This window comes from Mesoplodon densirostris, chromosome 2, assembly GCF_025265405.1.
Source record: "Mesoplodon densirostris isolate mMesDen1 chromosome 2, mMesDen1 primary haplotype, whole genome shotgun sequence".
Classification (NCBI taxonomy): Eukaryota; Metazoa; Chordata; class Mammalia; order Artiodactyla; family Ziphiidae; genus Mesoplodon; species Mesoplodon densirostris.
The window spans coordinates 15256790-15399965 of NC_082662.1; the positions used below are offsets into that span (position 1 = coordinate 15256790).

The 143176-nt window shown below is 51.9% G+C and overlaps 3 protein-coding genes across 4 annotated transcripts in view; all 3 read right to left on the reverse strand.

Annotated features, from left to right (window-relative positions):
* The window catches only part of TAS1R2 (taste 1 receptor member 2), a 22691-nt gene extending 4264 nt beyond the window's left edge, over positions 1-18427 (reverse strand). The window contains 6 exon segments of the mRNA XM_060080282.1: positions 9335-9541; positions 11736-11791; positions 11794-11980; positions 11983-12498; positions 14999-15299; positions 18246-18427. Coding sequence (XP_059936265.1) covers positions 9335-9541; positions 11736-11791; positions 11794-11980; positions 11983-12498; positions 14999-15299; positions 18246-18427 — 1449 coding nt within the window.
* Positions 18428-27240: 8813 nt separating this feature from the next.
* Positions 27241-59966, reverse strand: ALDH4A1 (aldehyde dehydrogenase 4 family member A1). The gene is made up of 15 exons (XM_060089049.1): positions 59707-59966; positions 49447-49540; positions 48634-48726; positions 42564-42611; positions 41576-41731; positions 39864-40013; positions 39711-39785; positions 38400-38587; positions 35914-35987; positions 33249-33445; positions 33070-33117; positions 32157-32309; positions 31269-31390; positions 29971-30089; positions 27241-29250 (listed from the first exon to the last, which is right to left on the reverse strand). The coding sequence occupies exons 1-15, from the start codon at positions 59766-59768 to the stop codon at positions 29138-29140; spliced, it is 1692 nt and encodes a 563-aa protein (XP_059945032.1). The 5' UTR covers positions 59769-59966; the 3' UTR covers positions 27241-29137.
* A 2579-nt stretch (positions 59967-62545) lies between these two features.
* IFFO2 (intermediate filament family orphan 2) lies at positions 62546-112020 on the reverse strand. Of its 2 annotated transcripts, XM_060089050.1 has the most exons (9): positions 111071-112020; positions 77252-77312; positions 75934-76029; positions 74626-74766; positions 73113-73252; positions 68663-68783; positions 68434-68526; positions 67371-67501; positions 62546-66156 (listed from the first exon to the last, which is right to left on the reverse strand). In XM_060089050.1, the coding sequence occupies exons 1-9, from the start codon at positions 111724-111726 to the stop codon at positions 66051-66053; spliced, it is 1545 nt and encodes a 514-aa protein (XP_059945033.1). In that variant the 5' UTR covers positions 111727-112020; the 3' UTR covers positions 62546-66050. The 2 variants fall into 2 exon arrangements, with proteins under 2 accessions (XP_059945033.1, XP_059945034.1); XM_060089051.1 differs by lacking the exon at positions 74626-74766.
* Between the last annotated feature and the right edge of the window lie 31156 nt (positions 112021-143176).

Sequence of the window (143176 nt, forward strand, 5' to 3'; positions counted from 1 at the left end):
GGATGACTCAGTGCTTTTGGTCAAACAACAGAAAGATGGTGTTGCCTTTTACTGGAATGGGAAGACCGTGGGGGAGCAACTTTGCATAAGCAGGTGAATATTTGACTTAAAGTTGAGGGGAGAAGTCCAGTCTGAAGATATAAAATTGGAAGTTATAAATCTATGGATCATATTTCCAGCCATGTAGACAGAGAAGAGAATAAGTCCATTGGCTGAACTCTTGTACCCTCCAGGGTTTAAAGGTCAAGGGGATAAGGAGGGACCAGGAAAGGAGACCTAGAAGGAGTAGTCATAGCTGTAGGGGAACCAAGAGAGAGACTGGCCCAGAATTCGAGTAAAGATATTGTTTCCAAAGAGAGGAAGTAATCAGCTGTGTCACACCTGTTCACAGGTTGACTACAATGACGATGGTTGGATTGGCAATATCTAGACATCAGTAACCTTCACAAAAGCAGTTTCAGAAGAGTGATGTGGTGGAAAGCCTTGTTGGTGTAGATTCAGGAGAGAATGGGGAACTTCTGGTTTCTGGTCTGGCATGTAAGGAGCTTGGAAGTCATCACCTCCATCCTCACAACAAGGAAAAGGCTGAACAAGCTAAAAATCAACAACCCTTCTTAGGTCCATCAGAGAATTGGGGTCATGGGGCAAACTACAGATCCCAAAACTGGGGAGACAGGTGCACACAAAAAGTCACAGCTTAGCAGGAGCAGGAAATGCTGCTGGAGGCAGCAACGGGTAGGAGCTGCTAGAGAGCAAACGACCAGTTGCTTGGACTGAGCTCAGACTAGCTTGAGAGAGACCTCTAGGAGTGCATCCTTAACCTCAGGAGCCCCACCAGCTTTTCAGGGTAAAGACTGCTCTCCAGCAAGGGGAGAGGAAAAAGCAACCATTCTGAAATACACCCAGAGCATTCTGTTCTCCTTAACAAAGGTCTGCCCTCAAGGGAAACTATTTTACCACAGCTGAATTGACATAGGGGAAAGGAAGTACCCAACTGCAGCCCCCCTCTAGCCTTCCTGTCTCACCGAAGGTGGGGAGAGCTGAGAGGCACGTGTGAAGGGCACAGCCCAGGGCACAGGCTTACCAAAAGAATAAAACCTGGTCACAGATGATTCCAGAATTCTTCCCCTCCTCCCACATCTTACCACCACATCATTCAGGCTCCTGTGTAATAACAGGAGAATTACAACAAAAAGAACTACAAGGCTCAAATTCTGTTTAAGAAGGAGTCTCTAGGGAAACCCAAAGCCAGCAGGGAAGACCACAAAAGGGAGACATTAGAGGAAATTTTAGCCTCTGACACCACAGCTATGGCAAAGAGTAAACATAGCCTCACTCCTACCCAAATAAACATAAAACCTCATGCTAAAATTTATTTACCTCAGTTCCTTTAACAAATACATCATGTCTGGCTTTCAACAAAAAATTACAAGGCATGTTAAAAGACAAAAAACAAAAGTCTGAAGAGACAAAACAAGCATCAGAATGAGACTCATATATGGTAGAGATTTTCCAATTATCAGACAGGAAATTTAAAATAACTATGATTAATATGCTAAGAGCTGTAACTGAAAAAGTGAACAACATTCAAGAAAAGATGGGTAATGTAAGCAGAGAAATGGAAATTGAAAGAAAGAACCAAAAGGAAATGCAACACATTTTTTAAAAACCTATGGTAGGGGCTTCCCTGGTGGTGCAGTGGTTGAGAGTCAGCCTGCCAATGCAGGGGACACGGGTTTGTGCCCCGGTCTGGGAGGATCCCACATGCCGCGGAGCGGCTGGGCCCGTGAGCCATGGCCGCTGAGCCTGTGTGTCCAGAGCCTGTGCTCCACAACGGGAGAGGCCACAACAGTGAGAGGCCTGCGTACCACAAAAAAAAAAAAAAAAAAAAAAAACCTATGGTAACAGAAATAAAGAATGCCTTTGATGGGCTCATCAGTAGACTGGACACAGTTGAGGAAAAAGCCAGTGAGCTTGAAGATATATCTATAGAAACATCCCCAAGTGAAAGCAAAGAGAAAAAAAAAAGTGAAAAAAGAGAACAGAATATCTAAGAGCTATAGAACAATTGCAAAATATGTAACATACATATAATGAGAATACCCAAAGGAGAAGAAAGAAAGGAACAGAAGAAATATTTGAAGGAATATAGGCTGAGAATTTTATAAGTATTAATGACAGATACCAAATCACAGATCCAGGAAGTTCAGAGAACACCAAGTGGGATAAATACTTTTAAAAAACTACTCGTAGGTATACAATATTCAAAATGTAAAAAAAACAAAGATAAAGTCTCAAAGGAAGCCGGGGGGTGGGGAATACCAACAAAAACGTTTACTAGGGAAAAAGAAGGACCTTTATAACAATAAAAGGGTCAATAGAACAAGAAGATATAATAATTATAAACAGATATGCACCTAACAAGAGAGCCACAAAATACATGTAGCAACGACCATCAGAATTAAAGGGAGAAAAGACAATTCAACACATAATATTCCTCAGTAATAATTGAAGACTTCCATACCTCACTCTCAATAATGGATAGAACAACCAGACAGAAAATAAGTAAGGAAATAGAGGACTTGAACAACACAATAAACCAACTGGATTTAACAGATATACATAGGACACTCTACCCAACAACAACAGAATATACATCTTCTCAAGTGCACATGGCACATTTTCCAGATAAGGACAGACCTTATGTTAAACCATGAATTAAGTGTGAATAAATTTTAAAAGATAGATATCACACAATATCTGACCACAATAGGATGAAGTTAAAAATCAATAACAGAATGAAAACTGGAAAATTTACAAATTTGTGAAAATTAAACAATGCTCTTACACAACCAACGAATCAAAGAACTCACAAGTATGATTAGAAAATACTTAAAGATGAATGAAAATGAAAACACAATGAACCAAAACATGGGATACAGCAAAGCAGTGCTAAGGGGGGAATTTAAAGCTATAAACACTTACATTGGAAAACAAGAAAGATCTCAAATCAACAACCTAACTTTACAACTTAAGGAACTAGAAAAAGAAGATCAAACTAAACCCGAAACTAGCAGAAGGAAGGAAATAATAAAGATTAAAGCAGAATGAAACAAATTAGAAAATAGAAAAATATTAGAGAAAATCAATTAAGCCAAAAGTTGGTTCTTTGAAAAGATCAGCAAAACTGACAAACCTCTAGCTAAAATGGCTAAGAAAAAAAGAGAGGATTCAAATTACGAAAATCAGAAATGAAAGTGAGGACATTCCCACTGATTTTACAGAAATAAAAACAATTGTAAGAGAGTACTATGAGCAATTATACACCAACAAATTGGATAAACTAGATGAAACAAATTCCTAGAAACACAAAATCTACTAATACTAAATCATGAAGAAATAGAAAATCTGAATAGACCTATAACTAATAAGGAGATTGAATCAGTAATCAAAAAATCTCCCCACAAAGAAAAGTCCTGGATCTGATGGCTTCACTGGTGAATTCTACCAAAAACTAAAGAGGAAGGAACTCTCCTTAACTCATTCTATGAGGCCAGCATCAATTTGATAACAAAATCAGTCAAAAAGACTTCAAGAAAACTACAAACCAATATCCCTTATGAATATTGATGCAAAAATTCTCAACAAAATACTAGCAAACTGAATTCAGCAGCATACTAAAAGGATTATACACCATGATCACATGGGATTTATTCCTGTAATACAAAGATAGTTCAACATATGAAAATCAATCAATGTAATACACCACATTAACAAAATGAAGGGTGAAAAAACACATGTTCCTCAGTCATAAGAAAGAATGAAATTTTGCCGTTTGCACCAACATTGATGGACTTGGATGGTATTATGCTAGTGAAATAAGTCAGACAAAGACAAATACTGTATAGTATCACTTATAGGTGAAATCTAAAAAATACAACAAGCTAGTGAATATAACAAAAAAGAAACAGACTCACAGATATAGAGAACAAACTAGTGGTTACCAATGGGGAAATGGGAAGAGAAGAGGGTCAATATAGGGGTAGGGGATTAAGAGGTACAAACTACTATGTATAAAATAAGCTACAAGGAAACATTGTACAACATAGGGAATATAGCCAATATTTTATAATAACTATAAAGGAGTATAACCTTTAAAATTGTGAATTACTATGTTGAGCCCCTGTAACTTATATAATATTGTACATCAAGTATACTTCAATCAAAAATAAATAAGTAAAATAAATTTAATAAAACACATGATCATCTCAATTGATGAAGGAAAAGTATTTGACTCTTTCATGATAGAAAAACACTCAACAAACAAGAAGTAGAGGAAAACTACCTCAACATAATAAAAGCTCTACGTGAAAAGCCAACAGTGAATATCATATTCAATTGAGAAGGACTGAAAGCTTTTCCTCTAAAATCAGGAACAAGGCAAAGATGTGCAGTTTCACCCCTTCTATTAACACAGTACTGGAGGTCCTAGCCAGAGCAATTAGGCAAGAAAAAAAAGTCATCTAAATTGGAAAGTAATCAATAAAATTACCTGCTCACAGATGGTATCTTATATGTTAAAATATCCTAAAGATTCTGCAAAAAAATTGTTAGGACCAATAAGTGAAGTCTGCAAAGTATCAAGACACAAAGTCAACACACAAAAATCAATTGTTTTCTACACACTAACAATGAATAATTCAAAAAGGAAATTAAGAAGATAATTCTACTTACCATAGCATCAAAAAGAATAAAATACTTAGGAATTAACCAAGGAGGGAAAGACTTGTACAATGAACACTACAAAACATCTCTAAAAGAAATTAAAGAAGACATAAATAAATGGAAAGACATCCCATGTTTACGGATTGGCAGACTTAATATTGTTATGATGTCAAAACTACCCAAAGCAATCTACAGATTTAATGTAGTTCTTATCAAAACTACAATGAGGTTTTTTTTGCAGAAATACAAAAACTGAAATTCATATGGAATCTCAAGGGACACTGAATAGCCAAAACAATCTTGAAAAAGAACAAAGCTGGAGGAATCACATTTCCTGATTTCAAAACTTTCTACAAAGTGGCAGTAATCAAACAGTGTGGTACCGGACTAAAGAGACACACAGACAAATGGAATAAAATAAAGTCCAAAAATAAAACCTCACATATATGGTCAAATGATTTTGACAAAGGTTTCTAGGCCATTCAAAGGGGAAAAGATAGTTTTTTAAGCCAATGATGCTGGGAAAACTGGATACCCACAGGCAAGAGAATGAAGTGGCCTGTACTTAACACCATATATAAAAATTAACTGAAAACAGATCCATGACCTAAATGGAAGATCTAAAACTATAAAAACTCTTAGAAGAAAACACAGGGCAAAAGTTTCATGACACTGACTTTGGCAATGGTTTCTCGGAGATGACACCCAAGGCACAGGCAACAGAAGAAAAAAATGGTCAAATTGGACTTAATGAAAAATTTAAAATTTATGCGTCAAAAGATACTATCAACCAAGTAAAAAGACAACCTATAGAGTGGGAGAAAAATATTTGCAAATAAGATATACAAGGGATTAATACGCAGAATACAGAGAACTCCTAAAACTCAACAACCACCAAAAACCCAACCTGATTCAAAAATGAAAAAAATAGACTTGAACAAACATTTCTTCAAAGAAGATGTACAAATGGATAATAAGCACATGAGAAGATACCCAATATCAGTAATCATTAGGAAAGTGAGAATCTAAACCACAAGAGAGACCACTTCACACCCATTAAGATGGCTGCTATCAAAAAGACAGAAAATAGGGCCTCCCTGGTGGCGCAAGTGGTTGAGAGTCCGCCTGCCGATGCAGGGGATACGGGTTCGTGCCCCGGTCTGGGAGGATCCCATATGCCGCGGAGCGGCTGGGCCCGTGAGCCATGGCCGCTGAGCCTGCGCGTCCGGAGCCTGCGCGTCTGGAGCCTGTGCTCCGCAAAAGGGGGAGGCCACAACAGTGAGAGGCCCGCATACTGCAAAAAAAAAAAAAAAAAAAAAAAGACAGAAAATAACAAGTGTTGGTGAGGATATAGAGGAATTCAAACAGTGAGCTTTTGTGAACTGCTGGAAATGTAAAATGGTACAGCCACTGTGGAAAACATGGTAGTTCCTCAAAAAATTAACAATAGAATTAACCTCTGATCCAGCAATTACATTTCTGGGTATATACTCAAAAGAAATGGAAGCAGTCTTGAAGAGATATTTGTATACTCCTATTCATAACAGTATTAATTTCACAATAGCTAAAATATGGAAGCAACCCAAGTGTCCATTATGGATGAATGGATGAGCAGAATATTATATATCCATAAAATGGAATATTATTCAGCCTTAAAAAGGAAGGAAATTATGATGCATGTTACAACATGGATGAACTTTGAGGACCTTATGCTAAGTGAAATAAACCAGTAATAAAAAAGACAAATACTGTATGATTCCACTTATATGAGGTATCTAGTGTGGTCAAATTCAGAGATAGAAAGTAGATTGGTGGTTTCTAGGGGCTGGAGGAGAGGGATGAAGGAGGAGTTACTGTTTAATGGGCATAGAGTTTCAATTTTGCCAGATGAAAGTATTCTAGAGATGGATGGCGGTGATGGTTGTTCAACAGTATAAATGTACTTAATGCTACTCAATGGTCAATTTAAAAATGGTTACGACTGTGGGGCTTCCCTGGTGGCACAGTGGTTGAGAGTCCGCCTGCCCATGCAGGGGACACGGGTTCGTGCCCCTGTCCGGAAAGATCCCACATGCCGTGGAGCGGCTGGGCCCGTGATCCATGGCCGCTGAACCTGTGCGTCCGGAGCATGTGCTCTGCAATGGGAGAGGCCACAACAGTGAGAGGCCCGAGTACCGCAAAAAAAAAAAAAAAAAAAAAAAATGGTTACGACTGTAAAGTTTATGTTACGTGTATTTTACCACAATTAAAACATTGGGAAAAATCTTTTAAGATGGTAACATTTATGGGTTTTTTTAACCATAATTAAAGATACGTTTTTTAAGTAACAAAACTTATGAAATACAATGAAAGCAGTACTTAGAGGGAAGTGTCTAGCTGTCAATGCCCACATTAAAAAAGAAAGATCTCAAATCACATTCACTACCTTGTTGCAGAGTTGTGTACTCTGCTACTGTCTGTCATGACAGGATCCACATGGAACTTGATCACTCTAGAAGACGTGGGTCCAGCAACCACAGGGTGGAAAAAGGATTGGCCACACTCACCATTCCTTGCAGGGGCCCATTGTAGAATCAGGGCTTCTCATCTCCAGAACCTTAGATTCTGCTAGAATAAAGCATGGTCTCCAAAGGGGGAATACTCCCACCAGCAGACACAATAGGGCTCTATCATTACCACCTGGTCATTTAGGGGGTCTCATGCCAGCAAACGAGAAAGCCAAGAAAGGAGAGGTAAATGACCTGGATTAGCGGGAGGGGCTAGGAGTGCTGCTAGGGGTAGGAAGGCGTAGGACTGGGATTCAGGCGATTCCCCAAGGTGGCACTTGGTGCTTCTAGCCCAGTGATGACTGCTACTAGACAGCCACCGGACCACAAGCCAGCGAGGACAAGGTAACAACAGCCTCTGACACCTTGGGGATGAATGTCTGGATCACCCCACATGCCAGTAACCTAGAGCAGCCAATAGCTGAGGGTGAAGGAATCCAGAATGGATGGCGGCAGAAAGAGAGGGATGAATCAGGTCCACCCGGGACCCAGGGCAGCAGCAGGGCCCATGGCTGGGTTCGTTCGACTCCCCTCGTGCAGAGACCAAACTGGCCACTCTCTGCCCAGGGGCTGCAGGGTGAGACGCCCGCAGGGAGCTGCTGGGCATCACACGAGCGCGACCTGGAAATGCCAGGGAATTCATACCCCCTGGCACAACCCTTGACCACTGGGAGATATGGAACCAATGGATCAGTGCCATCCTCTTCCCACCATTGGGGGCCATTCTAAAGTGACTTCTGAGAAGGTTCAGGTAAGACTGACATCCCATGGCTCACAGCAGCATCCAGCTTGAGAACATTCCCTCATACTGACTTTCCCTCTTTCCCTGTTAAATACTCCCCAGCCTCCTACTCCTCTTCCCCCAGATCATATCCTGGGATAAACCATCTGCACATCAGCCCTTGTCTCAGGCTCTGCTTTCTGGGGGAAAGCCAGGCTAAGACACTTATTTGTTGACTTGTGTCCCTTCAAAATTCCTGTTAGAGTCCTAACCCCAGGACCTAAAAATGTGATCTTATTGGTAAGATCACTGCAGATGTAACTGGTTAAGACAAAGTCATACTGGAGGAGGGCATGTCCCGACTCCAATGTGACCGATGTCTTTATAAAAGGGGGAGGTTTGGAGACAGACACACCCACGGGGAGAACACCATGTGAAGATGAAGGCAGAGATCCGGTGATGCAGCAGGAGCTAAGGAAAGCCAGCAAATCACCAGGAGCCGAAAGAAGGGCCTGGGACAGAGTCTCATTCACAGCTCTCAGGAGGAATCAACCCTCCAACACCTCGATCTTGGACTTCTGGCCCCCAGAACTCTGAAACAATATGTTTCTGTTGGTTAAGCCCCCCAGTTTGTGGTCCTTTGTGATGGCAGCCTTAGCACGCTAAAAAGACACCAACCCAATGTATTCCATAAAAATCCCCAAGAAGCTCAGAAACTAGCAGCACCCAATGCCTCTGGAACAGGGGTCAAGTGGGGGTGGGGAGAGTGATGAAGACTCTGAAAAGTTTTTGGATTCCCTCCCTCACCCCCCCCAGGGCTGGGTCTCTATCCTCCCCTCCCCAGCAGCATTCTGACAGCTTATTATAGAAAGAGGGTAAAACAAAGGAGCTTTAGACTGACAGATGTCGGACACGGTAGAGAGCAGAGCTATCATCCCCCAAATGTGAGTATTCCTTGATAGGGTGTAGCCTGAATGCTGTATAGAGAGACACAGAGAAGCTGTGTGCCCTTAGGCAGGTCATGCAACCACTCTGTGCCTTCAGTTTTCTAACGCATAAAATAGGGAGAAGAGTAGCCTCTATTTCCCAGGGTTGGCATGAGAGTTGAAGTCTTTAACACATGTGTGTCCTGAGCCCCTCGGTCCTGAGAAGCCAGAAAGCCCTGAACTTGTACAGTTCTCCCTCAGAGGAGAAAGGCTGGTACCCCAGACAGTACACCCACAAACAGAGATGCCACCAGCTGTCCAGAACGAATCCCAGGTAAAAGGGTCCTTGCCACCCCAGCATGAGCTCTGGGGCCCAGCCTCCAGCCCCCTTCCCCACCCCCCTCCTGAGAGCTGACCATGCTGTTAGGAGTGTGCCAGGAGATGTCACAAATGTCCTTCAGCTGCCGCTTCGACGGCTGGTAGGAGGCGATGCTCTGGAAAGGGTTCTGTCTCAGGTCCCTTTGCCACTGGATGACCTCCAGGTGCAGGGACAGGTCCCCTTGCTCATTGAAGATCTGGTGGCCCAGGAGGGTGAAGTTGACCTTCCAGATCTCCGGAAGTAGCTAAAGGAGCCGGAGGGAAAGGAAGTGGAGCTGGCATCAGAGGTTGGGCCAGACCTGGGAGAAATGCTACCAGCCCACGGGCCTTGATTTCCAAAACTCTGAAAAATGTGGCAGTTTGGAGGCAGTGGCTGAGAGCTCTGGCTTTAGAGTCAGATGCACCTGGGTTTAGGCATCAGGTCTACCACCTGCCATGAGGCCTTGGACCTGGCACTTAACCTCTATAAACCCCAGATTCCTCTTCTGCAAAGTGGGGGCCAAAATGGCCTGACCTTCTGGGCTCTGAAGCAATAAATGAGTGAATCTCCATTAGGGGCTCAGAACAGTGCTTGGAAAATAGTCACCTCTCACCTCCTACTGAGATGTCAATATTATTCCTTTTCCCTGGAAGTCACTTCGGCCATCCCTCTGGGATCCAATACAGGGGGTCTAGAGTCCACTGTCTCTCCCACATACTGGGGTCTCCCCTGCCCCCTGGGTCCTGCCTGCTGCCCCACACTTTGGAGCCAACTCTCTTTTCAGTCCCTCTCCACCCCATCCCCCATCATTCTCACTATGCAGAAGCTGGTATGAACTAGAACATGCTAGGACATCCTTTGGCCTGAATTCCAGTCCTAGCTCTGTCCTAAATTTGCTGTGTGACTTTGGGCAAGTCACTGAACCTCTCTGGGCTGATCCCAAAAGGGCTTCCCGCTTTGTTATCAAATCAGTCTGACTCCTAGGCCTTTCCCCCATAAATGAGAGAGTCTATTGGACTACATCTTGGGGGCCCAGAGCTCACCTCACCTCAGGAACTGACAGATAGATAGCCCAGGGATTTGATCTCTAGCCTTCTCCCTGCCCTGCCGGGAGACTGAGGACCTGGCTGAAGTCTCTTTCGCGTGTGCACAGGTGGCTGGGTCTGGGAGCAATGGTCCTGGGAGATGAGAGTGGGGAGGCTCCATGCCGGTGGTCAGCCTGAGGATGAGGATGAGGATGGCAACGGCCCCTGTGTCCATGTCACACCCCTGCAGAGACCTGGCCAAGCTGGGCTGAGGAACCTGGATTCCAGGGGTCCAATACATGGGGCCAGAAAGCATTTCCCTGTAATTCTCCTGAGTAGGCGGGGCCTATTATTGGCAGGGGCCTGGGTCTCTCCGGGCTCCCCTTTTGGGTCTGAGCCTTGATTCCCCTTCCTCACCTAGCCCCACCCCCAACCCCAGCAGTGGCTCTACCCCCAAGCCCCAGCCTCTCTCCTAAGGCCAGACACTGGTGTCAGAAACAGAGGAGGAGACACTCAGCTTCTACTCTGCACCAGGTAATGTACGTACATTATTATTAATCCTCATAATCACTCAGCAGCATACATATTATTCCTTCTGTTTAATAAATGAGAAAGCTGAGGCTCAGAGATATTAAATAACTTGCCCAAAGTTGCACAGCTAGTGGTGGCAGAACTGGGACTTGAACCCAGGCTGCCTGATTCCAAAGCTCTGCTCAGATCATCACCACCTGCCTCCTAACAGGTGGGCTGTGTCAGAGATGCCTGAGGGGAATCAGGGGAGAATAAAGACGGGGATGGGGGGGGTGGCTGAGCGATAGAGTCGGCAGCTGGTTCCAAAGTCTGAGAAAGTCAGTGAACCATTTAAGCAGAGATGTGTAATGCTGAGTGGAAAGCGTACATCTCGGGTGTGTATCTCCTCTTCTCTTCTGGATCCTCAGTAAAACCTTCTACACCTTCCACGGGCTCAAGGTAGGGTGTGTGTGTGCCTGTGCATAAACCAGGAAAACACAGCTTTAAATTCCAGGCCTGAATCTAGGTGATGCATGCAGAACTGGGACCATGAACCTGAGAGCTGATGGGAATACACAAGCTCATCCCCAGGGCCTCCACCCTGGAGAGGCTGTGGGGAGAACTGGGGCTCCGGCCTGCGGGGCTTCATTCTAGGGAATTTCACCCAAATCTCCAAGGACAGACTATCATGGATGGTGATGATTAAGTTAGTTTTTTTAAAGGAATTTTGTTTTGTCACCACGAAGGACTCCTATGTGTCTGGAGGCAGGGCGTGATCCACGGCATCTCCCACCCATTTGCCCAGAACTCACCAAGGGAAGGGGAGGATAGAGCAGAGCAGTGGGCAGCTCTGCGGTCTCCATGGCAACCACGGACTCTGCACCTGCTCCATGGGGCCCTGGCTTTCCACAGGCCAGACGTCACCTGCCAAGGGTAGACCACCTCCTTGTGGCAGCCGGTCTGGTTGCAGCCCAGGAGGCAGAGTACATGCTGTAGACCACGCTTTCGCCAGAGAGCGTGAAGATGGTGTTGAAGGACTCAGTGGTGTCCATACAGGTGTCACACTCCTGGTTGCAGGTGGCCCCCAGGCTGCTCCTGTTGTGCGCCGGCCAGCTGACCTGGAAGCGGCGCACGCGGAACTAGCTGAAGCCCGGGATGGGCACACTCTGCTCTGGGTGGTGATGCCCAGGGTGGGGATGCCCAGGAAGGTGCCTGTGCGCTGAAGCTGAGTGAGGTGGTGCAGGACCGGCTTGATGGCCCAGGGTTCGGAGGCGACCCACAGTGCGCCTGTGGAGTTCTGGCGCAGAACCTCGCGGAAGAAGTTGAACAGGGCCAGGTCTGGCTAGGACACGGCCACAACACGCGCCACGCTCTGCTGCAGCTTGCCCGTGATGGCCTCCAGGCGCTCCTCCTCCTGCTGCGTCATCGTCAGGTTGGGCTGCGGCATGGGCAGCGTCTCCTGGAAGGCGATGCAGATGTCACGGTGGGCCAGGCACTCGCTGAGCAGCTGGCTATTGCCGCGGCCATAGTCTTCGCTGCTTGTCAACACAAGGATCCAATTCCAGCGGAAGTGCAGGATCAGCGGCACCATGGCCTCCATTTGGTGATGCACACCTGGCACCGTGCGCGGCACCGTGCGCAGCACCGCTGGGAAATGCAGCTGGTCATTGATGGCACCGTAGGTGTTCTGCCGGAGGGGAGGGTCCAGCAGGTATTAGCGAGGGCCTCACAGGGTGCCCCCCCCAGGGGGGTTCCACCCACCACCATCATCCTTATGGCATTTGAGGAGCACATAGCGCCAGCCACGCCCAGGGCTAAGTGGTTTAGTCCACCATCATCAATGGACATCACAGTAATGACCATGAATGAGGACCTACTATATGTTGGACTCTGAACTAGGTGGTTTACTCCATCATCACCATGGTCATTACTGAAATCACATTTCACAAGAATCTATCATGTGCCTGGCCCTAGGCTAGGTGCTTTATGTTAACATCATCATGATTACCATTGTAGCAACACTTACCAAGCACGTACTGTGTGCCATGCCCTGGGCTAAGTGATGTACACCATCTCATGATGGTTATCAGCCTGGTAGCCTTTAGTGAGCACCCACCACATGCCAGGCCCTGGGCAAGATGCTTCTCATCGACGTCAGCCCCACCTCATCCTTTAGCAGCACTGTTGACCACCTACTGTGTGCCAAGCCCTAGGCTAGGTGATTTCCATCATTATCATTCTCATGATCTAGTAACATTTATTGAGTGCCTACTGTGTGCCCATGAGCATAAAGCTTTCCTCCTCACCATCACCATCCTCAGATTAGTCACATTTCCTTCCGCAGCCTCTGGGATGGCACAGTCTCAGTTTTCTTCCCCTTTCACTGGTTGCTTCTTCTCCTCTTCTCTATGACCTCTTGACCTTGGAAGACCCCAGGGCTCAGCCTTCAGTCCTTGTGTCTTCTCCATCTGCTCCCTTTCCCTTGGTGATCTCATCAAGGCTTTAAATACCATATCCATGCTGACAATTCCCAATAGCCCTGCCCTGGACCTCTCTGCTAAATTTCAGACTCATACCTGCAACTACTTCCTTGACATTTCAAACTTAACGTAGCCAGAACTGAACTCCTGTCTCCCCTGAACCTGCTTCACCCACAATCTCCCCATCTCCCCTGATGGTGAATCCATCCTGCCAGTTACTCAGGCCAAAACTGTAGAGTCCTCATTGGCTTGTCTCTCTCAAACATGCCATCTTCAAGCCATCAACACATCCCATTGGATCTACCTTCAAAGTGTGTCCATTCAGTGCCTACACCTCCCCACACCATCCTAGTCCAGCCACCATCATTCCTGCTATGAGTTACCCCAATATCCTCTCCCCTCTCCCCTCTCCAATCTACACTTAGCATGGCTCCAGGGCGATCCTGCTCTCACACACACCAGTCACATCTTCAAGACCCTCCAACAGTTCCTAATGCCACTCAGGAAAAGCCAGAGTCCATCAGTGGTCCCTAAGAGACTCCATCACTGACCCCAGCCCTTACCGCTCTGATTTCATCTCCTTCTCTCCCACTAGTCCCAGTTCTGCTCACCCAGCTCCATGGACACACCAGGCACCTCCCAGCCTCTGCATTTGCTGACCCCTTGTCGTGGATGCTGTTCTTCCTCCTTTACCTCCTTCAAGCCTTCGTCCAATCTCCCTGCCCGCCAACGTGCCCCACCTCCCTTAACCTTGACTTGACTTTTCCTTTTATCCATTTCACTTCTCACTTCCTATCATCCTATATCACATACTTATTTACATTGATCGTCTGTCTCTCCCCACTGGAAGATAAACTCTATGAGGGCAAATTTCTGTGCATTTCCCCAGCTGCATCTCCAACACCTACAGCAATACCTGGCACAGTTGGTGCTCAATAAATATTTGTTAAATGAATGAAAGAATTACTTCAGTCCTGGACTAGATTCTTCACATAAGAATATTAACACTGATTGAGCACCTACTCTGAGTCAGATCCTTGGTGCTTGATATAATAAAATCAACAGCAAAAATTACAGTATTTGTAACTACCCACTGTGGGCCAAGTCTTGGGCTAGCTGCTCTTTACTGAGCATATATTTTATGCCAGTTCTGGACTATGCCTTTTTGATCATGATGGTGAAAATAGTTAGAATAGCAGTAGTAATTCTATAGCACTTTTCTGAGGACCTGCTGTGACGCAGATTCTGTGCTAGGCAATTATATAGGATAATATTGAGCACTTTCTGAGTTTTTATTCTCATGCAAGATGCTTTACGTAACAACAGTAACATTATTGACTACCTATTGTGCACTAGAAATTCTTACCTAAATTGAACGCTTTAATCTTCAGACAGTCCAAGGATGGGACTCTCATCATCCCACTTTAGAGATGGGGAAACTGAGGCTTGGGAAAGTTAAGAGGTTGGCTCAAGGTCTCACAATGGCCAAGACTCAGAGGCAAGATGCACACCGAGGTCTTTCTGCCTCCAAAGCCTGAGCTCTTAACCAATAGGCTGGCTACCTTGCCAGGGCTGGGGTGGATGTCCTGACCTTGCTTCTGCTCCCCGATCCAACACCCCCGGGACAGGTGGGGGTGGTGAGTCCTCAGGAAAAGCACTTGGCTGCCCTCCTTCCCAGCCCCTTCCCCCAGGGCCCAGGGGCCTCACCTGTGGAAGGAGAAAGAAGGAGAGGAAGTGGGCCACGGTCATAGGGGACTCGGAGTTGTCAGGGCCAGTGATGGCCACCACGCAGGGTATGTAGTGGTTGTAGTCTTCCTGGATGGGCAGAAAATAGTTGTCCTGTGACAGGAAGTAGAGCACAGGATGGATGGTGTTGGACATGTAGCAGGTGTCCACCATCTCGTAGCCCAGCAGCACACTGGGCAGCAGGCTGCTGCCATTGTTGATTTCCTGCACTTCAAAGCGCATGGCCTGCATGAGGTTGTAGCCCAGCACCTTCATCTCGTACCTGGAGAGGCTGCAGTAGGATGGAGTGGGCAATGGGTCCAGAGTGAGGAGGGGAGGGGAGGTGCGGGGAGGGGAGACCCAGCCTGTCCCTCCTGCCTGCAGTAGGAAAGCCAAGGCATCGCCCAAGAAGGAACCACTCCAGAGGGTTCTGGCATTTTTACCACATCATTTTCACCATCCCACAGCTCTGCGATCACCATCGTCCCTATGACCACCTCTGACGCTATGATCTCTGTGGCCACCATCAGTCACTACCACTGCCACCAGTACTACCATCTCTATGACCTCCGTCATCACTCTATCAATGTCCACCAATGTGACCACGATTACCCACCATAGCCTCCATCATCACTATCATCACTGTGACCATCAACACCTACTATTCCTATTATGGAATCACCACTGCCATCATCACCACTGCCATCACAGTCACCCCATGTCTGTGACCATCATTATCAATATCACTACCATCATCACCACCACCACTACCATCACTATCATCACCATCACTATCACCATCACCACCACCATCACAACTATCAACTTCACTACCACCACCATCACTATCACCATCACAATCACCACCATCACCACCACCACCACCACCATCACCAACACAATCACCACCATCACCATCACCACCACCACCATCACTGTCACCATCACCACCACCACCATCACTATCACCATCACCACCACCACCATCACTATCACCATCACCACCACCACCATCACCATCACTATCACCATCACCATCACCACCACCATCACCATCACCATCACCACCACCACCATCACTGTCACCATCACCACCACCACCATCACTATCACCATCACCACTACCACCATCACTATCACCATCACCACCACCACCATCACCATCACTATCACCATCACCATCACCACCACCATCACCATCACCACCACCATCACCACCACCACCATCACCGTCACCATCACCACCACCACCATCACTATCACCATCACCACCACCACCATCACCGTCACCATCACCACCACCACCATCACTATCACCATCACCATCACCATCACCACCACCATCACTATCACCATCACCACCACCACCATCACTATCACCACCACCACCATCACCATCACCATCACCACCACCACCATCACTATCACCACCACCACCACTATCACTATCACCATCACCACCACCACCATTACCGTCACCATCACCACCACCACCATCACTATCACCATCACCATCACCATCACCACCATCACTATCACCATCACCATCACCATCACCACCATCACTATCACCACCACCACCACCATCACTATCACCATCACCACCACCACCATCACTATCACCATCACCATCACCACCACCATCACCATCACCGTCACCATCACCACCACCACCATCACCGTCACCATCACCACCACCACCATCACTATCACCATCACCATCACCATCACCACCACCATCACTATCACCATCACCACCATCACTATCACCATCACCACCACCACCATCACTATCACCACCACCACCACCACCACCACCATCACCATCACAATCACCACCTCCACCATCACTATCACCATCACCACCACCACCATCACTATCACCACCACCACCACTATCACTATCACCATCACCACCACCACCATCACTATCACCATCACAATCACCACCACCACCATCACTGTCACCACCACCACCATCACCGTCACCATCACCACCTCCACCATCACTATCACCACCACCACCACCATCACTGTCACCATCACCACCACCACCGCCACCATCACTACTATCACCACCGCCACCATCACCAGTATCACTACCACCACCACCTTCACTATCACCACCACCACCATCACCGTCACCATCACCACCTCCACCATCACTATCACCATCACCACCACCACCACCACCATCACTATCACCACCACCACCACCATCACTGTCACCATCACCACCACCACCGCCACCATCACTACTATCACCACCGCCACCATCACCAGTATCACTACCACCACCACCTTCACTATCACCACAACCACCACCATCACCATCACCACTGCCACCACCATCATCACCGTACTCCATTTTCCTTATCACTAGTATTACTACTACCAACATTATCAACATCACCATCACTTCTATCACCACCATCATTTCACTAGACTCTCCACCATCATCACAAGCATCAAAATATCCAACATCATGCTTAGTACAGTCACCCTCACCATTCTCAAGCCAGCATACAATCTTCCCCAACATCTTATAAATGGTTCATTTCTTATAGTCAGGCTCTAATCATCTTTGCGCTCTCCTTCCTTTCTCTCTCTTTCTCAGAATGCCTCGCCCTCTCTGCACAAGATCACTATTTTATAATCCCAGACTGGCTCCAGTATCCCAGCCTTCATGCCTGCCCGAAGGTGGCCCACTCAGTCTCTGAAAGATGCTGCCACCCCAGTGGGTTCACAGGGGATGGAGTGCAGAGGAAAGCTCCCCCGATCCTGGAAACACCCCTGCCCACCCAACGACAGCCCTGGGAAAATACAAACCTTCCTTCCAGTCTGAGAACCTGCCTCCCAAAGGTATAACAGCCGGGCCTTGGCATGGACTCATGGGGAGTCCCGCTGCTGCCAGAGAGACGGGGGTTGGTTTTGATGGTCTCTAAGACCCCTCTAGGCTCAAACATCCCATAACTCTTTAGTAAGAGACGTGACATTGAGACACCAGGTTTCAAAATTTCAGGACATAGTCTCCATAGATTTTAATAACACAGACTGTACCGGGCCTCCCTGAGAGCCAGTGGGGTGCATCCAGGATGGGGGTTTGGCAATGAATGAGGAGATACATTCTGACCTGTTGGTCTTGGCTTGGCCTCCCCAGGGCCACAGGACCAGCCTCGGCTCCCGCCCGGACCCCACCATCACTTCCAGCCTCACACTGGAGACTCACTCCTTGCACTTGGGCACCTGCAGGTAGTTGAGGTGGACAATGCCCTTCACGTTGGCATGGAGAGTGAAGAGGCCACCCAGGAGGTAATCCCCAAGCAAGTGGAACTCCGAGTTCTCAGTCAGCTCAGCCAGGGCCCGCAGCAGGAAGATCAGAGAGCAGACCACCCTGCCCTGGGCTCCCATGGCTGGGAAGTGGAGGTCCCAGAGGTGACTTTGCCTCCCTGGAGAGCTGGCAACCTAACACCAGGGGGTTTGCACAGACATTTACATATGGGTCCTGTCGCTGTCCAAGGAGCAGGAAAGCACCCGGGACAGGTAGAGAGGTTTGAGGGCTCTGAAGGAAGGGGAGGAGGCTGGAATTAGGATGATCCCTTCTTAGGGCACAGCAGAGCCTGGGTGGTCCAGGAGAACCCCATTTGGCAGTGTACAGAGCATGTCCTGCTAACCCGGCCACACCTACGCCTTCTGCCATTTAGATGAGGTCAGGTCACATCTCCCTGATGTTTCAAGCATTTGGGAGTAAAGGACATAGATGCTCCCATCAGGAGACAGAGTAGGGGGGCAAATGGAGCCCACACGCCAGAGCCTGACCAAGCTGGGGCTGGCACATGGTCACGTGTCCCGCCCCTGACCCATAGTAGTTGTTCCAAAACAGCAGCCACTGATACTAAGAACCAGGCATCACACTAAGTGCTTGTCACTCACCATCTCATTTAACACTCACAATAACTGGGACTATTACTAACCCCATTTTACAGGTGAGAAAACTGAGGCACAGAGAAGTTAAGAAACTCAGTGTTGGGCTTCCCTGGTGGTGCAGTGGTTGAGAGTCCACCTGCCGATACAGGGGATGCAGGTTCGTGCCCCGGTCCGGGAGGATCCCACGTGCCGCGGAGCGGCTGGGCCTGTGAGCCGTGGCCGCTGAGCCTGCGCGTCCGGAGCCTGTGCTCTGCAAAGGGAGAGACCACAACAGTGAGAGGCCTTCCTACCACACACACACAAAAAAGAAACTCTGTGTCGTTTGCACAACCAGCAGAGCTGCGATTCAAATCACACAGCCAGACCTCAGGGCCTGGCTCTTAACCTCCCTGCCATATTACATCGCGAGCACCTTGCTTTTGGTAAAAGCAGCAGAACAGCAGCAAAGAGATTGGGAAGTGGGAGTGGGAGAGGGGGGCCATCTGTCAGCCCAATAATCCATCATCACCTCTGCAGAGGGAGCCCCCTCTAGGTATCCCCCCTTGGATCCAGGACCCAGGGGCAGGGGTGTTGGCAGAAAGGAAAGTTGAAAATTCCTAACGTTGAAGGTGACTGCCCCCAAGGAGTGGAATGGAGGGAGACGGCTCCAGCAAATCAGGGACCTGTTTTAATCAAAGTCCCTTGTCCGCAGAATGCTGTTTTGGTCCTTTCCTGCCCCAACAATATGGCCTAGCAGGAGCCTTGGGGGCCTGCTATAAAATGCCCAGCCTAGGTGGATATGTCACAGGTCTGAATGCTGCTCCTGGGGCTCAGGCTCATGGGGGGAGGAGGCTCCAAGGGACAAAAAGGGGATTGGAAACCCAGTACTGTCCCCCTGCCCACCCCTGCCAAGCCCCGATCCTCCTTCAAGGGCCAGTTGGAGCCTCACCTCCTCCTAGAACCCTTTCCTGGTACCAGTTCATGGGAACCACTTCTGCTCTGAGCTGCAGTGACTCTTCCATCTGTATCAGCACTGAGCCCCTGGTAACAGACCTACATCATTGACCAGCTCCTGCTGACGTGTGTGTCTACACTCGAGGAACATTGAGGCAACATGACTCCAGCCGGCCTGGACTGGACATCAGCTCTGTGTGCTGTGTGAGAATGGGCAGGTTACTTAACCTCTCTGAGCCTCTGTTTGCTACTGAAGTAGGAATAATAATCCTAGCCTCATGAGATCGGTGTGGGGATTAAATAAAAAGGCATGTGTGAACTGTGGGGTGCAGGGCAGACCCTGGAGAAAGGTGAATTTGCCAGAGTGCAAGATTGTCCTTTCTTGTAATGAAATGAACTGCCCCGGGGGGCACCCCGGGCTCTGAGCCCAGCTGAAAGAGCCCAAATCTCAAAGTTACCCTGAAAGATACTGGCTGTGTCTTTAGCAACTCCAGAGGGAGCACCCCCTCCCTCGCCCCTGACCTCCCCTGGAGTGGAGTCAACCCACAGACATTGAAAACAACAGGGAGAGGCCTCTGGGTGCTGTGGAAAGATGCAGGATTTGCTGCATGATTTGGGGCCTGGCCCTGGCCCTCTCTGGGTGTATGTAAACCAGTGGGGGGTGGGGGAGACCCAACCCATAGAATGAAAGGAAGAGCCCTGCGCAGGGTGTCTGGAGGTGTGGGTTCTTGTCCTAGCTCTCCCCTCTCCTGACCTCAGTTTCCTCATCTGTACAATGGGGAGGTCCTCTTTGGACTGCCCTTATTCACCCTCCGTGTCAGCAGGTCAAAAGCCCCAGCACTAATTCACAGTGTCTATCAGTTCTCTCCAGACTCCTCCCCCTTTTGCCACACCCCAAGCTCAGACCCTTATAACTTCCTGTCTGGACCTCCCTGTCTGCCTCAGGTTGACAGTTTAAATCCCTGAAGGACAGCTCTGAGTCTATCACACCTTGGCTCTAACAGCCCCTGGGAATCCACGTTGCTGCAGGATCACAGCTGAGCTCCTGGCCTTGGCTTTCAAGGCCTCCCCAGCTTGGCCCCAGCTCACCCATCCTTCCCTGCCTGTGCTCTCGTGCACTGTGTGCCCCAAACTACAGCCACACTGGCCTCCTTGGAACATGGTCCCTGGTGGCTTTCTAGGAGCCCCCGAGACCACTGTCCTCTGCCCTGCCAGATACTTAGGGAGTCGTGAGGACCATAGCTAAATAGCACTTTTCTGGGGTGTATTATATGCCAGGCACAACGCCAATCACTTTTTATGCATCATATCGTTTAGCTACCCTGCAAAGCAGCCATTATTACTCCCATTTTTGTGTGTGTGTGTGTGGTACCCGGGCCTCTCACTGCTGTGGCCTCTCCCGTTGCGGAGCATAGGCTCAGGACGCGCAGGCTCAGCGGCCATGGCTCACGGGCCTAGCTGCTTCGCGGCATGTGGGATCCTCCCAGACCGGGGCACGAACCCGTGTCCCCTGCATCGGCAGGCGGACTCTCAACCACTGTGCCACCAGGGAAGCCCCTACCTCCATTTTTAAAGTGAAGAAACTGAAGCTGAACAGTTAAGCAACTTGCCAAAAAGCACACATTTAATAGGTAGTGACGCTAGAATTTATTTATTTATTTTAACTTTTTTGGCCGCACCGCATAGCTTGCGGGATCTTAGTTACCGGACGAGGGACTGAACCCGGGCCCACAGCAGTGAAATCACTGGGTCCTAACCACTGAACCGCCAGGGAATTCCCAATGACACTAGAATTTGGACCCAGGCTGCCAAGCTCTCAACCCTGTACTGTCTGATTTGGGTGTGTTCTGCCCTCAGGAGCTGTCACCCTGCACCCACCACAGGGGTGGGGACGGGTGCCGCCCTCTCCCAATGCAGGTCCCACCTCAAGGCCAAGGTGCTGGTGAAGGACCAGTTCCAGGCACAATGAGTGTGTGCGTCCATTTGAAGAGGGAGAATAAAGATGCCAGTTGCTGGGTGGCCCTGGAATGTTCTGGAGACTCCCAGTCAAGTCAGATTATTTAGCAAAGCTTGGGGGTAAGGGGATGGTAGAGGAAAAGAGCATCTAAGTTAACTGGAGCCCCCTGGGTGTGGCGTTGTGGAGGACAAGAGTGGCTGAGAAAGCCATGCATCCAGAGGGCACTAGCAGAGCCCACTATGTGCCAGGGCTGGGTGGGGCACAAGGGACACAGCCAGGACACACAAGGGATATAGCTTGTGGTCTGGAGATAGAAATCAGGGCCATGTGCTCGTGAAGACAGCACGTGCTGGAAGATTCCAGGGGCACCAGGGCCATTCATAGTGTGGCGTATTGTATCAGAGCTGAGAGGGTCTGCAGAGCTCCACAAACCTACCCATTATACAGATGGGGAAACTGAGGCCAGAGAGGGCCAGTCGCCAAAGGGCCAGAAAAGCAGGTGGATTTCCCCTGGACTCCAATCAAGTCAAAAGCATGTCGGGACAGCTCTATGATGACCCACACTGTGCTGGCTGCCAAGAAGGGGTAAGGAGGAGGGAAGGCGTGGGCCAGCCAAGAGCTCCATGGGGGAGACAGCGTCTGTGCCACGAGAATGGGAGGAGGATGGTGATAATGAGCACAAGTTATTTCTATCATTAACACTTTTGGAGGGCTCATTCTACACCAGGCTGCCATCCCATTTTATTCTCACTACCTTTTGAGGTGCTATTATTATCTCTCCATTTTTCAGGTGAAGAGACTGAGGTTCAGAGAGGGACAGTAACTTATTCAAAGCCACTTGGCAAGTGTGTGGATTGGAGGAATCCAAGACCCTAATGGGGGCTCATGAGAATGGTGTTGACCAAGGCACTCCAATGAGGAAGGAATGATGGGGTCCCCCTGCTTAGTGGGGGCTATTAGTCCAGATGGATGATCTTCTCTGAACACTAAAATCTGAAGAAGGAGCTCTGGATGGAAAGGCAGAAGTCTTGGCTTCTGGTTCAGCTCTGCCCCAACCTGAAGGCTGCCCTCAGACAAGTGGCTTCCATTCTCTGGGCCTCAGTCTCCCCACCTGTAAAATGGACTCGGTGCTTCTTAACATTTCAGGGGCAAGGATCCTTTTGAGATTCTGATGAAAGCCCTGGACACTAATGCACACACCGATAAATGCAGCCATGCGCCCAGATCCAGGATGACACAAGGCTCAGTCCGTGACCCTTGAGATGCCCTGGGCTGGATGATCTCCGTGGTCCCCTCTAGCCTTGACATCACCTAAGAAGGGCAAGTGGGTGAGGCTAGGGCACTGGCTGCCCTGAGAACAAATGTCCAGGAACACCAAGGCCCTGCAGTTCTCCTTCAGGGCTGCACCCAGAGCACATGCCCCAAGGTGGCCCAGGCTGAATGCACTGCCATCCTCATGGCCCAGTCCAGGGCCCGAGGTCCCCATGATCACACCTCTGTGGCTACTGGTTGCCAAGGTGGTGGAGAACCATGACAGACTTATGCAAAGTTCATGGGGCAGGGGTGAGCCATGGAAATAGGGGCCCGGTAGATGCTGCCCATTTGCCTTACATCTGCTTCCCTGGGTGCTTACAGAAAGGAACTGGCCAAGTTTGCTTTGGGCTGGAGGGGGCTTCCCTAAACTTCCTTCGTCCCCCCTGCCATGGTGGTTGGAGCGGCCTGGAGCACAGGGGGGAGTCCCCAAGAGGGGCATGACCCCAGGGACTGGGGCCTGCATCGGCTTCTCTCCCCTACCCCACCTTTGTACATCCTCTGTTTGCTTCTCTGCCCCGCACCCCCCGCCCCACCGTTTCCCTTGTCTCTTTCCTACCAATACTGCCTCCTCCAGGACAAAATCGGGCAGCTGGAAACCTAGCTCCAATCCAGCTGAGGGTAGAGCAGGGGTAGGCAGGCAGGGCTTCCCCAAGAGGGTCTGGGAGCTGCACAGCCCCTGAGCCAGCTGGCTTGGTTCAGAGACACCTTGGAAGAGGGCACAGGGGAGGCCTCAGAGCTGGTTATCAGAGGACCCAGCCTCATTGGTCACCCCTCTGAGATGTCAAAAGTGTAGTGGGTAGGGTGACCCCTAGAAGCTGGGGACCTAGGGGTCAGCTAAGGCCTGAAGGAGGGACTCTGCTGTGGTTGGGACACCTTCTTGAGTCCAGAGATACACACAAGCCGTGTCTCATTCAGAAAAAGATCTGAAGATTCCAAGTAACCACAAGCCCGATAAGAGCCAAAAAGGTGATCGTCGCTAAAGGGAGCATAAAGGGCTGGGATGGGGAAGGGGGCTGGTCCTGTTCTGTGGGGCTCTGGAGGGCCCCGCCTGCACCACTGGACAGGGGCCAACCAGCAGGCCCTGACTCTGCTCAGCTTCCTCACCTGTAAAACGCGCACAGCCGCCTCAAACAAGGGTGATTAAATGGGATGAATACATCAAGCACCTACTTAATAAATGATAGTGAATATTATATTACAGTGTTGATGGCTTTTGTCCTAGTATGGAACTGGCATGGGACCCTCGATTCTAGGCCCAGTAAAGGGCTAGGGTCTATGATTCTGTATGACTCTCCTTCCTAAGACTCAGATCTCTCCACAAGCCTCACTCTCCTTCTGACAACACCTGCCTGGATGCACCTCACCAAGCAGGTGCCCAGCAGGACATCAGCTCCCTCGTTTTGCCCCGGCCTCTGTGCGCCAAATGCTCACGAGGCTGAGGAGTACCTGCCAGGCACCTGGGGCCTGGAGGGAGGGCACGGCAAAGCCCCAGAACAGAATGCTCACGTACCCCGGCACCTAGGGTCATATGGTACCTGCTCCACCATCCAGGGTGGCTGTCAACAACCCGGGGGAGGGGGACAAGGCTGGCTATGTCTGGAGCCAGTGTCAGCCACACCTACTCCCATCCACCTGCTGGATGCCTCCCACCCAGAAGCTGCTGCATTCCTTCGAGGGACCAGGACAAGGGGGTGCTGGTATAGCCAGTTCTTGCCCCTGTACCTGTCCCTTACTGAACAAGTCTCCCTGAGGCTCCCTAAGCCTCAGTTTCCTTATCTGTGAAATGGGGCCAAAATAATACTCCCTCCCTCCCAGGCTGGTGTGGTCCAAGCTAATTAGCAGGAGCACCTGCCCACGGATAGGTGCTCAGGGAAGCCCAGCTTCATCTCCTTCCTGGGCACAGGCATCCAGGATGAGGGTATTGAGAGGGTGGGTGAAGGTTCTCATTCACTGAGCATCCCACTCTATGCAGGGCACGGGACCTGGCACTTTGTTCTAAAACATGTCATTCGATCCTCAGCTCCCACAGAAACGTCAACTCTTGAGATTGGGGAGGCCAAGGCACAGGTAAGAGGGGTTAAGGCAGGACATCAGGGCTGTGCTCAGTGCCCAGGCAGGCAGACATGAGGAACAGAAACCCAGGCAGTCGTCTCCTACTGGTGCACTTGTTACTTCACCCATGCGTGCCTCAGTCTCCTCACCTGTAAAATGGGACTAATGGAATGTACCTTCAGGAGTTGCAGTGAGGATCCGAGGGTGTGACGTCTAAAGCATTTAGCACAACACCTGGCACACAGCCTGCGTTCAAGTAATGGTGACTCTTACTATTTCCTACGCTGCCTCTAGACAGAGGACCTACAGGAACTGATAACGAATGTGTCGGTAGGGGAGTTAATGAAAATGAAGGCGTGACTCTGTGAAGAGTGTGGGTCTGCACCCTGCTGCTTCCTCTTGCCCCCCAGGAGCTCCAGGTCTGCCTGGTGACCGGGGCACAGGTGGCCCCTCATTTCCTTAGCGTGCACGCCCCACGGGCGGCACCGCGGTGGCAGAGACATCCAGCCTCAGTCAAATGGTTCACGCTCCAGCCCAGGCCTGTGGCTGGGCCCCCAGCCACAGCAGGGAAATGAAGAGGCTCCTTAGGCCACCGTGGACATGGGGACTTACTGCAGTGACCATGCAAAGAGGCCTCGGGCACCCGGGTGGGCACTGGGCCTTCGGGAGCCACCAGCCCCAAGTCTGGGGGACAAGGGAGGGCAGACAGAGCGGAGTGAACGTTAGCTTTGAGCCACCCCCTGACCTCGTTCAGTGGAGTCAGAGGCACCAGGATGAAATGACACTGGTAGAGGCATAGCTGGGAGTCGGGGACCTGACGCAGCAGGTGGAGAGGAGTATGGGCTGTGGCACCCATAGCCCTAGGTGCTAACCCGGCCCTTTACTAAGCAGCTATGTGACCTTGGGCTCGTCATTCTACCTCTGACCTCCACTAGCCCCTCCATAGAATGCTGTAATAGTTACCTGGTAGGGTCAACGTCAAGGCTCTGAGACTAGGTAGGTAAAACACTACCAGTCATCAGCCAACTCTGCGGCTGTCTCAGTGTGACCTTGAATAAGTCACTCCATTCGGCAACGTTAACGAGGCCTATGTATCCCCCGACGACAAAAGGCATTTGCCTCCCTTCCCTTCCGTGAGCTCCAGCCAGAGCACTCTGGGTGCTGCCCTTTGTCCCTGACTCAAGCCCCCTTTGCCACAAATCAGTAGCAGCCCCTGGGTGAGCCAGGGCAGGGGCTCTGCCCGGGGTTGAGTCCCCTCCCCTTCCCACAGCTCTGGGAGCCTCCAGCCAACAGCCCTAACCAATGGACCCTCGGACAGGGTGGCATCTGTGTGGTTCAGGACCAGCTCTGTTTACGTTATCTGTGGGTGGAGACAGGTCAGGACACACGTGTCTTCTCCTCCAAGTCAGCTGGCCCAGGTGGGTTTAGACCCACAGATTCCAGGCTCAAGCTAACTGGCCACGGTTGCTCCCTGCCATGTCACCTGGCCAACTGAGCAGATCTTTGCAAGCCATGTGTGGACATCCGGGTGGAAGAGAGAGAATGGGTTTTGGAATCAGACAGACCTGCGTTTCCACCCCACTGATAGCATACCCTTGGCAAGTCCCTTCACCTTTCTACACCCCAGTACCCTCATCTGCAAAATGGGAGCACAGCAGCACTTCCTTCCTAAGACTTGTGAGTGAAAAAAACACATGCATAGTCTTTGGCACGTGTATGACTCAGGGTTCTGAAGAGAAATGGAACCTCTATGAGGCGTAGAGAGAGACAGACACAGGGAGAGAGATTTATTGTAAGGAAGTAGCTCACGTGATCATGGAGACTGGTAAGTTCAGAATTTGTAGTGCCGGCCAGCAGGCCAGAGACGCAGGAAGTTGCAGTTGAGTCCAAAGGCAGCCACTGGCAGAATTCCTTCTTGCTTGGGGGAGACCGGTCTCCGTTCTGTTAAGGCCTTCAACTGATTGGATATGGCCCACTCACATTATGGAGGGTAATCTGCTTTCCTCAAAGTCCACTGATTTAAATTGTTCATCTCATCCAAAAAAACACCTCCATGGAAACATCCAGAATAATGCTTAAGTAGATATCTGGGCACCATAGCCCAGCCCAGTTGACCCCTAAACTTAACTATCACAGCACATAACAGTGGTTGTTATAACAATGGATAAATGGGTTACATTGTTGAATCATTAATTACCTATCTGGCATTGCTCTGAGCACTTATATGAATTAACTCATTGAATTCTCAAGACAACCTGTGTGCATGTGAGTGCACACACGTGCGTGTGTGCGTGTGTGTGTGGTTATTTCCATCTAAGACATGAAGAGACGGAGGGTCAGAGATTGCACAACTTTCTGGAGCTGGCATTTGAACCCAGGCCCTCCGGCGCCAGAGTTCCCGCCACCACAGCAGGGATTCCCGCCATCAGTGCTCACCCTTCCTCCCGTCACACCAAGGGCACGGCCCTCGTGACACCTAATGACACACTGGCAACTCCGTCAGATGTAGGAGGTGACCAGTCCCCACCAACCCCACCAGAAAGACCACCGACCTGGTTAAGAGGCATTTTATTAGGTGGAATCGGGCAGATCCCATTGTCACCTCACAGTGTAGAACCAGTAGAACCAGGAAAACCTCCGCACACCCCCCCACCCCACCGCCTGACCTGGCCCCTTGTGGGAAACAACCCGGGCAGCATCAGGACCCACCCCTGACCGGGGGCCAAGGTGTGTGACCGTGCACTTGGGGAATGGCCACTCCAGCCCCGCGGGGGCCCCATGCCAGCTATGCTTGAGGAGGGCCCAGCCCTTTCGGGGCCCCCTAAAAACTGTCCTCCAAAGTCACCACTTCTCGTTCCCTGGCCACCCAGCACCTACCCAGGATGCATTTGCAAGTGTCCACCGATCGGCTGCGTCAAGGAACAGGCTTCCTAGGGGCCAGTCCACACAGAGCCACTAACATGCAAAGTAGGGATGATTCTAGAGGCAAAGCCTCAGCCCGGGCTGGATGGGGACCCAAGGGGAGGTCTCAGGGTGCTGGGGAAGGCGGGAGCAACGTGTACCCGGGCCTATTCAACCACAGCCAGTGGATGCTGAGCTCCTGCAGGAAACCCCAGGCTCTAGAGGCAGGACCCGAGAGCTAAGGGAAGTAGCAGTAAGGGCCCCCCAAAGTCTGCCAATCTCACAGCCCAAACAGGAAGGACCAGCACATCCCGCATCTTGGCCACCAGTCCCCCCAGACCCCCAAACGGAGATAGCCAGGAATCCGTGGGTCTCAGGTGAGCTCAGGCACTCTGGAGCAAGGCACACGGGGTCTAAGGCATTTGGTTGGGCCCAGGTACCTGCTGGTACAGGCGCATCTGGGCAAAGAGCTAGGGAGCCGCCCGGACGAAAGAGGGCAAGGCTAGCTGGTGCCCCATGCCCTGCAGCCACGACTTGCCAGCCCTATAGGCCATTGTGGCCACATGAAATCCTGGAGACCCGGAGAAGCCGGGGCCAAGGCCAGGGGCCTCTGTGGGTGGTGAGGTTTGCCAGGGGCCCCAGAGTTGCCTCCTTTTCCTCCACGGATCCGTGAGCTACTCTACCACCGTTCCTCAGGTCCCTGAGCCACTGGGCCACAGTGTAGAGGAAAGAGAAGGGGACAGATGGAGAACCAGCTGGGCACCAAGGTCCCACCTACCAGATGGAATTTCTAGGACAGCCGATGGGGTCAAGGGTGGCGGCCCTGTTCTCCCCACAGCGTGATCTCAAACTAGAGCCCGGCATCTGACTCCAAGGGTGGAACAGGCCAGGCCAGTGGGGGGCAGGGGCCAGGCCTCGGCCCTAGAAAGAGGGTCGTCCCGTGGGGAGCGGGGTGGAGGGCCTGGGGTGGGGTCAGTGCACTGAGGTCAGTCGTTTGGACAGACAGACGAGCGGACGGTGGAGGCGCCGAGCGGGGCTCACTGCATGTATGGGTAGCGCCAATCCCCCAGGGGCTTGTGGGTCTCCTTGATGACCTGGGGTGACGTCCACCGCAGGATGTAGTGGGGCCCTCCTGGCTTGTCATTAGTCCCTGTGGAAAAGACAGCTCTGTTTATCTCCAAAAAGATACAACGGCTCTGGGCAGAGGGAAAAGGAGTGGGGAGGAGCTGATGGAATAAATGGGCGCCAGCACGGGCAGCAAACTGCCAAACTAACCCTAACCCAGTCACAGCGGCCAGGGTTTCCCGAGCGCATCTGTGCGGAGGGCACTCAGCCGGATGTCGGGGAAGGCAGAGCTGGCGAGCAGGCAGGACGCCCACGCTCCCCAGGTCCCTGCACCCCACCTGCAAGAGGTGTCTGGGAGGCAGGGGAGCACCGTGGAGGGCACTGGACTGGGAGTCGGGAGACCTGGTTTCCGGCCCATGTGGCTGGGCTTGGGAACTCTGGCAAGTCACAACCCCTCGCCAACCCTCAGTTTCCCTATTTGTAAACAGGAGGGGGATGGACTACAGTGGCCTGGAGTATGACAGTAAAAGGTGTGGGCGCTGGGACCCAAATCCCGGCTCCACCACTCTCTAGCCATGTGCCCTTAGGCAAGTCACTTCACTTCCCTGGGCCTCAGTTTCCCCCTCTATAAAATGGGAAGAAGAACGGCAGCACCTGAGCTTAGGAGGCTGTTGGCAGGACAGGGCCTGGCCCACAGTGCTCAGTAAATGGTGCTACTGCTGTTCCTCTTAACACCCTTGAGATGAAGGACCGAGGGTCTCCCGCCAGGAACTCGGCCCCCCTCTGGAAAGGCGGCCCCACTCACCAGAGGATCGGGCCCCCCCAAAGGGCTGCTGGCCCACCACCGAGCCAGTGGACTTGTCGTTGATGTAGAAGTTGCCGGCAGCGTTCCTCAGCATCTCTGTGGCCTCCCGGACAACATCCCTACAAGACAGGGCAGCGGTAAGAGGGCAGCCAGCTCACCCTCGTTCCAGACCCAGGGCCAACCTCCAACACTCCCGTCCCAGCCCACATGGGCCACCCTGGTGAGCATGAGGCCAGCCGCCAGCTATGGGCCCTTGACAGGCTCCCAGGAGTCTCTGAGCCTCAGCCTCCTCCTCTGAAAAGGGGGTTAGCACGCCTTCCTCGCAGGGCATCTGTGAGGGCTGGATGAGGGTCAGGCTATACATACGCGAGAGAGTGGCTCATCTCGGTCCAATTTTCCTGCCTTTGGGAGCTGGGGAACCTCCAGACCCCCAGCCTGCCCCTCAGGTGCCAATCCCGCCTCCACTCTTTTTTTTTTTTAAACAATTCAATGTTTTTTTTCTTTTTTTTTTTAAATTTATTTCACTTATTTATTTTTGGCTGCACTGGGTCTTCATTGCTGTGCATGGGCTTTCTCTAGGTGCGTCGAGCGGGGGCTACTCTTCCTTGTGGTGCGCGGGCTTCTCATTGCGGTGGCTTCTCTCGTGGCAGAGCACGGGCTCTAGGCATGTGGGCGTTGGTAGTTGTGGCACGCGGGCTCAGTAGTTGTGGCTTGTGGGCTCTAGAGCGCAGGCTCAGTAGTTGTGGCGCACGAGCTTAGTTGCTCCGCGGCATGTGGGATCTTCCCGGACCAGGGCTTGAACCTGTGTCCCTCACATTGGTGGGCGGATTCTTAACCACTGAGCCACCAGGGAAGCCCCCACCTCCACTCTTAAAGGCAGACACGGGGAGACAAGCAGTACCACAGAGAAAGGAAAGGGCAAAGCCTCAGGTTTACTGTCCCGGTGCTCAAGTTGGAATCCTGCCTCTGCCAGACAAGCAGTGCACCTGGGCCCAAACCTCTGTCTTCCACTCTGCAGCCCCATCAGACCCGGGGAACAGGTCAAAGGCACTGATTCCCCGGCCCCAGCCCTAGACACCTACATTCAGCAGCCAATAGTGGGGCCCCGGAATCTGCATTTTAACAAAGAGCCCATTGCCTGTGTCTACCTGCCGGTCAGGGTGGAGGTGAGGAGAATGGAGATAAGCAAGGGCAGCATTATTACTAGGATCAGCGCCCAGGAGGGCAGTCTCCAGGGAGAGCAGGGTCCTGTGGGGACAGGACACCGGGACTAGAGTGGAGGGGCTGCGGCCACTCACTTATCCTGGGCAAATACTGCCCCCGTGAGGGCATAGCTCGTGGTGCTGTCGACCAGCCTCAGCGTCTCTTTGTACTTGTCATCCGGGTAGACGTAAACAGTCAGCACAGGCCCGAAGATCTCCTGGGAGAGAAGCCCCAGGGTCAGGCCCCACCTGGACCAACACCCCGAGGCCTCCCGTCTCCCTGCTCTGGCCTCCGCCTCTCCCCATCCCCCTCCTCAGCCCCTGCAGGAAGGGCCAGGCGCTGCCTCCCGCTGGGTTCCCTTGGGGATGGCTTCCACCCGGCCCACCCCACCCCAACCTGGCAGAAGATCCAAGGAGTCTCTGGCCTCCCTGCCAGCCAGACCCACACCCAGAGCCAAGGGCCCAGGCCCTTGGAAAGGAGAGACTTCTGGCAACAGTCAGCCCAGGAATTGCCCGATGGTATCACCGTCCCCTCTGCCATCAAGGGGCTGGGGGAAGACCCCCACCCCTGCACTGTCCTCCTGGGTAAGTGCCCTGACCTCTTGGAGCCTCAGTTTCTCATCTGTAAAATGGGAACGATATGCCCACCTCATCTCTATCAAATGCCCGGCCCACAGTTAAGAGTCTACAAGTGTCAGCCACTGAGATGGCCACAGGGGCCCTTGGTGGCTGTGGACAGCGCAAGTGCCAGGACACCAGCCCGGGTCAGCAGTGTCGAAGACAGAGCACTGGATTTGGGGTCAGGAGTTCCGAGCTCAGGGCCTGGCTCCGCTCTCACCGGGTGTGAGACGGTCCCCTCGTAGGGCCTCACTTTCCACATCTGTGAGATGGGATGATGCCCCGTGAAGCACCATGGCCCTGTGTGTGTGCCATGCTCGGGGGAGAGGTTGCCTCCTCCCGGCCCCGGGCCGCCCGCCCCATCACCTCCTTCATGATGGGATCCTGGGGGTCCTTGCTCTCGATGATGCAGGGCTCCACGAAGTAGCCCACGGAGTCGTCACACTGGCCCCCAGCCAGGACGGTGAGGCTGGGCGAGGAGTGGGCGTGCTCCAGCCACTTCCTGATGCGGCTGAAGGACTGGGTCGGGCGGGGGGTTAGGTGGCGTCAAGGGCTGGCTGGAGACCATTCCCAGCAGCAGCCCCCTGACACACTCACCCCAAACACCTGTCCCTGGGCCCAAATTCTGAAGTGGGGGGGGGCTGGCTGAGCCAGGGCAGAGACAAGGGCAGCTGTGCACGCTTGGCTTGTGTGTGTATGTGTGTTAGAACTACAAACATCACAAACACACATATACACATATAGCCATGAATTTTTAGGTTTACGTACGTAGGCACACATATGCCTGCATTATATGGATGTGTTTGTTATGTGTGTTTGTGCGTGCAGACCCAGAAGTGTGCCTATATACACATATGAACCTGTACACGAATGTTTCTGTGTAGGATATGTGTGCATGTGGGTGTGCGTGTGTTTACGTGGGTGAATCTACAGGCATGCTCCCACTCAGAAATCTACATGAACGTGTTCACGGCTGTGCATGTACGTGCGTGTTCGGGTTGATGCATGCAGTGTGCAGGCCTATTTGTATGTGTGCGTATGAACACAGGCACTTAAAGGGGGCTCGTCGAGCCTGGGCAGGGTGTGCGGGAGGCGAGTTGCCCTCTGGGTACGGATGCCTCCGCCCTTTGCAGAGCTGGCAGGGGTGGTGTGGGTGTATGCGTGGCCATCAGGCTGCCCTGCTCGAAGCAGCAGGTCTGGGTCACCCCTATAGCTGTTCCTACCCCTCCCACCCAGTCCAGGCATGGGACCCCGGGAACAGCCTGCTTCCTGCTCATACCTTGGCATCAATCACGGCAGAGAAGAAGCTCCCAAAATCCTCTGCAGGCTGGAAGCAAGGGAGACATGGGAGGAGACAGAGTCGGAGACAAAGGGAGCGCCCTCCCTGCACACACACCCCCAGCCTCCAATCCCATCAGCTCCCCGCTGGGCTGTGGCGGGGAGGCCGGCGCCACTCACGTTGCCCACTTTGATCCTGCTGCGCTCCTCCAGCAGCCGCCCTTTGATCTGCGACCACAGCGAGCGGGGCACGTAGAGGCGGGAGCAGGCCGAGCATTTCTGGCCGCCGTACTCGAAGGCTGAGCGCAGGGTCCCGCTCACCACGCTGTCCACGTCGGCCGAGCGGTGCACAAAGTGGAAGTTCTTCCCGCCACACTCTTCAGGGGTGGGGCGGGGAGGTGGAGGAGCATGAGAGTAGGGGGTGCGCTCCCCCAGGCCAGCGCAGGGGCCCGACACACCGCCCACACTCATCCGCAGGGCCCTGCGACCAGCCCCAGTACTGGCAGGACAAGGGCACGAGAAGGCAGAGTCGGAGCCCAACAACCTCCCAGAAACTGATCAGCCAGGCCTGTCCTCCCACCCTACAGATGAGAAAACGGAGGCCCAGGCAAGGGCGAAGGGCACCAGGGGGCATCAAGACCAGCTCCCCCATCTCACAGATGAGAAAACTGAGCCCTGGGGGTGCTACTCAACATAAAGGCAAAGGAAGGACCAGAACCCAAGGCTCCCCAAAGCTGGTCCACTCCCTGCAGTGGGCGCGGCTTCCTTTGAGCCTTCCCCCGACCCCCCCAGCGAGAGGAGAGGGGGCCACCCCAGGTCCACGGCCAGGGCTGGCCCCTCTTCCTGATCTACGGTGGGGACACCCCTCCTCAATCTCCTTGGCGTGAGGGAGCCTCGGCAGATCACTCCACCCTCCGGGCCTCGGTTTCCTCACTCAGTTAAACATCAGCTAATAGCAGCTCACGTTACAAAGCACTAACTGCCAGACTCAGGTCAAAGCACTTTGAGCTCCGTCTCACTGAAGCCTCACAGCAACCTCCCATTATTATCCCATTTTAAAGACAAGAAAACTGAGGCACAGAGAGATTAAAGTCTCATATTCAAGGGGGGAAGTGGTAGAGTAAGTAGCGGTCTCTCTCACTCAGGGAGATGGTGGGAAGGAGACAGAACAGAAAACCATGGACAGCTCACACAAGGGACTCACTGTCCCCCATCTCGTGAATGCTGGACTGGGGCACACTGGGGAACTGGAAATTGGAGGTGCAACAGCTGGCCCTGAGGAGGGTCACCTGCCCTGACACCCCCATCACAGCTCCCACCGGATTAAGAGGCAAACTATTATATACAGGATGGATAAACAATAAGGTCCTACTGTATAGCACAAGGAACTAGATTCAATATCCTGTGATAAATCATAATGCAAAAGAATATGAAAAAGAATATATATATGTATAACTGAAATCACTTTGCTGTACAGTGGAAATTAACCCAGTATTATAAAATCAACTATACTTCAATAAAATTTTACAAAGTTCCCACCCGCTCAGGCGTGGGGTCCAGTCTCCCTGTGACCCCCCACTTCACCCCCAGGAGCAAGAACGCTGAACCACCAGCTCCAGCTCTGCCATTACTGCACTGTGTGAGCCTGGACAGCCCTCCCTCTCGAGAGGTCTCAGCATCTTCCCGGAGTGTGTTCCATGAAAAACATGGCCCAGGGGGTCCTCTGTCAAAACAGGGTTGTGTAGTCCATAGAGTTTGGGAAACACTGCACATCAGCCTTTGCTCTTGAAGATAGGCAATGCATATATTAGTGCATTAAAGGCTCTGAGAAGTCCTGCAGGTGAGGAATCTGTTTTACTTTAAACACAGTGCACGCCAAATGTCCTTGACCATGAAACTGTTTCTTTGTGGGAAAATTATTATTTTGACAAGACCTGGCCCTGCTGACCTCTCAGCCCCATCTCCTGCCACCCCCCTCCCTCCCTTCCCCAGCTACACTGGCCTTGTTTCTTCAAACACAAGCTCATTCCCACCTCATGGCCTCTGCATTTGCCATTTCCTTGGCCTAGATCTGGGCTGTGCAACAGGGTAGCCACCAGCCACACGAGGCTATTTAAGTTCAAATTCATTAAAATTAAATGAAACAAAACTTTCACTTCCTCTGCCATGCCAGCCACGTCTCAAGTGCCCTGCGGCCACACGTGGCGAGGCTGTACTATGGGACAGCACAGATATAGCCCATGTCCATTACTGCAGAAAGTTCTACCGGACAGTGCGGGTACCCATGATGGCTCATCCTCCGGACCTTTGCGAAGCTGGTTTCTTTTCATTGCTCAGGTTTCAGCTCAAATGTTCCCTCCCTGAAGAGGCCTCCCACCCCACCCCTAAGTCACAGTCCCACCACGCCCAGCCCTTGAGGGTCCCTGCCTGTCACCTCTTTGCCCTCCTTTAATTATCCACAGCCCTTCTCACTCCCTGCCATCATGTATCTAGTTGTTTACTGTCTGCCTCCCGCTGTTGGAATAGAGGTTCGTAATGGCTGGGTCTCTGGGTCTCATCGTCTTTTGCATCCCCAGTGTCCAAAAAGTGCCTGTGAACATACTTAACAATTTACTTGCTGAATGATGGACGGATGAATGAATGAATCAAAGAAAAAATGCACACTCTGAGGCATAAATGCTCTGTAAGTGCCAGAGCAGGGGCTCCACCCTGAAGGAGTCCTCTGCGTCTGCAGGGCCGCCCCACCTCTGGGGGCATCACCTCCGCCTCCTCCTCTTTCATGGCGGCCAGGGCGGGGAGGGGTCCCTAGGGCTGTAGGGCAGGGCACGGGGAGAGGGGCCCTTACCTCCGGCCAGGCGTGGGAAGGTATGGAACCGGTCCAGGTTCTGGGCCACCTGCTTCCACAGGTGTTTGAAGGTGCTAAAAGCAGAGGACAGGGCAGTGACTAGGGAGCCAGGCTCAGGCACCTGAGAGGGTGAGGGGCCTGGGGGGTAGGGAGCAGGCCCTACCAGAGGAAGAGGCTGCAAAGCCCAGGGAGGAGCGCTAGGGGCAGCAGCCCCGCAGGAGGCGGGCGGGGGTCACAGCGGTGGTGGTGATGGGGATGGGGAACCGAGTAGGTGGTAGCAGCTGGAAATGGGTTGCATTCCGGGCCTACAAGGAGGGAGCAAGGGGAGGCCTGGCGGCAAGAGAGTGCAGAGGAGGGCCAGGCTTTGAGGCCAGGGGATGCCTGGTTCGAGTCCTGACTCAGGCTACACGGTGGTGTGATCTTGTGACCACCGCTTAACCTCTCTGAGCCTCAAATTCTGTGCCACATCTGGGAACTGGAGAGAACCATTCCACCTGGCAGGGCTGTTTTGTGATGGCTCTAATGTGAGCCAAGTGCTTGGGACAGTGCTGGGTATGCTGTGGGTGCCTGATGGGGGACAGGCACCACCGTGGTCTGCGAGGGGCACCACGACCTCACGCCCAGGCTCCACAGAACCAAGGAGGGTCCTGGGAGACGCAGCTCAGGCCCCTACCTCCTCCCTGGGCTCCAAGTGTGACCAACCTCAGCACCACAAAACAATAAAAATGCTAATCACCAGGGAGCTGGCGACACAGTAGCTAATACTAATTTATGACTTTCCTACCTTTAAGCCCGCTGCTCATCAGAGCATGGCAAATGGGGGCCAGGCCCGCTCCGCCCGCTAATAGGCAGAGACCCATGGGGCCCGTGGCCGGCAGAGCGGGCCTTTTGGAAAACAGCCCTCCTCAGCAATTCTAACGCTGCCATCGCCACCCGGCAAACCGTAGCAGGGGTTGTTGTTGCAGGGGAGCCTGAGGCCAGGCAGAGAGGGCGAGAAGCCACCGCAGGTGTCCCTAGGACACCTGGAAGGCCCGGAGTGCAGACCCCAACATCTCCACCCAGATGACCCATGGGGACCTCAAACTCAAAGTGACCAGCACGTGATTCATCTTCTTCCCAAGGCTCCCAGGTGCCCAGCCATCTGGGTTGCCCACCTTGGTGAACGATGCCCACCTCCTGCCCCGAGCCTGGATGTTCCCACTGAACCCCCCCGACCTTGACCCCACGGACAGGTGATCGAGTCTCCCTGCTACTTCCTCACTTGAATCAGCCCACCTCACCCCGTTCCCACGACTCCACCCAAGTTTAGGCGCCCGCCATCCCTCCCCGGACGTGGACACCTCCTAACCTGTCTCCTGCTTCCACCCACTGGAGACTTGTGCTCAGAGTAGCCACAGTGATCATCTAGATCAGAGGCTGAGCACGCAGGGGCCCGGAGGGGCCAGACAGAGAATGAGTGAGGCCGTCCAGGTAGGCAGAGGCCCAGGGCCTGTCAGGACGGGGGGAACCAGAGACCTCCTGCCCGCCTCCAGCCAATGGTGCCACATGGAAATGCAGGACCAGTGGGACCAGGTTCTTAAGAGAGGCCCAATATTTGGATTTTTACATGAAACTGTCCCAATGGTACAAGGCTGATCCATCCCTATTAGGAGTCAAAGAACACTTGCCAGGGCCAACTGGAGAGCTACCATCTGCAATCCCTGCTTGAAACAAAAGAAGTCTGATTAAGCCATGCCCCCTGCATGTAACTTTCCCTGGCTGCCATCATCTTCAGGATAAAGTCCAGACACCTAAGCAGGCTCATGGGGCCTTATAGTCACAAAACTAAATCCCCCAAGAGGTAGGACCTTGTCCACTCCGTGTGTTCAATGCCCAGTCTTAGCACCGGCAGAGCCTGGTACACATGGGGGCTCGATCAACACCAGCTGAGTGAGTGAATGAGCAGTTGTGATTGAACCATGCCCTGCCCCCACCCTCTGACCCTCGGCCCCCAGCTCCACCCTCCAGCCCCACGGGACCACGTCCACCGCCCCAGAGCCCAAAAGCTTCAGCCTTATGCCTCTGCATATGCTGCTCCCCCTCCTAGAACGCTCTCCTCCACCTCTGCCTGGCCTACTCGTCTGCTTAGATGCCGCCTCCTCCAGGAAGCCTTCCTGACTCTCCTCCTCCAATTTATTCCAAGCTCCCCTGTGCCCTTTCCAGGGACAGTGGTGGCATCGAAATCCATATCACCAAACACCTGTAGGCCACTTCCAGCCTGTCACACTCCTTCCTGTCCATTAACTAGTCTGGCCTTCACGATTACTCTGCAAGGTAAGAATCATGACCACCGTCATACAGGGGAAGAAACAGGCTCAGGGAGGTGAAGTGGCTCACCCAGGGCCACAGCACCTGACCTCTGGGCTCACAGCCCCAGCTCCCGGGCAGAGGTCACGAGGTCTGGTGAGCGTCCCCAGGCCCCCTGCCCACCCCCCTCGGGGACTTACGGCACGCTGCCTGTGAAGTTGATGCCACACAGGTGCTCCGAGCTGGTGACAGTGTCCCCAAATGTGGGCCCGTCAGCTGGCACAAACTGGATGACGTTGGGGGGCAGACCGGCCTCCCGGAGGATGCGGTAGACGGCATAGCTGGCCAGCATGGCAGTGTCACTGGGCTTCCACAGGACCACGTTGCCCTGCCCGGGAAGCACAGTGATGACTCACGAGGTCAGGGGCCGCCAGCCCCGACTCCCACCCTACCCTGAAGCGTGGCCATCCCTCACCTAGAGCCACCAGGACCCCATGCAGGCCAGGATGTCCCCTACCCAACCCCATTCCTACAGGTGCCCAGGTGCTGCACACCAGGCCCTAGAAGCCCTCGTCAGTGAGCTCACACCCTGCCCTATCTGCTCCCACACTCTGGCTACGAAAGCCTCCCTTCCTCCGGAAGCCTGTGCCCACTGGTCCTGCCAGCACCCCTCAGGCAGGTCTGTTCTGGGTGTTTGCAACTCGCTGGGTGCTCACGGGGCGAGCCTGGGCAAGTGCACACAGGGCTCTGTCTGCACGTGTCCTGGACGAGGGCACGTGGGTGCCGGGTGTGTGTGTGCGTCTGTCTGAGTGCAGATGCACGAGGATGGCCCTGTGCACAAGCACCCTTCCAGATCACCCAGCTGCCCGACAGCTGTCAGCCCTCCTCCTGCTGTGCCCCGAGCCACCCAGGACCTCCGAGGGTAGGGCTGCATCTCCCCCATCGATTGGGAGCTGATGGCCACCTTCACCCTGATAACGACAGTGGAGCCCACCAACTTCAAGACCACCTGCCCAGAGACAGACCAAGCCCAAATCCGTACCCGTTCCGTCATTTGCTAGCCTCGCAACCCTGACAAATAAGTCACCAGGCACAGAGCAAGCACTCAAAGGTGAGCTGTAAGTATCATCATTGGTAGCAGCCCCTATATAACGCTAAGCCTGCACTGGGCCAGACCTGCCTGGCGTTAGATGTGTCACAAGCGTGGTCTCATCTTCTCCTCATGACCCTGTAATGTAAGCCTTTCTTTTACTTCCGCTTTGTAGATGAGGAAACTGCCTCAGAGGAGGGCGGGGACTTGCCTGGGGTCACCCAGACAGAGTGGGGCAAAGCTGGGACCCAGACCAGCCTCTGACCCCCAAGCCTTTTCCACAGCCCCCAGCTGCCTCCACTTTCTGTGCTTCTCCCTGCGACGAGGGCTGGGACCCCAGGGGCTCTGACGTGGCCTCCTGTCTGTCGACAGGGGAGTGATGACCCGCTCCCGCCACACCCGCCTGCTGCCCACAGCTCACCATCAAGGCCGGCGCCCCCGCCAGGTTGCCGCCGATCGCAGTGAAGTTAAAGGGGGAGATGGCTGCCACGAAGCCCTGGGGAGGGAGGAGGTGGTGAGGCCAAGCCCAGGGCTTCCAGCAGCCCCCAACCCCCGCTCCACCACCTGGGGGTACCTCCAGCCCCCGGTACACCACGCTGTTGGTGCTGGGCGGCACGCTGATGGGCTGCTCGCCCTCCAGCTCCACGGCAAACTTGGCGTTGAATCGGAAGAAGTCAATGAGTTCGGCCGCTGCATCGATCTCTGCTTGGATCACCGTCTTCCCCTGGGAGGCAGGAGGGCCGGGGGGTCAGTGGTGGAGCACGTGCCTCCCTATAGCCCTCTCCTGACACTGGACCCTGAGCGCATGGTGACATTGTGTTGCAGGTGCATTGGGGTCAAGAACTAGGAGACCTGAGGACTGTCAACATTTCCTTAGACTGCCTGTTCCTCCTGACGGCGAACGTGAGAGGTGGGGAAAGGACTCTGGGCAGCAAGAATCGGGCTTTCTCGGGTCGGGCGGCGCCTCCTTGGGTCACTGGCAGCTGCTCACCCTGCTCAGGACACACGGCAGGGGAAGCTGAGCTGAGATGCACTGCCTCCTGCTCTGCGTGGCCACCATGCTTCCTACAAGCTCCTGAGTCTTAAGTCAAATAAAGAGGCACCTTCACCTGGCCTTGGAGTGTGTGCGCCTCTTCCTGCCCAGGTGTGGCTCACCTGGGACACTCTGGAGCCCGACACCCACCCCAAGGGCTCTGCTGAATCAGGAGACACTGAGCCGGGAGTGGAGATGTCATACCAGCTCCGTGCAGCAGAGGGCGCTCTCACTACGTGATGGCGAACCGGAAGTGCGCTGGGGTCACCCAAACCCCCTAAGGCGAAATTAACCCTCCCTCAACTGCTAATGCCACTCCCTGGCTCAACATGCATTCAAGTCAAAAAACATCTATCAGGCACTTCTGTGACTCCAGGAAGACACGGTGCAAGATGCAGAAAGAGAACACTAGCATGTGATTACCATGCCCAAAAACCTTGTAAAGGGGAAACAAACACAAAGGAAGTCATTACAGCCCGATAGAATCTGAGCTATAATTGACAGAGGAACAGCATGTTGGGGAGGGGGGCGGGCACAGAGGTAGGACAGATCGTCGTTATAGACTAAGAAGGTTCTAGAAGCCTCACAGAGGAGGTGCTATCTGGGCTAGACCTTGACAGTTCAGAGTTCATGAGGCAGAGAAGACAGGGAGCATTCCAGGCAGGGGACCTGGGGCAGAGGCAGGAGATGGGATGCTTGAGGTGTCCGGGAGCCTTGCTAGGTCCAGGCTGGTGACATCATGGGTGGGATGGCCTGACAGGAAAGGGCAGAGCGGCTAGTGAGCTGGACAGAGGTGGGAATGGATGGGCCCTGCGGGCTGGCTCAGGACTTGGGACGTGACCCTCGGCCAGAGACAGAGAGATCTCGGTGGTTCATAAGGCTAGAGTGACCTGCTGGAGATGTCACAGAAACCGCTCTGAGGGCTGCAGAGGTCTGACGGAGCCTGGAGGACCGCGTAGGGAACTGTCAGTCTAGGCAAAGCAGGACAAGGGCCTGGCCCAGGGCGGGGACAGAAGTGGATGGGAGGGGCCATTTTCTGAGTAGGACACGCAAGCGTAGTTCAATCCACCTTGTCTACAAAGTATACAGGTCTGTCCCCTCTCGGAGGCCTGGTCCCTCAAGGACACCACCGCCTGGGCTCCTGCACGCAGAGCAGGTCTGGGCACCCAGAAGCCGCTCAGCTGACGCCTGCTGAACTGGATGGGGTATGACTGGCTCCCCTACAGCCCCGGTTGTGCCGGTGGGCATCTCACCTGTCCCACCATGGTCTTGGCCAGGACCTCTGCCCTGCGCGGCCCACTCAGCATATCTGCCGCCTTTAGGAAGACCTGGGCCCGGTCTGCAACAGGCTTCAGGTCCCACTCTTTCCTGGCGGCCAAGGCGGCCTCGATGGCTCTGTGAAGCAGGGCCTGATGAAGAGGGAAAGGTTGGGGGCTTCCTCCTGCAGCAGGAAGGGTCCCAGAGGAGCGAGGGAGGGAGGAGAGATCTGGAGGTCACTCTTCACCCGGGGAAGACCCCTGGCTCCCTCAGCCCTCAGTCCCCTCCGCCTACAGCGGCAGACGCCACGTCCCATGGCCAGCTGGGCTGCCCCAGGCTCCGAGCCTGCCCTGCTACAGTCTGGAAGAGTCCGAGGGGCCTGCCAGGTAGGGCAACATGCCAAGGGCTCGCTCCATTCTCTCTCGTGGTCTCATCAGAGCCTCCTCTTACTCCTGGGGCCTGGTGCTCCTGAAGCCGCTGTCCAGAGCCTCCAGCCCTTGAGGTCCGGGCCTGACCTTGCCCTTGCCAGGCCAGGACTGCAGCCAGAGACAGATACCTGCCGCTGGCATCCCAGTGGCCAACTGCCCTCATCACCACGTGACACCAGCGCCTTGACCCCGTGGCCTCTCGCTGGCCCTCCCTGATGCCAACTCTCTGCCTGGCTTTCCATCCACGATGCCTCCAATTTCCCTGACTCAGCCTTCCGGAACCCCCTCCCCCTCCCTAAATCAGGGTAGCCTCACAAGGGGCATGTGCGGGGATGTCCCAGCCCTGGCCACAGCAGCTCCCATTAGGCGCAAGTTAACCCCGGCACGCCTGGCCCAGTCAAAGACGTCCCGGGGACGCCCTCAGTGCCAGCCGCCCCCGGACGCCCCCATCCTCCATGGCCCGAGAGGGGAGCAGTGACTGACCTCTACCCCCATGGCAGCAACTAACCGGGCAAGACGGGGTAGCAGCCCAACCCCAAAGTCGCCAGGGACTCACCTTGTCTGCATAGCAGAACTTGGCCACCTTGTGTCCATGGTTAAAGGGCTGAAAGAAGAGAGAAGAGTGAGGTCGCTGTCCAGGAGGGAGGTGCCAGGGCAGGTGGGGATGGAGCCGGGCTCAGAGCTGGCATTCCAGGCCACTCGCTCTCTGCCCTCCAATCCCCACGATGCCTTCTCCAATCGTCTGGGCCCACGCTGACCTCTCCACCTTGAGAGTTACAGGGGCACCTGCTGTTGGATGAGCTCTGGAAGGTTCACGGTGCAGGAGAAAGGTATGAACAGAACAGTCTTTGAGGGAAAGCATGGACGTTTTGGTCAGACACAGGTTCGAATCCAGGCTCTGCCAGCTACTAGCTGTGCAGCTTTCTGTAAACTGACTTTCCTTCTCCAAGTCTCCCCATCAGGGAAAGCATGAGGAGGAGGACCAAATGGGGTCACAGGTGAAAAGTCCTCCAACATAGCTCCTGCCCTTACACCTGGGTCTGGCGTGAGGCTCGGTGGTGGGCTGTCACCACGGGAGGCCCTAGGCGATGCACTGCGTTGTGAAACACTCAGGATTTCTGCCACCCCAAGGCCCTAAAGGAACAGAGCAACTGCTTCTCGAGCCCCGTGCTTGGGACCCAGGTGAACTTGTCGAAAAGGGATGAAACCCCAACAGACGTTTACAAACAACCCGGCGGTGCTGAATGCCAGCCTGGGCAACAAGGCGGGGGAAACACCACTTCTTTCCCGACCTTTTTTTTTTTTTTTTTTTTTTTTTTTGCGGTACGCGGGCCTCTCACTGTTGTGGCCTCTCCCGTTGCGGAGCACAGGCTCCGGACGCGCAGGCTCAGCGGCCATGGCTCACGGGCCCAGCCGCTCCGCGGCATGTGGGATCTTCCCTGACCGGGGCATGAACCCATGTCCCCTGCATCGGCAGGCGGACTCTCAACCACTGCGCCACCAGGGAAGCCCCCGACCTATTTTTTACACCATAATTATCAGCACTTTCGCCACCTATAAGTCTTCCAATGGACTGTTTAGGGCCTTTCTGTCTAATAAGGTAGCCGCTAGTCACACGTGCCTACTGGAACTTCACCTCACATGGCACAAGCCAGGTTTCATGTGCTCAATAACCATGTGGGGCTGGTGGCTGCCGAAGAGGACAGGGCAGATTCAGAACATTTCCACTATCATCTCAGAAAGTTCTACTGGGCAGCACTGGTCTGGTCTGAGTGCAAAGTGGCCCCCCCCCCCGGCATGGTCACCTGTATCCTGTCTATACCTGAGATTGGCCTGTGACCCTCAGTGGCCAAGAAGCTGGGGACCCAGGCCCTTCTATTCAGCACATCCAATCCCAGTGGACTGCGGACACCCCAAGTCAGCAATACATCCCGGCAACAGAGCTCCTGCCCGCACGCCACCACGGCCCCAAATGCCAGGGCTCCAAGGATGGCACGTGGCCAGGTCAGTGAGGTGGTATGGGAAATGAAAACCAGAAGTGCCCACCAGGGGGTTATCAAAATCCCAGTGTCTGGAAAAATACTCAGGTGCTGCAGTGGCCATGGAGGCCGGCGGAGCTGCAGGTGAGGTCGGGCTCTGGGCGGTTACAGAGACCAGGTGAGCGAGGCCGTGGGAGCCGCTCTGGGCTGACACCTGGCACACACCTGTGCAGACCTGCAAAGCCTGCAGACCCCAGGCTGTGCTGACACTCCAGGTGTGGGCCCTCTGGTTGCTGATCCAGCCGCAGGGGCCCTAGGATGCCTCTGTGGGTGACCCCTGCCCCAGGCCATCTTCAGAACCCTCAGAGTAGGGGCCCTGGGCCCACCCCCTTAACCCTGCACATGCTGCTCAGGGCTCCATCTGGACAGATGTGTGCTCAGCCCATTTGCAAAAGGGCCAGCCCTTCACTCCCCTAAATCAGAGACCTGTGAGTTTCCTGATCCGTCCAAAGCACATGCTAGTTCCTGGCTTCATAAACTCCAAGCAGGTGGGTTTCTTAGGCCAATGTCATCATAGGGCTTGGAGCCCAACTTCCCACCCTAGCCCACCGTTAGCCCCTAAACCGCCTTGTGGAAAAATCCATCAGGAATAACGGAAGATGCTGTGTGGACCCCTCAGGATCTTTCTTGCCTGTGGACAGGACTCAGTGATATCACAAAATCCCACATGGCACCTATGTGAGAACTGGGGTGGGTTCGCAGAAAGTCTCTTGACAAGGTAGTGAACAACTTCCAGTGGTTAAAAACAGTTCTGCCTTGGGGCTTCTCTGGTGGCGCAGTGGTTGAGAGTCCATCTGCCGATGCAAGGGACACGGGTTTGTGCCCTGGTCTGGGAAGATCCCACATGCCGCGGGGCGGCTGGGCCCGTGAGCCACGGCTGCTGAGCCTGCGCTTCCGGAGCCTGTGCTCCGCAACGGGAGAGGCCACAACAGTGAGAGGCCCACGTACCACAAATAAAAAAACAGTTCTGCCTCTCACTTCTTTTCTTTTTTTTTTTTTTGTCCCTGGTTAAGGAACAGTGATAGTTACTGTCAAAGCTCACATTAGTCAGTTTCCCGCGTGCAGAGGCACCAAGTGTTTGACACGGATTAATCCGTTGAACCCTGACGACATCCCTCCATGGTGTGATTGTTACCCCATTTTACATATGAGAAAGCTGAGAGACAGAGAAGTCAAGCAGCTCAAAGATACATAACCAGCAAGTGGGCAGAAAGGGGCCTCCTCATGGTGACTAGGGTGGGATGCAGCTGGGTCTTAGGAAGATTCGAGAGGCCCAGCCTGAAAACCCTGAGGCTCCTTCTCCTTTGCCTCTGCTCCTCTGAGAGTTGGTGTCCTGCATCTTTCAACAGACCCGCTTCCTTAGTTTCTCTCATCCTCTGTGGGGAGGTGTTCAATGCCCTCCCCACAGCTCCCCGCCCCACAAAGAAAGATGCTTGTTGTTGGATCCAAGTTTCCAGGGCAGGTAATTCCGACTGGCCCAGCTGGGGTCAGGTGCCCATCCCTGGACCCAGCATCCCTCAGGGAGCAGCACCACATGATTTCAAAGGCTGCCCTTGCTCACCGCATGGGGGCAGGTGAGGAGCTCATCAATTTGAGCAGACACCGCCCCCCCCAAGACGCCCACTGCGCCTCTCAACCTCGCATGGAATCCTCAGTGCTTTGTTCCAAGCTGTTCCCACGGCTTCGTACACGACGCCTTCCTCGGCCTCCCAGGCCACCCACCTGCTGTGGACTCCTCATCGTGGCCCTCCACCCACCTTCCCATCCCAGCTCCCTGGCTGCCCGCGGGCACCTGGCCCTCCAAACATCTATGTCCGGACTCACTTCTTCTGCCAAGCCCACACTCCTAATCCCTCCTCTATCCTGAAATCAGAAAGCATTCCAGCGAGCAATGGGCTTTTTTGGAAAGTCTCACCCTCCTTAACCCCCTCCAATGGTTCCCTGGGCTCTTGGAAGGGGCTCTTAACCACAGCCAACAAGAACCACACGTGGGACTTCCCTGGTGGCACAGTGGTTAAGAATCCGCCTGCCAATGCCAGGGACATGGGTTCGGGCCCTGGTCCGGGAAGATACCACATGCCGCAGAGCAACTAAGCCCATGTGCCGCAACTACTGAAGCCCACGCGCCTAGAGCCCACGCTCCGCAACAAGAGAAGCCACCGCAGTGAGAAGCCTGCACTGCAAAGAAGAGTAGCCCCCGCTCGCTGCAACTAGAGGAAGCCCACGTGCAGCAACAAAGACCCAACACAGCCAAAAATAAATTAAGAAAAAAAACATATATATGTGTACACACACAAAGACACACATACACTTCCCTTTTGTTCATAGCCAAGGTGCATATTTGCTTTAAGCCTTTCTGGGCTAAAATTGTCATGGCCATAACAAGGGATAAAAAGGGATGGGGTGGTGCCTCTGCCTGGGGTTGGAGCAGACCCAGGGGTTCACCCTTAGGCCGCCTTGTGGGGAAGCACCGCAGACTTCCATTCGGCCGTGAGTCCTGGTCAAGATCCCCAACTGTCACCAAAGAATGTCACTCTCACTCTTGAACAGACTGACAATTGAGGCACCGGTATGGGTGCCATTTCTTAACTGTCAAGCCAGACTAGATGCCTCCCAGGGACTTGCTAGGAAAGGCAGTTTGTCTTATCACTGTCCCACTATCCAGCTGAGAGAAAGACTTAAGGAGAATGCAGGAGGGACACGCAGACCAGCTACTGCTCTGGCCGGGGCTCTGAGAGGCCTGCCAGGGCCAGAGAGGCAAGAGGGATGAGTGGAGAGGGCTGGGCTGGGGACCGGAGCCGCTAGAGGGTCACCCCACATGCGGGCTCACAGGAAGGCCTCTTGTGTGGCCACATCTTCCTTCTCTCAAGAGAAGCCAGACATTTGAATTTGTACATGAAATCGCCCCATGTTTAGGTTTTGGAAACAAAGCTACCAGCTATCGATTTGCAGCCTGAGCTCTGGATGGAAAACCCACCCCAGCAGTGGACATGGGGCCTGCAGGGCGACCTCTGGGCATCCTCAGGCACTGGGCTTTGATGACATCCTCAGTCCACACGACAGTGTGTGAGAAGCAGCCCCACGAAACATCCATGCATGAGATGTGTGACTCTTGCGGGGATTTGTCACATCATTGTGTCCTTCTGACACTTTCAGGAGAAATTTGTCTCTGGGCCCAGTATCAGAAATGGCTGTGCTTCTCCTACCACACAGGGGGGGGGATTTATTTCAGGAACACTCTGACTAGAGCAAGTGATGTGTTCTCCTCTCCACTGTACACCAGGAGGCCTAAAGGCAAGTCTGTGGTCATCTCCAGCAAGTGCCTAGGGCCTCAGGATTTCATGACCAGCAGGTCACAGCAAGAATATTATCTTGCTGCCATATGCTAATTAACACTCTGCTTTGAAATCCCCTTTAGAAATAGTCAGGGTGTGAATGAATTCATTGGAATCAAAATCAAGGGGATATGGTTCTGGGGAAACTGCATCCATCATCCCTGGTCCGTATCTAACTGTGCCACCCCAGGAGGGTCACTGATTGTCTCTGAGCTTCTCCTCTGATCTGCAAAATGGGCAGCTAACCTCCTGCTCTTCCAGCCTCCAAGGGGGGTGGCAGGGACTGAGGGAGGAGCTTGTGCAGAGGGGACAGGGTCTCAGCAGATGTGTCTGTGGATGGAGTCTGGGCTCCAACAGGAGGGCTTCTAGGAGGAGGTGACACCTGGCCACACCCTGGGTGCTTACCTCTGCTGAGCTCATTGTCAGCTAGACCACTGGTTCCAAAATACAGACCAGGACTTTGGTGACTGTCTTTCTTTGGAAGGATTATCTTTTTTTTTTTTTTTTTTAAGTATAGTTGATTTACAATATTGTGTTAGTTTCAGGTGTACAGCAAAGTGATTCAGTTATACATATATTTTTTCAGGTTATTTTCCATTACAGGCTATTACAAGATATCGAATATTGTTCCCTGTGTTAGACAGTGAACCCTTGCTGCTTATCTACTGTATATATAGAGTGTGTATCTGTTAACGGAAGGATTCTCTTTGATTCTGACATTCTATCCTTGCTTCTTACTCCCTAGGCTGGTGAGTGGGTTAACTTTTCCAAAGCGATGGCAAAGCTGAGGGCAGCTGCTGGTTTGTTTGCTGTTGCTTTTTTTTTTTTTGGCAGTACGCAGCCCTCTCACTGCTGTGGCCTCTCCCGTTGCGGAGCACAGGCTCCGGACGTGCAGGCTCAGCAGCCATGGCTCACGGGCCCAGCCGCTCCGCGGCATGTGGGATCTTCCCAGACCAGGGCACGAACCCGTGTCCCCTGCATCAGCAGGCGAACTCTCAACCACTGCGCCACCAGGGAAGCCCCAGCTGCTGTTTTTAACTTCTTCTTGGCAGGCGCGATGTTGGCATCTTTTACGAGAGTCCCCTAAGACTGCCTTTGGAAGTTTTATACCGGTGCACGGAATTCAAAATCTTGCAGGGACTCTTAAGTCCTTTTGGAGGCAGAGACCCCATGTTGCATGCTTATGTGCTGCCCAAGAGACAGACCCCAGATTCAGGGGAGAGGCTGAGCCCTGCCCGCCAACTGGACTTACAGACACCTGGTACCGCACGTCCGAAGTCCACACCTCCTCGTCCCCCACCACGCAGGGGATGGCTTCCGTCCGGCCCTTCAGCTCCTTCAAGGCCTGGGGAGAGGAGGAGAGGTCAGATGAGCACTTCCTTCTCCTCTATTTCCCGCCTAAAGCACCGATGCAGAGTCTGCCAACACGGATGCCCAGGAAGGAACAGAAATGAGGAGGGGGCTGGGCGGGGTCTGTGGTCAGAGACGCTGTGCTTGCTCCGCAGGGGCGGGGGCAGACTCAGCTCCCACACTGTCACTTCCTGTCCTGCAGGAAGGTAAGGCCAGTATTGCCAGGTCTTCCCATTAGAGAAAAGATTTTAAAACCTGTGTCTGAAATTTATGTGAAATCTCACAATTTTAGAACACTGGCAATTAATGGGAGAATTCCTTTTTTTTTGGCCACACCTTGCGGCTTTGAGACTTGTGGCATCTTAGTTCCCCGACCAGGGACTGAACCCGCGCCCTCGGCAGTGAGGGCGCAGAGTCCTAACCACTGGACTGCCAGGGAATTCCCGGGAAAATGTGTTTAAGCATAAAATATCTGTGGACTTATGACCCCTGACCTGGCACCCCAGAGAGACCCAGGTTGCCACCCTGCTGCTCCCAGGTCCCCCACCCCCCTCCAGATGCACAGCTCTCCCCAGATTCCCAGTTTCCTCCCGGGGCTGGGAGCAGAGGCAGGAGGGCGTGGGTGGCTGTCGGCACGGAGAGGTATCATGGGGGCTGCTGAAGGCCATCTCTGCCCCAGGCCCTACACCGCTGGGTGCCCCCACCCTCCCATTACCTTCTGCAGTGCATCTCGCTCAGGGCTGCCCCGCGTGAATGCCAAGACGGGCTCATTGGCCACCTTCAGGGAGGAGACATGCTTCCAACGCAGCCTGGGGAGCGAGGGTGGGGAACAGAGGTGGACAGGTCAGCAGCGGCCACCACCAGCCCCAGCCCTTCTGTCTCCGACAGGGGGTCCTAGGTTGGCCCAGCATCTTGAAATCCAGGGCAACTATAGAACTGGGGGACAAGAACCAGCCTTGGGATCCAAAACCCAAGTTCAAGTCCAGATCCTGCCACTTTGTGTCCTCGGGCATGTGACCTGCCTCCTCTGAGCCTATTTCTCCACCTATCAAGTGAGAATAATCATAGAAACTCACATGGTTGCCTGCAGTTTTTTTGTTTTCTTTTGTTTTGTTTTGTTTTGTTTCCTGGCCGCACTGCACATCACATGGGATCTTAGTTCTGCGACCAGGGGTCAAACCTGTGCCCCCTGCAATGGAAGCACAGAGTCCTAACCACTGGACCACCAGAGAAGTCCCTGGTTGCCTGAAGTTTAAATTCATAGGTGCAAAACCATGGCCTAGTGTTTTGCACATAGAGAAGGTTTACTCTCCCTTTATTTCCCCACAATGCAGACTTTCTTCCAAACAGACCCAAGTTACTTCTTTCTCTAAGCAGGAAAGTCAGAGCATTCCAGAGCTCAGTCTCATCAGAATGTGAAACAGCTGAGACTCCCTTGGCACAAAGAGCTGAGCTCCGGGTGGGCAAGAAGGGCCAAGAGGTGGGCCGTGAACTTGGAGGAGTGCTCTGAGCTCGGTGTACAGACACAGGGAGAGCTGCTGTTGGGTATGGGCTCTGATTCCTGGGTCCTGAGCTCCAAGAACTCCCTGTTCTGCAGACCCCATTCAATCTTTTTTTTTTTTTTTTTTTTTTTTTGTGGTACGCGGGCCTCTCACTGCTGCAGTCTATCCTGTTGCGGAGCACAGGCTCCGGACGCGCAGGCTCACGGGCCCAGCCGCCCCGCGGCATGTGGGATCTTCCCGGACCGGGGCACAAACCCGTGTCCCCTGCATCGGCAGGCGGACTCTCAACCACTGCGCCACCAGGGAAGGCCCCCCATTCAATCTTAACCTGTATGACCTCACTGATTAGTGTCCACCAGTGGCCTCCACCCCTAACGTGTCTGGGGGTCCCAAGGTGGGAGGACAGGTGGGTAAGTGTCAGTCATTCCACTCACGGGCGTAGAGAACAGACTTGCAGTTGCCAAGGGGGAGGGGGTTGAGGGAGGGATGTAGTGGGAGGTTGGGATTAGCAGATGTGAGCTACCGTATGGATATACGGATAAACAATAGCAAGGTCCTCCTGTAGAGCACAGGGAACTATATTCAATATCCTGTGATAAACCATAATGGAAAAGAATATTTTTAAAAAGAAAGTGTATATATGTATAACTGAATCACTTTGCTGTACAGCAGAAATTAACACAACACTGTAAATCAACAATACTTCAATTAAAAAATGTTTTTGTTAATGAAGAATTATTGTTCACAAGTGATCCCCAATAAGCCATACAGTATTCTATTGTCTTAATACTGGTGAAAATGGTATATAAACAAAATAACATATACTTAAATGAAAAGAGTTGTAAATACAGCCTTAAAATTTTTCAAAAACAAAACAAAAAACAAGAGTCAGTCATTCCAAAGCTGGAGGAACCCCAGTGGTGGGACTTCCCCTCCAGGCCTCAGTTTCCCATCTGTAAATGAGGACAATAATGAGGACAGGGGCTTCCCTGGTGGCACAGGGGTTGAGAGTCTGCCTACTGATGCAGGGGACACGGGTTCGTGCCCCGGCCCAGGAAGATCCCACATGCCGCGGAGCGGCTGGGCCCGTGAGCCATGGCCGCTGAGCCTGCACGTCCGGAGCCTGTGCTCCGCAACGGGAGAGGCCACAACAGTGAGAGGCCTGCGTACCGCAAAAAAAAAAAAAAAAAAATGAGGACAAAGCCCACCTAGGGCACAGGGGGCACATCAGATTTGATAACACCATCGTGGCATCCGAAGGGCCTCGCCAGTGGCACGGTGATAGAAATAAGGTAATTTGGATCCTAAAAGTAAAAAGACTAGGTCAAGATCAAGAAAAACCTGGATTTGAATCCAGAAGAACCCAGATCTATCTCCCCCCAGTGTCAAGACCCCACGGGTAGCACCCGTGGGTGGACGAGTCGGATAACTGGTCGCCGAGGGAGGGAGGACACACACCTGGGGAACCATCGGACCTCCGGGGATGAGGGTGTTGGAAAGTACCTGTCATAGGATCTGGGTTATAGAGGCGTAATCTGGGGAGAGTTAAGGAAGCTGGGGCTGGCTCTGGATCAGGAAGCTCGGCAATTCTACGGTGGGGTGAAAGAGGAGCAGTTCCTCACTTGGCAAGGGGGGAGGAATGCCTGGTACTTTGGGGGTGGCATGGTGACCTCTGTGCTTAGACAAAACTATAAAGAGGGCCTGTTCTGTCCATTTCATCATGGCCTCCGGTGACCTTGTCTGAGGCTGGGTTTCTGCGAGGTGGTTTATGCACAAGAGATCCCAACAGAACGGCTACGAGTACTGGGCACTTTTTTTTCTTTCTCACTGAGACCGGGTCTGGGGGCTCAAAGACCCAGCCTGGGAGGCCAGGAGGAAGGACACAAAAGCAGGGGCCATGAAGGCGGGTCCTTCCTTGATTCTACAAGGTTACTGGGCACCTGCTCCGTCTCTGGAGACACAGCGGTAACCAAGACAGCAAGGCCTGTGGTTGCACGCAGCTGACCTCCAGTGGGGGACGCAGCTAAGAAAGGAACACAGCGGTGACAAAGTGGACAGGAAAATGAGGAATGGGGAGGGCAGGGCTGCTTCAGCGGGGGTGGTCAGGGAGGGCCTCTCGGAGGAGATGACCTCTGCCAGAGGCCTGAAGAAGGTCTGAGAAGAGCTGGAAAGAGCGTTCCAGACAGAGGGCCAAGCAAGGGGAAAGGCCCAGAGCAGGAAGCAAGAGTCAGGAAGAGCAGAAAGGGGCCTGTGCAATGGAAGGGGAGGAAACAGACGGGGGAGGGAGCAGGGCCGGTTGCCCAGGAGGGCAAAGTGAGCCCTGGGGCTTTCTCCTGCCCCTCCCTCCAGGTCCACCCCAGCCCTACCCACCACACCCAAGGAAGCCAGCAAGCCTCAGGCCCACCCTTCCCCAAACAGAGGAAGAAATGTGAGGCTCCTTCACCCTCTGTGGAGCGGTGTGACCTTCAGCTGGATTCCTCGGTATAACACGGAGACACCCATCTCCTGGGGTTATTCTGGAGATCTGAAGAAATAATAATGCAAAGCTACACGTGTGCCCAAACACTGAAAATCCACACAGCCCCCTTCAACCTATTGCTGCGGGGAAGAATGGAGAGGCCAGGAAATATCAGCGGCCACAGGTCTCAACAGCCCGGCAGGAAAGGGGAGGGTAGTGTCTACTCCTCCACCCCCTACTATCTGGAAGGTTCCAGATGCCTCTCTCTGGGCCTCAGTAGCAGCGCACCACCACAAAGCAGTGAATCAGATATCACCTGGTCCTCTTCAGGCCAGGAGAGAGCCGCTGCGTGCTGGGCTGGGAGCCAGAAGCGGGGCCACCCAAGCCCTCTCTTGACCCCAAGTCCTGGCGGGTGTGAAAAGCAAAGGCTCTGGAAGCAGACAGAGCCCGGACGGACCCCCACACCTGCTCGAGACCGCAGCACATTATTACAAACTCCGCAGGCCTCCGTTTCCTCACCTGAAGAATGGGTGACACCATGTTCCTCACAGGGTCATTGTAAGGATGACAAGCCTTGCCTCTCCTCACCTTTCCTGCTCCTAGGTTTTCCTAAGAAACTGTAAAGGTCTTCCAGAATGTTTACTCCACCAGGCCAGGCTTTCAAAGACAAACTGGCTCCCAGACACCCCCAAGGATCAGGGGCTTGCCTGGGGGCTCAGCAAACACTGCTGGAATAAACGTAGCCCCGTGTCCCACCAGGGCAGAAGTTCAAAAGGTAGCAGCTACCAGCCCTCCTCTCCCTGTTCCCTCCCAAGCAACGTCAGAAACAGAAATCCTACAGGTCTCCCCCCACCTTCCCCGGGGCAGAGGTCCACTGTGACCTCAGGATCACATGGCCCCATGGCTTTCTCTCTGCCTGGAAAGTCCCCAGGCCCTGGCCCCACTGTCCATCAGTCCGAACGTAGCTTAGGGAACAGAGACTAGTTCAAAGATCAGCCTGAGTCGACTAGAGCCAAAAATAATCCAAGGATGCCTGACAAACTTTTTTTTTTTTGGCTCATGTGCCCTTTGGGATAACATGAGCACCCTTCCACTGGCTCAGGGAAAGGCGTGAACCACTCGCAGGACTTGGGGCCTCTACAAGGATCTGCGAGGCCCTTCTAGGCAGGACTGTATTCCCCATTCATTCATTCAGTCAGCCAGTCAACATATATCTATCCCTCATGGCAAGGATGTAGAGATAGCCCAGATGAGGTCAAAGGACTCACCCAAACCGTGTGTTTGTCACACCTGGCAGGTGCCTGGCTCTGGGACACAGAGGTGAATCCAACCCAACCTTCTTAGGGCAGCTCTCAGCCCTCCTGCTTCAGGAAAGAAGCATAAGGCAGAGTCTGAATTTGACTCAGTTTCCCCTAACAACCTGGGGTGCCCCTTCTGCTCACCTGGGGACTTCATGGCCTGGGCCTGAGGCCCCAGCTGCCCCTCCCCACCCTCAGCAGGTACCAGGATCTGAGCTAAAAAGGCTGCAACACCAAAACAGAGCCTGCAATGGGTGAAATTTAGAGCCTGCAAGCTCTGAAATTTACAAAGAGGAAAACTGAGGGGGCTGCCGCCAGGGGCTGAGCTGCCAGGGGCTGAGCTCCCAGGCCACCCCTCGGCCTCCACCCTGGTCCAAGGCACCATCAGCTTTTGCCTGGACAACTACAACAGTCATTCCGGCTCCCCTGACTCCAAGCTCCTCTCAAAACTGCTGGAATAAACTTAGTCCTGAGTCCCACCCAGGGCAGAAGCTCAAAAGGTAGCAGCTACTGGTTTTCATAGTCTTAACATGAAAACATGATCAACACAGAGAGACGGAGGGTAAGTGCTCGGCTCGTAACTTAGTGGCTTCCCATTTTCTTCCACAGTAAAGAATCAGAATCCTGGGACTTCCCTGGTGGTCCTGTGGTTAGGAACCCGCACTTCCACTGCAGGGGGCACAGGTTCAATCCCTGGTCGGGGAACTAAGATCCCGCATGCCACGTGGGGCGGCCAAAAAAAGAAAAGAATCAGAATCCTTACTGAGGCCTCCAGACTCATTTCCCATTACCTCCCACCCCCTCCCACCTCATCTGCTGCAATCCTGCCACCCTGGTCTCCCCACTCCACCCCACCCCTATCTCCCTCTGCAGGGGATACCAGCCACGCCCTGCCTGGATGGGACCCCTATCAGATCATCTCACAGGTGACAGCTCTCATTACAGAGCTCTGATTGTCTGTGCTCCCACACTGCCCAGACCACAGTAAGCATATGAGAAATACCTTTAAAACAATTAACACCCAAGAGGACACCAGACCCCCGGGACAGACGGGACTCCCAGGCCAATGTTCTTTTGCTGGATGCAGGTCCCCAGTGGCTGGGGTCAGGGCAGCCAAGGCCAAGGAGAAGACTAGAAAGGAAATTACCTTTGCTTCGTTCAGCTTCCAGGCTTTTCGGCTGTTATCTGGGACCTGATAAGACCAATGGTCCTTATCACTGAGATAAGGGACCAGTGATGCAGGTGAGCTGAGAGAAAGTACAGAGCCCAGGGCAGGGCCAGAAGGGAGGGGCCTGAAGCCCAGGATGAGCTGCCCTGGAAAACTTCAAAGAACTTTTCTGAAGCATTTACGGCATGGCTGGCACAGTGCTAAGTGATGACCTCACTGAATCCACCCTACAAATATATTACCCTGCAAACTCTAATTACCTCTATTGTACAGGGAGGAAGCTGAGGTTCAGAGATTAAGGGCTCATGGTCACAGCTGCTGGAGTGACGGTGCAGAATCTGAACCCAGGTTCCCTCACTTAGGAGACACGCTTTGGCAGAAGCAATGGGGAGCATCTCAGACACCTTTGGCCAACTGATGGGACAGGTTCATCCTCCTCACCGCCCAGCTGGCACCTCCCCTCTTCCCACCGGAGCAAAGAGGCCACGCTGAGGTGGGGAGTGAAGCTCAGGGCTTTCACTGCATAACAATGCCCGCTAGTGGGGGAGGGGATCAAAATAATGCTTGAAGCAACACTTATTACGTTTTCTAGGTGCTGGCTACTCTTCAGAGGTTTTCGAGTATGAATTCGTTTATTCTCCAAGACAATTCCACAAGGTAGCGACTATTATCTTTCTTTTCCACGTGGGAACAAGAGGCAGCACAGAGAGGTCGAGCAACCTGCCCAGGGCCACACAGCTGCTAAGAGGTAGAGTCAGGATCCACCCTGGGCTGTCCTGTGGGCCATTCCAACAGCAACTGTTCAGCACCTACCGTGTGCTGAGCCAGGTGCTGGGCACCAGAAGCCAAGTTCCCCAGGGTCTGTGTGCTGGTGCCGACTGCTGCCTGAGTGGGGATTTTGACACCTTTAGAAGCAAGTATTATGATCATTGTAGGTTCTACTTATTCTTTTACTCAATTTATTCACAGAGCGCACACTGAGTCCCAGGCCCCCACCAAGCCACTTGTCACGTCATCTCGAATCCTTGTGCTACATGCCTGTTAATAGGATTATTCCCATTTTACAGACAGGGCACTGAAGGGCCAAAGGAGAGCTGCCTTGGCAAGGCCACAAAGTGCTGGGTGAGCATGTGTTCACCAGGGGAGGACATTCCAGGCAAGAGGCACTGCCCTGGACACCGCTTGGAGGAGTGAAAGGGCAGAGTATGTCCAGGGAATGGTGGGAGGTACCAGGCCCCCGCCCAGCACAGCCTCTGCCCATCCCAGGGGCGGGCAGGCTGGGACAAGCACTGGGGGGTTTTGAAATTTGGAAAATTAGTCAGGCTGGTGGGCTGAGAGGGGTCCAAAGTTACCAGGATTTCTACAGGGGAATTCCAGCCCGCAAGCCCCCTGACACTGAGGGGGTGCTGAACTGGAGTCACCTCTGGACCCCAGCACCCAGCGAGGTCTGATACAAGAGCATGTAAGGAACAAAAATTAACATTTATTGTAAGCTTCCTATGAGCCCGGGTTAGTTCTTTTATTTATTAAATTTATATATAAATGTGCATCTTGGCTCTTTCCAAAGAGAATTTGCAGAGGACACCCATGACAAAGATAATGAAAGAGAGAAAAGGGCAGGCAGGTCAGGGCCAAAGGATTCAAAAGGCAATCCATTGGGAGGTCTGGTATTTACCAGCTTAAGGCTTTGGACAAGTTTTCCTTAACTTCCACAGGCCTCAGCTGTTTAATCCGTGAAGTGGGGATAGTAACACCCACATCATAGGTTGCTGAGGAGCTAAGTAACATCATCCACGTAAAAGGTAAATGGTAGCCCGTAGTGACCATCCCTGGGCCATCCATAAAGGCCAGGTGTTTGTCCTGACTGTCTCCCAGACTGGTTGTGATAAATCTCTGTTGGCAAGTAAGGAATCACATGATCGTTCTTTCATTCACCAAATGTTTGCTGAGGCCTTACCAGGTGGCAGTCACAGTTCTAGGCCCTGGGGACATATAATAAGGTAGATAAGTCTCAAGTGAAAAAGCAAGCTACAACATGGATTTGCAGGGGAGCCCATTTTTATGTTGTTTTCCTAAAGCATATATATTCCTGGAATATTAAAAGGCTAGTCATCAAAGTGATAGCAGTGGTTACCTCTGTGTGGTGAGCTGCCAGGCGATTGTTTGTAACCCTTTTTTGCTTTATCTGTACTTTGTACAATGGACACCTACTAATTAAATAAAAAGAAAATGTACAATCAAGAGTATGTTTAAAAATTGGTTGAGATTCCTGGCACTCCAGGCAGAAAGGGAAACACTACAGAACATCACCCATCCCAGTTCCCCAAGAGATGGTTTTTCTCAGCTTCATGTACAGGACACTGAGAGATTATCACTAAAAATGTCCTAAAGCTGTTTCTCCATAAATGCAGACATGGCATGCCACAGGAGTGTTCTAAATATCTATCGACTAAATGAACAAGTGACCAAACACCAAAACCGTTCTTCTAGGACTATGGCTCTCAACTAGGGGTGATTTTGCCCCCCAGGTGACATTTGGCAAAGTCTGGAGACATTATTTTGTTGTCACGACTGGGGGATGCTATGGCATCTGGTGGGTGGAGGCCAGGGATGCTGCTAAACACCCTGCAATGCATAGGACAGCTCCTACAGCAAAGGATTATCAGACTCAAACGTTAATACTGCCGAGGTTGGAAACCCAGTCTGGGGCAGTGGGCCAGCTGCTGTATCCGAAGAAGTAACCCGAACTGGCAGATCTGGTTGCAAAATGCTTTCTCTGATTGCAAAATGCTTTTTCTCCACTCAGGAGGCTTTGTAATTAAGAGCATGAGTCTGGAGTCAGACTGACTGCGATTTTAGTCTCACATTTGTCGTAACAGGCAGGTAAGTTTCACATCTGTAAAACGGTAATAATACAGGGCTTATCTGCACAATCAGGCCTATGGTACTTGATTGCTTGATAACTATTGCTGTTATGAGCTTTTTTTTTTTTCAGAATAGGGATTTCTTTCTACCAGATATTAGAGGGCGGTTTTGGGTTTTGTTTTTTTTTTAATGTTTAAGGCTTTCTTCCCCATTACACTGAAAACTCTTGGAAGGCTCCCATCCACGTGTAAATCCCCTGGGTAACCCCCTCCCCGCCCCCGCAGTGCTTAGCAAAGCATGTGCACACGGTAGGTACTCAGTAAACAGGTGAATCTATGTGGCTTCCATCTAGGGTCTGAGAGGGATGGTCTCAGACTGCAGGAGAGGCCTGCAAATGGGACCACGCTGAGGGTGTAGTGAGCATGGCCCCCGTCCTCAGTTTGGAAAAAGAGCCCTTCCTGTCCATGTCCTCTTCCCTGTCCCACTCCCCCACAGAGAATACACACAGCGGCGCTGGGACTCATCCATGCCCAGGGCACCCCTGCACCATCCCTTAGGACACTGATTAACTCAGAAAGGGCATAGCTCAGCAGGCGAGACGTAACTGGTGAGTCCTAGAGGTCAGGCAAACACTGGGGGCAGGGGCTGCCCAGCTCTGAAAGGGAGGTGGACAGAAACACGGGTCCATAGGGGTGCAGCCTCTCCAGACTGTGAGCCCCTCTGGGGCAGGATCTGTGTGCTACCTACCTTCTCCACCAAGCCCAGAGGCAGAAAGGGGCTCTGAGAACATTTGTCGCTGAGTGGGCAAGGGTCCAGGAACCCAACGCCACAGTGCGGGGGTTTGCAAATCTGGGTTTGCAGGGCAATTCCACTCTGAAACTGCACCTTGGTTTCTTCATCCGTAATTTGGAATAACAGCTACCCACAGGAGAAGTTTAAATAAGAGTGATAATGATGGTCATGATTAATAGTAGCTGGGCACTGCCTATGTGCCAGGCACTGTTCAATGCACTTTGCATGTAGCAACTTATTTATTAATCATCCCAATAAGGCACATACCCCAAGTGCGTAGCACAGGTTTGGCACGTCCTACGCACTCCGTAAGTATTATTATTCCACCTATCAGAAGAAAGGAGTCCTTTTCTCTGCCCAAGACAACTTTTAAAAGGGGGAAGGAGAAAAGAGAGAAACAGAAATGCCGGTAGACAGAAGAGAGGGAAGACCCAGGGAGGGTCCTGAATGTGAGACCGAGGGTGGGGAGGTGAGAAGCGGGGTGTGCTAAAAATAGAGGTGCCCTGGGAGGAAGGCACTGCACTCCGGCAGTGGGCAAATTTCGAAAATCCAGCATCAGGAGAAGGACGAGTGATCAAGCAGCTACTTTCTAAGCGTGGGAGCCAACAGGGCACCGAGGCACCCCCACCCCGCGGCAGGATTCGGGAAGGGGGTCCCCCTAGCTGAAGGAAGAACTTTGGGAGACGGGGGTATAGCAATGGGAGGAAGGCCTGCGTGGGGGTCGGGCGGCATTAGAGGAAGTGACCCCCGGCGGAGAGGAGCCCCTGGGAAACCCGGCGAGGGTCTGGCAGGGAGGGAGTCCGGCTCGGGGGCGAGGGAGCGCCCAGCGACTCCCGGGACCCCGGGCCAGCAGGCGCCGCAAGGGGCTTCCCCAGGTCCGGTACTCACTCACCGGGCAGCCCTCCACGGGCGAGCCAGCAGGGCGCGGCGGAGCGCGGGCGGCGGCAGCAGCATCTTGAGCTTTCGGCACCGCTGGTAGCTGGACCGTTCGCCCCCGGAGCGGCTCTACTGCGCTGCCCCGCCCTGAGCGCACCACCTCGGCTGGCGGGGGTAAAATGTCACCCCAGCCGTCCTCCAAGCCAGCCTCAACCGAAACGCCTCTGGATTTACCTTCTGCTAATAAAATAATTCCCTTTTTAGGGCATGATAAAGGACGTTATGTGACATAGGGCAAAATTGCCCAAAAGAGAAGCCTTGAAATGTACATACTTCCCCCTCCTCTCTTTATGGTATGACCCAGTCGCCCTCCAAAGGGGGCCGAGGGCAAAAGGGAGTGAGCTCCATCGACCAATCAGAATGATACATGGAAGCTCCTGGACCAATCAGAGGGGCGGTCATGTAGCAGCCTTCTTAGGCCGGGATAGAGGGGCTGAAGCAGCCAATAAGAGAGCTGGAATGGGGCACGTGTGAGGCGGCGCGGAAGGACAGCGGGTCTGCCAGTCAGGTGCAGCTGGAGTCCCAGGCCTATCACTCTCGCTCTCCTTGGCCAGTGGCTGCCAGACTATTCGACCGTGCAGGGCAGCTCCCTACCTCAACTTGGGGGCTGCAGCCCCTGGCTCTAGCCTCCTGGTTAGGACTCAGCCGCCCTCCACCTCCCGGCCTGGCGCGGGGCCACCGAGCTCCCTGAGGCCTAGAGCTTAGATAAATCAGCCTATTTCTTTGCAGATTACGATCAATAAAAGATAAAACCGGAGCCAGTCTATGCTCAGGCTTTCCTTCAAAGGCTATGGACGCGGAACCAGTTGCTCCTGTGCTTTATTTTTGCGCCCCGCACCCAAATTTGAATTTTCGGGGAAGTCTTCTGCATGATGAACACGTGAACGTTATTTAAAACTCGGATTCTGAAGTCTTCCAGAGGATGGAATCTTAGGGGCCCATTCGATTCCTAAAGTACTGTTATAGCTTTTCTAACGCTCTCTTCTAATATATCTGTTTATATTTCCTCCAGCAGCGTGTACCGAGAACTTGCTTAGGAGTCAGAGTTCAGTTGCTGATCATGGTTTCTCCCTATGACAAGGGCGAAATACGTAATTTTTCCTGGGCTTCAGTTTCCAAGTCTGTAAAGTGGGGGTAATAATACCCACCTTAGAAAGCCCTCATTATTTCATGCTACTCCTTTCTCCAGGAGGGCACACTCTTTAAGGCACTTTGGAGAATTTAAACAGAGTGGGGAGTGGGAAAGGAAACTACAGTCGTCCCTCGGTCTTGGTGGGGCATTGGTTCCAGGAGCCCCCGCAGATACCAAATCCACGATGCTCAAGTCTCTTACATAAGATGGCTGGCACAGTACAGTCAGCCTTCCCTATCCAACGATGAGAAACCTGCTGATTCGGAGAGCCATTTGTACATTAAGCACAAGTCTTAGAGATGGTAAAAAGTTAATTGGAATTGGTAGTGGCTGTGTTTCTTCATCCTTGAAGAAAACCCTAGTCATGGGCCCAGTTCACACAGGTCAATGTCTCCCTGAATTCAGCCATTAACAGAAAGAAACTAGAATATTGGACAGTGTCAAATCCAGAGCCTAAGAGGTAGCCTTTCAAGGGCACTGTGAGGAGGTTTAAGAAATGGGGTCGATGTGATTAACAGGACCTCAACTCCAAACCAGGCTATGCCAGTTATTCAGTCTGTGATCTCTCTGGCTCTCTTCCCCTTCTGTAAAATATGTATAATAATTCCTGCTTTAGCTACTTCCGAAGACTTTATTGTGAGATGCAAATATAACAGGTGATGTGAAATTTCCCTATTTGATCACTAATCAGCTAATTATTTTAGTGGTTATGTGGCCCACCATCCTCTTGACCCTCCCCATCACCTCTTTATCCTTAATTTTTTAATCCTTAATTTTAAAAAAAGGCACCATCAATTCTAAGACATTTCACTTTATTTAAAAGAAGCCAATATACAGGATATAAAGGGCATGATATTTACAACAGTACAGTAAACAGGTTGGTTTCCGGTAGGATCAGTAGTCTTTCAATGAATATAAATCCCCCCTTCCCCTTGACGCTAGACCCAGCTGGCAGACAAACAGCAACAGTGGGGTGGGATGGGACTTCGGGATAGAAAGTCTCCCTGGATGGGGCTAAAAATCAGGTAGATGCTAAAATGTCCACGAAGGGGTCTGTGGGCGGGGTTGCCTTTGCCTCATCTCTCTGAGGGCTTGGCAGAGGGAATGGTGAGGGATTTAGCCTGAGACTAACACGCAGCCCACCCCGAGCCTGGAAATCTTCCACTCCTGGAAAATTCCCTTCCAGAGAGAATCTGCCTTTACCGACACCCACCTGGCTGCTTCCAGACTCCCCACTCTAGGAGAGTGCCCTTCTAGAACCAGAGCTTAGTGTCTCAAGGTGGAGGACCCAGGAAGCTCCCAGCACCCTAGTTCCTCATCCAGGTCCCTGGAAGAGCACAGCAAGGACTGCATCCCAGGCCTTGGCCTGGGGTTGGCACAGCCAGGGCTGGGCTGTAGGCGTCTCATGGCATTTGCACTCCTGCTCCAGCTGCCTGACAACCTTGGACCCACTGAGGCCCAGGCCCCAAGGAAGCTATGGGCTCCGTGAACCAACAGCCCATTGCCACCCGCGCCCTACTGCTTCTCAGGTCTCTCCAAATACAGCTGACTTGGCAATGGATCTTGGCAGACCAGAGTTTGAGCAACTAATCGGAGCCCACCCTCTGAAGCAGAGCTTGTCCCCTACCTAGTGCCCCCTTTCCCTCCCACCACCCACCTCCATTCTGAGTTCCCCACTGCCCACCCACTCCCACAAGTGCCCAGCCCCCTGGACTTCCAAGGACCAAGGAGCTGGGGGATCAAGGGACAAGGAAATGAGGTGAGGGGTGACCTACACTCTGCTGAAGCCGCTTGTGGGCGTGGATGAGTAGGTGGTGAGGATTCGGAGACAGGTGAGGGGTACTGATTTTATTAAATCCAGCAGCAACATGCATCTTGTCCACAGAAAAACGCTGGGCTACCATAACTGCCTACCCTAGATTTAAAAAAAAACGTTCCTTTCATAAAAATAGATGAGAGTCTCTTGCTTTATAAATAGATTACATTTAGCTTAAGTTACACCTTATATGATCCCCTGCCCCACACCCTCTCCCCCATCCCAAGCCAAAGTGGTTTGATTCTCCACAGGTCATATGAGCTACATCCACAGAGCTAAATCCATGATGGACAGGCCCGTCAGAGACCTCTAGACATACTGCCACAAGAAAACAAAATGTGTTGACTTGCCAATCATTTTTTTCCCTGTTCAGAGTCTCAGAAAAGTGTGTGTGTGTGTGTGTGTTCCACAACCAGGGAGCCCAAAGGAAGCTACTCTCCCTGTCCCTCCCCAATCCTCTCTTTTTATAAAACCCCCCAAAATAGGAGAGTGAGAGAGGGCAGCACAGGAGAGCCCATCTGAGACCAATTCTAAAATACCAATGTCAATATGACACTGGGCTAAGAAATACAAAACCAAAATTATGTATTTACATCTTTACAAAGGATGGACCAGTTCATCCCAACTGGACCTGGTGCTGCCCCAGCGAGCGTTGGGGTCTTTCTCGGCAAGCTGTGGGCCCATGGCAAGGGTACAAGTGGGGCCCACTGGCAACTAACTCAAAAAAGAACTTGGTGGGGAGGGAGGCAGCCAGGCCAAAACCAGGACCGCACCCTGAAGGCAGGTCACTAACACTCTTGCTGTCCCCCCATCCACCAGCCCCAAGTCCTTGCTCCCCAGTGAGAACAGCTATTGAAAACCAGCAAGATGGATCTTTCTGGCCAGCATCTGACTCTGGCTCCTGCCATTTCCATACTCCCCAGATAAATTCAGAGTACGCTAGTCCCCAAAGACAAATATCCTATGTATCCAAGGGGGAAAGCAAAAATAATACCATTGGACAGCAATCACCATGGTAACCTTAGTTACCCCCAAATACTTACATTGTTGCCTAACTGTCTTAACTCTAAAGCTAGCTCTGTCACCCTCCCACCACCTTGAGGAAAAACCCGGGGCAGGCCTCCACTCTGCCTACCTGTCCATGGAATTCAATGCCTCCCTCACCCTGGGCAGAGGAGGCCAGAGAGGCAGCCAGTTTCCTGACCTCCCAGAAACGGAAAATCTTTTCAGCAGCTGAGGTCCAAGCCCAACTGGCTCTGATAACCTTTGGTTAAAATAAAACTAAAACTAAAATAACAATAACAATAATGACAATAATAATCTGATATGTTTGAACCCTGTAACCTTGAGAACAAGTGTCAGTGAGGAGGAGGAGAAGGGGTGATCTCTCCTCCGAAACCTCGTCCCTCCACGTACCCAACAAGGGACTATTTGGCTAATAAGAGATTCTGGGAATGGAAGACTTTCAGCCAGACTTTCACAGGGAAACAGCAGGAGGTTCCTCCACAACAACAACAACAAAAAAGGAAAAAACACAATAAAGGCCACCAAGTTCTGATAAATAAAATTACACACAATCACTAACAATCTCCTCTCTCTCCATATATATATATATATATATATATATATATATATATATATATATATATATATATATATTTATATAACATGAATATTATGTACAATGATTTTAAGACTGCAAAACAGGTGGGGGAAAACGGAAGAGAGAGGAGGTCTTTACAGATCACTGGTACCCTGGGAGGAAAGACAGGGGGCCTGATCTACACAAGGCCAGATTTCTCCCTCTGCCGGCAGACACAAGCAGTGGGTAGCAAGGAGCTCTGGTCCTTGGGCACATTTTGCTCCTCTGACCTCCAGGGGGAGCTCCTGGGCCAACAAAAACAAAAATCAGCAATCACACCCACAGAAGCGGGTCCAAAATGAAACTTAAAAAAAGAGCAAAGCTGGCTCTGCTGGCTCCAAGCTGAGATCTGGGGGTGGCCGCCACACAGTGCCCTTTGACTTAGGCCCTCTCAAGTCTGGGGAGATATGGCTCAGCTGAACTCCCCAACTGGTCAATCAGTGAATTATGGAAAAAGGTGAGCTCATGTCCATGAGCAGAGCAAGGACGGCTCTCACTCGAGCTCCTACTCTCACCACCTCCTCTCTGCCAGCAGCCCCCACTGGCTCCCTCCCCTTCCCTTCCCAACGCCTGCCAGTGGCCAAAGAGTGGGCCACTGCGGCACAGTGGAGAACCAAGATGGCGGCGGACGGTACCGACCCAGCTCCGAGGTGGAGGGGGTAGATACCCGGCCTGGCCCCCTCCAGACTTTCTCACAGAGAAATTACAGATCTATAACTCCTTACTGTTGGCTGGGAAAAACATCAGGTCATCAGGGCAATAAAAGACCCGCTCCCCAACCCCAACCCACAGAGGTCCCAAGAAAGCAAGCAGTCAGGTGGCTGAGGGCCTTACGGGGCCCAGGCCTCGCTAACGACCTTGACCAAACTCCCTCCCAAGTCAGTGCTCACCCTCAGAGGTTGCGAGAGAGATCGCCCTAGCTTCTGCCTCCCTCCCAGCTCCAGGGGAAAACCAGGGATCGAGGAGAGGGCCTACCTTCCACAATGGTATAAGGCAAGCTGCTTTTTTTGTTTTGTTTTGTTTTTTGCATAGTAGTTTAAACACAGTGAGGTTCCGCCTTCCCCCACAGTGCCTTGTCCCTCTGCTTTGCCACTCGGTCCAGAAAGAAAAGAAAAATTTGTCTTCCCTCCCTCCTTCCATCTTTTCTCTCTTTCAGTAAGTGAAAAACCCTCAGGAATTCCCCCACCCAGGCCTGGAAAGCTCGCAAAGGCCAACAGCTCCTTCCTGGGGGGAGGTGGGCCATCCCAAGTCCAACTCCAGCAGAGGAGGGAGGGCAGAGCTTATGGCCAATCAGAGGAGCAGGTGGGAGGGTAGAAAACGGCATTGTACCACGCCAGGGGCCCCCCCGCCCTCACCTTAGAGTTTTGTATAAAAACACCTGCTAGGAATAATTCTTTGGAGCTCAAAGTGGCTCAGCTTAAGGGAAAAGGCACAGTTAACACTGCATCGTCCGGACAGAAGTCTGCATTTGTAATGTGGAGAACAATAGAAATAGACAGCACCATTCCTTGGGTGGGTGGATGGAGAAGGGGCACTGGTTGGTGGTGGGCGGAAGGAAGGAAGCAGCGGTCCCTTGGGGCCTCCAGAGAAGGGAGGGCATAGGAAGTCTGCGTGGCGAGGGCTGGAGCCCCACTTCCTGGCCCCGTGGGGAGAGGCGGGCAGAGGCCCCATCACCAAGACCACCAGGCACGGGCTGGGGGACCTCAGTCATCAGCTGATCATGGGCTCCACATCCGCCTCCCGCTCAAACTCATCCTGGATCTCGTCTGTACTTCCTGAGTCGCTGCTGGCCATGGAGCTAGGGGATGGTGAATTCCTGGAAGGCACAAGAGAATGGGGGACATCAGAGGGCAGCCTGAGGACCTCTGAAGGGATTCAAAGAGCTGGGAAGATGGAGCAGCCATTCCTGGAAAACCTAGCCTCAGAGGGGGATCCCGCCCCGAGGCCCACCCTTGCACCACTTGCCTTAGAATCTTCAAAGCCCAGGAGTTGAACATGGCTATAGAGACCTATTGGGACGCCCTGTACCCGCCTCTGTAATTGCTTGGGGCTGAGAGCTCCTTGGGAGCAGAAACCACGCGTCAAGCTCAGTTTTTACACTCCCATCACCTAACACTCGTCTGGACAATTAACTCAGAGCCCAAAGGGAGGCCACACAGGACAGTGGTTAATAGCACTGGTTCTGAATCCTCACTCTATCACTGCTGAGCTGGGGGGCCTGGCGCAAGCTATCTTCCCTGCCTACGGTCGCTCCTCCATTCCAACAATGGAAATAACAACAGTGGCTTCTGGGAATCAATGAGCTAAAGTTGACATGCTAATAAGCCCAGGGCCACACACACGCAACTTCCCCCTGCCTCTCCCTCTCTTACAGCCCAAACAACGGCCTGCAAGAATATCGTCATGATAAGAGAAACAATTATAATTACTATATCTGTGCTTCATGCCAAGTATTTTACGTGTATTATCTCATTTTATTATTAGCATGTCTGTCTTCCCCGAAAGGCTGCGTGTTCCTTGAGGGCAGGGGCTCTGTCTTGGTTCTGGTGTCCCCCAGCAAATAAAAGAGGCCTGATGCATGTCAGTCTCCCGGGGACAGACCCATATGGCCTTGGGTTGGAAGACGGGAAAGGAAGGAAAATGGCTTCCTAAGGACACATGTGAGCCCCGGACACCACCTCCACCCACCAGCTCAGCAGGAAGTGGGGCGTGGGCTCCAGGAGGGCCAGGGTTGCGAATGTTCTGGTCATCACTGTATCCCCATGGCTTTGCACAGAGCAAGCCTTCAACGGCAGCTGTTGAATCAATGGGGGCAGGGTTGTTGTGAGCGGTCATGTGAGATTAGATGTGTAAGGCATTAGCACATAGTAGGAGGCTAATAGTCATCGGATGCATGGACAGGTGGATGGACGGATGGACCAATGGCCTGGGCAGGTGAAACCACCAGGCTATAAGTTGCAGCCCCACAAATCCCGCCACCCACCCCAAGGATGCCACCCCTGCATTGCCAGGGAGGACAAGGCCGGGTACCTGTCTGCGGAGCCTTTGATGAGCCGGCGGCAGGTCTCCATCTGCACGTCCAGGCCCCGCTTCATGCTGCACATCTCCATGTACTCATGCAAGTGTCGGTTCATGTCGCTCTTGGCCGTGGCCAGCTCCAGCTGAGAGGAACCAACGTGGTATAAAGGGGAGGCCAAGTCAGCCTCCCTCATAGCCGACGACTCAGCAACCTCCCGTCCTCAGTGGCGGTGGCACCATCGGGGCCACCCCAGGACACCACGCCCTCAGGGCCTGCCCTCTGCTCTCTGCTCTCTACCTACTGGTGCAGGTCCCCTAGAACCACTTCTGGTGGAAGGTGAATGGTTGCTTAGCAACCACTGGGGCAGCCCTAGCAACTCCACCCTGTCCAGCGTCCCTGCGGTCCTTCATGTGGGCTGGATTAGAAAAGTCCTGAAGTCTCTCGTGTTTCTGACCCTTCTCCTCTACCAAGTGATACATCCCCCAGGAAAGGAGCTGGCCTTCTCTTTCTCCAGCGTGACGACAGCAGTGACTCTCACTGATAGGTGTGGCCCAGCACACAGGCTCCAGAGCTGGGAGAACTGGGCTTACAGGCTGCTTCCTGGCTGGGGGGCCTTGGGCAAGTCACTTGGTCTCTTTTAACCTCATCTCCCCCTCTGTAAAATGGGGCACAGAGTACCTACTGCATAGCGTGGAGGCACCCAGGTCCCTCTAGGTACATACATAGGGTATGCGGATACCAGGGAGGGTGTATTTTTAAAGGGCTGAGTGCCCAGTGTCACTTGATGTCACTCAAATGTCAGTTCTCATTATTTTGAGATCATCATCTCAGTCAATAACAAAAAAAAAAAAACCTCTCTGGGGCAAACATGGATCACCACCCCCATTTCACAGATTAGGAAACTGAGGCCCTAAGAGGGGTGTGACTTGCCCAGCACCAGGCAGGGAATCAGCAGATGTCCTGACTTCCGATCCTGTGTCTGCCTCGCTCTCCCAGCCCCTGTCCACACGGGCACCTCATCACCGTGAGTCTCGGGGGTCATAACCGGGTGATGTGAACAAGCTAACGCCTCACCTCGATCTGGCCTATGGTCTCCTGGTACTCCTTGTCTCTCGTCTTGAAGAAGGATTCAGTCTCATGGATCAAGTTGCCCAGGTTTTCCTCTTGCTGGGGAAACAGAACAGAGGAGACAACTTAGCTGGGTGGTGAGGGCTGCAGGGAAAGGGTGGGGGATGCGGGATCGTGGAAAAGAAGTGCTCCCAGTGCCTACCTCCCAGCCTCTAAGAAGCCATGCCCGGCTCACCTCGCCCTGAAGGTCAATGCTCGGATTGCAGTTAGTGAAGTCCTCCCAGAGCAAAAGTGTGTCTTCGTTCTCCTCCCACGTCAGGCTGTCACAGTCATCGTCGAAATCAAAGGTCTCCCGCCTGTTGAGGGGGGACACAGGAGGGCATGAGTGAACAGAGCCAGGCTCCAGGGGCCTGGACAGAGGAGAGCAAGGGACACTGCCCCCTGATGATTGGGCTCCTGCCAGGTGGCCATCCAAAAAGGCAGGGGCGGTGACCAAAGGGGACACATGCCTTCTCCTTGGAGTTTAACTCTTTTCAAATGCAGAGTGTATTTACATATTATTTATACAATTTAAAATGTATATTCCTAAAGATGCCAGGCTTGCATTAATGGAGACTAAAGATATTTTCCTCCCGAGTCCAAACTTGTGAGTGTTTTCCTTTCATTTAATAACTCATTCCTGGAGTCCCTGCTATGCCTGAGGTGATTCATATAACCATTTCTGCAACTTGGAAAGGTGGGTATTATTAGTATTCCCATTTTACAGATGAGGAAACTGCAGCTCAGAAAGAATAATTCACTTGTCCAAAGCCACACTAAGCTAGGCTGTACCAGAAACTAGGGCTGATAAAAAAGAACAAAAAAATGCCATTTGTAGCAACATGGATGGACCTAGAGATTGTCATACTGAGTGAAGTAAGTCAGAGAAAGACAAATATCCTATGATATCGCTTATATGTGGAATAAAAAAATGGGTACAAATGGACTTATCTACAAAACAGAAATAGAGTCACAGATGTAGAAAACAAACTATGGTTGCCAGGGGGTAAGGGAGGGAGAGATAAATTGGAAGATTGGGATTGACATATACACACTACTATATATAAAATAGATAATTAATAAGAACCTACTGTATAGCACAGGGAACTCTACTCAATACTTCGTAATGGCCTATATGGAAAAAGAATCTAAAAGAGTGGATATTTGTATATGTATAACAGATTCACTTCGCTGTGTACCTGAAACTAACACAACATTGTAAATCAACTATACTCCGATAAAAATTTAAAAAAAAAAAAAAGAACCTAGGGTTGAAAGCCAGATCTTTCTGTTTCCTACGGCTTTTTCCTGCCCATCAAAACATCACCAAGCACCTATTATGTGCTGGGCACGGGACAGGCCACCATGCATGTATTAAAATGCAATTCATTCCATCCTCACAACAATCCTGTGAGGTGAGCATGATTGTTAGTCCCACTTTACAGGTAAGGAAATTGAGGCTCAGAGGGATTAGGTGGACTTCTAGAATAATACATGCTGGAAATCAGACTTGAATGCAAAGCCTGAGCGATTTCTGGGCTTCCCTATTCACTAGAACTGGAAGTAGGGTGATGGACCATACAGGTGTGCCTGGGACTGAAGGGGTTCTGGAGGTGTACTGGTTACCCCAACTGGAGGGGACCGTAAAAATCATTCAGCCTAATATGCCCATTATTCAGATGGGAAGTCTGAGGCCTGCAGGAGTTAAATTGCTTGACCCGGTGAATCAGCTGCAGAGGAAGATGTGGGTCCCAAGTCCTGACTCCCATCCCAGGGCTCTCCCCACTGCCCACTCTCACTCCTTCAACTACTTTCTGGATCCTACAGGGCACTGCTCCCAACCTGCTGACAATGGACCAGGCTGGAGCCACCCGGCAGAGCCCAAGAGCACCACCCCCCCTCCCCGGCGCTGGGAGCCAGGTTCCCCACCAAGAAGCGGTTCCTGCGGGAGCCTGCAGGTGGCTCCCTGCATCCAGGGACCAGAGCTGGGGCAGGGCTGCAGGGTGAGGCGCTGCCCCACCCCCCTCCCCCACCCCCAGCAAGACAGCTCCGGGGCGAGCCCCTGGGTTAAGCGTCGTCGACCCATCACCATCTCACATACTAGACTGCTGACCTCACTTCCTTCCCAGCGGCTGGGACAAGAAGGAAACCCCAGCTGAGTAATGGGGAACTAGAAAGGATAGGGAGCTGCCTGCACAAGAGAAAGGGCTTGGAAGAGGCGCCCCCCTCCCCCCAGATCTGGAGGGCAGGGCTGAGCAGGAGGGCTGGCCACCGTGCAGAGAGAGCAGCAAATTTCTCCCCTTCTCCTTGGCCTGAAGCCCAAGCAACTGATTTTGATCAAAACAAAACAGCCCTGACACGGGTGCGTTATTCAAGGAGTTCAGAGGAGCTGGCCCGGGCAGTGGGGGCTCTGGCTTGGGTCTCAGCCCGTAGCCCGAGGAGATGTCAGCAGGAGGGGGCCAAGGCCCTGCCCTGGTGCCGTCTGCGTGGCCTTGGCTAGAACTACAAGGATGGAGGTGTGATCAGAGGTTGGCCGTTTTTTTTTTGAACTAGGCAACTTTACAACCAGATCAACCTAATTGGATACTGAACCCAGTTCAGACCTGTCAACGTTCAGGTGCCCATTTTAGCAGCATTGGAAAGAAAGCTCTTTCATACACCTGGGAGCACAGCTTTTTAGCTCACCCCACTCCCTGGGCAGCCTATGGATTCCTGGTGACTTTATGAAAACCAGGGACAACAATTTCTTCAAAGAAGCCCTTTAAATCAACCACATGAACCCAGCCTGTGTCTCTGGGGGCATACAACCCTGCCCTACACTCAGAAATGCCCACAGCAACGTTCAGAAAACCTAGACCCGACCAAGGGTTCTCTTCCAAAGCCCCTCTCATCAGCGAAAGGTGAGACTATGAGAACTGGGTGTGGGGGGAGATGGTGAAAGATGAATTGAGAGTCTAGGAATCCCCTTGTCACCCTCAAAACAGCAAAGCCCCAAACACAGCCCCATCTCAATGTTGTTTCAAGGGAACAGCAAGTATAGGTAAGTGCTGGGCAAACCCATCCCACCCAGGTCCAATTCCCGTCTTCCTGACAAGTCACCAGGGTGGGGATGGTGTGGCAAGGAAACAGAAGAGGGAAATCTCTTCTGAGCACAAAGACAGTGCTGGACCGGGAGTCAGGGGCCCGGCTCTGTCCGGACTTGCCCAGCCCTCTCTGAGCCTCATCTGTGTAATGAAAGGGCTGGGCAGAGTGATCTTGGGACGCTACCATGCTAGGCCAGCCCCGAGCATTGTAGGAAGCATTAGGAGAGGCCTGTGCCCCTGGCTTTTTTTTTTTTTTTTTTTTTTTTTTTTGCAGTATGTGGGCCTCTCACTGTTGTGGCCTCTCCCGTTGCGGAGCACAGGCTCCGGACGTGCAGGCTCAGCAGCCATGGCTCACGGGCCCAGCCGCTCCGCGGCATGTGGGATCTTCCCGAACCGAGGCACGAACCTGTGTCCCCTGCATCGGCAGGCGGACTCTCAACCACTGTGCCACCAGGGAAGCCCTGCCCTTGGCTTTTGAAATGAGTATGATGGCAGGAGCACCTGCTGATAGGAGGTGCCCTCATGGAGGGGCCTGCAAGGTCGGTGATGGCTCATCAGAGACAAGCACTCGAATCCAGCCAGCCCTGTTGCTGGAAACTCAGGACTCCAGAGAACGGACATCAGGCCAGAAAGTGTGCTGGGCCCTGAGACTCAGACGCAAGGGGTGGGGGAGGTAGGGGTGGAGAGGGAGGACTCCAGTCTGGGGCAAAAGCTGAGTTCTCAGGGCTCAGGGGAGAGAGCAGGCCAGAGCAGGCCAGTGGGGCAGGGGGAAAGGTGGACTCCAGAGACCCAGTCCCAGCCTGCTCTCTGACTCAAGGCCCTTAGGTGAGTCAGCCGATGCCCACAGCTGCACCCCTACCCTCCCCAAGCCCACACCGGGATACTCTACAGATTAGAGCCAAAGATGGATCAGGATTGCAAGTATAGCACTGGGTACACCAAGGCTACAATGCATCCCTGCCCCAGATGACTGTACACAGCCAGGTTCTAGTAAATCAGCTGTCCACAGGGGTGGGAGAGGGCTGCCCAGACTGGTAGCACCTGACAATTTCCCATCGTGGCAAATATTAAGCTACTCATGTGCCATCGCTAAACCTGGAGTGTGCAGACATACATACAATCAGCTTTCACGAGCTGGTACAAGCTAGCTCCAGCCCACCACTGACCACCTCTGCCACTAACCCGGGCAGCAGCTCATCCCAAGGGAAAAAAAAAATTGTAACTCTGTACGGTGATGGATGTTAACTAGACTCATTGTGGTAAGCGTTTTACAACTTATACAAATACCAAAACGTGATGTTGCATATCTGAAACTAACAGAATGTTACACATCAGTCATATTATCTCAATAAAAAAAAAAAAAGAAGTGCCCACAAACATGACCGCCATTACCAATTTGATTCTTTCTGAAAATGTGGAACTCCAAATCCAAATTCTTTCAGAGCACCGTGCTGGCCAAACAACATCTGCAGGCTACCTCCGGCCCAGGTCACAGGTTTGCCACCCCTGCCCTGCCCAACCTGGGGAAACGGAGAGGAGCCCCCCGGCAGCAGGGATACTCACAGCTGGTTAAACATGCGTTTCATCTCATCTGTGATGTTCATGGAGCCGACCTCGTCATCTGAGAACCGGTTCACCTCCCCGTCCTGCTCAGAGATGTCATCATCCGAAGCCACCTTACGCTCTTTCTTTTTGGGGACCACCTGACCCGGAAAGGAAAAGATCAAGGTCACTGGGAGGCTCTGCTGGGATGGAGGGCGGGGTGGACTGGGAAGGGAGCCGGCGTCCCATAGGATGGATGGAGCATGGCTGGGGCAGCCACTGCTTGGAAAGATGCCGGGTCCTCTAAGAAGCAGGCGGCGTTCGCAGGAAGCGTGAGGTGGGGAGACATGCAGGATGGAGGGACAGATGGCCTGGACCCTTCCCTGCCCTGGGAGGCCTGGTGGTTGGGCTAGCTCAGCTCACCCCTTCACCGGAGAGGCAGCCCCATCATCTGGGGAGAAGAGAAGGCCAGACTGGGGCACTGAGTCGCCTGGTATGTCTCAGAGGCAGCCAGAGAGACGGAGAACCCCTTACAGAGGCGCAGACGGCTCCTCGCTTCCCAGAGCCCTCCTGCTCACATGCAAAGTTGACAGGCAGGCAGCCCCGGGTTCAACAAGCTCCCTCCACTCCAAGCAGACAAGACACGACAAACCAGACGAAGGCTGAAATGGTCCCTTGCTTCCCCGCAAAGGGGCAGCAAGAAGGCACGAGGTGGACAATGGGCCCCAGGGAAGCCCAGACCTCACCCCACTACATCCAAAGTCACATACTTAAAGCGACAACACACCATACTGCCCTGGGCTCAAGCAAAAGCCAAACCACAACCCAAGACTCAAGCAGCAGCCTTCAGAGAATGACGCACGCCCTTTGGGCAGCTGGACCAGCCCCCAAGCCCTCCCTGGAGGACATTTGCCAGTGCTAACCCTTCGCCTTTGCTTGGGACACACCCAGTCCCTTGCTGGTTGGAGGCGGGGGTGGGGGTGGGGGGTATGGAGTGAGTCTCAATGTGGGACTGAGAAAGAGTCAACAGTCAACAGCTCCTCTTCTGAATTCTGAGGCTCGTGGACCAGGGCTCAGGCCAGCTCACCCAGTGCTCCCATAGCCTGGCCAGGGCTCCCCGACCATGGCATTTGTACCCAGCTCCGGCTCCCAGAGGAAGAGGCAGGAAGCAGGGCAGTGGACACAGGGTGGACGGATGGACTGAGCCCTGGAGGGTCCAGAGACCTGAGTCCTACTCCCAGCTCTGCCATGTCCGTCCTGGAGCCTGTCACGCCCACCACCCCGCCCGGGTGAGCGGTGTCCTCAGCCATAGGATGAAGCGGTCAGCCTTGATGATGGAGTCAGACGTGCCTATGAGTCTATGCGTCCCTGATTCTACGTTTTCCTGGGGAGGCCAGAGGGTTGGGCAAACGCTACCTCGGGGGGAAGGGGCGTGGGCAGGGTGCGAGGAAAACGGGGGTTGGGTGGCCAGGCAGGGGCGGAGGGCGGTGGGCGGCTGGGAGTGGCAGCTGGTGAGCAGGGCAGCCCTAGTCACCTGGAAGATCTTGGACACGTCTTCCGAGTTCCGCTGCTGTGCGACATCGCACAGCTTGGCCGTGATATCGATTCGGCGGCAGATGTCCATGTCCACCTTCATGGCCTTTTCTTGGATCTTTGTGTCCAGGTCTGTCATGGGCTGCAGGGAGGACAGCAGGGGGTTACGTGAGCGAGGGATGGAGCAAGCATGGGGGTGGGGAGGCGCTCCCAGGCTCCGACTGGACAGAGGGGTGGGGAGACCCCCAGGTGTCGGGCGGGAGGCCCCTCAGTCCGAGGGGGTCCTTGAGCCTTTTCTGGACTTGAAGGGTCGGTCCAGCTGCTCGGGTTCAGGGCAGGGGGCGGAGGGACTGTGGGAGCCTAGGGCTTCAGCGCTGAGTGGACAGTGTGTTTGCTGGTCACCCTAAGGGCTGGAAGGCATCCTCTCAGCAGATACAGCGTCAGTGTTTACTTTGTCAGAGCAGAGAAAAAAGAAAGACAAGTCCCACTGCTGAAAGACCCCCCTGCTTTCCCACCGGGCCTGTTCCACCTGTCCCCCACACAGAGATTCCTCCCACGGCTGATGGTTAGGGCTGCCTAGGATGGGGGGTCCACTGGACCCCGGTGAGGGGAAGCCACATGGCCTCTTCCAGCCACCCCAGCTCCACGCCTCTCGGGACCAGAACTGCTCCAGGCTGAGTCACCTGTACTGGGCTCCTTCTCCTTTGTGGAGACTCTACATACTACCTGCTGCTTGAAGGTGGCAGGAAACCAGGTCCCAGTAGGAAGAAGGCCCTTGCTGCCATCAGCTAGCTGCCCCTGCCCACGGTTACTCAGAGGGGCTCTGATTGTCCCAAGGATGCGCACACTGGCCTGTCCCGACTTTACAAAGCAAACCCTGCTGAAGGCCGCTGGCCCGGGGAGCCTCTCAGACCGGCGCAAATCAGACCCGGGGTCTCCTTCAACCTGCCATTGGCCGCCACTGCGCCCAGACACAGAGGCCCATGGCCACCACCCGCCCTCACCGTGGTGAGCTGGCAGGAGATGAAGCAAACACACGCAGACCATCAGAAGAGCCCCAGGGAGGGCGGGATGGGTTAAAGCAGCGTATTAATGCATCTCTACTCAGACCAAGGGAAGCGGAAGTGGGGAGGGGGGCAGGGAGGGGGGCCTGGTCTCCAATGCATCCGTCATCCTCACGGGTCAAACGCAGCCAGCCAGGATTCTAACTAGAAGCCGAGCTCTGGAGCCTCGGAGTGAATGAAGCGTTTTGCATGATGGCTGTGGGGAGAAGTCATGATGCCTGGGGGTGGCGGTCGGTGGCACTTACGTCACTCATGAGCCCCTTAAACACCACCAGCTCGGCCTTGAGACGCTCAATCTTCTCGTTCATCTCCTCCTGGATAGCTTCTGCCTCCTGTGCTGCCTATGGGGGATGGAAATGGGGGAGGTTTTAGGGGGGCTGGTCTCCCTGTTGGAGGGGAGGGGATGGACACCTGGGTCCAGAGCCCCGGACACCTGACATCCAACCAAGCCGGGTGTCTTTGTGCCAGGGAAGGAAGGGGTGCCAAGGACCTCGTCCCAGCCTGGGTCCCCACTCAGCCCTCGCTCAGCACAGGGCATCGCTCAGCGTAAAACACTTCTCCAAGGATCATTTATTGTATGGAAAAATCCATGGCAGACATTAAGAGAAAAAGTGGATGTAAAAGGGATCCCAGTGGTAGGTCAATTCACGTGAAACTGCCAAAATATCTGACTATCTCCGATCTCCAGAATGGCAATGTCACACGTGCCAACCTAACCGAGCATGTACACCTCGGGCTTGTGTGTGTCTGCACAGAAAAGACCAGAAGGTCACATACCAATTTATCAACAGTGGAGGGGGGAGAACTGGAGGTGAGTTTTATTTTCTTCTCTGTGTTTTTCTGAATTTTCCAGGTATTTGACCATGAGTATGTTATGTGTGTAAAGCAAAAAGTACTTTTCTTATAAAAGAAAGCGGGGTGGGGGGACGTTTAACCTTTTCCTTCTGCATATTGACATTATTTTAATCTGTCTCTAACTTCCTTAGAAGATCAGTGTTTATTTTCTTTCTTTCTTTCTTTCTTTTTTGGTTATTATTTATTTATTTAGAGGATCAATACTTTAAATATCAGAAGGCAATTAAAGAGCTTTCCATGCCTTCTCATGGGGTTGCCATTCTTGCGCCCATTTGGCTGAGAGGAAAACAGAGGCCGAGAAGGTAAAGTTTGTTCCCCAGCGTACAGAGCAGGCGAGTGAGAAGCAGGGCCCAGAACACAGAGCCACCGAGCCAGAAGAGCAAAAGAATGTCCTCATGCCCGCTGCTGAGCACCTGTCAGGGCTGGGAGCCCACCTGATGATATGGCCACCTGCCCTCTGCAAGGCACTCAGCCCCGAGTCTGTTCCTGCACGCCAGGGGCAGCACCAGGATTCCTGTGCCCAAGCTTTTCTGCAACTCTTGTGCTGGTGCCTTCCCAGCCCCAAGGAGGGGAGGCGGGAGAGGCCTCCGGCTCCATCGAGGAGAGACGGAGGTAGCAGAGCACAGAGGCTGTGCTGGGAACTGCCCCCGGCTTTGCCCCTTGGCCACGTGGTTCTCCCACGAGCCTCTCCTGGTCGGGACCTCTCACCTCCTGCAGCGTGTCCACCATCGTCTGTAGGTTCATGCGCTTGGCGAGCTCCTCCTCCCATCTGCAAGAGCCAAGAGAGACAGGTGGTCAGAGGGTGGCCTCCCCAGGCCAGTCCAGCCTCAGACACAGTGCCAGCATCCACCCCGGGCCCGTCCCTGGGCTGGGCAAGGAAGGTGCAGCAGCGACTCTATCCTTGCCTGCCCCTCGGGAACTCCCAGTCTAGGGAGCTAGATGTGTGGGACAGCCAGGTGACCCATGATACCAGGTGCTGGTGACGGGTGCCAGGCTCCAGACATGAGCACAGCACCACTGGGAGACGACGGCAGGAGGGACCGCCAGCCCCCCACACAAACTGTAAAGCACTGTACACATGCTACTGCTCCTTCCGTTCCTGTAAGACATGGTACTGAAACTGCTCTCAGGGGCAAGGCTGCAGCCAGCACCACTTCCAGGCTCTCCTCTGCAACCACAAGAAACAAATCTGATTGTGCCAACCATCGCAATCTCGGAGTCAATTTGTCCTACAACCTACCCTAACCAACAGACATCTCCTACCTAGCTGTTATCATCCCTATCTTACAGATGAGGAAACTGAAGCTCAGAGAGGTTAAATACCTTGCCCAAAGACACACAGCTAGTTAGGGGGTGGGGCTGGACTTCACACCCTGGTCTGTTTCATTACATTAAAACAAAAAATAAATATAACTCTCCCTTATTTAATGCTTATTAAGTGCCAGGCTCTATTCCAGGGGCGTTACATATGTCATCTCGTTTGTGTATATGTGGGCTGAAGTTGAACAGGAAAGGACAAAGGGGAGAAGGCACATGGGGGCTCTGAGTGTACCCCCAGCATTAACCGGAGGCAGGATGGGATGATAATAATTAGAGTTACCACAACAATACCAGCCCACCTTAACTGAGTGCTTACTTTGTACCAGGTACCATTCTACGTGATGTAACTCAATCCTCAAAACAACCCTCTAGCCGAGGTGCCACCATGATCCCCACGTTACAGATGAAGCAAGCAAGGAAGAGTCAGGTACCCAAGGTCAGGGTGAGGACAGGTGGGGCCAGGACTCAAACCCAGGCTGGAGACTCCAGATTGAGTGCTTGTAACCCTGCCAGGCTTCCTGTAGACCCAGAACTCATCAGAGCCCTAACCCACCCCCCACCCAGACACCCCTCCTTCCCCAGAGGGACAGGTCCTTCTCCCCTCGCCCCCATCCTGGGACAGACCGACCAGGAGTTTCTCTCTTTCTTCCCCCTACGGCTGCCTCCCTACATGGCCTCAGAGCAGGCAGGTCTGGAAGCCTTTTAGGATGCTGTCGGGGCCAGCTAAAAATAGGCCAGAGGGGAGGGATGGCTGAAGAGTGGGTTACGTCACCAGCTTTTGGAAACAAGAGAAAACGGATACTGTTTGCACACACAGAGGAAAATTCCTCCTCTTTCCCACATGAGACACGACGGCCCTGGCCAGGGCTCCCAGAGGACACACTCGCCACTCACCCCCCATCCCCCGTTCCCTTCGGTCTTTACCAGCCCCCAGTGGTGGCGGCCAGGCCTAGATCTCCTGTGGGCTGCAGAGTTCAGAACCCAGTGGGCAGTGGGGCTGGGACAGGGGTCCTGGCAGGGATGAGGAACACAGAGGAGGCTAAAGAGGGGCAGCAAGAGAATCTAAGGGTCTAACCCAGGTGGGATCATCTCACTGAACACCCTCGTTGTGCAAATAGGAAAACTGAGTCCAGCCCCAGGCCCAGTGTGGGGAACAGGAATCCCAGGTGGGGAGAAGTTCAAGGCTGCCCTCACCTCGCCCAGCAGCATGGGGCATCTGGGGCTCCCCTCAAGGGAGGCCAAGGCCCAGAACACAGGCCCCGAGCTGAATCATCTCTACTGGCCACGCTGCCCTGAGGGGGGCAGGGGGCTCAATTCCAAAGCCGCTGAGCAGAGCAGGGACAAGGGAGAGCCCAGTGTGGCGCTGGCTGCAGCCTGGCTCCTGAGGCCAGCCTCACTACTGCATCTTGCAGCAACACCAGGGGCAGCAGAGGAGAGGGCAGTGAGGGTGGAAGATACGGGCACCCAGGGACATCTCTCCTCCACACACACACCCATTTCCAAGACGGGCTTTTGGGGATAAGTCCCAGCCCCTCCTCACTTTTCCTTTAAGCAAACTTCTTGTGAGGAAGGTGGGGCAGGGGGCAACAGACCCATTGAACAGACGGGAAAAATGAGGCCCAGCAAAGGAAAGCAACTTGTCTCAAGTCAACTCAGAGCGAGAACTTAAGCCACGTCTTTGGATCTCCAGACACATTAGCTGTAGTAGCAGCAGCCACTGATTGGCGAGCACAGTCTGAGTCCCACGCACTGGGCTCAGTGCCTCGTACACATCTCATCAACTTTCATGTGAATTATTAACACTCTCGGGTAAAGAAATTCTCCCCACACTGCTTTTGTAGATGAGAGAGCTGAGGTTCAGAGAGGTGAGGTAACTTGTCCAGGGTCACACAGCTAGTAAGCAAAGATGGGACTCAAGCCAAGCTCATGCTCTAAAGCATCCAGTTTCCAACTGTGATATGCATGGGAATCACCCGGGGAGCTTGTTCACGTGCAGACCCGGGTTCAGCAGGTCTAGGGTGGGGCTCATGTCTAATGAGCTCTCCTGCAGAAGGCACTTCGGTGGCCCCCTCGCCTCTCTAAGCTGCACCCCAGATGAGCTTGCACAAATGACTTCATGGGCCTTTGATTACCAGAGCTGGATAGGTGGGCAGCTGGTGCACCTGCCCCCTGGAGACCCAAGAAGGACCCCTGTGTGTTGACAGCAGCTGGCTTGACAGACCAAACCTGCTGCCTACGCTGACCTCCCCTCCCAGCCGCAGCAGGAAAGCTTGGCTTTGCTGGCTTCAATGTTGACAGTGCAGAAAAGCTTTGCCCTTCAGCTGACCAGGGTGAAAGGATGGATGAGTGATGTTTCTTAAGGCACCCCAAATGCCCTGCATTTACTGCAACTCAGCCCACAGAGAGGGAGCATGCAGCTTAACCAAAAACTGGTCAACCGAGTTGTGGGCTCTGACATTCCAAAACCTGCTTCCCAGGCACAGCACCCTCTCCTGACCTGGATCTGCCCACAGGAGCAAGGTTTCAGCAGGATGGAAGTTTCAGGCAGCAGGACCAACATAAGCAAAGATGGGCCAGCAGGAAGGCCAGGGAGTAGCCAGCTGCCACCAAGAGGGGACACACCTACTGTGGGTCAGGGGCTGGTGGATGTCATGTCATTTAAGCCTCTGCCCTCCTGACTTTCATGTGCAGCCCACTGCTGAGCACAGGAGCTCACACAGTGGGCTGTGAAGCTGCAGAGAAACCTCCTCCCCATTTACAGGTGGGAAAATGAAGGCCCAGTGCACACAGAAAACTCTAGCCAAGGCCAAGACAGTGTGAATCACTTAGATCCACCCCTGCCTGCCCTGACCCACCAGTTCATAAAACTTCCAAATTCTTTTCTCTTTTTTTAAATTTATTTTTATTATTTTTTAATTTTTGGCTGCATTAGGTCTTTGCTGCTGCGCGTGGGCTTTCTCTAGTTGTGGCGACTGGGGGCTACTCCTCATCGTGGTGTGCAGGCTTCCCTGGTGGTGGGCGCCACCAGGGAAGACCCCAGATTCTTTTCCCTCGAAGGGAGTAGAGAGAGGGACATTTATTGGTCACCTTCTGGGTGGTGTACACCATGTTGGGCCTTCATATACATATAAAAGATAAGGGACTTCCCTGGTGGTGCAGTGGTTAAGAATCTGCCTGCCAATGCAGGGGACATGGGTTCGTTCCCCGGTCCAGGAAGATCCCACATGTCGCGGAGCAACTAAGCCCGTGCGCCACAACTACTGAGCCCGTGTGCCACAACTACTGAGCCCGTGTGCCACAACTACTGAAGCCCGCGCACCTAGAGCCGGTGCTCCGCAACAAACGGAAGCCACTGCAATGAGAAGCCCGCGCACCGCAACGAAGAGTAGCTCCTGCTCGCCGCAACTAGAGAAAGCCCGTGCGCAGCAACGAAGACCCAACGCAGCCATAAATTAATTAATTAATTAACTAATTAATAATAAAAAAAGATAAAATATCACTTAATCCTCCCCTAAGGATGGTCCCCATTTTGCAGATGAGAAAACAGAGAATCAGAGGTAACTCGGTTCCCCTTTCCCTCCCTCCTCTTCAGCCTCCTGAAATCTACCCATTCTCCCAGGCTTGTCTCAAATGTCATCTCTTCTCTGAGCCTCCGCAGCCACCTCCACTGTTCTCCCTCCTTGAGCTCAGGCTTAAGGCAGCAGACCTCAGGATGCCACCTTTCCCAGGCGGCTTGGCTGTGGCATCTCATCAAGCATGGTTCTCACCCAAAGAGCCGGCCCACGATGCCAGGGACAGCGATGGACCACCCTCCATCTTCTCCATCTTCTCCACCTCCAAAGAGTGCTCAGGCCCCAGATCTAGCTTGTGCCCCAACCGCATCACAGGGACCTTCTCTCGCCCCCAGCATCCTCTCACTCTCCCCTCCCCGCATCTGCAGACACCCTTCAACCACAGCCTTGTACGCATGCCAGCTCCTCAAAACGCTCTCGGTCTATGGATGCTCACGCCAGCCTCTGAAGCAGGTGGGATGGAGGATGGTCATGGTGATACTGATGCTGCTGCTGCTGCTCATACTGATGCTCATGATGATGATGATGTGATAGGGCAGCTAACACACACTGAGTGCTTACGACGTGCCAGGCACCGTCCTCAGGGGGTTCACAGGCAGAGCCTCATTTTAGTTTCACAGTAACCTCTAAGTCGGGTTATTATCATCTCCATGTCGTTGATGAAGAAGCTAAAGTCCAAAAGCATGAAGCACCTCCTCCAAAATCACACAGCCAGCAAGGCGGGGAGGGGGTGTTTCTATTTTACAGAAACAAGATACTCAGAGAAGCTCCAGAAGCGAAGGCTGAAAAGGGGACCAGAGTTCCCCTAGACCACGCCTCTGAGTGTACAGATAAGGAAACTGAGGGGCAGGTCACCCAGGGAGTGGACAGCAGAGTGCCCTCCCCTCCCCCAGCCGCGCTCATGAGCAGCGAGGTGGAAGGACACGTGTCTGAACCCCGGCTCCGCCTCCCCCACTCAGAGCCTCCATCTCTCCATCTGTAAATGTGACACAGTGTGGGCCCAGCATACCCCCAGGCTCGCTCCAGAAAAGCCATTCTGTTCCCACACTCTCTGACGGTCATGGGACTGGTCCCCAGTCACGGGCTGGTTCTGGCTGGACTGGACCCCAGGGCCCATCTCCCGGCCCCAGCCCAGCCTCCTGCCCCTGGACTCAGTCACTCCAATCCCCCTGCTTACCAGTGTCCAAACCCACTGGGTGTGACCCACAACACGGCAGTGCTAGACAAGGGTTAGTCCTGGGGGGCCCCTGTGCCAGTGCAAAGGACAAGCAGGGGCTCAGACTGGGGAGCCCACAAATCGGGAATGTGAATGTGGGTACAGGTAGCACCCTGGTGCCCAGGCCAGGTGCCCTGGCCTGTTGGAGCACAGAGGAAACATGGGGGAGATACCTGTTCTAGGTGGGAAAAGGGGCACAGGAGGGCTGCTGCTACCATACAAGTCATCGGAGGAGTCGGGTCTCAAGCTGGGGGTCTGCCTGCTCCCCCAGCCGGAGAACTGGTTACAATGACCATTTCTGTGCTCACGGCTGTTCTCCCTGCACCTAAACCCACCCACGCTTGGAAAGGAGTCAAACGGTTACTGAATGGATTTGTTGAATGAATGAATGATCCCAGCAGCAATCACTCCTCAGCCCCACTGCTTGCCCCTCCCCAGCCAGGGCCCCTTGGACATCCTCAATCTGCACAGACCCAGCTTGGGGACTCGGCTGCTCCGTCCACTGGCTCCTGAGCCTCCCCTGGGAGAGGCCAGGCCAGCGGGAGGGCGGGCCAGGGCAGGAAGCGGGCAGGGAGAAGGAGAAAGCTTCCCTCTCCCACTTCCCACAGCTCGAGGCCCGGGATGGGAAAGCAGGGATGTCAGGGCAATGAGCGGGGAGAGGAAAGGACTCCCCAGCCCTACACCGCGGCTGAGATCTCGGCGGGGCTCAGCCACCATCTTAGCAGAAGGAGCACATGTGTGAGAGGTGGCCAGGAGGGGGAGGTAGCTGCCCCGCCTCAGCCAGATGTGGTCTCCCCGCATTCCTGAGGAGCCACCACTGGACCACGTGATGGACGAGAAGTCTCAGCAAGCCACTGGGGGGAGGGGATTGGCAGCTTCAATGCCAGTCCCCACCCCCAGCTAACACTCAGGGCCAGTGTCTCCCCTCCCCCATCAGCTCAGGATGACACACAGACCCACCGGAAAGGGGCCACAAAGCCTGGCCTACTGAGGGGCGGAAAGCCAAGCTGAAGTCACTGGCAGCGGGACTGACTCACAGATTTTTCACTTCCTGTGCACTCACAGAAAGAGGCTCCGGGGCTCTAGCTCCAGAGGAAAGTGGGTGCAGCCCCAGGAAAACAACTTAGGCTCCTGGGATAGCCCTGGGGCTTCTGAAGAGAAAGTCCTAGAGACTCCTGGGCAGCAAGAGACTGGGTGCGAATACTGCCCCTGCCGCTTCCCAGCTGTGTGACTTTGAGAAAGTCAGTTACCCTCTCTGGGCCTCAGTTGCCTCATCTGTGAGATGGGAAGCACACCACCCCTTTCGAGGGTGGGTTGTGAGAACTACATGAAGTGGGGTGGTGTGGGTGAAAACACCCAGTCCCACCTCTGGCACATAGCAGACAACTGATGCTCCGAGGCTCAATTCAAACTGCAGAATCCCACAGCTGGCTCCAGTGGCCAGTCCACAGAGAGCTGGGAGGGCCTCACAGGAACGGTCCGCACCTTTCCAGGGAAGGTCAGTCGCCGGCACGCCCAGGCCGACCCACTCAGGTGATGGAAAGCAAACTCAGGTGAGGCTAGGCCAGAGCTGTCAGCGGAAAACTTCATTCTGGGCCAAGCATGGGCCTTGCCTCTGGTGGAGGGCAATTTTCACCCGGGCACGGGGAGCTCACCCCACAGCAGCACAGCGGGCTGCAGGCTGCCAGGGGGTGTGCTGGAGCCACTCTACCCACCTGTCCCCGGGGCTCTGCGCTGCCCCTGGCTTCTGTGCAAGCCCACCCACAGATGGGCAGAGGTGCCTTTCTCCTTCCCCCGTGGACGTGCCTTGCCCCACCCTTGCTGCAGAGCTGGGGCTGAGCTGGGGCCCTGACTGGCAGGTCCTTCTCTAGACTTACATCCGAGCTGGAGGATGAGGCAGACCAGGGGGACCCTTCTTCAAATGCAGTTTTGCAGAAGCCGATGGGGAACAGATCAGAGTGGGCACTCGGCGGGCCCCCACCCCTCAGCTTCTGCTGAGCCCCCCTAGAGAGCTTAAAAATCACAACTGGGTCAACTTCCTCATTCCACGCCACCACCCTTGTTGAAAATCACAAACAATTCATGTTTGTGGCAGAAAAAAAAAATACAGATGAGCAAAAGGGCAGTGAGAGTGGGGTGGAGCCAGGGATACATGGTGAGAACCCACTTTTCTCTGAGGGAGATCCTCCTTCCGGGAGGCCCAATGCTGAAACACGTGGAGCCTCATCTCCTGACTGCCTCCCCTCATCTGCTTTGCTGTATCTTCTCTCTCCAGTAAAAGGAGGGCCGGGCCGCCCGGCCTGTGAGCGGAGAGGCCCTCCAACCCCCCGAGCCCTGCTCTCACGGGTACCTCCCGGCCCCCTCCCTGTGGACTCTGCTGCTCCCATTGGCACCCAGCCCCTCATCCAGGGAAGGGACCCGTCCCAGACGTGCTGATCAGAGGCCCAGCTGCCCAGCTGTACTTTGCTGCTCGGAAGGAAACACAAATTAAATGCCAGCTGATTCTCTCTGCAGAGGAGGTATTAATTTAATGTGAACACTTAACCAGGGCAGCTGATTCCATTACAGGCGGGCAGTAACAGCCCGGGCAGGCCAGAGCACAGGCTGGGAGCTGGTGATGGGCCGGGCTGAGCAGCCACCATATCAGGTGTGCACCTCTCCCAGCATGCTGCCACCGCACACACACACACACACACACGCACACACACACAAACGCACGCACACACGCACACAGACTTGCTCTCAACCTGAAACACCAGGCGCCTCCAGGGATCCCAGCGGAGAGGTCTGTGCAAGGATACTCGGGGTGGGTGGGGGTCTAGGGTCCATGGGGAAGTACCCAGTGGAGGAGAGGGTTCTGGGCGAGGGGGCAGGAGATCCTGGTTCAAGTCCTGGCTCTGTTGCTAATTCACTGCACGACCCCAGCAAGGGGTCCACCTGGGCCTCAGTCTCCCCATCTGTAATATAATCTCTAAGAGTCCCTCTGGATATGATGCGCAGACCCTGGATGTGGCCCTTCCTTGGAACCCGAAAGAGGAGACAGCCTCAGGGACATCACCGCCATCCAGAGATACCCTGGGTAACAGCATCAGGCCGCTGGCCCCTGCCCTCATCACCGGTGACCAGAAGCAGGGGGTGGGATGGCAGCATGCACTGACTCAACGTTTGTCCACTCACTCATTCCCTGATTGGTTCTGCAGCACTTGCCACGAGCTGCTCGGGCCTGATAGAATCAAAGGCTACGGGAGTCCCCACCAGCCCCACCGAGAAGGACAGCAAACTGAGAAAGCCGTCTGCCACTGTGTGGTCCCCGGAAGGCCTGCTTACCACCAGCTAGAAACCTCAATTTCCTCCTCTGTGAAATGGGGGTAGCAATCCTACCTTGCAGGGCTCGTGGACGTTAAACGAGCTCGAGCGAAGGTACACAGGCGCCCTTGCTGGACGGCCCTTCTCATCACTGGCATTGCCCTGCCTACGCCTGTCTGGGGGAGGCAGGGACAGGTGGGTGCGTAAGGCCCGGACCACCTAAGCAGGGACATTTCTCCATCCTGCCCTGACCCTCTGGGGATCTAGAAGCAACTGAGAGAGGTGGCGAATGAATTTTCCCAGCAAGCTGGTGATCGCAAGCCTGGCCAATGGACAGCGGGGCTGAGCTGCGTGGAGTCACCCTCACTCTCCCTACCTGTTTCAGTGACCACGGGTACCCTCTACAGGGCAGCTGGCTGGCCTCTGGGGCTCTCCGCGGGGAGCCTCCAGGCCTTGAGAGAGGAGGGAGGGAGAGACTGGCAAGCCTGTCCCTGGACCGCATTCCCCAGATCCCCTCAGGCAACGCGGCAGCCTGCGCTGTGCAGGCAGCCCTGTATCTGGTCCTGTCTCTGCCCCTAACTTGCTGTGCGACCTAGGGCAAGTCCCTTCCCCTCCTCTAGCATCACCTTCCCATTCTTAATGCAATGGTGTCAAACTGGATGAATTCGAAGGGCCCACCCAGCCAGGCCAGAAAACAATTTCCACAGTGCCTGGACAAACACCCCATGCTGACGGCAAAGCTATCTGATAAACCACAGAGTGTCAAAGCCAGCTGGGACATCAGCCTTTGGGTTCAAACCAGTGTGCATAGTGGAGGGATGGGCAGGGGCTCTGGAGCCACAAGGTCCTGGGGTCAAACCCCAGCTGTACATCTTGCAGCTCTGTGACCTGGTGCAAGCTGCCAACCCTCTCTGAGCCTCAGGAAGACCACCCATCTCACAGGGTTTTTTGCAAATAGTCAGTGGACTCGTGTATGACAGGTGCAGTCAGTGACATCATTCTCACCCCCGTGACCTCCCAACGGCAGATGGTCAGAGACACTGGGAGAATGGTCCTGGACCACACTGCAAGTGACAGGGCCAGACCTGAACCCAGGACTGGCTGACCCCACAGCCTCTATGCTGCCATAACCATCATGTTGATGATGATGATGGGAAAGATCTAGATGCCACCGTCACCTGGCTGGGGGACCAGGGGCACAGGGGGGTGGGGGTGGCCAAGGGAGCCAGATGCTGACACCACCGATTCCACTGCCAGCAAAACCCAGCAAGTGTCCCGCTTCTGCCCGCCATGCCCCCAGACGTGCCCCAAGAATGAATGGGCACGTGCTCAGGCTTTGAAGTCTGTCCTGACAAGGGCTGCCATGACAGCAGGTGAGACTGAGGCAGGAGGGGTCCCTCCAGCCAGAGCCCAGCTGTTCTCATGGGGCCACCCCAGCAGGCACAAGGCATTGAAGGCCATTCTCCCAGGCCCAGAGGTGCCCCTGGTCACCTGTCCCAATGCCAATCCGAGGTTCCAGCTGTTTACACCAGTCTTCCGTTCCAGTTACCCGGTGTCCATATCTGCCCAGGTGCCCAGCATCACTCCCACTTTGGTGTCATTTATTGAAAGCCCCTTTGGAGACCCGGCAGCTCCGTGGATGCTGGTAACCCAGAACTCTGGGTGGGGAGGGGGGAGGGTTAGGTTGCCGTCCTTCCAGTGCTTCTGTCTAGAAACCACACCCAAGTGGGCACTGTCCCCCACCAAGCAGGCCACCCCGAGAAGGAAAGTGGCTCAATGAGCATCTCATGGTGAGGAGAAATCTGTGTCCCAAAGTGCAGGCCACCGTGAAGTTTCTGGGGCACGATTTCCAACCTCTTCTAGGCTTGCGACACCTTCATCACCTCCTCCAGGAAGCCCTTCAGGACTTCCCCAGGATGAGTCACTACATCCATCCTAGTATTTCCAGCCCCAGCACATGCCTTCCTCACGGCATCCAGGTGCCATTAAATATTCACTTCTCTGCCTCTCTCATCAGACTCTGCTCTCCTGGAGAAAAGGAGGACTTGCTTTCACTGTAAAATGCTTATTTTGTGCTAGTCTAGTCACTTTACTCCGACCATAGCTCTGTGAACCAGGCGTTATCCTTCCCACTTTACGGGTGAGAAAACTGAGGCCCAGGTGAAATGACTTGCTCCAGGCCCAGGTCCATCTGACTCCCATGTCTGAGCAGCCTCGCAGTAGTCAGAGCATCTCATCGGTTCCATAAACCCCACTGCCTACCATGCCTCCCAGTACGCTGCTCAGGAAACACCCCCAAATTACCCTGCCGGGGTCAGCACCGATGTGTACCCCTGGGTCGCAGTCACTGACTTGGAAGAGAGTCGCTTAGCCAGGGCATTTGCTTTGCCTGTTTACTCACTTCCTGGGCCCTAGAACCCAGGTGGAGAAAGGCCCTAGTGTTCCACCTCCACTGGCCAAGACACACCTGCCCACAGCCCTGCCACCTGTCCCACCCCTACGTGGCTGCGGCAAAGCACTGAACCTCCTGTGCTCCCGATTCCCATCTTTAAGGTGGGGGCCAGTGGAAGCACCTGCCTTGTGGGGCTGGTGTATTAAATGAGTCGGCATCTGTTATGCACTTAGCACAGAGCTCAGCTCCTAGTAACGCTCAATAGGTGGACACTGATTAGCCACGGAACGCGGTCTTTATGTTGTCTCTCCTGCCATGGAGAATGGGCAGCTCAGCTTGGGGTGGCAGCTCTGCTGAGTGGATGGTCAGGGCCCCAGGCACCAGGCAGCATCCCCGGGTACCAAACCAGACTCCCTGCTCTCAACGCCTGGTGACACATGGGGCCGTCAAACAAGTCTTTGGAGGCTTGTCTCACCTGAGGAGGATGTCTCACCTCCCTCGTGTCCTATCCAGCCCCACATTCCAGCGCTGACATGAGACCCAGCACCGAGGACGCCCCAGTGAGTGAGTGTGGGGTGCTTCCGGGACGCCCAGCCCAGCAGCCTCAGCATCCACTGCAGCCCAACCCCTCTGGCTGTTGGCTTAGATTCCACCTTCTTTCTCCCACGACAGATTCAACAAACATTTCCCAAGTGCCCACTTAGAAGCACAGGACTGAATTAAGAGCACTCTCCTCCCACTGCGAGAGGGACAGTGAGTTCCGGGTCTTTCCCCAGGCAGGACCTCTGCCCCACCCCCCAGCCTTGGGTCCTCAATCCCCCAACCCAACTGGGCTAGAAGATCTGGGCACGGCTGCCTCGTGCCCTAGAAGTGGGGATGGGAGGGGGTGCTCATCCCAGGCTCTTGGAGTGGAAGGCATCTTTGCTCTGCCCACCAGTGAAGGGGCCTCATCCGAGTTGCCCCTGCCCATGGTACCCAGGGCAGGAGGGAGGAAAGCAAGTAGTCCCCACCACGACACTGAAAACAGTGGTTGCCTCTAGAGGGAGAGCCTTGTGGCTGGGGACAGGGTGGGAGGGAGACTCGTCACTCTGTTCCCTTCTGTACCATTTTCTAAATTGTAGTAAAATTCTCATAATATAAAATTTGTCATTTTAACCATTTTTAAGTGTACAGTTCAGTGGCATTAAGTACTTTTACACTGTTATGTAAACCCCACCCATCTCCAGAACTCTTCATCTTGCGAAACTGGAACTGTCCCCATTAAGCAGTGACTTCCCATTCCCCCTCCCCGCCGGCCCCTGGCAACCACCATTCTATATACTTTCTGTCTCCAGGAATCTGACTACTCTAGGTTCCTCATATAAGTGAAATCACACAGTACTTGTCTTTTTGTGACTGGCTTATTGCACTTAGCATAATGTCCCCAAGGTTTATCCATGGTGTAGCATGCATCCAAATTTCTTCTGTATCGTTTAAATTTCAAATCAGGTAATGTATCTCCTAGTCAAAAAAACCAAAGCCATTAAGACAAAAATACCCATTCGCTTTCCCCTTATTTTAAATTGCCTGAGTATTTTACGATTACACAAGAAACAGAAAAAAAAAAAAAAATCAGGTAAGCCAAACAAAAAAAGAATTTAAAAACCCACCCAGGGCCTCCCTGGTGGCGCAAGTGGTTGGGAGTCCGCCTGCCGATGCAGGGGATACGGGTTCGTGCCCCGGTCTGGGAGGATCCCATGTGCCGCGGAGCGGCTGGGCCCGTGAGCCATGGCTGCTGGGCCTGCGCGTCCGGAGCCTGCGCGTCCGGAGCCTGTGCTCCGCGACGGGGGAGGCCACAACAGTGAGAGGCCCGCATACCGCAAAAAATAAATAAATAAATAAATAAATAAATAAATAAAACCCACCCAATCCTCCATCCCTGAGAGAATCGCCATTAACACTGGCTGCACATCCTTCCCAAGGCTTTCTTATGAGATTTTTTGTTCTCGGATGAGATCTTTTAATAGTGAAAATGGGATCAGACCATGTGCGATTTTCAAGTGTGCTTTTCCCACTTAGCAACACAGAGCAAGCATCCTTCCCAGCAGGTGATACAGCGGGTGGCCGTGGTACCACTGATCCAATGGGTCCTGCACTGTCACTCCCAAGTCCTGGCGATCTAATCAACACTGTAAGAGGGTCTCACTACACACATATCTGCATACTTGTCTGGTTACCTCCAAGGGTATGGACATGGAAGAGGCTTCTGTGCCCCTCAGAAGCTCTGGATGTGACAAGGCTGTACTCTCATGGGGCTCAGCAGCCGCCCAGGGAGCCAAGGAAAAGCAGGGTCCCAGGGTCCTGACTCCAGCTCAGCAGCAACATTGTTTTGTGCCTCAGTTTCCCCATTAGTCTAAAGGCTCCCTCTCCCATGGGTGGAGGAAGACCCCACCATAAATACTGTCCTTCCTCGCCCTCATTGGGTGGCATTCTGCCTTCCCCAAGGAGCAAGGGCTGGGCGATCAGGCTTATAAGAGAAATGGGCCCCATCACCTCTCTTCCAAAAGGGTAGACATTCCCACCTGGTGTGTGATGAGCCCTGGAGCAAGTGGCCACGTGCTAGGGTGGGGCAAGATAAAACAGCACCCCCTAGGGCACCTCCAGCCCCGGCCTAACAAGCTGCATCACACCTCCAAGCCTTTGCCTGTGCTGTATACTCTGCCTGGAAGGCTCCCTCTACATGCCACTTTGTCATTTCTTTCTCTGAAGCTTTTTCTGAAGCTTATGCCAACTTCAGGCCTCAGTTTGTATACCCCCTCCTCCAGGAAGCCTTCCCTGGCTCCTCAGTCAGGGTCAAACGCCCCTCTTCTGTACTCCAAAGGCACTGGTCACTTGCTACTGAGGTTATCTGTTCACCTGTTCGTTTCCTCTACTTAACTCAGCCCTTGTAAGATGAGACCCATCTCTGGCTCCCAGCTGCAACTCCAGAGTGCAGTATAGATCCTGGTACACAGTAGAAACCAAATAAATGTTCGCTGGATAAAGGGCCCATGGAATGTCCCCTCCAGGGCCTTCCTTAGGAGACCCTATCTGGAGTCAGTGTAGCACCAACTCACTGTGTGGCCTTGGACATGACCTCCCCCCCCTCCCCGTCAGCCTCAGTTTCCCAGACGACCTCCACAGTCCCTGCCAGCCCTTCTACTCTCCTCCAACAATCCCCTTCCCTCACCTTGACGCCTGCGCCTACCTCTCATGGAGCCCCCGATGGGCAGGTTAGTGCTCACAGCTCTCCATCCCCAGGACTTAGCCTCTCTGCCCAGGCCTGGCCGAGCCCCCAGGGACCCTCCACCCAGCCCCCATCCCTGGTGTCAGCAGCTCTCAGCCTCTGGGACTCCATCTCTTGTTCAAATCCAGAAGCCAGGAGGGGGTCTGGACACCTGGCCAAGAAGCTGGAGGCCCAGGGGGTCTGTGCCCAGGAGGCTGGGGGAGCCCCACCCAAGGATATGTTTATAGCTTTGAGGAAAAACAGCAACTCCCAAGGCTATTTTGGAAACCTAATGTGCACTTTGGATCTCTCTGTTGTTTATTTCAAGTGACCCTGCCGTCCTGCAGGTAAATGCACGGCACTGCGGGTCTGCAGCTCAACGCCATCTCCCCTTCACAGCCATGTCACTCTGAGCTAAGCACGCCTGGACCAATGAGGGGTCGGCAACCAAGCAGACCCCACCAGGCAAGGGTTGGCACACACCTCATCCTGGGTTTAAACCAAGGCCCTGCAGCCTTGAGCAGGTCACCTCTCTGTGCCTCAGTCTCCTCATCTGTGAAATGGGGGAGAATGACCCCCCTCTTGGATTAAATGAGGCTTGGCAAGCACATCAGGCTCCAGGCGTAATGGGGAAAAAAAAAATCACAGAACATGGGCCCACAGGACCTCACAAGGGGATGCTCAGAAGCCCAGGCCATTTGTAAATGAGAAGCCCGAAGCTCAGAGGGGTGAAGTGACGTGCCCAAGGTCACACAGCCAGGCAGCGGCAAAGCAGGGACTGGAACCCAGAGCCTGTGTGTTTCCTGCCATGCCGCTGCTGAGGGAAGGAGGACCGTCCTGAGCAATCACCAGGAAGGAAGGAGGGAAGAGTGACAAGGACCCCAGGAACCAATTACATGTGCAGCTGGTGCAACAAGGGATGGGTCATGGCAGGCACCACCTGCATGTGGAGCGCCATCAGTGTCCTAATTGGCCGGGAAGGCTGCAGCCACAGCCGGGACAGGTAATTAGACTGCAGTCACCCGCACCGAGCGGGATTACACACAGCTCAAGAGGATGGACTCATGACTTAATACCAGCCCCCTGCCACCATGCAGCCCTGACATTCAACATGATGTGAACCAGTGGTAAGGGCACTTCACACACACACACACACACACACACACACACACACACACACACACACAGCGTTCCTCCCATCCATCCACAGGGCTGGGGTACGCCTCTAGAGGAGAGAGAGGCCAAAAATAGCAGACTCCCAGAGAACCTTCTGCGACAGTAACACCCCTGGCAGAGCACCTTATTGGAGCCTCTAGTTTCCTCACCCCCATTCTGCCAATGGGGAAACTGAGGCTCACAGAGGTAAGGCGACTTGTCCAGGTTCCCTAATCATAATAGTTAACAATATGAAAAGTGAGGATGTGATAGGCACTATCAGCTCATTTAATCCTCACAACAGCCTTATGAGGGAGGTGCTATTATGATGCCCATTTTACAGATGAGGAAACTGAGGCCCAGGGAAGTGAAGCAACGTGTGCAAGGTCACAGAGCTCAGAAGTGGTGGAGCCAGGACTTAAAGCCAGGCAGTCTGGCTCCAGAGCCCAAACTCATAACCACCAGACTCGCCTGCCTCTGCTCTCCATATGCAGCAGCAGATGCTGCAGTAGAACACGGGTCTCTCTGACCCCAAAGCCTAGGCTCCTTTCTCTGTGCCAGGTGGTGTCATGATAGAGAAGGTCAGGGAACATGTAACTCAGTCTCCTGGGGGTCAGAATGGATCCCAAGTGGCATCACCTCCAAACAGTAAGAGCGAAGCACAGAGGCCCTACCCTGGGCCCCACTAGGCCCCAACAGAGGGGTCGCTGAAGTGAGGTTCTCCTAGGCCTGGCCCAGCCCCAAGGACCCTCAGATGGGCAGGGCATCCTGCAGACACTAAAGATCCCCAAGCTGCCTGGACCCTGCCAGGTGCCCAGCCCAGGGGGAGGAGGGAGATGATCACCAATACCAGCCCCGCCAAGGGACCAGCACAGATTCCCTTCTCAACTCAAACCCAATCGGGGCCTCTCTCCCCCTGAGACTTGGTCCTCCAGTCACACAATCCCTGGCCTGGACTCAGCAAGAAGCCAAAAAGGAGATGGTCCAAGACAGAGGGACGAGAAGGAGAAGCCTGGGGGAAGGGGTGAGGCCACTCACACGGCCCCACTGCTGCCCTTTTATCTCAAAAGATTTGCAAGTCAGAGAGAGAGACTCAGCCATGGCCATGCCCCAGCTGGTGACCTGGTAAAAGTGACTTTACCTCTCTGAGTCTCAGTTTCCTCATCTGTAAAATGGGGTAACAACAGTACCTACCTCACTGGGTTGTGAAGATTATACAAGATCATGAGTACCAAGCACCTCATGTTACTTTGCTCACCTTAGTGAGCAGATCCCACTTCCAGCTGCTGGGGCTAGGGGGTTGCTCCAGGGTCCAGGGTCCTGGGCTTGGCTGAGATGTGCCATTTTGCCCCTCAGAGGCTTCATTCTCTGGGTCCCTCTCCCCCACACTGGGACTGGGGCGCTGTCTGGTAGACTTGGATACCAAGTACCCAGCACATGCAGGCCCTCAACTGGTATTTATGCACTGGATGAATGGATGAGCTTGGGGGCTGAAGCCCCGGGGAGGAGCAGCAAGCAGGGCCTGGGTGCAAGTCCCGCTCTGCCTGCGTTCCAGCCCGTCCCGGGACCCATCTGCACAAGGAAGCTCTGACCATCCCTGGGAGCTCAGGCTCTCCCTCCACCAGCCACCCCCCGGGCAGCCTGCCAGTGGTGGGCCCTTTCCCAACCTGCCTGGCCTCCTAGGGACAGCAAGGCTGGTCCACGCCCACCCCAGCAGGCCCACAAAGGAAGCAGGCAGCTTCCTCCTGGTGACTTTGCCTCAGAACAGATGAAACTTGGTGTGACGTCTGCCAAGCCAGATGGCCTGGTTGGCCTGAGGGCCCAGGACACCAGCTGGGAGTCCTGGCCCAGCAGACAGAGCTGCTTAACCCCTTCCTGCCCCAGCACGGGAGCTAACATCCCCCTGGCAACCTAATTACTGTCGTAACACTCAGGCCTCCTGCCCTCCACCCTTGGAGGTGAGAGGCCTCCCGGGGGCCAAAAGGGAGTCAGCGAGGCAGTGGGGTGAGAGGGAACCACGGAGCAGGTGGGAGTGGAGAAGGTGCCACCGCCCGGCTCTGAGGGGAGGCCTGGCCCGCCAGGAATCTGCCAACCCAGAGAGTGAGCGGGGCGGGTACTGGTTCCTGGCTGCGGAGCACAATGAAGCCAGCTGCCTCGCTTCCAGAACACCCATCTGGGGCAGGGGCTGCCAGGTCTGAAGGCCACCAGCTACCTTCATCAGGCTGGAAAACCCACTCCCCGACCCAAACCCCAGAAACAGCACTGCCCTGTGAAGGCTGTCTGAATGGCCGCAGACACGCTGCTCAACCTCTCTGGGCCTCAGTTTCCCCATCAGGAAAGGTGGGGCCAGGGTGATCCCTGGGCTCCAGGGCCACTTCCAGCTCAGAGGGCTCCATGACTCCAGGAGAAGGAATGTACCTCGTCCCCCTGCCCCCAGCCCGGCTCCCCCAGGAACTTGTGGAATCCTAGAGGGACCAGCCAGATCCTTTCTACACAAAAAGCATGTCCCAATGAGAGCATGCATGTGAGTCAAGAGGAACTTCAGGCTGGAAGAAGGTAAGCTTCTGAGATTCCGTGGGGGACTGATGCTGCCTGGAGAACTCAGGAAGGGTCTTCACCAGGCAGTGCCCACCCATTCCCCTACTCAATGGAAGGCTAAGCAAGGGGAAGTGCAGTGTATGGGATTATGGCTAGAGACCAGGAAGCATTTCCCAATGGAAAAGCCTACAAGGATGTTAGAAGGCCCTGGAATGTCCTTCCCAGGCAGTAAAACCTTTAAGTGGGATTTGCAGAGGTCCTACCCTCAAGGCGAGGGAGGAACAGATGACCTCTGGAGACCCTCTGGGGACAGCAAGCTGGAGTCCACAAGCAAAGCAGGGCCTCCGAGTCTCTGCACTCGGGTGTCCAGCCAACCTGACATTCCAGGTGGACAATGGTGTCATCTCAGGGTACAGCACAGCCAGGCCCAGCTCCAGCCTGGGGCCTGTACGCTGGTCCAACCAGGATCTCCGGCTGTCTCTCAGGAGGGAGGCTGCAGAAGACTCCAGAAAAGCCCAAGAACACATCAAAATAGCCGAGGAAGGAAGGGCCAGGTGAGAGGGCCGCCAGCCAGGAGTGGAGCCGTCTGTCAGCACAGCAGAGATGCAAGAACATGGGGCTGGGATCCACAGACCTGGCTCTGAGTCCTAGGTTTTCCACCAACTTGCTGTGTAACCTTTAGCAAGTCACTACCCCTCTGAAAAGTGTGTGCTGGGGGAGAAATCAAACATCTCTAAGGACTCGTGCAGCTCTGATTTCACAGTCATTCGGCGAGCTCCCTAGGGAAAGGAGTCTGCCTTTCCAATCCATGCAGCATCATCCCCAGGGCCCAAGCATAGGGCCAAGCACAAGCACCCTAAAAATGATGGATGGGGGCTTCCCTGGTGGCGCAGTGGTTGAGAGTCTGCCTGCTAATGCAGGGGACACGGGTTCGAGCCCTGGTCTGGGAGGATCCCACATGCCGCGGAGCAACTGGGCCCGTGAGCCACAACTACTGAGCCTGCGCGTCTGGAGCCTGTGCTCCGCAACGAGAAGAGGCCGCGACAGTGAGTGGCCCCTGCTTGCCGCAACTAGAGAAAGCCCTCGCACAGAAACGAAGACCCAACACAGCAAAAATAAATTAATTAATAAAAACTCCTACCCCCAACATCTTCAACAACAACAACAAAATGATGGATGGATGGGTGGATGGATGGAAGAATAGGTGGATGAATGAACAGGTGGATGGATGGATGAATGAATGATCAAGCGAAGTAATTCCTGAAAAAGAAGAGCAGGAGGTCCTAGGTGTCCCCTGGGATGATTCGTTACACTTGCCCTCAAGGGCTCCCTGGAATCACCTTCCCGTGACTATAGACCTTCCACCGTCCAACCCCCTTCTCTAACTTGTGCTCACACCCACACACACATTCTTAAATATGCAACACATGCTCCAAGCACCGTGACTCAACTCTGAATCCTGAGAAGAGAAGCTATGGATCCCAAAAGCCATGAGACCTATCTGCTCCAGCCTTCCCCTGGGGCGCCTCAACCTCCTGAAGCACCCTCCCAAAGCTGGGTTTGAAATGAGACTGGACAGTGATGGAACCCCAGTGACGATCTTTTAAGACCCAAGTTCACATGCCAGCTCTGCCACTTTCTGGCCATGACAAGTAACAAGTCATTTCACCTGCCGAGACTGTTTCCTCATCTGTACAGTGGGCATTAACCACAGCTACCCTTCAAGAGTCTTGCGAGGTTCAAGAGTCTTGTGCAGTTCAAAACATCCGTGAAGTTTTGAACAGCATCAGGCACATGGGATGTGCTCGGGGAACGGTGAGAGGAGTATAATGGGGTTATGAGATCCTGGCTTCCTTCCTGGAGGAGCTGAGGGTGAGTGAAGCCTCCCAGAGTTTCCCTGCAATCCCTTCTACCTTGTTTCCCACCTTGAGAGGGTGATATGCCTGGACTTAAACCCAGCAGAAGCTACAAAGCAGCCTTTGTCTCAGAGGCGAAACCCTAAACCAGCTGCCTTGACATCAACTCTGGAAAAACAATGCCAGGACAGCCTTCAACGTCACCTCTCTGCCAAGGTCTGGGAGCGGGTGCTTCACCCATAAGGCCTCACAGAGATAGTCAGTGGGCTGGACCAGAACCTGGGAGACATATTCCCATGGCCTTCAGGAAGAAAAGCTGCCCCGGTGATCCCTGAGGTGTAAGATAGGACTTGAACTCCTATATCTCAGCCCAAGGGCCAGGGCCAGGAACACGCAGCCCACTCCTCAACCTGAAAGACTGAGCCTGGGAGTGTGGCCGGAATTATTCTGGAAGAGTCCATCAGATTCAGGTTCAAACCCCAGCTCAGCCCCTGCCTCACAGTGAGACCTCAGGCCAGGGATGGGTCCCAAGGCTGCCTCCGTATCCGCACAAGGATGCTGGGGCTTAGGGGGCCCCTCACCAGGGAGGCAGGGACACAGACAGACTCCCCATTGAAGACCACTCTCCAGCAAGGCCACTGGAAGCCACAGGCTCCAGGGGACACACTGTGCTGGCCACAGCCTCGAATGTTAGGTCTTGCCCTACCCCTGACCCTGCGCTGACAGTCTGCTGGGGAGGGCAGGGGATGTGACCTCCTCCTTGCCAGCCAAGCAGGCAGCTCTGCTGGGGAAAGGAAGTGCTCTGAACACAAAGGCCACTCTGCAGCCGGAACGGGGAGGGAAGAGGCGGTTCTCACTGTGTGGGGCCTTGGGGGCTGGTGAGGGCCAGGCTGGGACAGAAGGGACAGGGCAATAACAGCTCAGCAGCCAGCACCCCACTTAGCCCTCGGCGTGCACCATCGCACGGAACCCTCTTTACAACCCGTGAGCTAAGGCTCTCATCCCCATTTTACAGACATTTTACCGATGTCATCCCCATTTTACACCCATCCCCGGGGTGGTGATGGGAACCCAGGCGATCTCACTCCAGGATCAGAGCTCCCACCCAAGTGAAGGCCCCGATCGCTGGCTGACAATGCAACCGAGGAGGAGTGAACAAATCATTTCTTTTTAACTCCCCATGGATGTATTATTCCTTAAGGCCCAGAAAGGAACAACCTACATGCTGGGGCTTCCCTGAACTCAGCATCAGATTAATCGTGGCTCTGTCAGGAGCCTGGTGAGCTCTGACCCCAGTTTTCCCAACTTGAATAAGTCCTGATGTTTTAAACATCAATACTTTCTTTAAAGGCAAGTGTCAAACCAGTTGCAATGTAATATTAAGACTTTCCATATAAAACTGTGTACAGATCCAAACATACTATTTGTTAGGGCCCAGCCCCAGGCTGGGGACTCAAGAATCATGGTCTTTGTAAAGACTGGGGGATCGGCCTTTGTGGTTCACCCAACTCCTGACTGTGGGCAAAGTTCTCAGACCTCCAACTCCAGGGCTCACCCCAGAGAAAAGGGGATGGAATGGCCCTCAGTGGGCCAGGCTCATCAACAACCCCGTGGGTCTCGTCATCCCATTTTATACAAGAGGAAACCAAGGCACAGAGAAATGCACAGCTGAGCACACGGCTGGCAGACAGGGACGGTAGGTCAGTCAGCCAGTCAGGCAACACCCCAAGACGCCAACGCCAGGCCGAGTTCAGGACATTGCCTCCTGTTACCAGGAGACAAACCCAAGATGTCTCTTTTGTAGGCCAAGAGAGCCTCATCTGCAGCACTGAGGACCCGGATGTCTGGCCAAGGGGCAGGGCTCGGTCCGTGTGGGCTCTACTTTGACAGGCTCCGAGGCCTCTTCACTCTACATTCTCTGGCCTCTGGAAGTTTTCCAAAGCCCTCCTTAAAGGACCAGCAGCCTCCAGAAGGATCCCTTAGGCCAAGGGTTTCAAAGGAGCCCTGTTTAGGGGACCTGGGTTCTAGCCCCTACTGTGCTGTGTGACCTCAAGGGAGCTGCTCTCCTTCTCTGGGCCTCAGTTTTCTCATCTGTAAAATGGTCATGGGCATGTGGGTGGGGGTAGAGAGAAAAAGATAAAACACTGAGGGACAAACTCTCAGAAGGTCTTCTTCAAAAGACACCAGGCACATTTAGTCATCTGGGATGACAGGGGAACGACGTCTCCTAGAAGCAGGAGGATGGATTAAATGACCTCAGAGAGAGCTTCAAACCCTCTGGGCCCACCAGGGGGTATGAGGAAGGCACAGGTGTGAGGGAGAAGGGGCAGGTGGGGCAGTCAGGCGGGAGAGGTGAGGTGAGCAGCCCAGCCTCCCCAGCTCACTCCCCGACCGGTGTCTAATCACAGGCCCAGACCTTGATGGGGCGGGGGAGGCTGAAGCCCCCATGACAGCATTGACCTCTAACCTGGCAGCTATCCCGCTCACCAGGCAACCTCCCCTGTCTCCCAACCTGATGTCAAGACCCCAGGCCCATAGTACAAGGGGTCTGCGTTGGACAGAGGTGGGGTCCTGACCCCGGGGCCTCCAAGTCCACAGGGGGTAGAAAGAGGCTCTCAGCCCCATACTCACAGACACATGCGCACACCCATGGGCTCACGCACGGGTTCACAAAGCCCCAGCAGCAAACAAAGAGCCCCCCACCAAGGCCTGGCATTGGGCGGGGCTGGGGGACAGAGACCCCTCACGGCCCTCCCCTGCCACCAGCCATAGGGAACAGAGACCAAAACAAGAAAGGAGGGAAAGAGGGAAAGGAGAGAGGAGGAGAGGCAGCAAAACAGAGCAAAGAGAGCCAAGAAGGCCATGAGGAGGGAGGGAGGCCAGGAACGGGGAGAAGAAAGAGCAGGCAGGCCAGGTTCTGGCTGTGTCCTGACTCCAGCCCGGGCCTGGGTGGTGCACCAGCATGGCGATCTCAGCTACAGGTCTTTGCACAAGCTGTTCTCTCTACGGGCAGCACCCTTCCCCCTTCTCTTCCACTCTTACTGGACCTTCAAAACACAACTCAGCTGACGTCTCCTCCAGGAAGCCTTCCTTGACTGGCCCTAAGCTGGCTCAGCTGTCTTCCAGAATCCCTGGATTTCAGGCACTACAGGGTCCCACCGGGGTCCCGCCTAGTGCTCCAAGGCTCTCTCTGACTCTGCAACAAGCTTTCCCCACATCTATCCCAGTCTCAGTCTCCACCCACACCCTGCCCCCCGGATGGCCCTCTGCCCATTAACCACAGCAGGCGGGGACAAAACGGGGGTGCCAGTGGGCCCCGGGAAGATGTAGCGACTCTGCCCAGAGAGAGGCCTGTCTGCTGGGGAATTTCACAAGGTCCACTTAGACCCAGCTCTTCCCCTCCCCCTAGACGGCAAACAGGTGGCAGCGAGCCAAGAAACTCCTTAAATAACCCAAGTAATAAAAATGCCAATTAAGAGGGTGGAAGGCAGTGTCTCCACTGTGGGGGTGTCTCTCCGTCGCGCAGCAGATGAGCAGGGGGCTGTGTGCACCTGCACATCCTGCAGTCGGAGCACGCAGGCCAGAGAGCGCTGAGCAAGCATCTCAGAGCCGCCCTGGAGACAGCCCCGACCCAGCGCAGCCCAGGCCAGGGCCCCAGTGCCACCGGAGTGCCCCCTTGCTCCTCTCCCCAGGACCCCCAGTCTCACTGAAGGAACCATCATGGCACATATATACACTACTATGTATAAAATAGATAACTAAGGAGAACCTACTGTATAGCACAGGGAACTCGACTCAAGGCTCTGTGGTGACCTAAATGGGAAGGAAATCCAAAAAAGAGGGGATATATGTATACGTATAGCTGATTCACTTTGCTGTACAGCAAAAACTAACACAACATTGTAAAGCAACTATACTCCAATAAAAATTAATTTAAAAAATCATCACAGCAGCTGCTAGTGTCTGAGGGCCGTCACCTCAGTCCCTTTCTCACGTCACCCATGCAATATGCCTATCCATCCCCATTTTGCAGATAAGGAAGCAAGGACTCTCTCAAGGTCACGGAGCTGATAAGCAGTAGAAACACTCTTGGACTCCTCTCTTCCCAGCTTCCAAGTTCCACACAAACGCTCAGCTCCGAGCTGTTTAGTTCCAAAGGTTTTTGTCCTTTGACTTGGGATCTAGGGGAGATGTGATATAAAGGCAAGGGGAGGACAGGACCTTTCATGGAACTTCAAGTAGCCCCAGGTTGCATGGGAAGTTGGAGAAGAAACAGCAGTGTGGGTGTGGCCCAGGGCTTCCGATCACTTAGTCACCACGGGCACAGCACTCAACAGTTTATAAGATGCTTCCACAGGCATCACTTCGTTTAATCTTCCAAACGGCCTCATGAGGCCAGATTTATAACCCCCATTACACAGAAGGGAAAACTGAGGCTCAGAGCAGGAAAGCTGCTTGCAATGCACATGCCCCTTCCCGGGTACCACACAGGATAAGAGGTTGGATCTGGAGCCTGACTTCCTGGGTTCGAATCTTGGCTCGCCACTTCCTGTCTTGGCCCGGCTTCCCTCAATGTCTCTATGGCTCAGTTTCAGCATCTCTAAAATGGGCTAATGATAGTATCCAACTCATAGAGTTGTTATGAGGTCATATAAATTAAATATTCGTAAACTGCTTTGAATGCAGCCAGCAAAAGGTACATGGTATATAAATATTTTTTAATTAATTACTATTTATTGTGCCTCGAGCATGCATAGGCACTACTTGGGCAGGTACTTGTCACATGACATTGTCCCATTTGTCTGTGTCCCCAGACACCGAGCTCCTGAGGGCAGGGGCTGTGTCTGCTTCACCCTGGTGCCCAGCATGGGGCCTGGCACACGGTGGGTGCCCAGCCACTGTCCAGAGAACAGAACCTTGGTTTCTCAGACACCCACACCCAGCAAGCTCATCATCCCCAACAAGAGGCACAGAATGACTGTAACAAGTTCCCTATACCCTGGCAAAGTTCACAGCACCAACCAAAAGCAGAAGTCAGACCTGAGCCCAGGGTGGAGGCCAGCTTCCCTCCGGCCACCAGAATGTCCACTGCTCTCTCCTGCTCGTCATCAGGCAGTGATGATGAGCACTGCCCCGGGAGTGCTCAGGCGCTGGGCGTGACAAAAGGAGCACTGAAACTTAGAGTCTGAGACCCACATCCAGTCCTGGCTTTGCTATGTGACTTGGGGCAAGTTAATTTTCCTCTCTGAGCCTCGGTTTCCATCGTGCAGGGTTGTCACAAGGTTTAAATCAGATCACATGGAAAGTGCCTGACAGGTAACGATTCGTGTTCCTAGCTCGCCATCCTTTCCCCCACCCTCATCCCCAGGTCTCCCAGCCTAGATTTGCCAAGCCAGGAACTCCCCCTCCCCAGAGCTCAATCCTCAGAGATCAGGGGTGCTGGCCCGCCCTCTATGGCAGCCCAGGAGGCTCATCTGCCTGCGTTGCCAGTGATTCATTGGCTTCACCAGAAATAATTACTCTAAAGTCACAGCAGGAAGTCTTCCCTGCATGGTGGCCACCTCCTGTTCCGCCACCCGCCCCGGCAATATTGTGACAGGCGCCGGGAAGACCCACACCTCAGCCTGCCTCTCGCCAGCTTCCTCCATCCTGTGCCAGCTTCACCAGCCTCCAGGCCGCATGAGACAAAGCCAGCGTGCGTCTCTGCCAGGCAGAGCACTGAACTTGGGGTCTGGAGACCCAGGCTGGACTCGCTGGGAGATCTGGGGCAGAGTTCTTCACCCTTCTGAAACTCTCATCTGTAAAATGAACAGAATCAATCCTACCTCTTGGAATTGCTCTAATAATTAAATCTCACTTATTTAAAGAATTCATCACAGAGCTTAGCACGTAGTAGGTACTCAATTAATGGTGGCTATGAACTCACTATGATTTATTTTATTATTTTTTTTAAATTTATTTTACTTTATTTTATTATTTATTTTTGGCTGTGTTGGGTCTTTCTTTGTTGCTATGCATGGGCTCTCCCTAGTTACGGTGCGCAGGCTTGTTATCATGGTGGCTTCTCTTGTTGCGGAGCACGGGCTCTAGGCTCGCAGGGCTTCAGTAGTTGTGGCAAGCAGGCTCAGTAGTTGTGACTCACAGGCTCTAGAGCACAGGCTCAGTAGTTGTGGCGCACGGGCTTAGTTGCTCCGCGGCATGTGGGATCTTCCTGGACCAGGGATTGAACCCGTGTCCCCTGCACGGGCAGGTGGATTATCAACCACTGCACCACCAGGGAAGCCCCTCAACTGATTCTTATAACAACCCTGGGAAGCAGAACGCATAAGAAAACTTATCCCCATTTTATAGAGCAACACATCAAGGTGCAAGAGATTAAATGGCATGCACAGAATCCAGATCACTCCAATAAAGTTACAGAGACAAGAGTGTTCCTAGGGCACTGGGCGAGCCCATCTTCCCAGTGTCCCCACTCCCAGGTGGGCAACAGGAAGCTTATCTCACACCCCAGGCAAGCCAGGACGGCGACCTGGACTCCACAGGGCTCTAACTGCCCCCTGCTACACCCCAGGGGGCTCAGTCAGGCCACAGGCCCTCAAGGGAACCTAAGGCATTTGCCAGATTTAGTATTGGGTGACAACTACTCTTGTACCAAGAACTAGAGCAAGAAACTACATCCTGCCCAGGAAGCCAAGCATGGGTGCCCACTGGGGTTGGGAGGGCACTGCCCTGGCAGGCAGGCGGCAGCATCAGAAATCTTCACCAGCCTCCCACCTGGCCTGGAATCTTCTAAGCACCTCTTCTAAGCACCAGTCCTGCCAAGAGGCTTCACAACCCCCAGATGCTGCCAGCAAGGTCATGGACTACCCTCTCCCCAGGTCCAAGCCCCGTTCTTGACTTCTGCCCACCTCACAAAGCCAGCACTGCTCACCCCTTCTGCCCTGTGAAATCTGGCTGTGTAACTCCTGGAACTTCACCACCTACAATGTACTGTAGCTCTGTGAGCCCATTTACTGCTCTCACAATGTTGGGACACAGATCTCAGCATCCCCCTTTTCCAGATGAGGAAACTGAGGTTCAGAGAGGCAAAGTGGTAGCCCAAGCTCGTTCAGCTTTTTTTTTTTTTTTGCGGTACGCGGGCCTCTCACTGTTGTGGCCTCTCCCGTTGCGGAGCACAGGCTCCGGACGCTCAGGCTCAGCGGCCATGGTTCACGGGCCCAGCCGCTCCGCGGCATGTGGGATCTTCCCGGACCGGGGCATGAAGCCGTGTCCCCTGCATCGGCAGGTGAACTCTCAACCACTGCGCCACCAGGGAAGCCCTCGTTCAGCTTTTAACTCCTGCACTGGCAGCCCAGCATGTGGCACCAGGAGACAGGTATTCATTCGAACTTGTTGAACTGATGTGTCAGGACCAGAGCGCGGGTCTCCTGACTCCAGGTCCAGACCCTGCCCTCCACAAGCTGGGAGTCTGCCGGATGTAGAGTCCATGCGTGTCAGTTATTGTGTCAACCCAGCCTCACTGGGGCCTACCAGCACGCAGCAGCCGGGCACAGAGCGCCCCTCACTGCACAAATACTTGCTCAGCATGGACTCTGCCCAGGCCCTGGATGGGTTGTCTGTGTACAAGGCGAAGAAGACAGACTCGGAGCCGGCCCCCACAGAGCTTACAGTCAGCGGAGGGGGCAGATACATCCCAGGCAATTACAATTCAGGGTGTACGGTCCTGTGATGGGGAGGCAGTGGGTGCTCAGGGATGCCTGATGCAAGAAAGTCAGGGGAGAGCAACATATCCTGACCCTGAGGGAACAACAGGGCTACCTCCTTCCCTGTCGTGGGCCTCCTGCCATCTATGACCTGGGAAATAAACGGAGCACCAAGCCGGTTGCATCTCATCAATGTGATCGAAAGCCAGGACTCCACATGCAAAGTCCGCAGCCTCTGGTATCACTGACACATGGCATGGTTCAAATCAATTCCCTTGGAAGTCCATGCATCTCTTAGCAGCAAAGGATGTGTGCAAGTTCTGGGTCTGCCCTTCTATGTCTTTCAAATACCGACACGTGTGGGGATGCAGCCACGGGCTTGGAGAGAGAGCCTGAGAGCGCGCTCCTGCGTGTGTGCGTGCGCGCGTGTGTCTCTGTGTGTGTGTGTCTGTCTGTAAGCTGGTGGGGCCCAGGGGCCTGTATCCGGTGGCCAAGGCAAAAGCCCCGCCTCAAATTCCTGGGAGAAGGAATCTTCAGTGTCAGCTGTATCCTTGCTTCCTGCTTCCTGTTTCCTTTTCTTTTCTGGGACCTCATTCCCCTCCTTCTAGCTTGAGGCTCTGAAAAGCCCTCCCAAATTTGTTCCCAAAGAGCCTGCCAGCCTAACCCAAGCAACTTGGAATACTGAGGAGCTAAACGAAGGCGGGGCGGGGTTGGGGGCAGGGGGCGTGTTTCTTTTAAAGGAGGTTGGGAGAAAGGGCAGAGGGGGGGCCAGAGATTCCCGGAGGCACAAATCAACCACTAAGAGTAGGAAGAACAGCCTCCTTAGATGCTGGACAAAGAAGTAGCCCTTTCTCCCTCTGCCGCCAGCACCATCTCTGGCACCTTCCGCAGGACAGAGAGAGACAACGGGTCCTGAAATGGATGTGTCAGGCAGTCCAGCGCTGTGCTGAGAAATCCTTGTAAATGAAGGGAACAGATATTGCAGGGGCGGGTTGGGGCGGGGTGGGGGTAGGGCTCTGGGATGGGGGACGTCCCGGGAGCTTCATGTGCCTTAACACATGAGCTTATTTACTCCTTTCCGATCCCTAGGGGAGTTATTCTCCCTCTTTTACAGAAAGCAGTGTCTCAGGCAGCTCAGAGAGGCCAAGCAATTGCCCATAGTCACACAGAGAGTGGCAGAACCGGGGTTCAATCCCTTTTTCCACGATCCCAGGCTGCCTCCCAGGAAAATCAGAAATAAAGAATCCATATCAGCAGCTTCGAAAACAATGGAAGTGGCAGGGAACGAAGCCCTCTGACCAGCTTCCCGGGGCAGTCTTGTGGCTTTGGGGCACTTAGGGGCCAGCACCCACCTGCTCAAGGGCCTCCCAGTGCATGACGGGAAAAGGCAAGGGACGCTCCAGCTGGCTCAACCACCAGCCCTTTTTGGAGCCCTCCACTCAGGCCAACAGCCCAGCCGCTTCCGGCTCATGATCAGAAATAGCTGTGACAAAATCCCGCCTATCCCTGAAAGTGGCTTTTTAAAAAATGCTTAAAGGCAGACACATAAAAAAGGTGGAGAGAATTCTGCCAAGCCCCAGTGGAAGGCAAATGATGCGGGCATCACCTCAGGGCAGGGAAGAAAGCTCTCAATGGCAGACGGAAGTTCTGCCTGGCTCGGCTTTGTAGGTCAGCTCCCTCTGGGCCTCAGTTTCCCCAACTCTAAAATGAAAGTATTCAGCTGAATCGGCGATTTCTTTCTTTCTTTTCTTCTAAACTGTAAAACCCTGGTTTCCAATCGAATCTCCCTTAGAATATTAATCTGAGAAACATGAAAGTGGAGCTGCTGTGTTTGATGTTGGCCAAATCCTAGGTGGTCAGCCCCCCTGACTGTCCCCAGAAACACCCCCAAGACACCCTCTTCTAGACTCCAGGGCTCCAAAGAGTCCACTTGAAAACCACTAGGCTAAATGATCACTGTGGTCATCCTGGCTCTCAAACAAAGCTCCAGGGAAAACAAACCAAGACTTTCAGGCTGACTGGAGTCAGGGGCACAGACACTCAGCAACTTGCAAGGGGAGGCAACAAAACCAGCTGGTTCCAAACCACACGGGGCCTGAGGCAGGAAAGGGGGAGGCCCAGAACAGAGAAAGGCCACACTGTCATCTCAGGAGGCAGAAAGAGCAGCCCTGAACTGGGCCCCTCCAAGTCACAGACCGAAATGTAGAGCGAGCTGGCAGGGATCACCTAAAGGAACCCTGTTGTGTATAGGTGGGGGGACCTAAGGCTCAGAGAGGGCAGAAATTGGCCTGAGGTCACACAGCGCCTAATGGTAGAGCCAGACCTGGAGTCTGGGTCCCTAGGATGCCCATTTAGAAAACTCTCTGCCTGTCTAAAGTTTATGTAGTTTCAGTAGGAATCTCCCAGGGAAAGGCCCCCCAGCTTGCAAACTCAGAACAGGATATTTTGGTGGTGCTGCATGGTGACAGGGTAGAGGTGTTTGTTTTGGTTTTCAAATCAATGCTTGACAACCTTGTCGGCTACAGTTTCAGTGACCACATTTCCCTCATGGTAAAGAGCTCAGAGCTGATTGGACCAAAAGGAAACCAAAGCAGGAGAGATCAGGGCCAGGGCCCAGTCACCCCAGGCCAGGGGCTCTGGTTTGGGTTGGTGTCTCCAAAGCACGGATCAGGTAGCACTGATGGCACACAAGATGATGTGACGTAGCACACAGGTGACTTCTTAAATTTACATTTTATTGACTATGTATGTGAATGGATACACAAAATGTGGTCTACCCATACAGTGGAATATTATTCAGCATTATAAAGGAATGTACTGCTGATATAAGCTATAGCATGGATGGACCACACAAGCATCATCTAAGTGAAAGAAGCCAGACACAAAAAACTGCATACTGTATGATTCCATTTATATGAAGTGCCCAGGAAAGGCAAATCTATAGAAATAGAAAGCATATCAGTGGTGCCTGGTCTGGGGTGGGAACAGGGATTCACTGCAAAAGGGCAGAAAGGATCTTTTTGAGATGATGTAAGTGTTCTAAAACTGGATTGTGCTGATAGTTGCACAACTCGTGGACTAGCTAAAAATCATTGAATTGCACACATAAAATGGGAGAATTTTATGATATGTAAATTATACCCCATAAGGCTATATAAAATATTTTACATAAGTAATAATATGGATGGTGGTACATGAATATGGCCACAGTTCATGGAGGTGGAACCCCAAAAGTCCCCAGCTTGGAGAACACTGAGCTACACAACCCAGGTTGCCCTTTGGAGACGCAGAATGAACATCCCCAAGGCTGCGAGTTCCTCCAGGTGGACCAGAGGAAACCCTGGAACCTTTCCTTTCCAGGCACAGGCTCCTTCTGTTGGCCACTGCTTGGGACTCCATGCTAGGCATCCTGGAAGGATCTGAAGGCTTCAGTGGCCAAGAGCCCAGGTAAGCACCTTGGTCTCATTCTCTTATGAAAAGGAGATCAGAAGCGTGCAGGTAGTTCAAACTCAGATTTACATATTGTCAAGGCTGGGAAGACCCTTTGAGATCATCTAACCCAGTGGTTCTTAAGCTTTTCAAAAAGCTGATCATACGCCTGCCCTCTTCCCAAAATAAAATTCTTATGATAAACCCAAATACAGAAACAAGTAAAACCAGAATGTTACTTGTATAAATTTATATTGTAGACTCAATGATATAACAGTTACCTATTCTAAATTCAATCCATGAGGTTGATGAGGCTATTTTGATCCATTAACATTTAGAACTGGGATTATGGATGACAGGTCCACCTTCGCTTTAATTCTGTCTCTGGTTTTGGCTACAGAGTATCAAGAAAATCCTGACTCTCATAGATTAGTAGCTACAAATGGGACCAGCTTTAAGCAGTTTGCTTTGTAATCTCAGAGTACTCATCCGACAAAGAGAAGGCAGGGGAAGGCTCTAACTTGAGGCCAAGTACTAACAAATCAATGTTAAGTAGACTTCCGTGAGTTAACAGTAAGAACTTAAAAGTGACTGAGCACACTTTTATGACCATTTTAACATTTTTAAAATATTAACTTTTATTTAATATTCAAGGAACTGCCTAAGGCATCTCTGAGGCAGCCAGGGGTTCAAGGACAGTTCTAGACCACCTCCTCTCACTTTTACAGATAGGGAAACTGAGGCTCAAAGAAGGGAGTAAACTTGCTTTGAAAAAATCCAACTTGAGCCCTGAATCAACTTCAGAAAAGATGCGTCTCCCCAGTTCACAAAAAAAAAAAAAAAAAAAAAATGGGGAAAGAGAAGGTACACACACACCCCAGAAGGGCGGGAAGAGAGACACCCACACTCCACCTGTCTCAGCAGCACCCATGTCATTCCAGGCCAGTGCCAGAAGCTGACATCACACCCCACACCCTGTGTGCAACTTGAACAGCGCATTGCTCAATGCCGACCCATCTCCCTCTAAGATTGGGCACAGTTTTTTCACCTCCTTAGTAGCCAGGTCCAAAGAGCACACACACGATAAAACAAACACAGCGCAAGCCTGGGGCATGACAACACGATCAACAGTGGCAGACAGAAGGGCCCAGCCCTCCAAGTTTCACCATCGAGAGCAAGTGCCTGTTTCTCTGCCCCACCCCAAGGAAGCTGCCCACTAGGGGCAGAGAGGTGGCCTCCCCATGGCGAGGCACCAGGCCATTCTCAGGTCCTCAGGAGAAACAACCAGCCCAGAAGAGTAGCTTGCTCCCCGCAGGGTCCAAGACCTACCCCCAGGAAGTCAGGCCCTGCATGAGAGACCTGAGACTCCAGGCAAATGCTCCCTGACAGCTTGACAAAGCCGATCATGTTTAATAATGTCAAGTTGATTACTTTATACCTTCCAAAAAGCATCACCAGCCTACTCACCCCTTGTGCAACTGTGGATGGATTTTATTATTCCCATTTCTCTGATAAGTAAACAGGCTTCCGAGTGGTTCAGTGACCACTTGGTTCAGCCAGTGGTTCTCACGGGCAGGTAATGGAGCTGGCACTTGAATCCCACCCAGTGGCCAGCCTGCCAGTAGAGGAAAAGGAAGGAGACCCATGCCCAGCTCTCTGTGCTCATGTCAGCACTAGGACTCGAGGAATGGAGGAAAGATGCTTCTCAGTGCATCCTCCAAGCCCTGAAGTTCAGAGCCACAGCTCCCAATGCAGAGTTGCCCATGCCTGGGACAGCAGAGGGCCCTGCCCCCATCCAGGCCTGAGATGCTACAGACAGACCCCTCTACTCTTATCAGAAGGCCGATTTAACAATACTGTCAGCCAGGTTGCAGGCAGGAAGCAATGTCAGTTTCCCAGCTAGGGAATCTGGGCTGGGCAGGAATGTGCTAGCCAGTTCAGCAGGCAGTCTGCACCACACTCCAGCCAGAGACGGTGGTCTGGGTCCATTCAGTGCCCAGTCTTCCAGCCTAAGCTTATCTCCTTCTGTGGGCCTTCAGGGCTGAGTTTGTTGGGGTCCAAAAAACCATGAGAATTGGGGGTGGGGAGAAGAGAGGTGAAGGGAGCTGTTTCTAAAAGCTCGTGGCCAGTCTGATGTAGGTCTGGTTATCCAGCCCAGCCAGCTGGACCTTACAGAGCTGGAGCAAGACAGCAGACCCTGGCCTCAGTGGACAGATCCAACCATTCTTAAACACATGACTTTTTAATTCAAGGAACAAGAAGCCAGTGGATTAGTTAAGAGTTATTTCTTTTCACCCATTGACAGAGGAGAGCCCACCTCCTACATCCTTGGGAAAATACCTAAGCTGGAAGACAGACTAGCCAGGTAGTAGTTCACATCCTGGCTTCACCACCTATTAGCCAAGCCATCTTAGGCAAGTCACTTGCATCTCTGTGCCTCCGTTCTCTCATCCACAAAATGAGGATAAAAATGCCCTACACTTTGCGTTGCCATGAGGATTAGATGAGATCACGTAAAACACCAATGATCACTATGTCACTTAGAAAACAATGTGCCTGGTCCAGTGACGGAACGGAGGTGTCCCCCACCATAGTTAGCGCCCGCTCCCATTCTTGGAACTAGATAACTGAGTTTTCCAAGCGTGTGTAGGGCGTTCTGTAAACACAGCTTCCAGCCCACCTGCCAGGACCAGCTGCCGCCCCCGGCCCCTCCCGAACGCACACATTCCTTGGCCGCGGAGACAGGGAAGACCCCCCCGGCCGGGAGTGCGGGGGCAGGAGCGGGGCCCCACTCACCTCCGCTTGTACTCATCGCGCTCGCGCTTCACCTTGGCCAGCACGTTGTAGAGCGCGCGGATCTCGGGCGTGATGGTGTCGATCTGCACGCCCACGCCGTCGGGGTGCACCCACGACACGCCGGGGCCCTGCACGGTCTCCACGCCGCCGCCGCCCGTGCGCCGCACCTGCGTGTAGCTCCAGATGGTCCCGGGCAGGCGGCCGTAGTGCTGCGGCTGCGAGCCGCCGCCGGGGGGCAGGCCGCCCAGGGCCGCGGCGTTGGCGTTGGCTCCGGCCGCCGCGCCGCTGCCGTGCCCGCCGCCGGGCGCGGGTGGCTGCAGCAGTTCGGGCCCGGTCTGCACGGCCTGCTCGCGGGAGAAGGTCTTGTAGCGCAGCCTCCGCTCGCGCTCGCTCTGCTGCTGCTCCAGCTGCTTCTCCAGCAGCCGGTTGCGCCGCTCCAGCTCGTGCACCTTGGCCAGGAAGCAGCGGAAGCGCACGTTGAGCCCCTTCAGTAGGTGGATGTTGGAGCCCAGGTCGTCCCGCAGCGCCGCCGTCACCGGCGATGGCCCTGGCCCGGCCCCGCCGCCGCCACCCGCGCCGGGGCAGGTCCCCCCGGCGCCGCTCGGCGGGCAGCCGAAGGCCAAGGCCATCTCCCCGAATATCAGCGAGTTCACCATGCGCCGGCTGCGCGGCTCAGGGACCCGGGCCCGCGGCTCCAAGTGCGGCTCCAGCTCCGGGCAGGGCTCCCGGCGCGGCCGGGCCAGGGAGGGCGCAGGATCCAGCGCGACCGACCGGGCGATTCCAGATGCGCGCCAGATGCGGCCTCCGCAGAGACGGCGAGCCGGACCGCCCCCGGATGTGGGCGCCGAGGCGAGGGACTGGACTCGGGCCGCGGTGGAGGCCGCGGCGATTTGCGCGAGGTATCGAGGATCGCTGGTCCCGGCGCCGGTGCTGTCAGAGACGCTGTGGAGGCTCCGCGGTATTAGCGCGCAGAGGACTCTCAGCCTGCACTGCCCCTCTGCGGCGGGCCCCGCCCACTGCAGACACAGGCCCAGCTCCCAAGCTCGCCCCGCCCACCCCGCCCTCCTCTGCGGCGCTCCCAAAGCTGGAGGCAGGGTCCCCGAGGCCCGCAGCGCCGGGCCCCGCCCACGGCCCCGTGGCTCCTCCCATTCCCGGGCTCCACCGTTTTCTTGGCTCGGTGGACTTGCTGTCTGCAGCTTTGGCTCCGCCCAGCTCCGGGCTGGACCACTCCCTCCCCTGCGCCGGGTCCAGCCCTCCAACCCGGCTCGGATACTTTGCCCGGGGACACAGACCGCAGAGCCGCACCAGGCACGCGGTTAGGTTAGGTGGAACCGCCGCAGAGCCAGCCCGGCCTCTTAAAGGGACAAGCAGCCTCGGCAGCGCTCGTTTCCCCCTTTAGGAAGTCCCCTCCCCCACGTCCTCTGTCAAGGAGACCCCGCTTCTCTTCCACCCCACCCCAACTCCCCGGCCCCAGATTACCACGGGGTGAGGGAGACCTCGGCCTGGAAGAGCCGGGGGACCAGAGCCTCCGAAGGTGCATACGCACCCCACCCCCACTCCAGCCTGGGGCGGCCTAGTTCGACCTTCCCAGGATAAGGCAGCGTTTCCAGCGGCAGGTCCCCCACGCGGTGGACCCGGGAGCGCTCCTCTACCGTTTGCCCCCGCCTCTAACTGCGGGCCTCGTCGTCCCGAGATTGGCCTGGGCAATGCCGAGCCCGCTGGTCCTCGGGTCCAAAGATGCGCCGCACGGATGGTGGGGACAGGAGTGAGGAGACTGAGCGAAGACCCTCCCGGAATGTGACACCCGCAAGCTCAGCCTGGGCTGCTACCGTTCCCCCGCCCTGAATGACCACCTCCCCACCACCGCACACTCATATGCCGAGATGCAGCTGACCCCAGAGCGGGTCATCGAACTGCTTGGGGGGCAGCTTGAGGGCAGAACAGGTATAGAGGGCGGAGCCCACCAGAGGACGCATTCATTCATTCATTCATTCACTCATTCATTCAAATCTGTTTTCATATTTACCACCGTAAAGACGAAGTTCTCATCTCCTGGTGTCTCTTAAACGAGTTTGCAAACATCTATGGTTATTTTTTGAACGCTAATAGTAGTTCCCATTATTGAGTGCTAAGTATATGTCAGGTGCCATAGTTGTTATCCCGATTTTACAGAGGTCGCTGAGACCAGAGGAACAGCGATCCATCCCCAAACGCATGCTCTAACCCGCCTACTGATGCTGCTGGCCTCTTGTCCATTTCCCCGTTGGATCCTCACCACAAACCTCAGAGGGCCATCATCAGAAAATCTAGAAACAATAAATGCTGGAGAGGGTGTGGAGAAAAGGGAACCCTCTTGCAGTGTTGGTGGGAATGTAAATTGATACAGCCACTATGGAGAACAGTATCGAGGTTCCTTAAAAAACTAAAAATAGAATTACCATATGACCCAGCAATCCCACTACTGGGCATATACCCTAAGAAAACCATAATTCAAAAAGAGTCATGTACCAAAATGTTCATTGCAGCTCTGTTTACAATAGCCAGGACATGGAAGCAACCTAAGTGTCCATCATCGGATGAATGGATAAAGAAGATGTGGCACATATATACAATGGAATATTACTCAGCCATAAAAAGAAAGGAAATTGAGATATTTGTAGGGAGGTGGATGGACCTAGAGTCTGTCATACAGAGTGAAGTAAGTCAGAAAGAGAAAAACAAATACCGTATGCTAACACATATATATGGAATCTAAGAAGAAAAAAAAAGGTCATGAAGAACCTAGGGGTAAGACGGGAATGGAGACGTAGACCTACTACAGCATGGACTTGAGGATATGGGGAGGGGGAAGGGTAAGCTGTGACAAAGTGAGAGAGTGGTATGGACATACATACACTACCAAATGTAAAATAGATAGCTAGTGGGAAGCAGCCGCATAGCACAGGGAGATCAGCTCGGTGGTTTATGACCACCTAGAGGGGTGGGATAGGGAGGGTGGGAGACGCAAGAGGGGAGAGATACGAGAACATATGTATACGTATAGCTCATTCACTTTGTTATAAAGCAGAAACTAACACACCATTGTAAAGCAATTATACTCCAATAAAGATGTTTAAAAAAAACAAAAACCTCAGAGGGGAGGTAACCCCGCACCTTTGAACACCTGCGGCTTGCACTGTGTGCACATAACCAGATATGTGTCATGTTCCACATTCTTCAGGTTGCATTTTTTGTATTGCAATTTAATTTTTGTCTTGTTATTAATTTTTGTGTTTGTTCCATTTCTTTGTGTGTAAGCTTGCGGGCAGGTACCCTGTCTCACAGGGACAATGGCTTGGTGTTCTCAGTGACAGAAGAGACACAAAGGAGACACAGGCATACTCTGGGGTGAGGGCGTGGCTGTGATGTTAGTCGGCTGTTTTTGATTCAGTCACCGGAGCAAACCCTCCCCAGGTTTCCTTCCCTCAACCCCAGTTCCTTGCTCCCTTCCGAAAATAGGCTCACCTTTCCAACACTCAGAGCTGAAACTCACCTGTCTTGAAATATTTCTCTTTTTAACCCAACCCGATGTGGTCACTGCTCTTCACTCTTTGTTCTCTCCTCTCTCGGTGATTTTCTTGTTTATCTCACCTAAAGAATCAAAACCCTTTGCCTTAAAACAGGAGTTCACGGACCCTGGTGGGGGGGATGAGGATAGAATTCTGAGAGGTCCATGCCATGGACAAAAATTATATCTTTATTTTCATTAATCCCTAAATGGCATTCAGCATTTCCCTTGATCATGAATGCAGGCAACAAGTAGAAGTCCCTGTGATTTTGTCACTAATGGAAATCACAGGTATTTTCATATCACCTTCAGTTTCTATATATCTCAGAGTATCACTTAAGCTGCCACACTCTGAAATTAAGATCGTATTTGACTCACCACTAAATCTTACTTAATGTATTAACACGTTACTATATCACAATTTTTTTTAGTACTTTGATAGTTGTATTTTAGTAAAATTGTTTTCACTGTTGTCCGAATGCAATTTTTAAAAAATTATGATAAGGTGGATCCACAGGCTTCACCAGATGCCTAAGGGGCCTTAACCCACAGAAAGGGTTAATAAGCCACACCTGGGGAGCGGTTCCCTGCTGTCTTTTCTCTGAAGGATCTATCCTGCCAACATCATTGCCCTGGAATTGGAGTGTGAAGCCCTCCTGGAGGGGCAGGGTGGGGTGGGAGGCACCCAGCCCTGTCCTGGCCGTGGAGAGATCCAGACATTCCAAGATTATTTTTTGAGCTCCTGCGTTAGCACAGACCCTGCCCTAACACTAGAGAAACAGCCGTGAGCAATGCAAGAGCTCCAGGAGCCCTGGGGGAGCTAATGGAGACAGACAACCCAACAGACCATCCTGAGACGGGGGCCGAAGTGCAGAGGAGGGAAGCCTGACCAGGAAGAGATGGCTGAGCAAGGCCAGGAGATCCCAAGGAAATGGACAAAGTGGTACCTGGACTTGAAGGGCTTTTCAACTGAGTCCTAGAAATATGATTTGTACAAACAAAATGGCTAGAAAGTAGTTCTGTGGCCACATAGGTGCAAAAGTGAGATGCTATGTATCTTGCTCTTTGTGGGCAAGATGAGAGGGGAGGCCAGCCTAATGCCCTTGCAGCTAGAGTGACCAACTGTCCCCATTTGCCCAGGATCAAGGAGTTTTCCTTGATGTGGGGCTTTCAATGCTAAAACCCAGAAAGTTCCAGGCAAACAGGGATGAGTTGTTCACTCTTCTTCCAGCCCATATAGTTCCTGAGACTTCTATAGCCAGAAGTCATGGTCAACAATGTCAGCCAGACAGAGCTCAGAGTGCAGCAAGCCCAGTGCTCCATTTTAGAGACAAGAGAATTGAGGCCCAGAGAGGGGTGGGGACTAGCCCCAGATAATTAATGGCAAAGCCTGGTCTAGAATTCTGGCCCCCACTCCCTCTCCAATGCTCAGTACCACCCCAAGCCAGACTGAAATCAGTGGTCCCTTCCCTTCAGCCCTGGGTACCCTCACCTCCCCCATCAATAATCCAAAGGGGCTACAGATGGGTCCTCACCAGGTGCGGGGAGGAGTTGTTCCAACAGACCAAGGAATATCCCCAGGAAGGATACCAGCCTCCACTTGCTGATCAAGGATGGGTTTTCTTAGCAGGATACCTACCCGTGGCCCTCAGATTCACAGTGGTGTGTCTGACCTGCCTGGCCTCTTCTTCCAGAGATGGGCTTTTGAACAAAAGTTGACTTAGGTTTGTATCTCTGCTCCAGCTGTGTAAACTGGCAAGGACTTTACCTCTCTGAGGCCCATCAGTGAAATGGGTATGACTTCACCCACCAGGCCCTTATACCCTCTGCCTCTGCCACCTGCCCTGTCAAAGTGCCACGCCCCTGGCAGGCTCTCAATAAACAGTTACTGAATGAATGAACAAAAGAAAGAAAGAATGAATGAATGAATGGTCAAACAACTTTCATTTTCCCCACTCTAGCCCTCTGCCATTTCACCAGCTAACTACCCCCTCATCCTTCAGGTCTCAGCCTCCCCGTCCTCCCAGCACCTGCCAGGTCTGAATGGGGTTGCTTCCTCTGGGCTATACCAGCACCATGCCTACAACATGACAGCCCCAGATACACTCTCTTGCCATTGCTGGCTTTTTCATTGTCATCTCCACCCCACCACCCCCCCTACCCCCCCAACGCCTGCTAGACCGTGATTTCCAGCAGGGCAGGGATCTTGAACAAGAACCAGGTCCAGTTCACCACTGTACCCCCATGTTCTGGCATGGTGCCTGGCACATAATAGGTGCTCAACAAAGATGAGTTTAGGTAAACAACTGAATGAGCTGTTGGCACTGGAAAAAATTCCTGTAAAGTGCCTAAGAGGTGTTCAATGAGGGTTAGATTTTCACATTTTAATTACATTTCTTGGTTTGACAACTTTATTGAGGCATTTTTTTTTACATATCATACAATCCACCCACTTCAACGGGTTTTTAGTACATTAACCAAGTTGCACAGCTATCAGTATAAATCAGTTTTAGAATATGTCACCTCTCCCGGTATGATCTCTCATGCCATTTACTGTTACTCCTTGTTTCCACCTCCTGCCCCGGGCAACCACTCATCTATTTTCTGTCTCTTTAGATTTGCCTTTTGTGGACATTCCCTATAAATGGAATCATACAATATGTGATCCCTCGTGTCTGGCTTCTTTCACTAAGCATCATGTTTTTGAAGTTCATCCACGTTATGGCATTGGTAGGGCCTTGCTTTCTATGGCCAATCTCTTTTAAAATTTTGGTAGTTTGAATTTTTCATTACCTTATTTACTTTACTTTTCTGCATATCAGTTCCTCATCTGGAAATAGGACTAATAAGAGTAGTTACCCCAGAGGGTGGTTGTAAGGGTTAAATGAGTTAATGCATATAAAGTCAGCATGAAGTAAAGGCTCAATAAATATTAGCTATTATCACCATAATTTTTTTTCATTCTTTTTGCTTATGCCAGTGTGAAAAGCCCATAGATGTCTTAAGAAGCAGGGGAAAAAATAAGCGTCTCCCATGATCCCACACCCAGTGGCCCTCTCTGGCATCTGAGCCCAGTCCTGCTGCCAGGGAGAATGAACTGCCCTCCCCCTGAGTCCCCCATCCCCACCCCACAGGCTGCAGTTTCTAGAATATTCCCATCAGGTTTCTTCATGGTGAAATGAAAGAAAGCAATAAAACATGATGGCACAGAGGAAAGGGAGTGGTTATTAGTCCCACATGATGCTACAGGTGAAAATTAATCCTTTACAAGGCACAGGGAAATTCTTGAGATGGCCCATCTCACCTCCCCAAAAACAATAATGACAATAAAAACAGTCAAAAAAAATAATAAAAGCTGGCAGAAAGGGCGACTTCAGCAGCATGTTGCCCATCCTCATCCCTCCTGGATACCTGCAGGCTTACAGGCGGCTTAAGCTGCCTGTTGGCTCAACAATTATTCTGGGTGGGTTTGCCTTCCTCATAAAGGGCGTGGGTTTCACCGATGTCAGGGCGCCAGAGTGTCCTGGCTGCCTGGACATCCCTGATCTTGGTCAGCAGCCTTGGGGGAGCCCTGGTTGCTTCCAGCACCTTCTCCAGGCCTCCGCAGGCCTCTCTCATGAAGGCCAACTGGGCTGTATGGCAGTGTGATTATGAGCAGGGGATGCAGGTCCAGGATCAATCAATTAACTGTGTGACTGTGGGCAAGTTACTCAACTGCTCTGTGCCTCAGTTTCTCCCTCTGTAAAATGGGATGGTAGTCGTTCATGGGGTTACCGTGAGGGTGAAACAAGTCCACAGAGCTGAAAGCAGCACCTGACGTATATTAAGCACCAGCTGTCATGAGTCAACATTCCTCAGCACCCTGCCAGGCACCGTTCTAGTGAGTGGTTTGAGCTCCATGAGGCAGGAAGTCAAGGCTGAGGGTTGCAGAAGCCTAAGCAGGGTCATACTGGATCATTTTAGGGGGAGCCACAAATTTGGGGAGGCCCTTGCTTTCGGGCCTTATTCCTTCATTTCCTCATGACTGGCATATGTTAAACATCTTCTCTACCCTGACTCTGTCACTGAAACTCTACATGTTAAAGACCCGTCTTACAGATGGGGAGCCTGAGGCTTAGTGGGTGAAGGGCCTACCCCAAAACACACAATTAATGGCACAGTTGAGCTTTGAACCCAACTTCTAACTCCAAGTCCCATCCGTCCTGCTCCGGCTCCAGCCTCTTCCTCAAAAACCCGAAGATGGATCAGTCAAATATTGATCTGAGAAGTGAGCCAAGTGAATTCTGCCACCCTGTTCCACAGTGACGGCCTTCGAGTGAGTAGAAAGGGGCACAGAGAAGCGAGGGGCAGGAGCATCATCAGATGAGCCCAGAGCCACGATGAGAAGCAACACCATGCAATCCTGCCTCTGGGCCTCTGCACATGCTGGTTCCACCTCCAGGGACACTGGTCCCCTTCTCGCTAGCTAGCACTTACTTGTCCTCCAGATCTTGGCTTTGGTAGCAGTCTCCTTCTTCATTTGCTGTCTTGTTTTGACTTTGCATTAAGGGATAATGTACATTCAGCAAATATTCTGTGCATGGCTCAACGAATTTCTATGTATGCACACCCCAGGGTACTCCACACCCAGCTCATTTCCCACACACAGAAGGCTCCCTGGTGACCCCATTCAGAGACACCTCCCAAAGGTTATCCGGTTCTGACTTTTCTCACCATGCATTCCTTTCTAGCCTCATGTACACGGAATCAGACAGTAAGTTTTTTACTTCTTTTGCTCAATCTTATCTGTAAGAGATCCATCCATGTAGTTGAGTGTGGCAGCATTCTGTTCTTCTTCTTTGCTGGGTAATAATACATGCTATGAACATGTCACAATGTATTTGTCCATTCTACCACAGATGGACATTTGGGTGGTTTCTAGTTTGGGGCTATTTGGAGTAAAGCTGCTGTGAGCCTTCTCATCTCTGTCTTTAGGTGAACATAGCACTTGTTCTTCTTGGGTGGAAATCAAGCGATGGGATTGCTGTCTTGCAGGATATGTGTATGTTTAGAGTTAGTAGATCCTGGCAAACAGTTTTCCAAGTTGGCTCTGTAAATGTACACCCCCCTCAGCAGCGTATGAGAGTTCTGATTGCTCCAAATCCCAGCTAATATTTAGTACAGTCAGAGATAAACAAGTAGGATTTACTGAATAACACAGGGAACTATATTCAATAACTTGTAATAACCTGTAATGGAAAATAATCTGAAAAAAATACATTAAAAAATCACATTGGGGCTTCCCTGGTGGCACAGTGGTTGGGAGTCCTCCTGCCGACGCAGGGGACACGGGTTCGTGCCCCGGTCCGGGAAGATCCCACATGCGGTGGAGCAGCTGGGGCCCGTGAGCCATGGCCACTGGACCTGAGCGTCTAGAGCCTGTGCGCCGCAACGGGAGAGGCCACAACAGTGAGAGGCCTGCGTACCACAAAAAAAATAATAATAATATTTAGCATAGTCAGTCCTTTTTTATTTTAAGGGTTAGGGTTAGGATTCGGGTGAAGGGTAGCCCTTCCCCCTAGAACCACTCTGCACCCCCAAAGCCAGGCTAGATAGGGACCTCTTGCTCTTCCCCGTTGTAGATTCATTTGTCTGTAGCATTCCCACCAATTCCTTGTCTCCCTCATCTCAAGAAGGGAGGGCTCCTTGAGGGAGGGAAGGACACCATCTATCTGACCCGGAGCTCCTTGGGAAGGAGAAGCCATACCCTGTCGCCCCAGTCCCAGGCCACTCACCCTCTGCCAGTGCAGCTAGAAGTCCAGCCCCAAGGATGCAGGGCCCCTCTCTTTGATGTGCCCTAATCACTTTTGAACCCAGAGCTTAACAAGATGACTCCTTACTGGATGTGTGATACAGGACCTCTCTGAGCCTCAGTTTCCCCATCTATAAAATAGGAATGAAACCTCTGCCTTATAGGGTTGTGGTAGGGGCTAAATGAAATGCTATTAAGTTCCTGGGAGGGAGCCTGGCAGAGGGGGATGGCTCTCTGAGGTCACTCTAAAGCCCACAGCCCTCTCTCAGAGGAGATGACCCCTCAGGCCTCATTCTTCTCATCGTCGGAAAGTTCTACAAAGGGCTCAGCTGCATGATGCGACATGTCCATCTCTGTCCGAAGAGATGGGCCCCTGACCTCAAGAACCAACAGGTACTGAGAGTCTTCTCTCTGCTTCACATGTGGCCTTTCACTTATTCCTCACGTTGTCCTGCTCAGATCAGTTCCAGCAGAAATAGTTTGTGTGCCAGGCATCGTATAAGTGCTTCACATGGATCATCTCATTCTATCCAGACCTCGTCAATTTGAGGGAATTACCCTCAAATTGCCCTCAAATCATTCCCCTTTTACAGATGGAGAAACTGAAGCTTGGAGAGGAGAAGCTAGATTCTTTGCCCGGTTCCAAGGCCTGGAGATCAAAGGTCTGAAACCTTAAGCCAGGTCCTGATTGGATACTGCAAAATCCACACCAACCTCAGGGTGAGTGAGGGCCCTGCAGCTTCATGGGGGACCAGGATGTGTGGATTGTTGCCGGGGAGGCCCTGGGAGTTCCAGAAACCACAAGGCAGGCCTGACAGGGGAGTCCTTACCCCATGGGGACCCTCCTGCTTCTCTACCGGCTTGCTTTGCTTCCATTAGGAGGTGAGCTAGGTAAGTCCCCACGTACCTTACCTCTGATTTCTGGTTTGCAAACAGACTTTCACGTGTCAGGGAAATCCCTCAGAGGAAGGCAGGCAGGTCCTCTGTGACCTCATGGTCCTATTTCTGCTGAAACAGACATCCCAGCAGTGGGGATGCCTCCCGCCTCCCAGGAGGTGACTGCCAGCAAGGAGTGAGTCAAAGCCCTTCTTCCCAGTAGGCCTGCCGCTTCCAGCGCCATGAAAAGGAGGAATACGTCTGAACTCATCCCAGACTCTGGTAACAGGACCAACTCCCTAATTGTCCTTAACGCACGTTTGAAATTACTTGCCACAGAAGTCACCATGTCAGCCTTCTTGGTGACTTCCCCGATGGCTATTTTGTAACTGCGGAGACCTCAGCCAGCCAGAGGCTTCCTCGGTCTACGCCTGCCCAGCACCTTCCAGCCCAACTCAGATGACAGGCAACACCTCGGTGTCCAGCAACTGGGGATTGACTACGTACGTCATGGCACATGCATAAGAAGTCATACTCAAGCGATCCTAAGGATAATACACACTTATCTTTATTGGCCTAGAAAGAGGTCCTCCAGTTATCACTGAAGTGAAAAAGCAGACTGTAAAACACTATAAAACCGTATCACTTATATGTGGAATCTAAAAAATAAAAAAAACTAGTGAATATAACAAAAAATAAACAGACTCACAGATACAGAAAACAAACTAGTGGCTGCCAGTGGGGGAGAGGGAAGCGGGGAGGGACAAGACAGGTGTAGGGGAGTAACAGGTATAAACTATTATGTATAAAATAAGTAAGCTACAGCAAGGGAATATAGCCAATATTTTGTAGTAACTGTAACCTTTAAAAATTGTGAATCACTATGTTGTACACCTGTAACTTATGTAATATTGTACATCAACTATACTTCAATTAGAAAATGAAAAAAACTATAAAACCCCACTTTTAAAGTATTCATCTTATGTCTGTGGGTTTGTCTATGTGTATAGACATAGGAAAAAAATCTGTAAGGATATCCAAAAGATCAGCTGATGGTTTCTGTTCTTTTACCTACCTTTCTGTGTTTTCTGAATAATAATAACATATATATATATACATATATATAACATATATAATAACAGTTACAAGCCACAATGGTAAGGGCAACACCACTATCACCTCAGTTAAGCCTCACATCATTTGACAAAGACAAATTCTTCCCCCATTTTAAAATGAGCACTTATTACTTTTAAAAGGAGAAAAATAGAAAAGCTATTTTCCTTTGAAAAAAAAGTTATTGCATAACATAAAAAGCACTGGGCCAAGTGGAAGATCTAAAGATCCATGGGATGTGGCCTTTGACATCAAGAAGTTTCCAGCCCCAGGTCCCTGAATAACTAGACACTAGCTCACCTCTAGTAAGTGGGACCAAGAGAGGCACCAAGCAAAGTGTTATGAGGACACGGAGCAAAAGATGTAGCTTTAAGGGCAATGAAACAATTTGGTTAGCACCTACTATGTGCCTTCTGTTCTGAGCATCTTATCTCATTTTGGGCTCACAATGGCCCTTGAGGTGGGCATAACTTCTGCCGTTGTACTCACGAAAATATCCAGCCTTTACAAGGCTCTGGGATTTTCCCAGAGCTGTGAAGCTAGCAATAGTGGAGATGGGATCCTAGCCTCTGGCTCTAAAGCCAATGCCTTCTCTCCCACTTCTGACACTCCCACCATTCCTGGCTGGGAGGGGTGTTCAGGACAAAGCAGCTTCTGATTCTACACTTGCTTTATAAGTAATATTGCAACAGCAGGAGAGGCAACAGAAAGCAATTCTCTCTCCAAGCCTCCGTTTTTCCACCTTTAAATCAGAGGCAATAGTACCTACATCATAGGGCTGGTGTGAGGGTTAAAAGAGAAATCCAACGTATTGCCAGACAGAGAAAGTAGAGACAATCATGTGTATAAAGCATCTTGAAAACATGCCTGGAGCACACTGAGTGCTCGGTTAAATAGAGGCTGTAGTGGGCTCTGAAGTCAGGCTGCCTGGGTTTGCATCCCTTCTCTGCCACTTACTGTGTGACATGGGACAACTTACTTAAGTTCTCTGTGCCTTACTTTCTTCATCTATAAAGTGGGGTGAAAATAAAAGTCCCAACCTCATGCTTTTTTTGGGACAATTAAAAAAGGGAAAGCACTTAAGGGATTCAGAGCAACGTCTGGCACATGGTAGGTGGTTAATAAGTGGCCATTATTGTTATTAATATTATTTTGCACTGCAAAGACTTCTGAAGTCATCAGAGCCTGATCCTTGCTGTTAGGGGTTTTAAAGGACCCCTTGACATGAAAACATCCCCGGGAGGAGCAGTAACACCACTGGTTTCCATCTGCCGACCTTTTGCAAAGAGGAAGGAGATGGTGTCACAGGTAACAGTGAGAGATGGAGAATCAGGGGTCAGAGGGGCCTTGGAAGGAAGGGGAAGCACCTCTCCCAGGAGAGCCTAAACTGGGAGGAAAGGTCACCTTGGGCATAACTCTAACATTTAGCCCCTCACCCAGCCCAATCCTAGCAGCTCAAGATCAGGCAGAAAATGATAGCTCAGCTTGCCAAGCAGTTGTTAATGATCAGACACTTACTTCCCTCAGCTTTATTCACACAGGAATCATTTAATCCTCATGTGATGCTATGAGCACATGCTCACATCCTCATTTTACAGATAAGGAATCCAAGGCCTAGGAAGCTCAAATGACTTGCAAACGTCACACAGCTCATTTGTGGTCCAGCCAGCACTGCAACTCGGGCTGTAAAAAGCCAAAACCCATATCCTTTCTCTCACCCCACAGTCTGTCCCTTTGACTTGCACACCCCAGATACAGTGGATGGACAGACCCCTCCCTTTATCCCCTGGTTTCCCAAAGTCAGACGGTCCCCACCTCCCGTACAGCCGAGGCAAGCCTCTGCCATTGGGCTGGAATCCATCCTCGGGACCTTCTGGTCTCCTTTGGAGACAACCACTGGGGTCGTCTGGGGGGAAGAACTAGTCTGGCCAGTTGTCAGGAGCCCTCAGATCCCCGCCCTCCTCTGGTGGTCCCATTCAAGGTTAGCCACCACGTCTACCTGTCGGGGAGGTTCAAACCACCTGGTCCACAGGTAGGATTGACGTCTGTTTTGGAGGAGGCTTTGGGGAGGCACAGCTCATCCCCTGTGACCCGGACATTGGTCACCTGACCTGGAGTCCAGACCCGCCTCCCGGTGCCCAGCCATGCCATGGGTCAGACAAGAGGGTGGCGAGCAGCTAGAGAGACGCCTCTGGGGGAGCCAGTAGGACACAAGGTCAAGGCCCAGGGCTTGTGACACCTGTTTCTGTCCTGCTGCTCACTCAAGTGTGAATCGCCCTGCTCTGGGCCTCAGCCTTCCCAGCTGAAGAGTGAGGGGTTGGAATAGGCAATCTCCCAGGACCTTTCAATTCCCCCAAAATTCAGTGGTTCTATGATAGAATTCCCTGCCTTCTTGGTGTCCACAAAGGAACAGGAAGGCACAATCCCTACTCTCAAGGAATTCAAGTCAGGTGGTGGGGATAGTGAGAAGACAGTGAGCTTTGTAACCCTCCAGTTCAAATCCTAGATCCAAGTGTTACCAAGTCTAAGCTGGTACTGCTCACTGCATGACAGGACAATAAATCAAGAGACAAGTTGTTGGGGCCAGGAATAGCGACTTTATTCGGAAAGCCAGCAAACCGAGAAGATGGTGGACTCGTGTCCCAAAGAACCATCTTGCCTGAGTTAGAATTCAGGCTTCTCTTATACGAAAAGGGGAGGGAGTAAAGTCAAACATTTCCTGGCTCCAGTCAGCCTCTGGAGTCATTCACAGGTAGGCCTGGTCAGGATGTTTCCTGTGAGCTAAACAAAGGTATTTGAGCTTAATGTCATTACCTGGGAGGCAGGGTTCTCAGAGATGGGCCATTATGTATAATTTAAGCTTACAGGCAACATCCCTTTAGTGATTAACTTGTAATAGAATACAAAGATTCTTCCCTATAGCACAAGTACGTGACCTCAAGTTATTTAACTTCTCCAAGCCTTAGTTTCCCACACTATAAAATGGGGCTATAAGAGCTACCCTTAAAATTATAATGCTACCACATGATATAACACTTCATACCCACGAGGATGGCTATCATCAATAAAAAGGGGGGTGGGTGGGGTGGAAATAACAAGTGTTGACCAGGAGGTAGAGAAATTGGAACCCTCATGCACCGCTGGTGGAGTGTAGAATGGTGCAGACATGATGGAAAACAGTTTAGTTGTTTCTCAAGAAGTTAAACATAGAATTACCAGCAGTTCCGTTCCTAGGAATATATACCCAGGAATTGAAAGCAGGGACTAAAACACATACTGTACATCAGTGCTCAGAGCAGTGTTATTCACCATAGCCAAAAGGTGGAAATAACCCAAGTATCCATCTACAGATGAATGAATAAACAAAATGTGGTAAAGACATCCAATGGGATATTACTCAGCCATAAAAAGAAGGGAAATTCTGACACATGCTATCACATGGATGAACCTAGAAAACATTAGGCCAAGTGAAATAAGCCAGACACAAAAGGATAAACATTGCATGATTCCACTTATGTGAGGTATCTAGAATAGGCAAATTCATAGAGGCAGAAAGTGGAAGAGTGGTCAGGAGGGGCTAGAGGGAGGGGTACGAGGAGTTATTATTTAATGGGTACAGGGTTTCGGTTTGGGATGATGAAAAAGTTCTGGAAATGGATAGTGGTCATAGTTGCACAATATTGTAAATGTACTTAAATACCGCTGAACTGTACACTTAAAATGGCTCAAATGGTAAATTTTATGTTATGTATAGTTTACTAAAATAAAAAAAAATTAATATACCATCTGAAAAAAACTTGAGGGAGGTGAAACGAGAGAGGTGTGTAACCCCCAGTATATTCTCTGGCAAAAGAAACGTCATCCCCATACATTTCCTTGCCAAGAAGGGACAAGAGACCTACCAAAGTCCACCACCAACAGGCATGCCCTCTGCTGAGCCCCAGAGCAGGCATGGGGTGAGAGAAGGTCTTCAAGACCCTACTGTCTACTCTCCCCGGACCCCTGCCCTCAAGGAGTCTCCACTGCCCAGGGAGGGGACCAGGCAGGCCCACCAGTGACACCCACAGAGGGTCAAAAGTGATGAATGACAAGGTCCAGAGTGCTCCAGGAGATCAAAGCCATTCAGGGAAGAAAATGCGAACACCAGGCTGGGAGGGGCAGCAGGTGTGGGATGGGATGTTGTCCCATAAACCACAGTCCTGGGGAATTTGAAAGTAAAGACAAGGACAGTGGGGCTGCTGGGAACCTGGGGAGGCTTCCTGAAGGAGGTGGCCTTGAACTTGGTCTTGAAGGAGGCAGAGATGGGATGGATCCATGGGGATCCCCAGTTTCCAGCAACCCCTCTGCTTAGGCTGGTTGCGGTGAAGAATCATTTATGGAGTTTCTACCCAGCACTTAGCTCACTCGGTCCTACCAGTGACTGTGTGAGGTGGCTGTCACAGTGCCCAAGTTATAGATAGGGAGCCTGAGGCCTGGAAGACTGCATAACTTGTCCAGGGTGGTGGCCTGAAGGTTGAAACCGAGGCTTATCTGACCCCCAAACCCGTGCCATTCCCACAACACAAAACTGTTTCCCAAGAATTAGACCTGGTCCCACTCCCCACATGACCCCATCCCACTTCAACGTCCAGGCTCAATCAGCTTCCCTATTTGCTGTGTTACCTTGGGAAATGCACTCAAACTCTCTCATCCTTTGTTTCCTTATCTGAAAAAATGGAGAGTTGAAGAGTTTACTTGGAAAGATTTCTGTAAAGATTAAACAAGATACTGTATCTGATGTGCTCAGTACAGTCCCTGGAATATTATAAATACCCAGCAATTGATAGCTACTTTATTATTATTATTATTATTATTATTAGATAATGAGGATGGTGAGGATGACGAGAACCACTGTTTCTATTATTATTAAGACAAAGAGCATCTGTTAAGCAGGGATCATCACTCCAAATACCTACAGAGGCTGAGCAGGCAACACAAATCTGTGAATTGGGCAGTGCAAGACAATAAGGGTTGGTGGGGTCTGTGGCAAAGTAGAGAGCCTACCTGCTTCTGCTTGAAGACTGTCTGTGGTATAATAAAAAATAAATATTTGTTCTTTATCCACGGTTCCTGGTTCCTAAACCAGGAGCTTCTAAAACCCTGTAATTTACTGCCTTCTGTATAGCAATGAGATGACTCATGGAGCGGGAGCCCTAGATAGTTTCAGGATGGGAGCTGGTGGCCAGAAAGATTAGAGGGTTGGGATCTTCAGTTCCCCCTCCCCAAAGAAAGGGGGGCTGGAAATTGAGTTCAATCACCAATGGCCAATGACTTAATCAATCACACCTAGATAATGAAACCTCCATAAAAAACCCTAAACAGCATGTTCAGAGAGCTTCTGAGTTGGTGAACGCATTGAGTTGCTGGAAGGTGGCACCCCTGTGGGGGCAAGGAAGCTCCATGCTCATCACCCTATGCCCATAACCTTGACCTGTGCATCTCTTCCACTTGGCTGTTCCTGAATTGTGTCCTTCATAACAACCAGTAAAGGTAAGTAAAGTGTTTCCTGAGTTCTGTGAGCTGTTCTAGTGAATATCAAACCTAGGGAGGGGGTTATGGCTACCCCTGGATTTATAGCCAGTTGGTGAGAAGTACAGGTGGCCCCCAGGACTTGTGATTGGTGTCTGAAGTGGGGTGCAGTCTTGTGGGATTGAGTCATTAACTTGTGGAGTCTGCGCTAATTCCAAGTAGTTAGTGTCAGAATGAACTGAATTGTTGGACACTTAGTTGATGTTGAAAAATTGGTGTGAAAAAGAACCCACATAATTTGGTGTCAGAAAAGAAGACATCACATGGTCAAACTAAAAAAAATGTTTAAATGGTGTCAAGTGATTGGAAGAGACACGAGGGGGCCCCGGGGGGTGCCTACCATGCCATGCTCTCTTTCTTGGCCTGCCTGGTGGTTACACAGCTGTTTGCTATGTGACAGTTCACTGAGCTATATAATTATGTACTGTGTATGTTTCTGTCTGTTTTTATTACTTCATAATATGTAATATTATGTTGTTTTTTAAATTTTAACTTCACCAGTGAGAGAAAACACATCTAAGGGCCAGATTTGGCCCCCAGGTAGCAAATTTGCAAACCCTGAGTTAAATATTTTCTCCCAGGTGGAGACCACCTGGCCGGTGAAATGACCAGAGCACCAGGATTTGAGCCTCTCATCAGGGAAGAACTGGCAGCGCAGGAACACGACCGCAAGGGCTCATCTGGTCCAGCCCCCTTTCTCCTGCATGTAAAGTATTATTATCTGCATTTCTCAGATGAGGCCACTGAGGTCCAGGGACCCCCAGTGAGAGGCCCCACATCAAAAGTCATCATCTCATTGGGGGCCTCACAAATCCCAAGAGCCTGACTATCTCATGTTCGTGAGCCTTCTGCATCCCCATTGTGGGCCTCTGACTGGAGGGGCAGGTGGCATCCCGAGTCTTTCTCTGTTGCCTTTTCCACTGGGCCTAAGTTGCTTTCATGACCTTGACTCACCCTTGCTGCAATTTTAATTATTGTTTTAGTGATGCTTTTCAGTGCTCGGAGACCTTTGGGCACTAACCTCTCATCAGCCTCAATTCATCACCATTATTGTGATTAGTATTTTATTAACAATAATAACTCCCTGCACTGGCCATCAACTTGTCATTAGGTGATTTCAAAACCCTTACAGAGGGCTTCGCTGGTGGCGCAGTGGTTGAGAGTCCGCCTGCCGATGCAGGGGACACGGGTTCGTGCCCCGGTCCGGGAAGATCCCACGTGCCGCGGAGCGGCTGGACCCATGAGCCATGGCCGCTGAGCCTGCGCGTCCAGAGCCTGTGCTCCGCAACGGGAGAGGCCACAACGGTGAGAGGCCCGCATATCGCAAAAAAAAAAAAAAAAAAAAAAAAACAACCCTTACGGAGGTTGACTCACGCCCCACAGGCAGATCAGAGACAGCGTTTTTCCTCCCCTGATAGTAAAAGACCCCAGTTAGAACTCAGGACACCATGCCTCCATGAGCGGTCTAGAGTACCACAGCCGGGCACCGTACTGGCAATTCTGGGATTACATCAATGTCACCTCCCACAAGAGGATGTTAGGCCGTACAAGATGCGGCATTAAACACTAACTTATATGATGAGATACCCTCTTGTTCATTCCTTTTCCATATTTTTTTCCTGAATTTGACCAGGAGAAAGTCTGTCTTGTTCTATTTGTCCCTAATACCTCTCTATGTCTCTTTAATACACACAGAACAGGCCCCAGGCTTGGACCCTTGGGCTGGATCATGTGAAAATTTAATTACGCTAGTTTGCTTTTTGATGTTATTTTCATGGTCACTTTCTATTCATGTTAAGTGGTGTTGGTGTGATGTAAAGTTTCCTTTTCAAATGAATTTATTTAAGTAGGACAAAGTGAATCTAAAGAACGTACTAAAGAAATAATAGTCCGGGTCAGGGGTCCGCAAATGTGGCCGTCATGCCAAATCTGTCCCACTGCCTGTTCTTGTGTTGTTCATGAGCTAAAAATTGTTTTCACATATTTATTTATTTATTTATTTATTTATTTTTGGCTGCGTTGGGTCTTCGTTGCTGCACGTGGGCTTTCTCTAGTTTCAGCGAGCGGGGGCAACTCTTCAGTGCGGTGCGCAGGCTTCTCATTGCAGTGGCTTCTCTTGTTGCAGAGCACGGGCTCTAGGTGCACAGGCTTCAGTAGTTGTGGCACGCAGGCTCAGTAGTTGTGGTGTACAGGTTTAGTTGCTCCGCGGCATGTGGGATCTTCCTGGGCCAAGGAAGGCCCGAACCCATGTCCCCCGCATTGGCAGGCGATTCCCAACCACTGCAGCACCAGGCAAGCCCTGTTTTTACATATTTAAATAGCTGGGGAAGGGAGTGGAGAATCAAAAACAGAAGAGTATTTTGTGACACGTGACAAATATATGAAATTCAAATTTCAGGGTCCAGAAACAAAGTTTAATTGGCACACACCCAGGTTTATTGGTGTATGTTTTGTCTATGGCTGTTCTCACGCTACAGTGGCAGAGTTAAGTCGTTGCAACAGAGACCAAATAGTCCACAATGTTTAAAATATTTATTATTTGACACCTTAGAGAAAAAGTTTTCCGACCCCCGGTGAAGGTGGTTGGCTGACATGGCCAAGATCTTGGTGATGGTACCAGAGTGAGTCAATCCCTCATCATTGGTTTCCATCCAGTTTACAGGTGAGAAGGTAACTGAGGCTCAGAGAGGTTTAGTGACTTGCCCAAGGTCACACAGCCAGTCAGCAGCCAGTCGGAATTTGAACCCAGGTCAGACTCCAAATGGGCATTTGGTGGGCAGGGCTGAACATCACATATGCTTTGCTGATCTTTCTTCCACCCCTTCATCTTCTTCATGTCCCCCAGATAAACCTGGTACTTTCTTTCCAGCCTCTGCACCTTTGTTCCGACACCTCTTCTTCCTGTTATTAAACCCAGCAAAATGGCCTCTCCTCTAGGAAGTCTCCCCCACAGCCCATCCCTCCTGGACCCAGGGCAGACCTCCCTCCTCTGCCCTCCCCACACTGGTACCTGCATGGTGGTGGATTATTCATCATTTCCTGATGATGTGGCTCATCTCCGCAAGCTCAGGGAAGGCCCTGGAGGGCAGGGACTGTGTCTTATACAAATTCCTAATGATTTAGCAGAACAAGACAGGTCTTCCACGCCTTGCTCCTGGTCTATGACCTCACCTCACCTCTCCCCTGCTTCTGCTTTATGCTCCAGCAGTACTGAACCACTTGTAATTCACCACACCCATCATGCTAGCTCAAGCCTCCCTGCCTATACGCAGGCTATTCCTTCTGACAGAACACCCTCCCTGTCCAGTCTGCACCTAACTCCTACCCACCGTTCAAAGCCACAACCAGGCATCAGTATGGAGACCGCTACGTACCCCACTCCCACCCCAACAGAGGAGACCTTTCCCTGCCTTGGGCTCCCGATGCCCCCTGCCCCTGGTGAGGCAGTAGAAGGGGAGGCTTAGCCTGCAGACTCTGGAGCCAGACAGCTTGGGCTCAAATCTGGCTCTTCTCGGCTCTAGTTCTGTGTCATTGCACAACTGAATGAGCCTTGCTCTGCCTCAGCTGCTTCGCCTGTGAAATGGGGGCAGTGACAGCAGGTTGCGCCTGGTGTCCGTGTGAGGATTGGATGAGATAAAGCCTGGGAAGCCCCTACTTACAGGGAGGCTCATCATCGTCTGATGTTATTACTGCACTGTGGTTGTGACTGTCAGTTTCTTTGTTTCCTTGCCCTCCAAGTGCAAGAGCGGGTACTGGCTTTTGTCTCCATGACTGTCCTGTGCCCAATACAGCAGATCGGGGTTAGGTGCTCAGTAAACGTGAGTTCCCTCCACCTTCCTCCTCCTCAGTTCCTCCCCCATCTGTGTTCCCAGCTGTTCAAAGCAAACTGGCCCCAGGGGTGGCACTCAGCCTTTCCAGGTACCAGTCTGCTTTCTCACAGCAGTCCCTGACCAAAGATCCAGGGCTGCAGGCCCCAGACTCCCCAGGGCCACCCTGAGAGCTATCCCCACAACAGCCCTTCCAGGCCCTTGCAAATCCGAAGAGTGTACCCCATAAACTTGGTTTATGGGCCAGGAAACAGATTGACACTTGCCTTGTTCATGAGTCACTGGGACCTCAAAGAAGGCCACACCAGCGTCCTTGCTCCCTGTCCAGCACCCAGGCTCTCTCTTGAGAGTGGGTTCCCCCCACCATAAATCTGTAAAAAACAAAAAAAACAGCCAACCAAAGACACATCTGAATGGTGTTCTTACAGCTGGGCTCAGGGCCAACGCGGCAGCAGGCAGAGCAAACCAAAACCTCCCCTAAACCAGAGTCCCCATAAGTCTAAATGGAAAGGAGGTGGGTCAGCTGCTTAGCAGGGCTCCAAGAAAGGCAAGGTAGTACCATGGCCAAGAGCTCAGGCCCTGGGTTCAAATTCAAATATCACAACTTAAACACTGTGTGACCTTGGGCAAGTCACTTCACCTCTCTGAGCCTCAGTTTTCAACTCAGTCAAACAAAGCATGGAGCTGCTGTGAGGATTAAATAATACATGGGCAGTGCTTTGCACGTAGTGCCAGGCACCACATAATCTTCAGTCCACCTAGTTATCATCACCTGGAGAATCCTTGGGTGCCTCTCTTTCTTCCCCTGGGCCTCAGCTCCTTCCAGGGCAAGTCCTCCCTCCTCAAAGTGGAGTAAAGTAGAGAGCCCAGGGCTGTACAGCACACTGGGAGCAGATGGAGACAGGCCAGCTGGGCCAGGAGACAGGATCAGCCTCAGTGGGACCATAGTCACAGTGCTCGGAAGCACTGCCTTGGACAGGGCACCCCTAAAAGCTGACCCAATACAAGGATTCATGTACCTAAACAGGTAGTTTATTGGGGAGGTGATCCCAGGAAATGCCAGCAGGAGAGTGGGGAAATGAGCAGGAAAGGGGGAGGCAGGCAGCTAGAGCTCGATCCCAATGGGGAAATTCTGGAGCCGGTGTAGAATCCAAGCTGAGAAATCTGGGGTCTCTATGCATCAACTCCTGTCTATCATCTAGTGTATCTTGGGGGCAGGGAGCTGTGAATTCCCCAGCACTTCACGCCTACTACAGATGCGGCCTGAGAAAGCCCCCAGGTGAAGACCTGGAGGGGCAGTGGCCGGAAGTGGGGTCAGAGCGCTGTGGAGTAGTGAGGATGTGGGTCTATGGGGGCACCCACTGCATCTGCTACAAGCACCTGCTATGCTCCAGGCACACGGGTACCATATACACAGTTTCTCACTCAATCCCCACAACAACCTTGCAGAACAGACATCACTGTTTCCCTCCTCTTTTTAAATAGCTTTACAGAGATGTAATTTACATACCGCAAGGTTCACCCATTTGAAGGGTGCAACTCAATGTATTTTATTATATTTACAGAGTTGGGCTACCATCACCACAATCTAATGTCAGAACATTGTCCATTTACAGTCGCTCCCCACTTCCCCCAAAACAGCACCTCCCACCAGCCCTAGGCATTCATGAATCTATTTTACGTCTTTATAGATTTGTCTGTTCTGGACATTTCACTATACATGGAATCATACAACATATCGTTTGAGGCTAGCATCTTTCATTTAGCATGTTTTTGAGGTTCATCCATGTTGTAGATGTTTCAATATTTCAATCTTTTTTTATTCTCAAACAGTATTCTATGGAATGGAAATACCACATTTTGCTTCTACAGCCACCAGATGAAGGACATTTGAATTGCTTCCTTTTGGGCCATTATGAATAATGCTGCTATGAATATTCATATAAAAGTTTTGGGGTGGATGTATGTTTTCATTTTTCTTAAGCAGATAACTAAGGGTGGAATCACTGGGTCACATGCTATCTCTATGTTTACTATTTTGAGAAATTGCTTTTCCAAAGCAACTGCTCCATTTCACATTCCCACGAGCAACACACCCAGGTTTCAACTCTGTACACCCTTGTCGACACTTGTTATTGCCCAATGGGTGTGAGTTGTATCTCACTGTGGTTGTGCTTTGCATTTTCCTAAGGACTAAGGATGTTGAGCAGTTTTTCATGTGCTCATTGGCCATTTGTCCATCTTCTCTGGACGTATGTCTATTCAAATCCTTTGCCTGTTTTTTAATTGGGTTATGTGTCTTCTTCGTCATTCCCCTTTTACAGATGAGAGGACTGAGGCTCAGAAAGACAGAGCAGCTAGCCCACAGCACCACAGCTTGTTGGGGGGGACAGGCAGCCTGACCCCTAAGCTCCGCTCTTGGCCTCACTGCAGGCCACCTGCAGATCCGCATTTGACCTTTTTCCCTACAGGCTCGTTTGGGGCTTGTTGGGAGTGGAATGTTTGGTTCTTTGAAGATGAAGGGGCTGGAGAACCCCTCACATCTCTCCTACCTTTAGAAGTCTACGATCCCCAGAGAGAAAAGGGCTACGCAGCAGCCTGTGCCCCTCCCCAGCATGAGGACCAGGTGACAGCAGAGTCACTCTGCCAGGTGTTCAGTGTTCAAAGACGTGCGTCCTGGACCATGCAGCTCCGCCCCCGCACCCCCGCCTTCCCCCTCACTCCCGCAGCCTCTCCATCCATCTCCCTCTCAGTCCTCCACTTGAGAGTGTGGCCTACTTTCTCCTGACCTCAGGCCTTGGCTCGGTTTCCTGGCCACTGTTCCGATTTCTTCTCCACAGTCCAGTGATTCCACTAATGGCACGCTGGGTACCAGCCCTGCTGGCCTGACCCAGCTCTCCTCTAGAAGCCTTCGGTCAATCCCCTTAGCAGACACTGTCTTAACTCCTGCTTGGTGTGGGACACCAGGGACACAGAAAGGACAGGACATTGTCTGTGCCCTTGATGGAGCAGATGAGGTAGAACCATAGATGACCGAGAGCCAGTGAAGGTTTATAGGAGCTGTAACAGATGAGAAACGTCTGTGCAGGGGATGGTGGGGCGAGGGCAGGAAGCAGAGGGAAGCAGATGCTGTGGACAGACTCCCCACAGGGGGGCATAGGCAGGAAGTGCATTCCAAGCAGTGGAAAAAGCAAGAGCCATGGCAGAGAAGTGCAAAATCTGTTTGGGGGAAATGCAAGCTGCTCTGGGCTGTTGGGTGTAAAGGGCATAATTGGGACCTGGTAAACCTGCGGTCATGGAGGACCTTGCCGTACAAAGGAGTTTAGAGCAGGGGGAGTGAATAAGGGTTTTAAGCTGGGGATGGACATAGTCAAATTTGTGCTTTAGAAAAATACAACCTTGGTGATCAGTCTCATCAAATTCAGCCCACTACTCTCCATGGGGTATTTTGTGGCTGCCAGCCCATCCCATTCCACTTCCCAAGCGATTCAACTCTCATACTCTCCTAGATGAGCATTTCACACCTTCCCTCTCTCAAAGCTCAGGCATCTCTTCCCCATCCTCCTTCTCAGCTTAATGACATTCCTTCCTATGTACTAAGGAAGCAGAAGCAACCAGAAGAGATGGCCCACATCCAGCCATCACTTCATTCCAACCTATATGACTCTGCTCTGCATTCCCACTGTGACCATCAAGTGAACTCTCCAGCTCGTACCCGAGCCCCTTTACTCCCTTTGTGCACTGGACCTGTCTATTCTCCCCTATACAAGGACATTTGCCCCATCAGCCAGCCCCTGTCTGCTGGGTCATTCTCATCACCATATAAATCTCTTTCTTACCTTGAAGTAATTTCTCAACCTTCTTTTTTTTTTTTGACCCTACATCTCCTCCAGCAACTGGCCCATTTCTCTGATCATTTTCACAGCACAATTTCTCAAAAGGGTTACATATTTTTCTCTAGCCACATTCAATTTAAAGAATTGAAGCAATTCAAAAAAGAGTCAAACTGAACATGGAGCAAGAGATTATAAAAATGACCATGAAGTTTTGAAAAAGAACCCAATAGAACTTCTAGGAATGAAAAATACATTAAATGAAATTTAAAAATCAATGGCTGGGACTTCCCTGGTGGTGCAGTGGTTAAGAATCCACCTGCCAAGGCAGGGGACACGGGTTTGATCCCCGGTCTGGGAAGATCCCACATGTCATGGAGCAACTAAGACCATGGGCCACAACTACCGAGCCTGCACTCTAGAGCTCACAAGCCACAATTACTGGGCTCCTGTGCCACAACTACTGAAGCCCATGCGCCGAGAGCCCATGCTCCACAACAAGAGAAGCCACTTCAATGAGAAGCCCACGCACCACAATGAAGAGTAGCCCCCACTCACTGCAACTACAGAAAACCCACATGCAGCAACAAAGACTCAACACAGCCAAAAATTAATTAATTAATTAATTAATTAATTTTAAAAAAATCAATAGCTGGATTAAATAGCAGATCATTTAGGGCTGAAAAGGTAACTTGGGAAACTGAAGATATATTTGAAGAAACTATCTAGAATGTAGCACAGAGAGATAAAATTATAAACTACAGGAGAAAAAACCTAAAGACATGGAGGACAGAGAGGGAGGGTGTAACATACATCTCATTGGAGTTCAGTGAAGTAGGCTGAAAAACGGCCCCCCAAAAGATATCCATGTCCTAACACCTGGAACTTGTGAATCTTACCATATATGGAAAAAAAAAAAAAAGGTCTTTGCAGATGTGATTACGTTAAGAGTCGAGGATGGGAAGATTAGGGTAGATTATCCAAGGTCCCTAAATGCAATTACCTGTATCCTTATAAGAGGGAGGTAGAGGGAGATTTGACAACACACAGAGAAGTCTACATGAAGACAAGACAGAGATAGATTTGAAGATGCTGCCCTTGAAGACAGGAGTGATGCTGCCACAAGCCAAGGAGGGTTAGCAGCCACTAGAGCCTGGAAGAGACAAGGAAGGTATCCCCTCTCACAGCCTCCAGAGGAAGCATGGCCCTGCTGACACCCTGATATCAGCTCAATCATACTGATTTAGGACTTTTGGCCTCCAGAACTGTGAACGAATAAATTTCTGTTGTTTTAAGCCATGACGTTTGTGGTAAGTTGTTACAGCAGCCAGAGAACACTAATACAATGGGAAAGAAGCAACGATTGAAAAGATAACAGTAAGAATTTTTCAGAATTGATGAAATACATGAACCATATTCAAGAAGCACAGTAAATCTCCAGTAAGATCAAAGCTTAAATTCACATGTATGTATAATATAATGCACCTGGAGAAGAGCATGGTCAAAGAGAAAATATAGTCAGAGAGGGCAACAACAGATGATGAACCAAGAAACAAGGATTCAAGGGCAGCTAACTTTTCAATGTTAACAACTATGGCTGGAAGACAGTGGAATAATATTTTCAAAGGACCAAATAATTGTCCCATAGTGAAAATAATTGTCACTAAGTTTGTGTACCCAGCAAAACTATCTTTCAAGAGCAAGGACAAAATTTTCAAACAGACCAATACTGGGTGTCTTGACCACCAATAAACTTTCACCAAGAGTAAGTCAAACAGAGAAAGACAAATATCATATGATATCACTTATATGTCGAATCTAATAAAAAATGGTACAAATGAACTATTTACAAAACAGAAACAGACTCACAGATCTCAAAATCAAACTTATGGTTACCAAAGGGGAAACGTGGGGGGAAGTGATAAATTAGGAGATTGGGATTGACATACACACACTACTATATATAAAATAGATAACTAATAAAGACCTACTGTATGGCACAGGGAACTCTACTCAATATTCTGTAATAACCTATATGGGAAAAGAATCTGCAAAGGAATGGAGAGATATATATGTATAACTGATTCACTTTGCTGTACACCTGAAACTAACACAACATTGTAAATCAACCATACTCCAATGAAAAATTTTAAAAAACTTTCACCAAGGGAACTTCAAAAAATGTACCTCAGGTCAAAAGAAAATTATTCCAGGTGTAAGGTCAAAACTGCAAGATAGAACAATGAAAAAAAGGATAACCATGCAGGTAAATATAAACCAATGTTAACTATATAAGATATAATATCTGCAGAAATTAATTTACCATTCAGTGCAGTTCCAAATAAAATCCCAACCAGGTGTTCATGCCATATGACAATCTCTTTCTGTAATTTATATGGAAGGACAAAGGGCCAAAAGAAGCCAAGACATTCCTAAAGAATTACAAGGAGTAGGGCTTGGCCTACCAGGTATCAATACATACAATATAAAGTGATCATTAAAGCATTTTAAAGCTTTAGTAATTGGAGTAGTGTGGTCTTGGCTCAGAGATAGACACACAGGCCACTGGATCAGACTAGAGAGTCCAGAAACAGACTCAAGCATAATGGAAATGTGATCTAGAGAAGAGGTGGTTTTAAAAATAACGCAGAAGATGAACTATTCAATAAGTAGAACTAGAACAGTTGCTTATCCATATGGAAAAAAAACTGAAATTAGATCCTTATTTATATAAAATCAAGTCCAGTTGGCTAAAGACCTAAACGTGCAAGTCAAAACTTTTAGAAGAAGATACAGGAAACTATGTCCTCAGGGGAAGGAAGGATTTCCTTAAGAAGACACAAAAAGCACAGACCACACAGGAAAGCATCAATAAATTCCACTATGTTAAGCATAAGAATTTCTGTTCACCAAAACACACCATTTAGAAAGTGAAAAAATAAGCCACAGATTGGGAAACGCTACTTGAAAGGCATATAATTTACAAAAGATTAGGATCGGAATATATAAAAAGCTCCTAAAGAATCAATAAGAAAAAGATGACACAGCAGAAAAAGACTAGAAACTTAACCAAACGTTGCACAGACAAGGAAACAAGTATTGCCAGTAAACATTTAGTCTCATTAGGAATCAGGGAAATGCAAACCTAAAACCTCCATAATATGCCATTTTGCTCCTACCAGGTTGGCACCTGTGTTAAAGTCTGACAACACCAAGTGTTGTCAGGGTTATGGAACAATGAAAGCTCTGTACACCATTTGTGGGAGTGTTGTTAGTTCATACGGCCGCTTTGGAAAGCAGCTTGGCATTGTCTGGTCAAGTTCAGATGCACATATCTTCCAACCCAGCATCTCTATTCCGTGTGCCTCACCTAGAAACTCTTATACATGTGCATCAGGGGATGCAATAAATATTGATTGCAGCAGCCCTATGTCCATCAAGAGGAGAATGGATCGGTGATCTTTGGTTTATTCACACAGTAGAGTGCATTGCGGCAGCGAAAACGCATGCACAACAGCACTACCCAACAATATGGGTGAATTTCAGAAACAAAATGTAGATCGAAAACAAACGTGCTGTCGGAAAACTCAGACAGCCCAATTCCATTTCTCCAAAGTTCAAAGACATGCGAAACTAGACAGTATATTGTTCAGGACTGCATCCATCTGTGAGAAAACTGTAAAGAAAAGGACAAAGAAATGATAAATACAAAATTCAGGTTATTGCCTCCAGATGGGAGGGACATGCAGAGCTCAAGGAGAGACATGGAGAAGCTTCAGGAATTAATGTCAGCTCTCCTACGTAGGATGGTGGGTATATGGATGTATTATTATTATTATTTCACTTATATGTTTTACATGGATGAAATGTTCTTAATTTAAAAAAGGAAATGCAGGGAATTCCCTGGTGGTCCAGTGGTTAGGGGTCCACGCTTCCACTGTTGAGGGCCAGGGTTCAGTCCCTGCTCAGGGAACTGAGATCCCGCATGCCGAGTGGTGCAGCCAAAAAAAAAAGACAGCAAATTTTTTTTTTTTATTGAGGTATAGTTGTTTTACAATGTTGTGTTAGTTTCTAATGTACAGAGATGTGTAGTGTTCCCTGTGCTATACAGCAGGTTCTTATTAGTTATCTATTTTATACATATTAGTGTATATATGTCAATCCCAATCTCCCACTTCATCCCCCCCACCCACTTTCCCCCCTTGGTGTCCATACGTTTGTTCTCTACATCTGTGTCTCTATCTCTGTCTTGCAAACTGGTTCATCTGTACCATTTTTCTAGATTCCACATATATGCGTTATTATACGACATTTGTTTTTCTCTTTCTGACTTATTCACTCTGTATGACAGTCTCTAGGTCCATCCACGTCTCTACAAATGACCCAGTCTCGTTCCTTTTATGGCTGAGTAATATTCGATTGTATATATATACCACATCTTCTTTATCCATTCATCTGTCGATGGGCATTTAGGTTGCTTCCATGTCCTGGCTATTGTAAATAGTGCTTCAATGAACATTGGGGTGCTTGTGTCTTTTTGAATTATGGTTTTCTCTGGGTATATGCCCAGGAGTGGGACTGCTGGGTCATATGGTAATTCTATTTTTAGTTTTTTAAGGAAACTCCATATAATTCTCCATAGTGGCTGTATCAATTTACATTCCCACCAACAGAGCAAGAGGGTTCCCTTTTCTGAACACCCTCTCCAGCATTTGTTGTTTATAGATTTTTCTGATGATGGCCATTCTGACTGGTGTGAGGTGACACCTCATTGTGGCTTTGATTTGCATTTCTCTAATAATTAGTGATGTTGAGCAGCTTTTCATGTGCCTCTTGGCCATCTGTATGTCTTCTTTGGAGAAATGTCTGTTTAGGTCTTCTGCCCATTTTTTGATTGTGTTTGTTTTTTTGATATTGAGCTGCATGAACTGTTTTAGAGATTAATCCTTCGTCCGTTGATTCATTTGCAAATATTTTCTCCCATTCTGAGGGTTGTCTTTTCGTCTTGTTTATAGTTTCCTTTGCTGTGCAAAAGCTTTGAAGTCTCATTATGTCCCATTTGTTTATTTTTGAAACTACCACTCATGGGCACCCATACTCCCTGGCGACCATGAGGATGGTGTGGACTCCAAAGAGAGAAACGGGAGAGGGGAGACCGGCCATGAGGCTTTGCCTCTTTGGAGTCTTGTGAGTGTTAAGTGAAATCACAAATGTTAAAATGCTTAAGACAATGCCTAGCCTGTGATAAGGTCTATATAAGCATCCACTCTTACTGCAGTGATGAGGGTTTGGCACAGGGTGATGGCCATGGGAATAGGGGGAAAGGAATATATTTGAAAGATCTTTGCTGCTTAGAGTGATTGAATGGGAGGGTGAGAGAGTCAATAATGAAACTATGATTTCATTGTATTTCTTTCTGTGACGCAGCATGGCTTACAGGATCCTGGCTCCCTGTCCAGGAACTGAACCCAGGGCACAGAAGTGAAAGCGCCGATTCCTAACCACTGGATCACCAGGGAATTCCCACATTGTATTTCTTAATACACTTGTATTTACAGAAAACCAAGCAGGGACCAGTAGAGGAGAAGCAGTTGGGGGCTGCAGGGGTGGTGGTTGCTCCTTATGTTATGCCACGTTTGGGTCATGTAAAGGTTATTTCCACCAATGTGCTGTGTGCACTGGCCTGAAGAAAGGTGGATGGAGAGGTTTTATAAAGGGTGGAGAATCAAGGATTTGCTGGAGGAGCCTTCCTCAAGCCTGCCCTGAGAGCCAGGCACAGACATCATAACTCATGGTTCAAGGCTGCTCTAGCCCTTGGGAAAACTCAGAGTTTACTGGTCACCTTTGGGGCTCACCATAGAACCCTTCTATCACATGACTTCCTCCTTGCCTCTTAAAAATGCCCAGCATCTTATTTGGGGAGGTATACACACCTTTTGAGGTGGCTACCTTTGGAAAGTGCAGCAAATCCATACTGGAGCCCTGTCTTTGTGGGCCTCAAGGGAACATGACTCCTGACGGGGCTCTCAGATGGCAGTCTTTGAAGATCCTCCCAGGGGCTTTAGCCATCACAGCCAGATGTCAAAGTTAACCTTGAGCAGCTTGCATGGTTTGTCTTCTTGTTATTGGAACCTCAGATCAGTTGTGGAAGGGACTTCAAAAGGTTATCTGGACAGCTCTACCTTTGAAGACCAACCCGGACCAGACATAACGCTTCTTTCTCTGAAGGTCACCTATGAGAGAAATGCCACTGATTCTCTCTGGATAAGAAGCTGCTCTTGAAAAGCCTTGAGGCAGAGAAGACCTGTCTGGAACATACTGTCTTTGCAGTCTGCAATGGGTTCCCATTTATGGAAGGCGACTGGGCATTGTGTATCAAAAGCTTTAAAATAGCTTCATCCCACATAGTTTCCAAATAAAATGATCCTAAATAAACAACTGGACAGCTGTATAAAAATGCACTTACAAGGTTGTAGATAATAAAGAAAACATATAAATGAGCTATGTGTCAACCACAGGGGATTCAAGTGCATGATGGTAAATGTAAGCAGCATAGAACATTAAATGCATCCATTAAAAAAAAACTTGGCTTAACAGATAGAGAAACAAATATATGATATCACTTATATGTGGAATCTAAAAAAACAATGATACAAATGAACTTTTATACAAAACAAAAACAGACCCACAGACATAGAAAACAAACTCATGATTACCAAAGGGGAAAGGGAGGTGAGGAATAAATTAGGAGATTGGGACCAACATATACACACTACTATATATAAAATAGATAACCTACAAGGACCTACTGTATAGCACAGGGACTATACTCAATAATCTGTAATAACCTATATGGGAAAAGAATCTGAAATATATATATATATATATATATATATATATATATATATATACACACACATGTATAACTGCATCACTTTTCTGTACACCTGAAACTAACACAATAATGTAAATCAGCTATACTTCAGTATATGTAAATAAATAAAATATGTAAAAAGTAAAAAAAAACTTGAGAGAGTATTTATTGACACAGAGAGATACAATATAGTATTTAAAAATCAGGTCATAAAACAGTATATTTAATATACTGTTTTATTTATTTTTATTTTTGAAGCATAGGAAAATATAGAAAAGATTCAGAAGCATGTATAGTAAGATCTTAATAATGGTTATCTTTGGGATGTATTTAATATACGTATTTTCCCCTTCATTTGCATAGCTGTTATTTTCAGAGGCTTTGCAATGACTATATATTAGTTTTAGCTTTAACTTTTTAATTACACCAGTAATGCACGAAAATAGATTTGGGGTGAAATATTCAAACAAAACACATAAGGGCAGCATCATCTTTAACCACCACCCACCCTAGTGCCCATCCTCTCCCATCAGTGACCACTGTGATGAGTTTAATGTCATTCCTTTGAGTCTTTTTCCTACGTATTTTGCATAGATGTGTGTGTACATTTAGAAATGGACAGCATTCTTTAGGGTTTTTTCTTTTTTTACATATCTGATATTATAATGTATGTACTG

Coding starts and splice junctions, on each gene's coding strand:
- ALDH4A1 (XM_060089049.1), bottom strand. CDS start 59,768: ATGCTGCTGCCGCCGCCCGCGCTCCGCCGCGCCCTGCTGGCTCGCCCG. Junction 48,727..49,446: donor AGCGAGATGCACTGCAGAAG/GTAATGGGAGGG, acceptor TCCTCTCCCCAG/GCCTTGAAGGAGCTGAAGGG. Junction 35,988..38,399: donor AACTTCACAGGCAGCGTGCC/GTAAGTCCCCGA, acceptor CTCTGCTTTTAG/CACCTTCAAACACCTGTGGA.
- IFFO2 (XM_060089050.1), bottom strand. CDS start 111,726: ATGGTGAACTCGCTGATATTCGGGGAGATGGCCTTGGCCTTCGGCTGC. Junction 77,313..111,070: donor CGCGATGAGTACAAGCGGAG/GTGAGTGGGGCC, acceptor TGGCTCTTGCAG/ATGGGAGGAGGAGCTCGCCA. Junction 73,253..74,625: donor ACGTGTCCAAGATCTTCCAG/GTGACTAGGGCT, acceptor TTTCCGGGTCAG/GTGGTCCCCAAAAAGAAAGA.